Source organism: Stegodyphus dumicola, chromosome 2 (genome assembly GCF_044657685.1).
Source record: "Stegodyphus dumicola isolate Sdum_Otavi_A_Nest chromosome 2, ASM4465768v1".
Lineage (NCBI taxonomy): Eukaryota > Metazoa > Arthropoda > Arachnida > Araneae > Eresidae > Stegodyphus > Stegodyphus dumicola.
The window spans coordinates 168,516,671-168,638,566 of NC_140769.1; the positions used below are offsets into that span (position 1 = coordinate 168,516,671).

A 121,896-nucleotide genomic window follows, 5' to 3' on the forward strand; every position below is an offset into this window, starting at 1 on the left:
TTCTTGAAAGATTTCACAATCTTTGGTGCTTCGATGCTTTTCCAGGCAACAGAAATTCAGTGCAACAATGTGCGGTGCAGCACGCTTAATTTTTCCTGGCGGGGTCAATTCGCGGTCATCGGCGAACTTTGCACTCGAATCTAATGCGCACCCCAATTTTGAATACTACATTTGGCCAAAAACGATGCGCATTAGATTCGCGTAAATACGGTAGTTTATCTTGTGATCTTTTAAGAGAAGCTGCATGCCTTCTTGTGGCAATTCAAAAATGTATTAAAAGGTAGTTTTATAAATACAATCTACATTTCCTCCATTTGGAACACCATGAAAATTAACTATTTCAAATCTGCATTTTTATCCTAAGCTCTAAAACATTAATGCCCTAATTGCCAAATTTTTTATCTTAATGATAATTTCCAACTCTATGCAAATACGAATACCTTATTGTATTTTATTAAAATTAAAACATTTAAAAGTTGTGTTTTAGCTTCACACTGCTGGCAGTTGTTTCACTCTATAGATAGCTACTGATAAACATATATTCGATTACTTGCTGGGTTTTAATGGTTCATAAAAAATAAATAAATAAATAAATAAAATAAAATTAAAAAAAAATTGAAACTAGTATATGCATTTCTGATATATAACTAGAAATCATAGATTTGATTAACAACTTGTCTTAATTTAAAAATGTCAACGAAATAACATCTGCTAGAGTAAAGAAAGTATATCTGACAAGTGAAAAATTAAGACTGCTCAGTCAGTTTAGGACCACCGTTGTCTCTCCCAATATTAGTAATAATAAAAATTAAATTGAGATATTACGAATTTTCTCAGGGGGATTATTGAATACATTTTCTTCTTTGAAAAATAAAAATAGTTAGAATTCTATTAAAAGGAATGAATTTACTCATTAACATATTTAAAATGGAATTAAAAGCGAAGTGCAATCAACAAACCAAGTAATTATTGTCCTGACCAGAAATTAGTTGACTTTTATAATTAATAGATGCAAAAGAGTTTCGTCTTTTTCTCCAGTAAGAATCAAGATTTAAAAAGCTGTTTAGTAAAATTATTCAAATTGCTCATAAAAAAACAGAAATTGGTCATTCTATCAAACTTGAAATGCAATCTTTAAATCGGAATATACAATTCTTATAAGAGCAAGTTTTATTTTCTTACCTGAAAAAATTGCTTCATGACACTTCTGCCTTTGATTATTTAAAAACAATGCAAACTTTGTAAAAACAAGTGTACAAAAACATATTCTCATAAGACAAAAATGAAAATTTAACATTAAGAATGTATGAAAAAGAAATTTTACATGTACATTAAATATATTTATGTAAATAAAATTAAAAAAGTAAATTCTTCTAGCTATTGCCTATGAGCTAAAGTGATACTTTGGTTCCTTTGCTAAGTAGTATAAACACAAAGTAAAGATTCAATTGTAATTAAAAAAGTAAAAACATAAAATATATGAAATAATAGTTAAGAAAATTAGAAAGCTTAACTTGATTTAAACTTAAAAGTTAATATGTAGAATAAAGTTTAAGCTATCTCAAAACACATTAGAAAAAATACTACCCCCCCAAAAAAACTACAGATAAGCAGTGTCGCCTTGCATTTTCCCATTAACCGCTGCTTAGTAGTAGTTTTTGTTTTTTAACATTTTTTTGTAGTATTTTTTCTAATATGTTTTGAGATAGCTTAAACTTTATTCTACATACATATAAACTTTTAACTTTGAATCAAGTTAAGCTTTCATCATTTTCTAACTTTCTTAATTAGTATTTCATATATTTTGAGTTTTTACTTTTTGAATTACAATTGGATCTTTACTTTGTGTTTATACTACTTTGCAAAGGAACCGAAGTATCACTTTAGATCATAGGCAATAGCTAGAAGAATTTACTTTTGTCGCATAGGCAATAACCACAGTGGGTTTATCTTTGGTGCTTTTATCCTCCTGTCACTGTTAAAAGGTTATAGTACTAGAAAAGCATAAAAACAATATTTTAACACATAACACATTGTGAAAATCTAACTTAAGCATTAACTATAAAGAATACTTAAAAATTCTTTTTTTCAAATCCATTGAGACAATATAAAAATACACAGGTTTCCATGCCACCCAAGAGGTACTGTGCAAGCTCGTTACCATGCTGGTTCCCCTAAACTAACATTTTTACATAGCTGCTCTTTTGGTAATGTCAATTCTGAACATTCAAAGAAAATTAAATCAGCTAGTTGAAAGAAAAATGATTTTAAGGCCTATATAAAAACTATGTTACAAGGCTTTAAACAGCCAATCTTGAAGTTAAGTACCATCAAGTGTTACTAAAAATAACAAGACCAATTTAATACGGGAAATACATTTCGGAATTAAATTTTACAAACATTCAATTCAAAGTTTAAAGCAAGAAGAAAAAAAATTCATATTGAATGCAGTCTTTGAATTTACAAGTTATGACAGTAAAATATATAAAAAAAACTTAGGGCACAGGAAACACAAGATAAAATACTACCTACGTGAGTTTAATGCTATATCAATAGGTTAGAAAACAAAAATTAAATAATACTTAAAACAAATGAATTATATATTTAACATCTATATTTTTACAATCTCTCCACCTAATTGTGTAAAAATAAACTTACTACATTCATATGAATTGAAAGCCTGTTTAACATCTAAATTTCTCCTAATCTGATAGGCATAATAACAAATGAATACTCCACAACTCATGGCATCATTCTGAATAGCGTGATTGGGAAACGAACAATACCAATTATCACACATATCTAAAACATTATTAAGGATACTTTGCCACAAATGAATTAATGAATACACAGAATTTTGAATGGCATTAAAACCAAGTGGATCATAAAACTGAAACATTCTATCTTTAATCTTTGCAACAAGTAAAACCCAATGATTATTATTGATAAGAGCAGGAATAAAAAAGAAATCAAGAGATGCAAAATCAGCTTTTTTCCATACATTTTGAGTTTTATTACCTGACTGAAAAAATGGTGTATGGTAACATTTGGCAGCTATGAAAGAAGTATTATGAAGAATGGAAAAAAAAAAAAAAAAAAAAAAACCATCAATAATATTGTCACTCAGCCAGCCAAGCTGAAAATTATTATTTACAGCATTCAGGGCTAAAATTTCTTCTTTTGAAATATAAGGATCAAGAGATTTTATATCGAGAAATGTTAGAAGTGTTTCCCTAGCTCGAAGAACACATTTTGAAATATCGGATACATTAAGCTTAGGGGTAAAAGAATTATATTTAAGTAAATTGCTACCCTTAACCTTAATTGTGGTATCCTGTGATGATTTATGATCATTCACATTAATATTATTTGATAACCCTAACAAACCTTCCTTGACATTTTTTTTATTATAAGTATCGGGATAATCTAGAATTTAACGTTTTATACCTTTCATAGATGTTGTACGAAACAGAGTTTGAGGTGATAATTTTAAATTTGGAGCAACCTGAGTAAATGGCATTTTATCAGAAAAATCTTTCAAATGGTTTGATTTTATTGCACCTTTACAATTAGAAACTATATCTTTTAAATTCTTTGTTATACTAGGTATTAATATCTTTTGGATTGTCGGATGCGGCAACATAACTAATAATTCAGACATTAAAGTCTTACAAGTGTTAATTTTAGGTTCAGTGTTACACACAACAGTATCTGAAACAGCATTAGATTTTTTAATCAATTCTAGAGGGGAGGAGTTTTCTGCATTAAGGATATTTGTTGCAATTACAGAAGGACTTAATTGCCGGCATGTAATTGAATATATTTTATGTACGTGTTTACATAGTGTGCTGAAGTCTGGACAATTACACTTATATAAATGATGACACAGATTTAGACAGGAGAGGTTAATACACTTTGACATAACAATGATCTGTTTCTGAACATAGTTCATGCAACCGCTTAACTGTATATTGAATATTTTTACGTGTCTGTGATTTTATAGACCACAAACAAGGATGTGTTTCTGTTACATCACTATCAGGTATTTTCATTTCAGATTCACGTCATTTATTATAAGTTGGCGGGTAGATGCTCTCTTTACAGTTAATTTCAACTTTATACTTATAAGCCATGTAAATATCTTCTTCAATTATTAAAAGCACATTAAATAAATTATCGAGGCGTCTGTTAAATTTACGTTTTAAGCACATAGTTTTCAATTTATTGTGAAATGACTCGCAATACATGTTAGTATCCGTGAATGCATGAGGGAAGTTTCTGTATGCCATTGACCACAGCCTTGCTCGGCAATAATAATACTCCTCAAAATAATTTACAAACGATGGTGCAACAGCTCGAAACTTTTGAAGGAAATTATCCATCATAGAAATAAATAAAGAAGAACTAGTTTCTTCAAGCAATATAACTAAATTAAAATAAATTTCATCCCTAAGTTTTTGACTTGAAACCATTCGAAATAAACTACGTTGCCATGCACGATGTACATGCTATTTACATAGTATATGTTTAATACCTGGACCAAATGCTTTTTCAAATGCAGGATGTGTAGTTTTATCATCATGTGTCATTAAACAATTAATATTAAGCTCAGGTATTACACATTTGATACTAAGAAATAAATTGTACATCGTATCCTGATCCAACTGATTTGAAATAAAATGTGCTATGGGGTAACCACTACCAAATTCATCTGGGACACTTAAATTTAGCAAATAAAAATTATACTGATTTGTTTTGCGAGTAGAATCTATACATAAAATCCTGCTACAACCTTTAATCATCATTTCTTTTTGCTCCTTTGTCTGCAATCCTAATGCAAAAGACAGTGTGTCAAGGCCTTTCAGAACATACAATGTTGGTTTTCCTTGAGGTTTGTAAATAAGAATAGGGTCATACGATTCCTGCCCAAGTTTCTCAACCACGGCAGCAACAGAAAGTGAATCATCACTAAGAGAAGAAATCATTACACGCTTTACAGTAATCTATAGTCCTACGTGTTACAAAATTATCTTTAATACTTAAGCTATTATCACGTGATCCACTTCCATCTCGGATAAATTCCTGAATTTGATCGGTGGAAACACCTAACTGAGCATAAGTTTTGATTTGATCACGACAAATCTGACTAAGCTGTTGAAATTTGGTATTTTCAAACGACAGCTCATGATTGTGACCTGAATAAAAAATAGCTGTCGCAAGATCTTGTTCCTCAGAAACTAAAATTCTGGATGGACATCTGAAGCCTAATGGTAAAGAACCTTTAAGATTTTTTTTACTTGAAATTGGCACTGGTTTTTTTTTGTGTTACATTGAAGTGACAACAATAATAATGGTATGCTTTATTAACTTTATGTTTATTCCTAGAACACTTCTTAAAAGAACTGAATATTTCCTTAGAATGACATTCTAACCACAGCTGAAACTCCACCATTGATGAAAATGTAAGCTCCTTCACATCCATCTCACAATTGTGAAATTCAGCCAAATGTTTATTATGATCACTATTAAACCGCAAGGATGCCTTGCAATCAGGAAAAATACACGGTTTACGAATATTTAAATTATTTTTAGAAGAGCAAAACTTATGATGAAAAAGGTTACTGCGGGTTTTTCAGTCTATCTCACAGTTGTCACAAATATATGATTTTGAATCACTTTCAGAAGACACAGATTTACACCTTTTTTTATGATTAAAAAGTGACTGTCTTGAAGCATATGACTTCATGCATACCTCGCACGTTCTTGGATATTTATTTTCTATTTCATCATTCTTTATGGTAGTACATAAATTATCCATTAAAATTTTACAGTTACATTTGTGTCTTGATGAAGTTTCTTTACAAGAGAAATCTTTCTTACAACATGGACAAATTATAGTCCTTATATTTGGGTTAACAGAGGTAATAACTTTGCAGTTTTCTTCAACATAGCCATTTTCAAATTTCTGTACAATACTTTCACCCTGATTGGAATCATTTGCACTCCCAAACTTAATGTTAGAACATTCTGAATAATTTTTAAGAATAGAAAACTTGTTAAAATGAAAATATGGATGGTAAGAATTAAAATTTGCACAAGAACCAACAACTGATGGGCAAGTATTGGAATTGGTGACAAGCTGAGTAGATGAAACACAGCTGCAAAAGCCAGTAGGCTGAGAAGTGACTAACAACATAAAAGAAAATTTAGATACAGATGTAGTAGCATTCTGCAAATCTGAATCAGAGCAAACAAATGAACCCTTAAAAATTGGAAAATTCGACATGGAAGTACAAGAATTGAAACTGATACCAAGATGAGATGATGATGAATTGGAATCTGAAGAGCCTGCAGGTTGAGAATTAGACACTGAATTTCCAGGAAGTTCTGAAATAGCTGCAGTATCAGGAAGTTGAGATCCAGTAGAATTTAAAACACCTGATGTACTGTGGACAGTACATTCGAGAGCTGGAAAATCCAATACATCCAAAACACTGGAACTGCTATCCAAAATCGTACTAGAAAATCGATGTTTTAAAACATCTGAATAAAGTGGCTTAAGAGGTGGATCCAAAAAATTTACGCTAGTGCCAAGTGAATATTCAAGAAGTGGAAAATCTGATAAACTTGAAATACTGGGATTAGTATTCAAAACAGAGCTAGTAAAACAATCATGCTTTAAAACATCTGAATAAAGCGGTTTAGAAGAAGAAATATGACACAAAAAATCTCTAGAATTACAAACCCGAACACTGGAAACTAAAGAACGTTTCACAACATCTGAAAAGAGTGGTTTGGAAACAGAAGCACCAAGATTACTACCCAAATGAGTACTCAGAACAGAAGGAATACTGGTTAATGCTGGGAAACTGCTAAGGGATGTAGAACAAAATGGTGCACTTACCTCTGCAACAGTCAAACTTCTCCTGATATCTTTTACAAAAATTTTGCCCAGCTGCTGATTACCTCTCCGATTTAGGTGTAAACCGTCTCTGGATAAACAAGTACTCCAAGAATAATCAAAAGAGCTGCAAAAGAAAAACCCATCTTTACCTTCGTATGTTGAGAGAAGTCTTGAATTTATGTTTAGTATCTTCCTATTAAGTTCTTGTAGGTGATACGTGTTACAATCTCGATATAAATCCGGGCATCGTGGGAGAACACCTGAAAACAGAATGACCTTCGGGTTTAATCGTTCAATTCCCTTATATAGACAACCATATTTACGATGAATTTCATCTAAATCGTCATTTGAATTATTGGTACCAACGTGGACCAAAACTAAATGAAAATGGTTGTTCATAAAGGCAATCTCACGTGTCAACCTTTCAATCCTAGCTCCTGGAAAGCAACGAAAATCAACTTCGTAATCAAGTACTTTCGCAGACAAATATTCTTGTAAATATTTAATCATAGAATCTCCGATTATGAGTATTTTCATCTTTTCAGATTGCTTAGACAAACACATAACTAAAATAAGATAATTAAAACTCAAAATATCAGCGCTAATACTACGTACCTTACTACCACAGCAGCACGTGCAAGAAAAATGGCGAAAACCTGTATTGCTTACTTCCAAAAATTACATTTGGCTTCATTTTTCAATTTTGGCGCAAATTACGGTACCCTCTTAGTGTTGCCATCGGTCACGTGAGACCCGCTAACTTCCGTAAACTCTCAGCGTTTGTCGTCGCATATATCTGCAAACCTCTACCCGTATACGATCCTGCTGTTGCTTCTTCCTGGAAAAGACCCAGAGTAAGGCTCCTATATACCAGGCTGAATCATCAGGCATTCGCGCTCCCAAGTGGGAGATTTAATGGCGGCTGTGTAGTTACGGTGCAACAATTTTTTGTGTTTCTTTTGTGTAAAATGGGCGGATGTACAGCTGTTAATTGTTCAAATCATTCACGGAAAAGTCATACATTGGTAAAATTTCCTAAAAATGAAGAAAGAAGAAAAATATGGGTAAATAATTGCCGAAGAGACAATTGGAAACCTGGTCCAGGCGCTGAACTTTGCTTAGTAAGTATAATGTTAATTACGCCTTCATTTAGAGTTTATATCTTCTCTGATGTTTATAATGTGCAAGTAAAGTGAAATTCTTGTGTACAATAACCTGAGTATTTGCTAATTTCTGTAATAATAGCTATAATTAAATTAGTCTAGGGTTAATGTACCAGTCGCCAAACATCGCCAATGTAGATGTTTTGAATGTGGAAAAGAAATTTCTCTTCTAATATAAAGCGCGGATTTTGTTTTCCTGTGCTAATTGTGGAATTTATACTAATGTAACATGAAAATCATTAGCATATTGAAATTTATTAAAAAATAAATAATAATTTGGAAAGTCAAGATAAAATCTGAATGTTTGCTAAAGATATATGTAACATTACACTATAGTTGCAATATCGTTTGAATGATATATAATTTTTTCCTTTATTTTATAATCACTATTGTTAAAAAGTTAGATGAGTTGTTTATGCACGGAACCCACTACTGTTTCTTGGTTAAAATAACTTCCAGAATTTTGACATTGACATCTGAAGTCAATAGAATAAATTGAATAGTGTGAGACAAAATATATATAATCTGACTTCAGTAACTGCAAGGATTGTGCAATTTTATTTATAATCACAGTATTATACAATTTGGCAATGGAGTAAAGATTTAGAAATGAATGCAGAACATTCAAATTAGTATTTTCTTGTTTCTAATATATAGAAATATAGTCTATTTTCCAGTATAAAAGTTTTACTTAAAAGTATGGGAAAGCAGATTTGTTTCATGCATGATCTTTATAATACTGGTATGAAATGAATGAATTTTAATCTGTAAACAATTTTTTGTTAATATTGAAATGCGTTTCTTTGGGTACATTTTTAGGCACTTGTGGATCATGTCAGACAATATGCAATAGAAAAAAGATGTCCGTGTGCATAAATTTTCCCATTGTGTTACTTCATTTTATTTAAATTTCAAGGGTAATTCTTTTCATTTTTATATGGCATGTTATCAGTATAAAGGCTAGTGAAAATAAATTGGTATGTGTATCTGTTTTTGAAGTGTAATGCTTAAATAAAAAGATGGTGTGTGTTTCTTCATTTAAACAAAATTTCAAGGATAGTATTTTTCAGTGTTTGTTATTTCTCAATGTAAAGGGTAACAAGGGGAAAAAAACTGGTATGGTATATCTGTTTTTTAAGCATGATAATTTTATTTATTTCTTTAGTGATGCATATATATATAGAGAAGGTGTTTGGTCCAACTAAAGTTATAATAAATCTAATTTTACTAGATCTCTCCCTCCCCTCAGGTGTAGAAAATTTTCAAGTGCAGAAAGTTTATTTGCAGAATTAATTCATTTCTGATAAACTTATTATCATTACGTTTTTATATAACATGTTATTAAGTTACACATTTGACTACTGTGTAATAAAATTGTATTTAGGGCAAAAAATTAACTATAATTTTGCATCTGATGACTAATATCATATGCTTCTAAGAATATTACTTTAACTTTTTCCATAATTTTTGTATTTCAGGAACATGAAACTGTTATTTTGATATACTTAAATAATAAAAGTGTGTATCTGAATCAATTAATGGATACAAATATTTTACAGTTATTTTTAGAAGATATTTGCCATATCGCTTCTAATAATTCATAAAATATGTTAAAATATAGGTAAATAATTTGGTGCAGAATTCAAATTTAGGGTTTAAAATATAGTGAATCATAAGACTAAATGATTTTTATTGTCATGATTTGCCTGGGCTTAAGAATGTACTTTTCGCCCGGTGGAAATTGTCATCAAACTGTCCTGAACAGGCTTTTTGTTGATAATAACTTCCAGGCTTATCAGTACCTCCTTTTGAGTGGAGGGTATGCAAATATAGTACCCAATTTAAATTACATTGTGATTGTAATAATATTGTGGTATTAAATAAGTGACTATAATTACAATTTAGATAATTGCATTGTAATTATATTACATTGTGTCTGTGAACTCTTAATTTCATTACTTTATGCAATTATGTTGTAAGTGCATAATCTAATTGCAATAATATAATCTATTCGCAATTACAAAATAATTATAAATGCAGTTACATCTTAAATAGAGGCGATTTTAATACTTTTAAATTTTCGCAAGATAACTTCCCATTAAGGTTCATTTGGAGGAAACTATGCAAATACTAAAAAAGAAGTTATGCTAAATTTACATATTTTGTACAGTACTTTCTTGTTATAATGCTGTTCAATATATCTTCAATACTTTTGTAAATTTAACGACATTCTTTGCAATCACTGTGGTGCTTTAAAAAGAAGTTTCTTAGTTATGCTTTCTAATAAGAATGGGTTTAAAATTAAGTATTATGTATAATAACTAGCAGTTAAAAAAACTTGACTGCATGAAAATGCTGTTGCTGTGTAAAATAAAAAATAAGCTTTCTTTTATGCTTTGAAATGAATTACATTTGATTAAGTCGTCCTTTTACAATTTAAGAATGTGGTTAACACACATTCTTAAATTGGACAGGTTTTATCTAAATTATTAGTATAAAATATATAAACTATGAATTATTTTGTAACATAACTCAAATTACAAAATTCATTCTATATACGTTCAAAGTTATTATCTTTTATGGAATAACTGTTTTTTAATTTAGGTAAAAATTGGATTTTTAGAAGTATTACAAATACAATGCAACACAAAGGTGATCTGATTGAAGAGGAAGGACTTTTTATTACGGTTTCTAGTTCGTATTTATATTACATTTGATGAAAAGCATCCAAAACAGAGAATGCTGTACTTTCTTCTTCCATATATGTTATGAAATATTTCACACATTTAAAAGAAAGTGTTTCTTCAGAATCTTGCACAATTACTTCCATATTCCTCAGACTTAAATGACAACATATTTTTTAGTATGAATTTACAGTGTTTTTATGGAAATTTTTGTTAAAATGTCATTAAGATAAATTTATTTGCACACTCTACGCTTTAACTATTTCCCCATTTGACACTATTGAAAGTTTTTATTCATATCTTATTTATTTTAGTCTGCTAACGAAACTGAAACATCTAAAGAATAAGTTATTTTGAATATGTTTACAAAATATACGCGAAATTTTTATTTAAGTGAAAACGTCTATATACTATTCGAGAATTAATAAATTATCCGAAAAGTTTATATGCGCTGAATGCCGCGCGTCTATAAAATAAATCTTTAAAAAAACAGCAGACATTCAGCCAGCGCGTGCGATAAACGCGCCAAAATTGGCAGCGCGTTCACTCCCTCGCCAAGAGAGAAAAGTTGGTGATTCAGCCTGGTTTAGAGGAGCCTTAAACCAGAGCAGTTCTTAACAGGGAATATTCAGCTCTTCCATTTAAACGGGCTAGATATGAGCACACTGATAGCCACGTGAATAACTACCTCTCGTTCCTTAACCCCCCCGCCTCTAAAGTTCCTTAATGCACACGGCATTAACACGAGGAACCTCCTTTAACGTTTCTTTAAAAAGAAACATCACAGTCAAATAGGACTGATTTATAATATTTTAACTTATCAATTGAATCAACTGTAAAAGATTTTTAAATTATAGCTTCTTTCTTCCTTTAAAAAGGAACTTTCTTAGGCACTTAACAGCGTCCTTTTTGGCCTTTAAATACCGCATAGAATAGCGGTCAAAAACGGAACTTCTCCCTCCCAGCTGATCACTGGCAGAACTATTTTTTCGACCTGTAAACAGGTTCCCCCTCCCCCCACCCCTGAAGAATGCGCATCGGAAAATCTTCCCTGCGTGCTCTTCACCTCTGACGTATGCAAAACATGATTATCAAGGTTCAAGGAAACTTCACCTTTTATTTTTCTAGTCTAAATTTTATGGCTGCCCCTATCTAAATTATTCTGGCCCTTTTTCGGCGCAAAATTAAGACCTTCTGAGTTTTTTGCCTTTTTTGACTCAGTGTGAAGGCACTTATTCCAAGTCATTCGGCTTATCAAAATTTTACCCTATTTGACGATCCCCTCTTTTTGATGATTTAATTTCCTTTGAAGATGTGGAGGTAAAGGCGTAATTGCCTATGAACTCCGTAACTTGCACTTCCTTGATCCTTGATCGCATTTGTTGGTTCAGCTATACAACACTTACAAGAATACATCCAGGTATTAAAGGATTGGCTTGTCAAGTGGAGAATTAAGGTTAATGTTGAGAAAACATATGCTATATTGTTTACAACAAAAAAGAAATTTCCAGTCTGCCTGCAGATGTATGGAGAAAGCATCCCCTCGGTCAAGCAGGTCCCTTATCTTGGGGTGATCCTCACTAAATCTCTTACATGGAACCCACACATTACAAATATTATCAAGAAGTTTCGAGCTAGTAAAGCTTCATTCTTCCCCTTAATTGTTCGAAAAAGCGTTCTATCTATAGATAACAAGTTGCTCATTTACAACTCTATGTTACGCCCCATTCTGAGTTATGCCTGCCCGGTATGGGGATACTCTTGTAAATCACTTAGAAAAAGACTGCAAGCAGCACAGAATGGGGCAATTAGACAAATTTGCAATGCCCCCTGGTACGTTAGGAATAGACAGCTCCACAAGGAGCTAAAACTTGAGGAACTCAAGGATTATTACAGCCGCCTATCGCGGACTTTTTATGACAAGCAGGAGGATATTGACAATGTCGCCCATATCCTTAAAGGAGCCAAATTGGCGCAACCAAGGCTGTTCTCCGAACCTTATCCCAAACTTTATTTATACAAAGCACTAAGCTCTAACTGTGACCATGTGCTTTTATGCTAATGAGAGAAAGGGTTAGTTAATCACGCTGTATTGTTTGTGTTAGAAATGAGTTAATTAAGTAACTGTAGTGATATTTGAGAGAATATTTATTTATTTATAATGCTTATACACTGTGAAGTTGCCAAAGATTTTTGTTAGCTTTTAGTTCACTGATTACTTATATGCCAATTTCTTAAGTTAACAATGAATTCCGAATTGCCGGCGAAAGAAAGTGATCCAACTCAGATGAGAGAAGGTACTTTGTTTTTGTTTTGCTTACCAAAAATTGGTATTTGATGTTTAACGAATAAGCTGATTTAAAGTTCTTATTTCATAAAACGTAAAATTCTGATCTTGTCTGCCCGTCTAAGCAGAAAAAAAGCGTGATATTTAAAAAAAAAAAAAAAAGCTTTAGAAGATATTTAATTCACAATGGATAATTTACTATCTTCTTTTGGATTAAATAGGCTTCCTTTAGAGATATACAGGCTGTAAAAATTTAAATATATCTTTAAATTTTATGGAACTCATTGGAATTCTTTTAGACATTGTAGTATGTCTCATATATTACAATTTTTGTTTAGAGTATGGCATGAGAAATAATATGTATAAAATAAGGAAGGAAATTATGTAAATAGAATTATATTAGGAAGGAAATTGTATAAACAAATATAATTTTGGAGTTAATCTACTTAGAATTAATGTATATTGTAAATATGTAAGAGTTGGCTGATAGCTATGTAATATAAAGAACAAAAATTTAGTGAATTCATAATAATTGAAATCCTAGTATAATGTAATAAAAACTAATGTACATTTAATCTTTCAAATAAATGAAAATCTATATCCCATATTCTATTTGCATTAAAATTTTTGATTCTCTGAAAGCATAATAATTAGTCACTCACTATTAGTTTAAATAGTTAGATGCTGTATTTTTGCTAAGTTATGTAATAATTTTTCTGAAAGCAAAGACCTCAATGAAGAGAAAATACAACTTTAATATTACACTCCTTGGTCTCAGTTATCGATTGTCTGTTTGCGGGATGAGTTGTCTGTTATTATCTACATTAATATTGTATAAATAGGTCACGAATTTTGTAAATGTTATGTGTAAAACTAAGACTTGATATCAAAAGTGAAAAATTTTATAATGTTTGAATGATGTACATTGCATCAAATGTCTGATCTGTAGATGTGAAGTTTAAAATACTTTATTACATGCTCATAAATTTTCAATGGCATTTGTTCAAATTGCTTTTTCAGTCTTAATCTTTAGAACAGAAAGTAGCCAGCAAAAACCAGTTTTTCGATACTGACAACAGGAAGCTTATAAAAAAATCTTGCATTTTAAGTTAGAAAAATCACACAAACACACACACACACACACAAAAGTTGTCCAACTTTTATTGAGGCAAGTTTCAACTCTATAAGTTAAAAAACAAAGTTAAAAACTAGTTGTGGCTAACTTTCTCTTGTTTATGGTAGATCGATATGTATTTGAGTGTTGCTTATAAAGACTATTTCTCATTTTATTTAAATTATTTAAGTTGAAACTTTTTTTTATTAAATTTAAGTAAGTGTCCAATTTGTACTCTGAGCCACTATAAATTTAAATTTTCTTCAAATGTTATACTATTTTTTTTTCTTGGGCATGTCAGCATAACTAGATGCAATGTGTATACAGTGGCATAGCTAGAGCTTTTACCGCCTGAGGCAGCCCCTTATTTTGCCACTGGAGATGGTCCTTGAATTTGCCCCCCCTCTTGCTATACAAATAAATAATTAAAAAAATGGGAACATTTATAGGGAATTTAAATTAAATATTTTTTTAAAGAAAAACTTTGATTCCAACATTTATAAAAAGATGACTTTCTTGCAAAATAAATATTCATAATTTTTAAATTCACATTAAACAATTTTTTTAGAAAACTCTTCTCACAACTAACAGCACTTACAACAATGCAATATGTAGAACTTTATTGAGATTATTTTTTAGAATGCACTGCAAAAATTGAAAAGGACCACCTTTTCACATTCTTGTTTCTTTTTTCGCAGCAACAACAGAACTGAAACTGAAATACTTCTCTCTTAATGAGAAATTTCCCCTTATTTTTCCTTCTGTTTTGCTTTTGGAATTTATGATCAGTTTGATGCTTGAATTGCAGCTTTTAGAATGGTGATGTACTGAAATGAATCATGCTTTGTGGTATGTGATCTTGACATTGTCTCTAGTCGATCAAGTTTAGAAGAAAACGTTGAGATTTATAACAGTAAATATTATACAGTCAAAAAGTCTTTAATCCGGACTTGTTGGGACTTCAGTGATTCCGGATTATAGATCATCAGTTTAAATCTGCTAAGAAATTATAAAATTAAAAATATGAAAACATTATTTATGAAATAAAGAACAATTATGATCTAAAGGGTATCAAAATTTACAAAAAAAAAAAAAAAAAAAAAAAAAAAAAAGCTTAATATTTATTTGTTTACTTTATTAAACATTTCTTTCAACGCGCGCATGCATACAGCATACATTACACATAGTCGAAATTAGAAAATTGGAACCAGAAAACTATTTGATGTGTATTTGTGATATTTATAATGAATTTGATTTAAATCATATCAAAGACAGAGTACATCGAGATCAGAGTCATAGCTAGGGTTTTCAGCGCCCATTGACAACTGAAGATTTTGCGCCCCCTACTGCTTGCCAAGGATGGAAAATATTTATTTCTAAAATGTCGTAACATCAGTTTGGTGCCTTTTGGATTCTGCACCCGGGGACAGATGCCCCCCCCCTTGCCCCAGCTACGCCCCTGATCGAGATGAAATACTACATTTAGTAATGAATTATAAGCCGAATAAAATAAAAACATCTGCCCTGAAGATAAGGATAGTGCTGACAGATCAACTTCCAGTTCATTGTGCGCCACGACGTTCCCCTCCCCCGCAGAGCAGCGTGAAATTGATAAACAGATTTCGGAATGGTTACAGAAACAAAGGATGTGCCTTTATCCATTTTTTGCAGCAATTCCACTTTTTATTTGATGGACATCGAAACGTGCTTTCGCTTTGTAGATATCCTTTGGCAGCTCCAGAATTGGAAATTCTTTTTGACATAATCGAAAGTTCAAACTTACTTTTATAAAATTGCTCTAACAGTCTGCAAAAAATAATAAGCCGGATCCAATTCGTAGATTAAGGAACAACACAATCTGCAACATAAACTGAAATAGATAATTAGATAATTTTAGCCTAGCTTATACCCTCCGTTATACATTAAACGCGCATGCGTAAACATATTAAGCGCATGTGCAAAGGTATTACGCGCATGCGCAGAAATTTGTAGCTTGGAGGTCCGGATTATAGATCATTCTGGATTATGGGCATCTGGATTAACGACTTTTGACTGTACATACTATTCTCTTGATCTGTTTTCTTTGTATACAGTTGAATGTGCCACGGCTATGCACCTTTTCACTTGTCAGTCAGAGTGATGGGGGGGGGAAGAGAAGGCACTGAGGGGGGGAACTAAATGGAAAGAAGGAGACTGGAAAATAAGGAAAGGAGGGCTCTGGCAAATAAGGAACTAGAAAAAAATCTCGCCAAGTAATATTGCCATTCGGAGATGAGAGGAAAAGCAACCAAATTCTCATTTAATGGCTGGGCTATGTGGGTTTTCTTGAGGGAGGAAAGCAAACGGCAGGTTATTTAAGTCTTTTTTTTTTTTTTTTTTTTAAAGGAAGTTTTTCCAAGATGCTTCAGAAAAAATCATATATTCACCCTTACTTGTTCTTAAATAGATTTGTTTTGCCCTGTTCCAGAAACAGACCCCTTCTGTGGAGGTGATCGTCTTAGAGAGATGATGTTTAGTGCAAGTGTTAATTAATACTTTTGGAAATGCTTGTTGGTCACTTTTGGAAGTGGTCGCAATAAGAGGGTTAATTATATGTTGAATTTTTTAAATTAATTCTCGTAAAATACATTACAAATGTTTGTAAAATATATTAAATCCTCTCTATGATGACCATTCACATTTCTAATTTATTTTGGTCTTTGGTGGAGGTCGTTGTATTAGAGGTAATACTCAGTACAGTACAAAGTCCGAGATTTGAAATGATCTAAAATCCGGACCTCAAAACCGCCAACAACTTTTTTTTAAAAATGCTTTACGCATGTACATTTGACTTTTTCTCCCGTAGATAAAACGCGGAGAGTCCCAATTTCTCTTCGATACTAAATAAATACCTCGTTATTGAAGAAACAATGATTTACATAAATTTGTGGGATCAATAAATTGGCTCCGTAGCTGCGAATCTGCCTGGCATACATCTCAAACCGAAATATTTTAGATAGAAACTTCATTGATTTTACACCTAATAATATTTTATATCCCTGATGCCAACCTCGCGAATAATTATTTATTATATTTTGCTTTCATCACCGCATGTTTATCAATACATGACAACTTGATTAATGACTCATGCAGCGATGCCCAAACAATTTTTTTTTTATATTCGTACAAAGCTTATGGTAACCTATTATGTTGACATTCTGTTTGGCAGTGATTACAGATCTATTTTAAATGCGCTAAGAAATATTGACAAGGAAAAACTGAACAACAATTTCTTTCCATATGCTAAAAATAGATTTTATTAATGATACTCGTAGACCAAAAGATTGCATTTAGTGCTATTTGAATGAAGAATAGCTGATTTGTTTTTCACATAAACCCAGAACCAGTGCCAGAGCTTATATGGCTGCACTGGGCAGCAGAATTTTGGGAAGATAAAATTTTTGGAATTTAGAGAAGTGCCGAGCAACATAATTAAAAGAGGAAAATATTTTTGGAATTTAGCAAAAGCACTGGGATCCAAAATTTAGGGGCGGCAAAAATTTAAAACTTGGGGAGGCGCTTGGTAGCAGAATTATGGATCCGCCCAGATTGCATCAGACGGTAAGATATTTAGCGCCACTCCTCGATAATAAGCCTTAAGTATATGTGGGAATTTATTAATTCAGGATTCAGATAAGCCTTACGCATGTGGAGGAAATAGATATAAGTATAATAAATAACTAGTACAATTAGGCTTAATTGTCTCAGTGCGCGATAGAAGTAAGATAAAATAAGCGGAACAACTTGTCTTTCATCCCCAATCTCATCATACATAGCCAGTAATGTAGAGCGGACACTATTAAGCTAAGCTAAAATTATACTTTACTGATTCCAAGGAATTTCAGCCAATATAGCAGATTGTGCTGTTCCTTAACTTTCTGATTTGATTGAACTTAACTATTTTTTTGCAGGCTGTTTTTAATTACAGCATGTTGATGAAAATTAAAAGTTTCAACTTTTGATCATGTCAAAAAGAGTTTCTAATTCCAGAGCTGCAACAGGATCTACAAAGCAAAAGCGTGTTTCGATGTCCATTAAACATAAACGTGGAATTGTTCCAAAAAATAGGTAAAGGTATATCTGTCTCAAAATTATGTGAAGAATATGGCACTGGGAAGTCAACTGTATATGACACAAGAAACAGAAACTTTTTGAATTTTTTTGGATTCCAACACCCCGCTAGTAACGAATAACAGAAGCATTATTCATTATGCTAAAAGTGAAGTAATGGCACAAGCTAAAATATTTCACTAAGAAATGAACTTAAAAACTGAGTCCACATATTCGACAGGTTGGTTAACCAAATTTAAAAATCACAATGATATAAGTGATTAAGAATTTCAGGTAAAAAAGCTTCATCTGATACTGAAGCTGCTGAAGTATTTTCTGATAAATTCATTGAACTTATTAAACATTATCTCAGAATTTACAACACTGATGAAACCGTTCCTTTTCTGCCAATATGTCCTGCAAAATACCTTGCTAACCTCTATAGAAAAGGCTCCAACTCTTCCACAGATTCCAAAGCAAGGCTAACAATTTTAGCATGTGCAAATGTGGCAGGAACATGCAAGCGTAAACTTTTCGTAATCGGGAAAAACACACGATCTCGAGTATTTAAAGAAGTAAAACCTTTCCTGTTATATATCATGGAAATAAAAGAACACAGATGACACAAGTGTTAATGAATGATTCTTTTGAAAATCATTTCATACCTGAGGTTCGACAGAATTCGGTTGGTGTGTTTTTGTGAAGATTTTTGAATATCACAAACCAAAGGTTAAATTTTCCAATTAATGGATTTTTTAAAGAAATATAGAGAAGTGGTAATGAATGAAGATGATATAACCAAAATTTTTCATTGCGATGACTATGCCCCAATTATCAATCAATCGACAAACTGTGAAATCTATGGTATGATTCTAGCTCCAGAAAATACCACTACCAATAGTGAAGAAAGTGACAGAGAGGATATTGAAAACAAAAAAATCTCAATTGACAAGCTAGTTGGAATTCTCGACACAGCAATTACAGGACTTGAACAATGGAACTTTGTAACTGAATTAGAAAGTCTATCTACAAAAATTAAAAAGAAAATATCAGCACAAAAAAAAAAAAAGTAACTTGAAGTAAAAGTAACTTGCACTTGTATTACAAAAAAGTAACTTGAACTTACATTGAAGAAAATGTTTAATAAAGTAAACAAATAAATATCAAGCTTTTTTTTTTTTTTTTTTTTTTGTAGTAAATTTTGTTATCCTTTAGTCCATTAGTTCATATTTTTAATTTTATAATTTCTACATGCCATCTTACTAGATTTAAACTCATGATCTAATATCTGAAAAAATCCCAAATCCAGAATGGCCGAAGTCCCGATGAGTCCGGATCTCAGACTTTGTACTGTACAAGTTTCTACTATTGAAATACTAGTCACCTTTGGAAGTGGTCACCATAAGATGGTTCATTGTATATTAAATGTTTAAATCCAAGTGATGTGGGCATAGGATCCATTTTAATTAGATTTTAAAAATTTTGCATAGTTTTCAAATAAACCTCTTAAAATTTTAATTACCTGTAATTCTGTTTATTTCTTATACAAACAGTTGTTTCCTGCTTTTAACTAAATTCAATTGAAAAAAAAATGCAATGCTTAATAATGGAAAAATTAGTAATATTCTTTTCACAAACTGGACTTAAAATTGCATCAACAACAGTTTGTTTTAATACTGCTTTTATACCAATGGTCAGATGAACTCTGATTCAGTTATGCAACAGTCAGTATTTCACTTAGCCACATCTTAAAAGTTATAATTCAACATGGATTGTAAGGGAGCCTTTATTGATGACCTGATAATGACACCTCTCCATTTTTACTACCGAACAGGCAACAGCTTGGTTACATTCTTGCAGTCATCATCAGGAAGTACCCGCTAGTCTGAAGTCATGGTTGTGATAAAACTTTTCTCTCCCAACTTGGTGATATTTCAAAATGTGTCTTATCCCCCCATTGCAAAATAATGGTGACTTATTTTCTGTTTCCTTTTTCCCGGTGCCCTTCTTTCTGTCCCTTTTTTTTCCGGGTGACATTTTCCCCCTATAATCTATCAGAGCTGAATTAATATGTGTTTATGAACTTTGTGTTAAGGCTTTCATGTGCCACAGTTCTCTTATTTTGCCAAAAGCACGAGGAAAGAAAATAACACTGCAATGTGTAAAATGCAGAAAACAGTTTCCTGACTTGTCTTCAGATCGTGAAAGCATTTTTGCTCAACAGTTAAAGCCTTGGATTATCAAATGTAGTTCTCGAGCACAGCCCGAGAGAGTGTTTTGAACCACTTACAACACTGTTCCTCAACGAATAGTGCTACTTTCAATACTTGACTCACTTTTCATGCAAAGTTTATCACTATAAAGCAGTAGTTAATCCAGCATAGATATTCTGTTATTTAATAGTAAATATATGTAAATATATTTTAGTACATAATTATCTAAAAATGCATCATACTCAGGGCTTGGTCTGGGCACTTTGCTGCCCAATACAGTCTCTGTTCTAACCACTTCTGCTTGGTCCCTACTTAAATAATAAACATTTTGCTGCCACCAAATTCTGCTGCCCAGTGCCTTAAATTCTAAGAATTTTGTCATTCCTAAGTTTTTTTCACTGTGTGCTTCTCAAAATTTGCTGTTCCTAAATTTTGCTACCATGTGCAGCTTTATTGATTGCAGTGGCTCTGGTGCAGGCTCTGATCACACTATATTTTAGAATGTGTAATCAGTATATGCTTCATAACTGTCATATTTGATAAATTAATGAGATATTTGGAACTTTTTGTTTTAATTATGTATGTGTTAAGCCAAAACTTAAAAAAGGTCGATGAGAATAAGGATTACAGTTTTGTTCTAAATACAGAACTAAAAAGTTATTTAGCTTTTTCTTCTAAATGTAATAAGAAGTATGAAAATAATTTTGGTACTCTTCTGTTATCAAGACAGAAATCAGAAATGTATGTATGTATGTATGTATGGATGTTCATGTATATATGTCCATTCATATTGTATGTGTGTGTACACAACTATATATATATTGTTTCATAAGAATAAATTGAATTTAATTAAATAAATTTAATTTAAATAAATTTAAATACAAATTTAATTAAATAATTCTTTGCACCATTGCTGCAAGGAATGAAATTTAAATTTAAACAAATTAAATTTAAATGTTAACAAACACGTATAAAAGTAAAAAAGCAAATTTAAAGCCAAAATTAAAAAAAGCAAATTTAAAGCCAAAAAATTTTTTTTTAAATATACATATATATTTAAAAAAATGTGTAAACATATAAAAGATTTAATTCTCGAACTAATCTACAATATCATTTAAATTCAGAAGCATAAGCAAATCAAGTGCAAAACCAATCCATGAAAATAAATTCACTAATTTAGCAAATTAAAATTAATCCATACAATTTTTTTTAAAAAATGCATAAGTGAATGACTGTTGAGCAGGCAGGAGACAGACTTATCAAGGGGAAGTTGCCTCCAAACCTAACTCTCCAAATCATTCAATTCGTGTTTCGTCATTCATGCAGGCAAGGGTAAAAGTCAAAACCAAAAGTAGAAAGTGAAGAATGTCCAAAAAGAAATACCGATAAAGTGGTACCCTTAGAAATAAGCATTTAAGAATTAGTTTTAAAAGGAAAATACTAATGAAGTCTTTTGAGAAACAAGCAAGTAATGTCAAGTATTAAATTAAACTTTTTTAAAAAAATTAAATTTAAAAAAAACTAATTTTTTATAAAAAATAATCTAGAAACTAATTTATTTTAGAAACCCTTGTCTACAGAAACCTCCCCGACACGAATATGCATATCAATAAAAAGAAACTAAAAAAGAACTAGACATAATCCATATAAACCAATAAGAAACATAAAGAACTAATTTACAATTTTTAAAAAACAAATAGATACTTAAAAATATAATTACATATCTAGAAAATACTTAAATACTGCATAAAAAATTTTTAAAAATGCTTAAAGCAAGTAAATAGTAAGTTTTAATTCTAACTTACCTACTAAATAAGCGTTGGGGTCTGCAAAAGTGTTTTTAAAGAGAAGTAAGTGTGTACTTCAAATTAATTATATAGATGGCGCTTATTGTTAAAATTTAAATTTAATTTGTTTAAATATATATATATATATATATATGCTTTCATACATCCATGCATGCACACATGCATACATTTCTGAATCCCATCCCATTAACAGAAGAGTACTATAGTACTATAATTTTCTTTTAAATGCTAAAGCAAAATTTAACAAGAAACGTATCTGTGCTTCTACGATATTGACAAGAATATTTTCTTTGCAATGAGGAGGAAAAATAGATTGACTAATATATATATTTTTAAATCTTGTTTTTTTAGAACTTCAGTCATGGTGGGAAATTGCATCTATTGCTCAATATGTATCCTTGTTTAGATTTTCTTTCCAACTTCCTGAAATTGAAATAGAAGTAAGTAAATTTTTTTATTATTGCATAATTAAATTAGAAATTCCATATTTTAACTATAATTTCATGCTGAATTTCTATCTGAAAGTGTTTAGCTTCAATTAAAATATTTGTGCATGATTTATTATTATGTCAGTCATTTTCTGTCATTTTTTCTGATATTATTTAAGGATATTGCTGTTCACAAGAATTGAATTTTCTCTTTTTAACAATGGGCTGCTATCATAAATATTGTTTTCCAGAGTGTATCTTTGCCTTCTGAGAAAAACTTTGTATGGGTTAAAAATTTTTATTCAAAATTTTTAAATGCACTGCCACTTTACCATAATTCTTGCATTTTGTTATTTATTTCATTACTGTATGATCAATTTATGAATACTTCTCCATTTTTTTTTAATTTGCTGTGCAGTACAGTAGTACCACTTTGAACCAATGTACAAAATTATTTACTGTATTAGCTATTGCCGTGGCAAACCACCGAAAATAGTTACTGTAAAAAATAAAAAATGTGTATCGAAAATAGTTACTGTAAAAAATAAAAAATGTAAATGTGTTTTTAATGAGTCTTGCTAATGTAGTTTCATCCATCTATTAATGAATAATGACAGACATAAAGAGCTGCATTCTTTGCTTTTAAAATGCTTAGTTTGTGAATCAGTAATAGGCAAATTAAATTTGGGGAAAAAAAAAAAAAAAAAAAAGATGTCTTATGCTTTGTGGATTGGAAACAAAATGGCACATGGAAAATAAAAATACGATGGAACCCCGTGATACGAGCATCTCTGTATACGATATGAGGAAAGCATAAGCAAAAAATTAATCTCTAAATATGAGCATTGACTCGAGAAATGAGCAACGAGCCAGGCTGCTGGTATGCATGGTGCATTTTCTGATCAGGCTCTACTCAGGGACTTCCCCAACGCTTAGTGTTCTTTGATCTACGTGTTTGTTCACTTGCAAGTTAATTATTTTTTTACTTTTATTGAGAAAATAATTATTTCACTATGCCTGCCAAGAAGATTGTTGCCTCAGATGGTGCTGCAAAGAAAAAGAAGTTTCTGCTGCATCCAAGCGCCATCCAAAACTGCTAGAAGATGTTAATGTGGATTAACGAGAAGTATTTAAAAGGCGATTTGGTGTCGGAAGCTATTATTTGTGCCAAGGCTAAGAATCTGTACTTTGACCTTCTCCAAAAAACATCAGGTACGTCATCTGAAGATGAGATGGAATGAAATTTTTTGGGGTGCGGCACGATGTTTCTAGATATGAGAAATTCGCTATATGAGCTCAATGCTGGAACCAATTAAACTCGTATCTCGAGTTTCTACTGTATTTTTTTGGGTATTGGCAACACATTTTTTTTTTAATCATCAAGTTTTTTGATTAAATTTGAAACATAAATATCTTAAATGTTACAGAATGGCTACACACTGCTTTTAGTCTCCAAGTGTATTAATCTAGAATTCATTAAATTTTGCAGAAAATATGAAATAAATCAAAAATGAATTCAAAATTCTAGCATTAATATGTGCATGATCAGGTGGAGGGCTTTGTGTGTTTACAGTTTGGTGGTTCTAGGTGCCACTGTTTTTCTGCAATGCAAGGAACATACATAAGTGTGTATTCTTCAATATTTGTTGTTGGAGACTTGAGCAAAGATATAAGCATTTCTATTAGTAACTAGTATAATGTGGTTTTATGTTTTGACTTCATATTTTTTTTAATAACTATTTACCTGTACAAGTGATACACTATTTGCTTTAAATAATAATCTTGCATTTTAAAATTTTTCTTATGTTTATAGGAGCTTGAGGATGGGCTCATAGAGGATGCAACTGAGGAAGGCAGCTCATGGTTAAGAAACTTCATAGTCTCTTTGTTACGTGGCATTTTATCTTCCAGAGGAGTGACGTAAGTAAATAAAAAACTATAATTAAATTTGAGAAGTTGGTCAGATTAAATGATTTTCAAGTGGAGTATAGCAATGAAAGTTGTACAAAATCACTTAGGTACAACTATTTAGATAAATTTCATTGTAAATATGAAATTGTTGGCTACTTTAATTAATGAATAATTTTTTGATTAACGTATCTATCCAGTCTAAATCTGATTGACTCATTTTAATGCTTGATCTGGCTTAGATCATATAAAACAGTGTTAATTTTCCTCAGATTCAGTGATGGATTTCCTTGATTCGATGATAATATTTTATGAAAATTAATATTTTTTAAAGCAGTATATAGCTGTCAGAGCAGTATAAAACTTATAATATTTCCTTCCAACTTAGCAGTTTTCACTCTCTCCTTACAAAATGATTTTATCTGAAAGGAAAGACGAGAAGAATTTTCCATTAACTATTGAGCTATTTAAAATTATGAAAATGTGGTTTCTCTTAGCACACTGTAAAAGTTAATCTAGTGGATCTTTATGCAATTAGATCTTCTAAAGTTCATTTCTGTGAAAACCTAAAGAACTGTGAAACTGAATTTTGGCTCTATTAGATAATCAGGTGATTTATTGTCTCATCTCATGCCTTCTAATGAAATAAATATGAATCCAGGAAAAGTTTAAAATAAATTTTCTTCTGGCTTTAAAATAAAACATTTTTTGTAATTTCAACTTAACAGCTTGTGTATTACAAAAAGAGTAACCACTGCTTAGGATATCTCAGAGAACATAAATTTTAAAGTAAGCTAAAATAGTTAAAGATATGCAATTTACATGGCAAAGTAAACTAAAAGCTTTGGCTCAGGCCTTAAATACACAAGCAAAGACAGTTAGCTAAAGGTTAAAGACGATTTGGATAACTCTAAAAGCTGGGTGAAAAATAATGCAAAGGTTGTAAAAAATAATGAGTGCTGCTGAAAGCTCCCTCCTAACTTCAGTAGCTCCATTGTTATATACTTGCGAACAAATTGGCATCTTGGTGGGAGGCGACGAACGTAGAAGTAATAGTAAAGATAAAAATAAGATAATGGGATAATAGATATAAAATCTTTCACTTTTTTAAAAACTCTGATTTTCTAATTTTATTGAAAGCATTTTGTTGATTTTGTAATTGTCAGGAAGAAATACTGTTAGCTAAAAGTTAATGTTCTAGAAGTAGCAGCATCTGTTTGCAGAAGGTAAGTACTGAAACCACTGGCAGTTTTTGCAAAGTAAGATTTTGTTTTTCAAGCTTCAGAAAACTTTATATAAATTGCATTTCACAAAATAGTGTCTCCAATTGCTAAGAAATATATGATCAACTGATAGTGCACTTCTGAAAGTAAAGAGAGATGAACAAATATGAATATCCTTGTTGCACTGGAATGTATAAAAACACTTGATTATGTATGTGTGGATAAAACTATTTTAGACATGTTCACTATTGATGCTAAAGGAGGGACTCATATTGCTTAGAATGTTAAACTTTCGAGAACAGAATTGAAGATATTTTTAAAAGTTACTTTTTTAATGAGTATGGGTGTTTGCTTAAAGGATTAAAAAAAAAAATAAAAAAATCTGAAAGTTTTCAGATTTTATATTACGCCCAAAGGAAAATTTTTTAACATTTCGCGTGTTACCTTGATTTATTATGTTCTTTGCACTTAACCCATAAAATTCAATTCAATATCTCAATTCTCTGTAATATTGCAAAAAAATTTTAAAATGAGCATATCTTTAGAATTTCTGATACACAGTCTCGTGCGCTGGAGGTAAAAAAAAATTTTTTTTCCCATTGCTTGTTTTGAAGTCATTGAGTTTGTTAATCAAAAACAAAATACGAAATCTGTAATAAAACAAATTTCGAATTCCAAATTTTCCAATGTTTCTAGATTTCTGAAATTGAAATAAAACATATTTGTTCTTTCATCCCAACCAATTCTCAACACTTTTAAAGCTGTCAGCTTTATCTTAAAGTTTAAATTCTTTAATTCTTTAGTTAGCTGTGGAGAATTGGTCCTTATTATTTTTTCTTTTCTTATCGTTAACATTATTTTACATTTCTAACTAATTAATCAAGGTAAAACAAAACTGCTTACCTTGTCCCAATAGGTTCTGCCAGGGCCACTGGTTGAATTGATCTCCTCTTTACATCTCTGTCTGCAAAATCTTTCAAGGGTAAATCCATAATGATCAATACATTCTTTAAACAAACATATTTTAATGAAGACACAAATGGGTTACAAAATATTTACAGCATAAAAAGGGGTTTAAATTTTGGCACGACGTAGTGTGCGATTTCTCTGTTCCGAGTTCTCGTACGATCTCTGTACGAGAGTTCATAGTTCGAGATGACGTTACTCAGCCATTGGATCTCAGCAACAGTTGAGTTGCAACATTCTCCGGCCAAAAAGGACAATTGCAGCAATTGTCCTTATTACATTCCAGCTCTACCGGATATAGTAGTTGCACTGGTCTTTTAATCGTATGGCATTGGGCAAGCGGACAGCACAGGCTTTCACCTTGCCTTCTCTTCTAGGAAAGATTTCCATTGTGATGCCCATCTTCCACATCAGCCTTGGAATTTTATCTTCATGCACTAATACAGAAGTTCCTTTCTTCAAACAGGTTCCTGTTTTCACCTGTTGGCATTGGGCATGTGGACAGCACAGGCTCTCACCTTGCCATCTCATCCAGGAAAGATTTCCCTTATGATGCCCATCTTCCACATCAGCCTTGGAATTTTATCTTCATGCAATAATACAATAGTTCCTTTCTTCAAACAGGTTCATGTTTTCTCCAATTTAGAATGATGAGCAGATTTAAAATTCATCAAATAATCTTGTCTCCATTTTCTCCAGATTCTTTCTACCAGTATTTGTTGGTGTCTAAATCGATGTGTAAGACTTTCCTTTGTTGAAGTTAATTTAGAGCTTCCTTGCAGCAATGACAGTAACTGTCTTCCAATTAAGAAGTTACCAAGGGTTAAAGATTCTGGGTGTCCTAGATCAGAGTATGTAAATGTTAAAGGTCTGGAGTTAATATAGCTTCCACTTCTATTATGAATGTCTCTAATTCGCTAAATGTCAAGGATGATTTGCCTAGGATTCTCTTCAGAAGAACTTTCCGAGACTGAAGCATACACTCCCAAAAGCCTCCCCGCCATGCCGCCCTCTCAACTATAAATTTCCATTTGATTCCTTGCTTAGAGAACTCGTCTTGAACGTTATTGTTTTTCATCACCTCATTCCAATAGCTCTAATTCTTTTTTCGCTCTTTTAAAGGTTTTGGCGTTATTGATATACACTATTTGGCACAAACCTCTTCTAGCTATGAACCGTCTAAATGCAAACAAAAATTTTTCTGTGGAAAGGTCAGCTGTAATTCTAAATGCACCGCTCTAGTTACAGCACAGGTAAACATAAAAGATACGTCTTAGATAATTCTCTTCCACTTTTGGCGTACAGTGGACACGCGTAATCTATTCCGGAGTTCTCAAATGGAAAGGCTTCTTGGCATCTGTCTGTTGGAAGAGGTGCCATATCTTGCATGGCAGGTTTCATTCAAAATATTTTGCAGACATTGCAATTGTACAGGACACTTTTAATTTTCCTACCAGCCTTCAGCAACAAAAACTTATCTCTTATTTGATTTAAAGTATCTGCTATTCCTCCGTGCCCTACCACCCGATGACTGTGAAGAATATTTAGATCAGTCAAATGATCTTCACAATTGAATGTGTTTTTTTGTAATCCAAATTTGAATTTTCTAATCGTTCACCAACACAAATTACACCACTTTCGTCTAGAAATTGATTGAGGGACTTCAGTATTGATTCTGAACTTAATTCCTCGTTGTTTTTCAATGCCCATATTTTATTTGTGAAATTTTGCTCCTGAACATGTTTGATCCAATAAAGTTCTACCGTTTCCAATTTGGTAATCTGATAATTTCGATGTATTTTTAAGATTGTTTATGAACCTTAAGCACCACACAGTAATTCGGTAAATTTGGTGTAAATTTCTGTAATTTTGGGCTTTAAATAAATCTTTGGAAGGTTCGGAAATGCATGAATTTATGAAAATTTCCTTCAATGTTTTTCTTAGTTCCTAATTGGAATCATCAGTGTTCTTTGTGGAACATAATTCGGTTTTGGCCAATATTCCATTTCTTCTTTTAACCACGTGGGTCCTTCCAACAGCTTCTTAAACACAAGCCTCCCTACTGAAGGCTCATAGTTTAGTGATGTTACAAACTGTTGGCCTTCTCGATGAGGTGCGAAAAATCGCCCCTAAACCAAGGCCATCTAGATGGCATTATCAAGTTAGGGGAAATTCGTCCTTGGTCGTGAGAAGGCACGTGAACCATGTCGCCTTAATTTGATATTGATATTTTTTTTCGATTTCAATCAGGCCTTTAAAGTGCTGTGTGTCGTTATGCCAAGAAAATTATTGTGACGGTTCTGAAGTAGCAGTGTGTAGATTTCCTAAGCAACAAGCTGTATTACATAGATGGTTAAAATCGATACCGCGAGAAAATTTTACCATTTCGAAGTATTCTCGGTTAAGTTAAGCCTAACTTAAAATTTAAATTTATTAAGGTATTTGTTTCTACATTTAAAAGAATGGATACGTTAATATTAAGGAATTTCATTTTTATAGAATACATTGTGTATAATATTGTGTAATTACGTATTGATTAGTATAATTATGTATCGAATTTCATGCTAAATATTCACTTACTTTTTAAAATGTCCAATTTTTTACTTTTTGATTAATTTTATAACTTGGAACTTTTAACTTCATACATATATGACAGCAAATGAAATTATTTAGCTTAATATTTAATATATTTTAGTTTTAAAAGTTTTTCTAAAGAAACTGTGAAGGCAATAAATATGCTTATGGTTTTTTAAATTGTAATATAAAGTGCACAGTTTTGCGTAAAACAAGAAATAATTTAAATTCTTAATGCATGAAAATTCAAATATTATTAAAACTTATGTCACTAAGAATCCTTTTGTTCCCCCACCCCCCTTCCCAAGTGGGAGACAAACACATAGGCTTGCTATTACCTGTTTTGTTAACCCTTTGCGACACGCATATTTAAAATATATTTTAATCTTTAAAAAAATGCCTTAGAATAAGTCAGATGGACTTACTTAAGTGCCTTTAAAGCTTGAAAAAAATTCTGCACTTTTATTTTTTACGGGGTAAGGTGGGATACCGTTTGTCTCACCATGCAACTAGCACATGTCTTATAGCATATTGGAAAAAAAAATCATATGTGGAATGAATAAACAAAATAAAGCGTGCATTCTAAAATATTCATAATAAACACACTAAAATGCATTTTGTACTTATTGCATATATGCATGACTTGTAAAATTTTGCATATGCACATTTTGCATATATATATATTTAATATTTTTAAATTTTAGGAACAAAGGAAAATATTTTCTTGAATATTATTTTAAGATTAAAGTTTGATACTCGTACATATGATACTAAATAAAATATTAAAATTGGCACTTGATTCAAAAACATTTATATATGATTAAAATTGAAAAAAAGTCATTTTTCATGAAAATTTGAAAAACATGTTTCATTCTTTTGTAAGCATAGAGGCACTTCCCATGTTTCACACATCCAAAATGTTCGTCGTTCTTCTTTCGATGTGCTGCAATATGCACATCTTCTTCTGCTCGTTCTCTTTGGCGTGTGACTTACATGTTTTAGTCTCTTTTCTGGTTGTACGAACAGGTTTTTAGTTTTTATTTGAACTGGGGATTTCAGTTTTCTTTTCAGCTCTTTCTTGCCTGCAAGTGCCATTAGACTTTCTATAACTGAAAGAATAAAATCTTTCATTGTTTTTACGTCATGATCGGGTTCGCGAACAAATTTAAATAGAATAAATGCGTTTACTATACTTGCATCTAAAAAGTAAAAAAAAAAAAAAAAAATCGTGCCACCATTTCTTGCTTTTGAGGTCTATTTCATATAGTCCTTTCAGTTGATCAATCAGTCGACATATCCCATATTCTTATTGTATGAAATAATGCTGTTTGGGCACAATACTTTTTTTGTCTTTCCATCTCGTTCTTTTCTATTAATTTCTTTCATTTCAGTTGCCTTTTCCAAGCAAGACAGGATAGAAACAGATCTTTTATCCTTTCATTTTATGCAATAAATTGAATCATCGCTAACTGAAAAGTCTATATATTCTCTTGACATAAATTTGTCTTTTAAATTTTTGCGTAGATACTTCCCATTCATATTTACAGTGCCACATGCATAGATGGCAGCCACATGCATAGATGGGTCTGTGTCTTTAAAAAGCGAAACAAATTATAACTACTTCCCTTTCTTCTTCAGCAATAACTTCAACCTCAGTTATTTTCTCCTGGATTTCAGTTTCACCTGAATCAGAACTGACATCTGAAGCAATCGCATCTGAAGAAGTCGCATTGGATGGCAATTCAGCAAAAAGATCCAAAGCTTCCTGAGTTGTTAACTTTTTTCTAGACATTTTAGCACATCAGAGCATACGACAGATGTAAAAGCGCGCGCAATCACGAAAAAAGATGATGCAAAAAAGAAAGGAAAAAATAATCGTGAGTGCTGCCATCTATTGAGCGGAAATTCAAGTGTGTGGTGGGACAATTTTTAACCCACTTATTTCAACTGCAAAATTAATGTTATAAAATATTGAATCCAATTAAGATTTTTGAAAATAAAATACCTTTGAATATTAAAAAGAATCATACATATCATAAATTGTATACCAAAATTTTTAAAATATTGAAAAGTGCGAGATACATGGATATCACTCTTGTGATAGTATTTTGAATATTTTTTGCTTATAAACTTAAGCCCTGGTATAGTAGTAACATCTAATGAGAAAAATAATAACTAAAATAGATTATTTTTAAAAGATTAGAAAATTTCTAACGGAAATTGCTAACTGAGAAAATAAATATAAATTAGGTGGGACATATATTGACCCACCATGCCGCAAAGGGTTAAAATATAAATTGCATTACTAGACATCCTACTTTTATTACTTTAAAATATAATTATAGTAATCTGAGCTTTCATCATGTCTAAAAAATGTTAAGATACCTGATGATTTAACAATTGTGATTAAAGAAAGTAGTATATTTTTCCTCCAGATAAATACAGAATTTGCTCCTTTTATATCTGTATCAGTCGTTATCCATAATGATCTGCAAGTGAAGCATATTTTAGAGATATTCCATTAACAAAAATTAGTAACCATGAATTTCCTTTAAAAATTAATGATGTGTATAATCTCAGTTCATTGCTTAAAGAAGTTGCAAAAATTAAAGGTGATAATAATGAAAGCAGCTTCAAAATTTTATTATTTAGGCTTTCGGGAATTAGAAAAAAATACCCCTGAACATAAAAAGAAAGTAGTTCAGTTTATATTTGAGCAGCTGACATTATTCATTTTGCATAAAAATAATAATAGGTATAGTTCTGATCTGTTAATATTATCAAGTTTGATGTTTTCAATTTCTCCACATTGCTATAAATTTTTAAGAAATAGTGCATATGTTATTTTGCCACATCCTTCTACATTGAAAAGATTGTGTTCTGAATATAATGTTTATCCTAAAGTGGAGCAAACTCCTGAAAATTTCCTGAATTATGCTAAGGAAAAAATCCGCTTTTTAGACGAAAACGATAATATCCCACTTTAATGGTTGACGAAATTCACATTAAGCCATTCTTAGATTTCAAAGGTGAAAATATAATAGGAATGTAGCAAAATATAATTGTGAAAACACTGCTAATTCTGCTTGTGTTTTTATGCTACAGAGTATTAGATCTTCATATAAGGATGTTATAAGTTATTGTCCCAGTAAAATCATTATCAGCACAATTTTTGCATGGATATATTGTGAAAATAATAAAAGGTTTAGAAAATTTAGGTTTTTCGTGTAATATGTGTGCTTATAAATCTACCCTGCTAAAATTTAAAAACTTCTAATATTCTTAAAAATATTTCCACACATCCTTCTTATATATTTTTTATGCAGTTAAGTGACTTGAATATTATTAGTATGGAGGGAGATTCCAACATTACCTTACTGTTACTTATCAAAAGTCAACCAGTACCTTAAAGCATTATTTTAACTGTAAACATACAATATAAGATCATAGAAAAATTAATAATATATAATATATTTTGTGCAAAGGAAAATGTTTCCAATATTATATCTTCGAATGAATTGAAAATATATATTTTGAATATATATAAAATAAAAAACAAAAAATAATATGTATCTACATCATTAGAAAATACCCTCCTGCTAGTAAAGCTTTAAAAACATATATACTTTAAAGACAGATAGTAGGTGACCAACGGTGATTGTCAGCTGCCAGTTTGTGACGTCACGATCTCGTAGTTGGGCTTCTGTTTAAGAAGGTGTTGGTCCTTCCCACCATATACTATTCTGCTTCAGATGTTTGACATTTTCACCTCTAGTTAGCAAATCAGCTGGATTATTTTCAAAAGGCGTATGTCTCCAGTTCAAGACAACTGAATTGTTCTCTATTTCCTTCACTCTGTTCTGAACGAATGGCTTTCACCTTTTTCACATCACTTTGAATCCAGTGTAACGTTATACTAGAATCAGTCCACATATATACAATCAATTCAATGTCCTGAAGTTTCTTTTGGATGTATTTTGACAAGCGGGAGCCTGTCAAAGCACCCGTCAATTCCAATCTGGGAAGTGATAATTTTTTCAAAGGTGCTACTCATGATTTTGATGTAATGAAGCTTGTATGAATCATTCCATTTTTCGGATAACAAAAATAAGAACACCCCTGTAGGCTTTCTGACTCGCATCTGTGTAACTGTAGATCATCCTTTATATCCCTTTTCCCAGCACCTGCAAACTGATGTCTTGGTATTTCCAAACTAGAAATAGGAGCTAATTTATTACACCAGTTTTGCCAATTCTTTCTGAAATTTTCTGGTAGTTTAGTGTCCCATGCTATCTTTTGTTCCCATAAATCTTGCAATAAAATCCTAGCTCGAGTGGTGTATGGATTTAAAAACCTCAATGGATCAAAGGAATGTCCTACAAACTTTAAGATCTCCCTTTTAGTGGGTATGCTTTCTATCCTTTTGGCATATTTTACCAAATCTTCAATTTCTATCAAAAATGTATCATGTGACCTATTCCATATGTATCCCAATACTTTAGAACAAGTCGAATCTTGTCGAATTAGAAAAATCTTCATTCCATACTTTTTGTAAATTCATTTTATTTGTTTTCCACTTCCGCATGTTAAATCCACCTTCTTTCAGTATGCGTTTAATATGTTCCGTTTCCTCTGCTTCTGATTCTTCATCTACTCCAGCGATTAAGTCATCAACATACATATTTTCACTTAGCATGGAAAATACGTTCGGATACTGTAACTTGTGTTTGTCAGCGTGTACATTAAGAGTTGCTCTGAGAAGAAACGGACTAGATGTTGCTCCAAAAATTATCCTTGTCATGCGAAAAGTCTTTATTTTGGTTCCATTTAATTCAGCATTGTTCCATAGAAACTTGGCTGCGTTTCTATCTTCATCAGCAAGAGAAATCTGCAAGAATGCTTGCTCGATGTCAGCTGTAAATCCAATTCGATTTTGATGGAACTTAAGGAGAACTTTTAGTATGTCTGGACACATCTTTGGACCTGAATGTAAACAGTTATTTAATCACAAACAATTCTCCACATGTGACGCGTCAGAAACCACATGGAATTTTGTAGATTCCTTGTTTTTTCTTATAACGGCTTTGTACGTATCCAAATGATCAGAAGGTTGTTGATGCTTGTTCCTTGATCTATTGCACCAAGATATTTTACTGTACATTTATTTACAATTTATTTACAAGTCGTATGCCACCTGGCATATTTACAAGCGTTATGCCTCCTGGCATGTACATGATAGACATATTCTGCCACCTGGCATGTGAATTGATACATCATACTAGTTTTCTGCCACCTGACAGATAGGATGCAATTACCTCAATTAGCGGTAATACGCCCGACATTTTGGCGTGTCCGCTTCCCTTACGTTCTGTTACGCAAATAACTTTTTGTGCGGTGCGCCCTCTGGGCACAAATCACCGCAATCACCGAGGAGGCCAAAACATCCTCCCCCCGATGAATTACATTCATCTTAATACAATCTTCAATATATGCAAGCAAGTAAATGAAAAATATAGAAACTGAAAACATACAAAAACCTTCAAAAAGTATAAAATTTTATATACTATATATATATATATATATAGTATAAAATTTTTATATATATAAAATTTTGTATTCAAAAAGTATAAATTTTATTGTAAAATTTTATATATATATATATATATATATATATATATTTATATATTTTATACACTTACCATTTTTCTAGCAAAACATCTTATATCTTACTATATTGAAACATTAACTATGAGGGTTAAACTAGAACAAACAAATAAAATTATTAGTACAATAAGAAATGAAAATAATAATAAAACATATTCAATATGAAACAAACACTTAAGTTAATGTTCTTCAACTGGTAAAAGACACAGTTTGGTAATAGGACATTTAATGTCCCCGTGCACAGTTTTTAGTTTAACCACTCGGACATTATTGTCTCTTCCAGGAAACACTTCTATTGCTCGCCCGAGTTTCCAACGTAATGAAGGCATATTATCTTCTTTAATGATAACCAAGTCATTTAGACGAATATTTCTGCTAGGCTGTCTCCATTTGCTACGCTGCTGTAGTTGGCACAGGTACTCTTTAGACCACCGCTTCCAAAACCCTTGGAAAATTTGCTGTGTTAGTTGCCATCTTTGCAATAGAGATACTCGTACTTTGGTTAAATCTTGTTCCGGAAGAGCTGTTAAAGAAGTCCCTATAATAAAGTGTCCAGGAGTCAAAACTGTCAAATCATTGGGATCACTGGAGACCGGTGTTAGTGGCCTCGAATTTAAGCATGCTTCAATTTGTGCAATTAGAGTTAGAAACTCTTCATAAGTTAAAATTTGAGTTCCAACACATTTCTTTAGATGCAGCTTCATAGATCTAACAGCTGCCTCCCATATACCACCATGATGTGGAGCAGTTGGCGGGTTGAATATCCACCTTATGTTTTCAGTTGCTAACCACCTTTGAAATTCTGAAGTTGACTCGACAGATGAAACTGCTTCCTTGAGGATTTTATTTGAACGTATAAAATTAGTTCCACAATCACTTCTTATTTCTTGAGGTTTTCCTCTCCTCGAAGCAAATCGTTTTAGAGCAGCTAGGAATGCTTCACCTGATAAGTCGCTAGCAATCTCTAAGTGGATAGCCTTTGTAGCTAAACAAACGAAAATACAGACATAACATTTAATTGGTCTTATACCTCTTCCCCTTTTCATTTTCACAGAAAATGGGCTGGCATAATCAACGCCAGCCTTTGAAAAGGTTCTACTTGGAATCACTCTACTTGCAGGTAGTTCTCTCATTAATTGAATAGATGTTACTGCTCGTACTCTGCAACATTTTATGCATTTCCAAATGCATTTTTTAATTTCATTCTTTGCACTTATTATCCAGTATTTCTATCTTATTGCGGATAACATTAAATGCAATCCTCCTTGTAAATGTTTTTCGTGATAATGCTGTATCATTAATTTTGTGAAGTGATTATTATTTGGCAATATAATGGGATGTTTACTTTCTCTGGTAATTTCTGCGTTTCTTAATCTACCTCCTACTCTTAAAATTTCTTTTTCATCTAGAAATGGATTAAGTGAAATGATTTTGCTTTTAGTTTTAATCGGTTGTTCTGTCTTTAAAGCCTTAATTTCTTCTGAAAATTCATTAAGTTGAACATTTCTTATAATAAATTCTGAAGCCTTCCGTAACTCATAGGCGGTAAGCACACCAGATTGCTTTTCACGAGCGGATTTACAGTTGTTCACGAAGCGTAGAACATAAGCCATTATTCCCAGTACTTTGTTTAAATTTCCGTACAGTTCAAGATTTAGTAACGGTTCTGTAGATTTCACAAGTGTTTTCAAAGTAACACATTTACGTTCTTCACTAACAGTTTGCAAGTCAGCTTCGGTATTCATTTCGTTTATGTGATGTCGAATATCTACTTCTGAAAGCCAGGGTGGCCCAGAAAACCAATCACTATCATTAATTAGAGCTTCAGCATCCATCCCCCTTGTAAGTTTATCAGCAGGGTTTGTCTTCCCACTGCAAAAGTACCAGTTGTTTAAAATTGTTTTCTCCTTGATTTCTACCACACGATTTCTAACAAATTGTTTCCACTCGTTGGCAGATCCCTTGATCCAGTGTATGCAAATTTGGGAATCAGTCCAGTAAAATATATTTCCCTTATCCAACTGTGGAAATATCGATTGCAAATACGAACCTAATCTTGCAGAAATTAATGTTCCCAAAAGTTCAAGCCTAGGGAGTGTTACCCTTTTTAATGGAGCCAAACAGGATTTAGACATTATGAAACTTGTTTTACATTTATTTTTCTTCTTAAATCTAAAATATGCTACGGCACCATAACACTTGGGACTGGCATCAGAAAATATGTGAACTTCTATAAACTTCCAACACATATCACTGAAGTACTGTCTGGGAATTTCGAAAAACTTTATTTTTTCAACTTCTTTTAACCATTCCTGAAATATGAATTCTGTATCAAGGGGAACACTTTCGTCCCATTGAATACCCTTTTCCCACATAGTTTGCATTAAGAGATTAATTCGAACAGTAAATGGATTCATAATTCCCAAGGGATCAAACAGCATACCACATGCTGCTAAAATGATGTGTTTAGTTACTTTGAGATTTTGTAACTTCTCAAACTGAGATACATCTATTTTCAAATTATCATTGACATTGTCCCAGATAAGATCTAAAACTTTCAACGGTACCAAAGTGTGTTCAGATGTTTCACGTGAGTCAATTCCATTAAGTTTCCATAGTTCATTCAGCTCAGGTGAGTTCGAAACCCATCTACGTAAATTCATACTGGCCTCGCTAAGAATGAAAATCATGTCCTTGCTTAAATGTAAGGCCTTTGCTACATTAACTGTCCCAGAAATTAAATCATCTACGTAAAGCTCTTTTAACATACTGCATGCCTCTTCGTAGGCATCTTCATACTTTTTTAAATGCAGTCTTACTGTAGCTGTTAATAAATAAGGTGAGCACTTGACCCCGAAAGGAACTCGATTGTGTTGAAGAACTTGTAAGTTGGAATTACTGTGATCGAGATTTGACCCTTCTTCATTTATCCACAAAAACTTTAAAAAATCCCTATCTTCTTTAGCTAAGCCTACCTCTAAAAATGCACGCTGAATGTCGGCACAAAACGCAATTGAATGTACCCTGAATTTAATGATAATCTTTAGCAAATCAGGATTTAAATTAGGTCCGCTTTCCAAACAATCATTAAGTGATAAATTTCCCTTACTTTTAGAAGAAGCGTCAAAAACTATTCGAACCTTTGTAGAATCCTTCTGCTCGCGCACTACTGCGTGATGAGGCATGTAATACACCGTTTTCAAACTACTATTTAAATACGTATCTACCCGTTCCACTATACCATCTCTCAAGTGTTCATTAATTATCTCATTATATTTTAAATATAGCTCGCTATTTTTCTGAAACTTATTATTTAAAAATTTTAAACGCTGTTTCGCGATTTCATAATTGTTATTTAAACCTTCAACACCCTCTTTCCACAATAATCGAGTTTCATACCTTTTATTCTTGTAAGTTGTATTTCGTTCAAATGACTCTAAAATTTCTTTATCTGATAGAGATATTTCTTTATCCGAACTTATCCCAATTGCTTCTAATTCCCATAATTTTTTAACTCTTTCATAATCTAAGTCCTCATTTACAACGGTTATATGATTAACTCTTGCGTCCTTACACTTTGATCCTTCGTCCTTGCCTTGAATCACAAAACCGAAAGTGCTTTCTGTTGCGACTAATTTTTTACGAATCTTCACGTTTCGTTCTCCTAAAATTTCCCAAATATAATCCAAACCTATTAATACTTGAATTTCGTCACTCGCACCAGCATCTGCTAATTCTATTCCCTTCTCAAACGCTATCTGTCGTATCCACCGAGAGGGAACTTTTACTTGCCCTAGTGTTATAGAATCAATGACTATTGCGTTAATTTTTATCTTTTTATTGGGATGGTTTACATTTTGCAATACGATTTCTACGATATCATACAAGCGCTCTTTTGCATCTTTGCATCCAAATGTGAAAATAATAAGCGCTTCTTTATTAATAATTTTCAACCTCAGTGAATCAACCACTTCTCGTAAGATGAATGACTTTGTTGACCCTGAATCTAGCATACAACGTAATTCCTTTTCGTTTGCCCCTTTACACCTAACTGTTGCCGAAAACGTTCGTAAAAGAACGGAAGTCGGTAATTTAATTTTGTTATTATTTTCATTACATAAGAGCGAAAGAGAAGCTTCAGGGATTGGCGTTTGTTTTGTCTGATTGGAAGTATCCGTCTCTAAACCTTTCGATGCGGCGTCACATATTAACGAATTATGTAAACCTTGGACATTGCACAGTCTGCATTTTTCATCTTTATGAGCACAGAAACGCCTTGGATGCCCTTTCGAAAAGCAAATAAAACATAAACCTCGATTCATTAATGCCTTTCGGCGAGCCTTTAAATCAAGTGCGCAATCATGATCCATATGACAAGCAGATAAACAAAATATGCAGACATTTTGATTCTCTTTTTTAGGCGGGGTAGAGAACTTTCGATTTGGATTAAAATGTGATTTTTGAAAGTATTTAGAGGGAGTTTCGCTTTGACTAGTTAATAGCGAAGCACCTTGCTTATTCGTACTGTAATCATTTCTTTTAGAATGCATGTAAGATTTATTTTGATAACCTTGATGGGAACTTTTGTTTCGTATTGATGTTTCATTTACATCAAAATTCTTAGAACGCGCTAACATCAATGATGTTTCCCTACATTCCACTTCCGTTTTCAAGAACGTTAGTAGTTCATTAACATTGAAATTTTGTTTATCACTTCTTTTCCTAATGAATTCTAGAGTTAAATTCTCGGATATTAACTTTAACAAAATAGGGGATAATAAATGTCCATAAGAACCACTAGTAACATTTAAAGAATTTAAATTCCTTATTTGTATTTCTATATTGTCATAAAGCTTTCTCAAAGAAGCCGTATTTCCGGAATATTTTACAGGTTCTAAACTCAACAATTTATTCATATGCACATTAATTAGCAGGTCATCTCTGCCGAAACGGTTTTTTAGTATATCAACAGCCACCGTATAGTTTTCACTAGTAAATGTTAATCCACTAATAGCATTTAAAGCTAAACCTCCCGAAAGCGATTTTAAATAACAAAACTTGTCAACCGAACTGAGACTTTCGTTTTGGTGAATGGAATTACTAAACTGATTCCAGAATTCGAGCCAAGAACAAGGATCACCGTAATATTTTGTAATCGTTAATTTTGGCAATTTTAAAGTATTAACTTCACAAGTTTTCAACTTCGGTTATATAGTTTCCTCACTAGAATTTCTAGATTCAACTTTACACACGTTTTTTCTTAATTGTTCCTGAATTTTACATTTAAAACTTATAATTCTTTCCTGATATTCCTGCGCGGAAATTAATTCTGTTTCCAACTCCTGTTCCGTAATTATAAGTTTTTCAATCTCAGAATCGTATTGTTTCAACAACTGCAATTTTTCAAGTAACATTTCGAGTAATTCTTTTAATTTCTCATCCCCGGTTTCACCCTCTTCTAACAATGCAGAATCTATTTTACTCATCAACTTAGTAGTTAAGCTACGCGTCACCGTACGCAACTTCTTTGCCTTATTCATAATCTCCATTTTACCATTAGATTCTATCAACTATAATAATCACCAAGATTTTTATTCAACAATTCTATTCAAACCTGGAAAAATGAAAAAGGGCCTACCTCGAATTTCTTCGCGTTAAATCCTGGATTTTCAGTCATGAACTCACTAATTTTCATGAACTCATTACTTTTCTTCGTCCATTCTTCATCTCCACAAATCAAGTCCGGTGTCACCAAAAAAAATGTACGTATCCAAATGATCAGAAGGTTGTTGATGCTTGTTCCTTGATCTATTGCACCAAGATATTTTACTGTACATTTATTTACAATTTATTTACAAGTCGTATGCCACCTGGCATATTTACAAGCGTTATGCCTCCTGGCATGTACATGATAGACATATTCTGCCACCTGGCATGTGAATTGATACATCATACTAGTTTTCTGCCACCTGACAGATAGGATGCAATTACCTCAATTAGCGGTAATACGCCCGACATTTTGGCGTGTCCGCTTCCCTTACGTTCTGTTACGCAAATAACTTTTTGTGCGGTGCGCCCTCTGGGCACAAATCACCGCAATCACCGAGGAGGCCAAAACAGGCTTGATGTGGAATAAAATACGTTTTTGGTCCAATTTCAATGTTAGTCTCTTCAGCGATTCCTTCTTTTAAGTATTTATCAATTACTTTGCGATATCTGTCATAGAACTGTTGATTATTCTGAAATCTATGACTTAAACTCTTAAATCTTATTTTAGCAATCTCCAGATTATCTCCAAGCTCATTTGAATTGCGATTCCAGGGAAGGCAGACAATATAACAATTGTTTTCAAATTTCACAGATCTTTTAAAATTATTGAAAACTAAATTATCTTCTAATTCGAGTTCTTTATAAAAATCGTAATTTATCCCCATAGATTTGAGCTCCCAGAGATTCTTCAGCAAACTAGACAGTGGTTCGTTCTGTGTATCTTTATTATTGTGAACCACAACCAACCTTCCTAGTATTCACATTAGTTGGTGAAATTCCATAAGCCCTTTCTGTTCCACTAATGGTCCAACCTAATTTTGTTTCAACCGCTACTAAGGAATTAGACAGTCTGTGAACCTTACCCGTAACTATGTTCCAATAAAAATCCGCTCCTATCAGCAAAGAAATTTTTGGCGTTTTATTCCCTTGTCCCCATTCATCGGAAAGTTGTATGGAATCACCTTTATTAATATCAGATACAATAAGGTACTGTTTTACAATAAGATACAATAAGGTCTGTTTTTTAATAAGATTAACTATTTCATTTCTAGGGGAACGAATATATGATCCATTAATCATAGGATAATTAAAGCTTCTATTTTGATTTCATATCGATACTTCGAATTACGCAAAATGAGACTGGTTTTTTTTAACATTTTGTGCTTCAGACGTCGTGCAACCGAAAGAGAAAATTTTTATTTTTTCTTCTCCAATAACTGGAAGTTTTAATTTCTTACAGATGTCCTCCGTAATAAATGTTTGCTGCGATCCTAAATCCAACAACATGCAAATGCTTTGCTGGAGCCAATTGCCTGTGTTTATAATTTCAGCTCATACTGTCAGAAGAAATGAGTTATTTACTGTTGCGCAATCAGAGACTACTGCGCCTTGGAGGGGCCTCTTGTCTGACGCCTTTATTTGAGTGTATCAATGTATGATGTCGTTGATCACAAATTCCACAAGTTAGTTTTGATTTGCAGTTCCTCGCTAAATGATACCTTTTGAGACACACGAAACAATTTCCACTTCGCTTTAGGGCTTCCTTTTTTTCTGGCACAGTCTTTTGACATTATTCTGGCATATGATTTTCAGAACAGAATAAACAACTATTAGAAAGTGATTGTTTAACGCTGACCCTTATTATAATCCCGATTTCTTTAGTTGTCTCGAAAACATTCTCAAAACTGCTGCTTGTTTTCAAAATGGGATTTCCTTTCAGTGATTTCAGAATCTGTTGGCTTAATTAAAAATCCTGTACGTTCTCGACTTTCTATTTCTTTTCTTATAAAATTTAGCAAATTAGTAATTTTTGTCTGTCTATCATCTTCATATTTCCTATTAAATTCTAGTGCTAAATCATTTGGAATCACCTTTATTAATATCAGATACAATAAGGTACTGTACGAATTTGGTAAAATATTACACGATTCTAATCCTCTAATTTGTACTTCACAACAAACATATAATTTTCGAAGTGCTTTTACATTGCAAGACCTTTTAACTGGAGTCAGAGTTAATAATTTGTTCACGTGGGTATCTATTATTAGTTCTTTGTGTCCGAAGCAATATTTTAATATTTTCACAGCCTTTTTGTTATTCTCCGCTGTAAACGTCAACCCTTGTATTGCAGTTTCTGTATCGGAAGTAAGAATTAACTTTAAATAGTTAAATTTATCTACTGCATGTAGACGTTTTTGCATACAGCTGTCTCAAATTGTGCCCCAAACCCGGGCCAACTGCACTCATCCTTTCCCGAAAATGTGTCCAAGCCCAATTTTGGGAGTTTAATTTTGTTTTGCGATTCAGTGACAGTTCCATTAGACAGTGACATTCCAAGTAGAATTAGCGCTATGTAGCTTAGCATCTAAATACCTTTTCGCACGTAATTTCCAAACAATAATTTTACCTTTATACTCTTCTCTAGAAATTATTTCTTCTTCTAAATTTGTTACATCAATTAAAGTTTCAATACCATTATCCGCTAAGATTAGTTCTTCTTCTTTACTAATTAACTTCACAACTGTTTCTTCAATTACAGTTTTATCCCCCTCATTAGCAATTTTTGTTTCTTGTTTATCAGCCTCGTAACTACTGCTCATATAGCAGATCGTTTCTTTTTTAATTTTTCTAAATTCATGTTTTTGCTTAAAGCAAAATCTATTAAATTTCAGTTCAAATTCAACCCAGTGGCCCCACATTATGGCGCCACAGTATTATTATTTCTTTTCTTGTTATTACCGTTAGTGTTATTTTACTCTTCTAACTAATTAATCGAGGTAAAACACAACAGCTTACCATGTCCCAATGTGTTCTGCCAGGGCCACTGGTTGAATCGTTCTCCTCTTTGCATCTCTATCAACAAAATCTTTCAAGTGTAAATCCATAATGATCAATACATTCTTTAAAAAAACATATTTCAATGAAGGTGCAAATGGGTTACAGAATATTTACAGCATAAAAAGGGGTTTAAATTTTGTCACAACACAGCGTGCAATTTCTCCGTTCCGAGTTCTCGTACGATCTCTGTACGAGAATTCATAGTTCGAGATTACATCACTCAGCCATCGGATCTCAGCAACAGTTGAGTTGCAACAGTCTTCACTTTCAAAGGTGTATACTTGCATTTTTTAGAATATCTACACTCACTTTAAAGGTCAATAGAGCTGGTTGGACATTGACTTCTCCATAAATAAAATTATTGACAATCATGCGTTAAGATGCTTAAAAGTCAGAGGAAATGGATCCACGTATCTTTTCAGGTGATGCTTTGTTGTTGCTGTAAGGAGAAATGGTCTTGATTTTACTCCAAACAATACCCTTTTCATTTGGAAAATTTTCAATTTCTTGTTTTCAGCATCAGTTCCTGGATTTTCATCCCGGAGCAATCTCTTAAAATCTCGTTCAGTTTCATCTAGTTCAATCTGGAAAAAGACGTTCTTTATATCTGCCACAAATGCTATGGAATCCATTCTAAATCTATTCGAAAAAAGAAATAAGTTAGGTATACATAGACTCCAACTACTACGGATTCTCCGTAGTTTCTATGGAAATTCATGAAAAACTACGAGCTACGAAAAGTATGGAAAAAACTACGGATTTTACAGAAACAAGAGCAGGAGAACCAGTACGCAAAACGGAACCAACTAATTCATCCGATGATTGGCTGAATACTCGTGTTATCATATATCATGTGTTGAGTGCGTTCCTAGTTTTGAAGAATTAGCCAATCGTAGATCAGTAACTCCAACCGTTAACGACTTATCAATAGTTCCACCCAATTGTCTGTCTCCCAGGTTCCTCGCTGATGTGTGTTTAGGCTGCATTCGGCTGCATTGTGTAGTTTACGGCGAGAGCTTAGCGTGTGTCTTGTGAACTGTGAATCAGGTGAAAGATTTTTAATCATAATGCTGCCTCGAACAAAGAAGCCAAAATTATCAAAGCAGAAGTTTAAAGATTCATATTCTTCAGAATTTCCATGCATTAAAGCGTCCGAAATTTCTGTGAATCACGCACGCTGCAGTGTATGCAACAAAGACTTCTCAGTTGCTCATGGCGGAAAAGATGACTGTAAATGGCATGTGTTTTCTCAAAAGCATATAGAACTTGGCACCGTAAAATCTAAAGAAATAACAAATTTCTTAATAAAAGATGATGAAACAGATCCTATAAAAGCCGAATGCTATTTTGTTCGTTTTTTAATTGAACATAATCTACCGCTTTCTGTTTTGGATCATTCCAAAGAGCTTTTCAAAGCAATGTTTCCGGATTCTGCCATAGCAAAAAAATTTAGCTGCGGTCATACCAAAACTGCTGCTATTGTGAAAACGCTTGCAGAAAATACTGTTGCTGATATTATAAAATCAGTGTGCAGTACATCATTTTCTCTAAGTACTGATGGAAGTAATGATAACAATGATAATAAACTGTACCCATTGGTTATAACATACTACAGTAAAGAAAAGGGAGTGATAATTACTTCATTGATTTCAATTTTAGAATGCACGAATAATACAGGAGAAGGTATTTTTAATTGTATAAATGAAAACTTTAAAAACAAAGGTTTAGAATGGAAAAATTGCTTATCATTTTCTTCAGATAATGCTAGTAATATGATTGGAAAGTTTAAAGGTGTAGCATCATTTATCAAAATGCATCAACCAAGTATAATCACCCGAGGTTGTCTGTGCCACCTCTTGCATATAGCTGCAAAAAAAGCTACTGAAAAATTAATTGGCTCAGAAATTGAAATGTTGATAATAGATATATATTTTTACTTGGAGAAAAGTTCGAAACGGAAATAAACGGAAATAAAACATAGCTTCAAAGTTGCTCAACAAATTTTGGGACAGAATGCAAAATCTCATAAAATTTTGAAATATTGCAGTACGAGATGGTTGTCTCTTTTAGAATCTATAACAAGGATTTTGGAACAGTGGGATGCTGTGATAAATTTTTTTGGAGATAAACCAGATAACAGTGAGAATGAAGGAAAGAGATTGCAAAACATTAAAAAAATTTTACAGTCACCGACCACCAAATTGTACTTGTTATTTTTGAAAAATACTTTGCCTTTGTTTATAACAGTAAATATTAATTTGCAACAACAAGCTCCTTATATACATAAATTGAGAAGAGAACTTTTTGAACTTTTAATGAATTTATTTGTTAGATTCGTAAAACCATCAGTAATTTCTAAAGAAAATGAAGATGTTACTCTAACGTCTATTCCATTTCAGAAGTATAGTAAACAAAAAGAAAATGAAAATTTAGTGATTGGTGCGGAAACAAGACTATATTTAAAAAATGCCAAGTTGAATGAAAGTGAAGTGAAATCATTTTTCAATTCTGTGCGAGCTTTTTTTGTAACTGCATGTTCATATATAATTGATAAATTTCCACTGAGTGATCCATTTCTAAAACATGCTGAAGTTGCTGACATCAACTTGAGAACTGAAGTCTCATTTTCATCTGTTCTTTACTTGATGAATAGTTTTCCATCCATTATTGATGAAAAATGTCTTAATAAAGTAGAAATTGAATTTTCCATGTATCAAGTAGATGATTTGAAAGAAATTGTAGATTTGCGTATTGATATAGCATGGGGAGAAATTGCCAAATTAAAAAATATGAATGGGTGTATTAAATACAAAGTATTGCCTTCTGTAATGCTTGCTGTCTTAATAATACCTCATTCAAATGCAGCTTGCGAAAGAATTTTTTCTATTGTTAAAAAAAAATCAGACGGAATTTCGACCAAATTTAGGTCTGAAAACTCTTGAAGCAGTTTTGATTGAAAAAATAAATATGCAGGCAAATGAAGAACTGTGTTATAAAAAAACATTCTCAAAATCAGAACTTAAGCTTGCTAAGCATGCTACATATAAATCTTTGCATTCATAAATTATGCGTATTTTGTTTAATACTTATATGTATCATTCTTGGTTATTTAAATTTTATTTCCCTGTAGAAATCATATCCAGAATAAAGATATGATTTATAGCTTCTGATTTTTTCTATGATTAGTAGTGATTTGAAGTACTTTTTATTAGTGAATGCTTGAGGAGTTAAAAGAAAATTTCTAATTAAATGTGCATATAATTTACAAGGTATATTTTTAATTATTCAGTTTTATATGTATATGGATTTTAAATGTAATAAAATTGATTACAATTAATTATTAATTTAAAATTAATGAATGGTTAATTACAACATACGCTACGCGCACATTTTCAAAGTTGTAAAAATGTCGTTCGCGCTTTGACTACTGACAAGGTTTGCTGAAGGTTGGAGTCTATGGGTATAGAATTAAGTTAGTTAATAAGGCTTTTAAGAAGAAATAAGTCCAGCGTATAAGGGTTTGCTTGAGAATTGTTTAAAGTACTGTAAAAATTTCAATTCTGTATCTGGAGTTAGTTTTAGGTACTTAGGGTGTGAAACCTGTTTGATCTGAAAACCACGTAAATTTATAATAGGATGAAAATCTTTTCTGTTTTTCCTATCAGGAGAGAAAATACAATACGGGACAAAGTCTTTAATCCGGACGTCTATAATCTGGAATGATCTATAATCTGGACCTCAAAGCTAACAAACTTTATGTGCATGCTTAGCATTTACGCATGTGCATATGCCTTTATGCATACGCATAATACATTTACGCATGCACGTTTAATGTATAATGGGCGGTATAAGCTAGGCTAAAATGATCTATTTATCTATTTCATTAAATGTTGCACATTGCGTTGTTCCTTAATCTTCTAATTGGATCCAGCTTATTATTTTTTTGCAGACCGTTAGAGCAATTTTATAAAAAGTAAGCTTGAAATTTCAATTATGTCAAAAAGAGTTTCTGATTCTGGAGCTGCCACTTTAGCTTCCCTACTGATGTGAGGGTCAGTGGTATTCACAGGGTTCGTACGGTCCTTAAAAGTCCTTAAGTTTTTTGGAATCGATTTTTGGTCCTTAATTTTGGCCAAAAACAGCAGAAGGTCCTTAATTTTAATCATGTGAAATTTCTGTCTGTTTTTACGACTGCCATTTTGAGTGTGAATTAACAGTTTGGAGGTATATTTTTGGCGATTCAGTGATAAATATGGTTACTTGAATGGGTTATGATTTGTTCCTATTTCTAATATAAATGGTGGGATACTTTAGTTTCTGAGCAAGAAGTGAAACAAGTATTTTGAAATTATTTCACTTTTTCTAATGAAGAACTCTTAAACAATTTTTTGCTTTTGGGGATGTGAATTCTTTTATTGAATAGATCTAAGTTGACTTATCAACATTTTGGCGATTTGTAAGATCAGTTTCTATAGAAAATTTTAAATTCCAAGAGCTGGGAATTTTTCGTCGATTTTTTTAAAACATTCTAACATTGATAAATTTCATTAAAATAATGTTATTATATTGAAATTATATTTAAAAAGTAATATATTAATTTAAAAATATTGTTGTGTGCATATGGGTTCATTACGAAATGACTGCACAAATCCGATAAAAAATGAAGAAAATTTATTATTATCACAACAAATATGATTAAATGTCCTCAAATAATCGTGCAGTATCACAATATATCACAGTAGTATCTTCTAACTACTCAAACGTTCAAGAGAACTTAATTCAAAACAGCTAAAGAAAGCTAATCCGCGAATTTGCTACAATCAACAAGAGCAGTTTTCTAAACAAACTCTTAAAACAGCAACAAACTAAGTAACTAACTAAAATCACACCGAACTGAGAGGTTTTCCTCCTTTTATAAGATTTTAAATAGCGTGCGAGAATTTTCTGGAACTTTCTCGAAATCAAAGAGATATTTATTTATTAAATGTTAAATGCGCATGCTCTTGTATTTTTAATTTTCCGGCTTAGTTTTCCTTTAATATTCGTCATGCGCTGCACTGCATGGGGAATAAACCAATTTAATTTATAATTCAAATAACATTAGCTATTTAAATACCAAATCCGTAACAATATTTTTTCAATTTTTTTTATGGTAAGAGTTTTTGCATGTAATTGTCTCAGACTATTCCGAATTCTCAGAATATGCATCAGTTTTCTCTATAAAATTAATTAATTAATTTCATATTTTTTTTTTTTTTTCCAAAGTACTTTTGGCTGTTTGCTGTTAGAAAACTGGTAGGTAATTTTTCTTTGGGACATTAGACATTGCAACTTGAAGAAGGATGCAACTTGGAAAGTTTAGAAGGATTTGAAGGCAAGATTTATAGACCCACGATTTCATAAGATTTTAGAAAAATGTGACAAAATGAAAAATGTCGGTATGGTATTAACACGTAATGGATGTATTTTGCAGAAAGTTTGCAATGAATTTCTTACTTTTTGGATAACATCTGGAAGAACAATGAAAACATAATATTTGAATGTTTTACTTCTGATAGTAGAATCTTTTTCTTAACATGCTTATCTTCACTTTATTTTCTCTACTTTTCACTAGACACAAGTATGTAAAATATTAAAAATGCTTCTAATCTTATCACATGGGCAGGCATTATAGAAAGGAATTTTTTGATTAATAAAGAAATTGAAAACTGGCAATTTAAAAGATTAATCTAATATGTCTTAATGCATCATACACTGGTCTGATGCTAGGCATTTTCCCACCTAGTGCAATCACGTGGAATATTAAACCTCTCTTTGTAGATTCTAAATTTTGCTGACTAGTTCCTTTCTAAATTCTGCTTCCAGTGCCTGCTCTAAATTCTAAAAGTTCTGCCATTTCTACATTTTGTTGCTGGGTGTGTCACTAAATTCTAAAAATTCTGCAACACCAGCTCTGTAACCGGCCCTTACCATATATATTTCATATCTCTTGTGAATAACTAACTAATATTACTAAAGAAATAAAATTAGTAGCATTTTCTATACATTTTAAAGGCATTTAGTTTTTTTAGAATAACAGAAATATTTAATTAAATCCAAAAATTCTGAAATGAAAGAAAATGTAGGCAAAAGAAACTGAATATATAAAATTATTCTTCAAAGATATGTACAGTTATTATTACATAAGTTACCCAGTTGTTTACAATTTTAGCTTTTACTATAATTTCCCATTTGTATTTTTTCCCTAGAATGAGAATCACTTAGACATTTTTTACCTGCCGGCTCTGATAATTTGTAATTATTCGTCTTTGCATTGCTGCTGCTGACATTTGAATTTGTTATGACGGTAGAGTTACTGAGCCAGCGTAAAATTAAATTAAATTTTATAGTCTTTGACCACTAGTCCACATTTTTTTGTTTGAATTTGATTGTTCTTGTTTAATTACATCACCCCAAACTTTAATTGATTTGGTTAGCATAAGAACATACCTTTAAGTTCTTTTTAAATAAGAGGCTTATTTAAACCTTTGTAATTACTTTGAGACATAGTGGGAGTTTTTGGACTTAACTTTTACCAGATCAAGTAAACTTTCATAGGTACATTGTGGAGAGGTTCATAATTTAGGAGATAAAGCACTCAGAAACTAATGAGAACACTAGTTTGCATATTGAGAGAAATTTCTAATTCTTAGTAAAGATGCTTAAAGAGAAGGAAATCGATATAAATTAGCCAAAATGTCTGGCCAGGCTTCAAATTAAAAAGAAGCTTAAATATTTTGCTGAGTGTTGTTGTTATAAAACATAAATGTTTTGTAGCTTTTGATGTATAATTATCTTAATATCATTGAAGAATCAATGGCATAAATCGCATGTATTTTAAAGTGTAAAATTTTATTAGATTGTGATTTTAATAGGGACTTTTAACTGTATTGTTAAAAAATAGGTAAAATTTAATAGTGATCATGTAAATCCATAATGACTAAGGTTATCTAAATATCTAATTTAATTTATAACTAGCTGCGTACCCTTAACAATTATCTGTGCATATTAAAGTGAGTTATTGCATATTAAAGTGAATAATGAAAGCATTATTTCTTAGCGTGGTACAAGGTAAAACACAAAAATGTAAAAATTCATGTAAAACTTATTCTTCATATCTAGTGAGACCTAAAATAATACAAAGCAGCTTAGTGTCACCACGGTGTGCGGAAAAATTTCACACGGAAAAAAGGGAAAAGGAAAGAATGTCCCCGGAAAATAAGGAGCGGAAAAAATGTCACTCGGAAAATAAGGAACGGAAAAAAAGGAACTCCAAAATCTCGCCAAATAATGTCGCCGATTGGAGATGGGGAAACCTGCCAAACGGGCAGGATTATAGCGGGCTCTCTTGAGGGAGGTTTTAAGGGTAAGACGTTGAGCTGGCTGCAGCTGAGCAAGGTCATTTCGACAGCAGGTTTTTCCAACTTGCCTGCGGGAAAATCGTATGTTCTCCCCCGTGATTTGCTTCACCCGTTTCCTTAAAGAAACTGACCCACCTCACCCGGAAGGAAAGAATTCACGGGGAGCAAATGTTTCTCCTCTGTTAAATAATGATTGCCGGTCTTTAAACTAAATTTCATCCATCCCTAACTGGAAGCTAACAGCTTGTTCACATTAAAGTGTTGATAAATGACGAATTGTTAGTAAAGACGGCACACGAAAGCTGCTAAACAGAACTATTGGCATAGTATAGTCTGTTATTTTTTATTACAGTTTAACGAATCTTGCAATAATATTATATTATGCATTCCGTTATTATTTAATCTATCCGTAATATGAAATATAATTTTCTAAACACTAACGGTTTTTCATCAGTTAATTTATAAAACGACAGATATTTTATAGTGTCATTTTTTTTTTTCCACTTTAACGGTTTATCATTAAGTCCAAAGAGACTTCGATCCTGGAGGACTATTCTTTTCGTTTTGCAATTTTGCGTTGAATCACCATAAACGGCGAATCACTTTTCAAACTGTTGCCACCAAATGTTAGAGTCCTGCATTATATTCGAAGAAGTTAAATAATGCAAAATCTGCATAAATATATGCATATTTCTCGCATTGTGATAAAACAACGGTACATAGTCTCAAAACGACATTTTGCGTGGTTTCACTTTCTGCGTTGATTCACTTTTCAAACTGTTGCTAAAAATATTATTGCCATGCATTATATTTAAAGAAACTAAATAATGAAGATTCTGCATGAATGCATGAATGTTTCTCGCATTTTCAAAAAACAACAGTACCTAGATCCATCCAATTTTGAATAACGTAGTACTCCAACCAAACATGAGCACTTGAAATTCCGAATTTGGAATTTGTTTTATTAGCTATTCCCAATTTTGCAAAACTTTAACGAATTTTTTAATTAACAAACTCATCGATTTAAAAGCGTGCAACGGGAACACTGTACGAAAAAAGAAATGTATCTCCAGTGCCCGAAACTGTGTATTGGAAATTCTTAAATTTTGCGATTTTTAAATATTTTGTGATATTGCTGTGGAATTGAATTTTATGGTAAAGTGCGAAGAACATTGTATTTAATAAATAAAGGTACCACACAAAACATTAAAAAAAATCCTTTTGGGCGCAATATGAAATATGAAAGCTTTCAGATTTTCCTTTAAATAATGAAAAATCTGCATAAATGTATGTATATTTCTCGCATTGTGATAAAACAACGGTACATAGAGCCATCGAATTTTGAATGACGTAATCCTCCTACGAATATGGGCATGTGGAAGACCAAATTTGAAATTTGGAATTTAATTTATTATCGATTTTATATTTTGCAAAACTTTAACGAATTTTTGAGTAACAATCTCAGTGATTTAAAAGGGAGCAATGGCAACAACGGGTGGGAAAAACCTTTTTGTCTCCAGCGCGCGGAATTGTGTATCGGAAATTCTAAAGATATGCTGCGGCATTGCTATTGAATTGAATTTTATGGTTTAAGTGCAAAGAACATGATATTTAATAAATAAAGGTAACACACAAAACATTAAAAAAACACCCTTTGGACGTAATTGGAAATCTGAAAACTCAGATATTTTTTTTTTTTCCCCAGTGGCGTGGTAAAATGAATCATTAAAAACGAAGCTGAGCTTCTTAATTACATTTTGCAGCTTTAGAATGATACCGCTAATTTGATTATCCAGAACTCGAAGTATTGAATAAATTTGAGTTAAATAAAATTCAAAATTAATGCGAAAGAATTTGTTTTAGCAAATTTCGTGAGATAGATTATGTTCTGCTGTTCTCTAATTTTTAATTAGGACCGTAAAAGAAATGATTCTTGACGAAGAGGTGAAAACTGTTGAAAACAGTCAATTTCCTATTTATGAGAAAACTTTATTATGACTTTGGAGATTAAAAAGTACATATAAACATTATAGTTCTCATTTTTCATGTTTAAATAATTAGTAAGAAATATGGATTCTAATGCAGCAATTGTAATGTAATTTTAAATGAACTATTTATAACATTGTTATCATTGAAGCAACAATCGTGTAATTAAAAAAATGAATGCAAAATTCTATTCTTATTGTTTTGAGCTCAAGTTCTATGTTTCAAGAGCTTTCAAGTCTGAATTAATTACTTTTCAGACTTAAAATTGCAGTATAACTTTTGTATTTAAAATTTTGTTAGCAGTTTCTTAGCAGTTCTAAAACAAATATCATGCAGAATTTTAGCAGTATTAGAAAAGGACTCAAAAAGAGCTGACAAGGAAACTTCCTATCTTTTGGTTTTTTTAATTGTTGAAGTGTATGGAGTCAAAATTAAAGCTACTAACAACCAGTTTTAAAGGTTGTTATTAATTAAAACGTCTGTAATTTAATAAGCATCATGTTTATGAGGAAATGACAATTCAGATAATAAGTATTATCGTTTCCGAGTCATTCCTAGTATCATCAGGGCGCCGGTGCCAGAGCATATGCAATCGGTGCGGCCGCACCGGGCGGCAGAATTGAGAGAACGCAAAATTTTTAGAACTTTGGAAAGAGCTGGGCAGCAGAATTTTGAAGTTGTAAAGCAGGCACCGTGCGGCAAAACGTCTAGCGCCGGCCTTGAGCATCATTCCAAGTCTTAGTAAATCAGCTTAGAATAATTACAACTGATTCAGAAGTCAAACAACAAAAATCAGCTTTATATTTACAAAATTTTTCACAGGACTAGTTTCGATGGTTTTACCGAACCACCATCCTCAGCTGCAAAACCGCAATATTTCTTACCATTTGCGGTTTTGCAGCTGACGATGGTGGTTCGGTAAAACCATCGAAACTAGTCCTGTGAAAAATTTTGTAAATATAAAGCTGATTTTTGTTGTTTGACTTCTGAATTAGTATTTATTCGGCGTGTTATTGTGTCTTAGAACTGATTTATAGGAATTTAGCAAAACTGCGCTGCAGTAACATATCATTGATAAAAGTATATCCCAGGAGAAAATATTCTTCTTATTATACTATACTGTTCCCTTAAAAAGAATGTAATATTTAGCAATCATACTTAGTATTGCCGATTTTTCAAGAAACACAAAATTCACAAAGTTTTGCAAAAAACACAAAGTTTTGCAAGCGAGTACACCATTCAATACTTTACAAATGAGTCGCACTTGATCAAACAAACCATAGGCTTATACACAACCGTCCAGGAGTAATTTAGTCAGGTATTTTTTTAAATGTTAATATGAAAAATATAGAATTAATACTAAATATGCATAAATTTTAGACTTGAGCCTTCTTGACGTGCTTTCGTGGTGTAGTGGTCTGCACGCTGGGCGCATATTCCAAAGATCCGCGGTTCGATTCCCAGAGAGGGGGTTGCTCATTTTTCAAGTCTTCTGCTTCCATAAAATATCGAATGTCTCTGCAATCTAAGTGAAGAAATATTCGACATAACAGACATTTAACTTTTTCTTATAATATAAATTTTGCGAGGGAACAGTTTTACATTGAGCTGAAAATAAGTTTATGTATTCTGCAGTAAAAATTTACATTCATTCAATTAATTATTTATGTGTACTGAAAATTGTTTTTTCATTTTATGTAAAATTTATCTGGCGAAATTGAATTTAGAAATTTTCTGCATTGGCTATAATTTTCTTCCTTCTGCAAAGATTGGTATATACGTAAACGAGACTTATTTTGTCGAATGCCGTAACAGCATTGCCTTATCCTTTTGTGTTAATATATTCAAAAATTTTAAATGCTATCACGTAAATTACAGCATTATATGTTACATGAAGGGGATTAAATTGAATCCAAATTCAAAATATTTACATGTCTTTTCACTCATATTTCTAACAATTTTATTTTCATAGGGAAAGTTACCAAACACTGATGATATAATAAAATTGACAGTAATTTGTGTTCTATATTCTTAAGCAGAATACATAATGCAGCTCATCAGCGCTCCAGCGGTCGCCAGGGCCGTAGCTAGAAGGGGGCAAGGAGGGGCATCTGTCCCTGGGCGCAGAATCCACGCGGCGCCAAACTGATATTACGACATTGCAGAATTAAATGTTTTCCATCCTTGGCAAGCAGTAAGGGGCGCGATATCTTCAGTTGTCCCTGGGCGCTGAAAACCCTAGCTACGACTCTGGCGGTCGCTTAACACTGATAGTTCGACAGGGGCTCAAATCCCAGCAAACAAGCTGGTTGCAAGATAATTTAGTTATTTCTTCATGTGTAAGGTAAATACAATCAAGTTTCCCTTTCTCATACTTCGTTAAGTCCTCCACGAAGGCATCCCTTCTCTTAGACATACAGTTCCCGTGCTTTGCCATGATTCAAATAACCACCAAAGAAGAAATGAGGAGAAAATGCAGTAGATACTAGCTATTCAAGGGATAGAACAATTATTAATAGATGTAGAAGAGCATTTTTGAAACCATTTCTTGAGTACCAATTCCGGGGAGTTCTAAATCACCGAGAGTTCTTAAATGTTAAATAACTTCAGTGCCTTAATTGGATTGATGGAGTTGAATTTTTTGAATTTTAAAATTTGCAATTTGCTAGAAAAGACGAATTTTCTGCTCAAGTGCTTGCAACAATATTGAAAATTCAAAATTTGCGAATCTATGGGCGACGTGCGTCATTAATTACATCAAATGCTTCTAATAATTCTTCTAATAATTATTTTAGAATTTAACATAAAAACTCTAAAATTGTTGCAGGGACTGTAAATAATCTAAAGATATTTAGAAATACAACAAGATTTGACAGTTGAGGAAAATTGGAAAATGCACTATTTATCATAAAAGATGAACTGAAAATAATTATAATGTAAGAAAGAAAAATGTTCTCCTTTCTTTTTGTTTATTTTCACAATTTAAAAAAAATTATATAAATCTAAAATTTGATTACTTAGGGAAATTGCTATAAATTGAGCATAAAACAAATCAGTGCGAGAATGGTTTTGCATACGAACTGCGACTGCAACACATTTCAACCAGTTTTAACCAGCTTCAGATGTTAAAAAGTTCACAAAGTTTAAATCTTGGCATAAAATTAAATAACTTGGGCATTTAAAGCCCGAATATTGGAAAATATCATAATTAAGAATTTTTATATTTTTGCAATAGCATACGTACAAAATAATGATCAAAAATTGATTCAAGGCTTTCATACGAATACAATAATCCGAATGGAATGTAAAAGATTATTACTATTCTAATTTATATTGAAAGTTGTTACACGACCTTGAAAAATCAATATTATAATTTATAAGGCAGACATGTAAATGAAATTATTAAATGCCACAAAAATACAAATATAATGAGACTTTTCTAATGCGACCACTAACGGCCGCTTCAAGTGATTTTTAGGCCACTTATATAGATGGTTGCATTAGAGAGGCAAATGTATAAAAGCCTGTTTATTTATGTTGTAGGAAACACTTTTAGAGTTCGCCGTCATGAGATTCTCTGTACTTATATGTAAAACAGTTACAAATAATACGTCTTACTAAAACGATCTGACATATTTAGGCTTCTAAAATGATGTCAAAAATTTCAAAAAGGAAATCTAACACAAAAAAATCCTGATTTGGTTAATTTAAAGCAGTTAACACAGTTTATGATAAATAAAACATTAATTAAAGCATCACAGGCTTCAGTATGAGAAAAAATTAGCATGATCATCAAATCAGACTATTTAGGTTATGGCAAAGTGTACCATAAGATTATCTGCCGAAGTGAATATGGATGCCTTCATGGAGGACTGTTTATAGCGGGTAGTTGACAAAAATTATTTCATACGTCGGATAGAAACTGACTCGTATTTATGTTACACATGGAGAAAAACACGAAAATCCGCCATGGTTTGAACGCCAGTCGAACTACCAATATTCAACGATTTTTACCTCTCGGCTGCTAGTGGTCAAAGGCCATTTAAGTTATTCTCTGAATTTCAAAGTTATCAGTTTATGCTTTATTACACAATTATGCATGCTCAGATTTTTGGAAACAAGAGATAAATTAAAAACTGGAATTCTAGATAACCAATTTAAATAATTAAATTTATTTAATTTTCAGTTTTGATACGTTTTACGTTATGAATACGAAAAGCTCCCACGTATGACTTATTTGGAGCTCAATTTGGAGAGTAGAATGAATAAGCTTCTTTAATTTGGTTTGATTTACTTGACTATAACAAAGCGCACGAAAGGTATCTGCCTAAGAGAATGGTTGCCTTTGTGGAGGGCTTCCTAAGGAAAACTAGCTCGTAACCACGTTATATAGGGGAAAAACCACGAAAAGCTGCTTTGCTAGGAATCGAACCCAGATCTAACAACCAGGGTATTCAGCAACTTAACCGCTCGGCCGCTTTTAAGTTTCCATAAGCTTTACACGTAATTGTAATTAATATAACTACTATAAGTAAAAATCCTTTCTAAGATATCCATCAGCCATCCATCAGATTTCAGCCTATCAGCGGCCGAGCGGTAAAGATGCTGAACACTGGTAGTTTGGTTCGAGATTCCAATACCGCAAATGGGCTGGCTGCATGGGCACTCTCGTGGTTTTCCCCATGTGTAATATGTATACGAGCCAGTTTCCCTTAGTAAGTTCTCCACGAAGGCATCCCTCCCTTTAGGTAGATAGCCCTCGTGTGCTTTGCCATAATTGAATAGTCCTAATCCATCCATGTTTCTAGTTGATTTTTGGTATTCTGTGAAGATCACCACCCTAGAAAGATGATATTCAGTGCAAGCGTTTGTTTATACCCATAGAAATGCCTGTCACTTTTGAAAGTGATCGTCTTAAGGAGATGGTGGTGTGGTATATTTAATTATGGCAAAGCACACTAGGGCTATCTGCCTAAGGGGAGGGATGCCTTTCGTGGAGGACTTTCTAAGGGAAACTGGCTCGTATACACGTTACACATGGGAAAAACCACGAAAACGCCCATGCAGCCAGCCCGTTCGCGGGATTCGAACCTCGGACCAAACTACCAGTGTTCAGCGACTTTACCGCTCGGCCGCTGGTGGGCCTAAGGAGATGGTCGCCAATCGTTTATGGGCTACTAGATGGTGCAGCTCTGAGTAGGTTACACATTGGTGCATTGTAAAATGCATTAAATCCTCTCATCCACGTTTCTAATTATTTTGGTCTTTGGTGGAAGTGGTCGTCTTAAAGAGATAATGCTCGGTACAAGTGTTAATTTCTACTCTGAGAAATTATTTTGGAAGAGGTTGCCATAAGAGGTTTCATTGCATATTAAATGTTTAAATCCAGATCGCGTGGTTATAGGATCCATTTTACTTAGATTTTAAAATTTTAGTAAAATAAAAAATCTGAAAGGTTTCAGATTTTAAATTACGTCCGAAGGGGCCTTTTTTTAACATTTTGTGTGTTACCTTTATTTATTAAATATCATATTCTTCGCACTTAACCCGCGGGAAGGCACGTGGGGTGTATCACACCCAAACCCTACATAAAAGTGGAATATTCCTAACTTGTGAAACTAAAATTCTGTGCTGCTTTCATTAGCTGAGTTTCTAGTTGTGGTTGACTTTCAGAACCACTTTTTCTTTGCCTGTGTGTTTCAGAAAAAGATTTATCGGTATTTTGTTGGAACTGGGGTATGACACACACCACGCGCCTGTCCGCGTAAGCGTTTTTCTGATTGAATATTTAGTTCAGAAATTTATTCCTAGAGTGTAACAGTAAATATTTCTACTCCCAAGGGATTTTAAAGTACTTGACATTAAATTCTTAAAAATTTCCATTGGTAATTTTTAATGCATTATGGTGAAAAGAATGACTCCCTATAAATTGGAGATGCAACACCTGTGAGATTTATTAGAAAGATTTGAAAGCGATGAAGATTTCATTTCGGAAACTGAAGATGAAACTAGGAATATTTTCTACAGTGTTTTGGTTTCGAAAAGATAAAACATTAATTCCTGATGTTCCTAAAAAAGCAAAAACCGTTCTTATGCTTTCAACATTATATAACGATCATACTATAGATGATACTATCGGAGAAAATAAAACGTCAGGAATTATATGTTTTTATAATTATGACTAAAGGAGCAGTGGATATGGGGATGAAATGTCAGCAAAATTATTCAATTGCCAGAATAACAAGGAGGTGGCCAATTGTAATATTCTTTCCTGCACTGAATGTTGCTGTAATAAATGCTTGAATTATATTACATTCAACTGCTAATCCACCAACCAGAAACAGAAGTCTGTTTTTGAAGGACTTAGCATTACAATTAATGAAAAAAGTATTGAACAAAGATCAGAGATTAATACTTTACCGAGAAACTAACGTACTGCATGCAAAACAAAAGCAGAAGTTTTGACGAAGAATTAAAATGAATACATGAAATTCGAAACAACTAAGTATGAAAGATAAATTCTTTGCCCTCGCACCAAGGACAGAAGAACGTGAATGCAATTTTTAAAATGTGAAAACATTCTGTTCCAAGAACACGTGAACTTATTTCGTTCAAAGTGTGAAGAAATAAAATAAGCATTCTGTATTAGAGATGCAATGAAACTTAGAGGCATGATGTTTATTTTTTATTATTTTCATTTATCTTAATTTTAACTCTAAGATTATTTTGGAAATTAATTTTTTGAAACCCAATTATTTTTCTCGTATTTATAATACTCGAGAATAAGAAAAACAGCTTTAAAACTAAATAAAACTATTTTTATCGTATTTTAAATATCGGGGTATGTGATACCCCACGCGCCCACTCTAGTAACTTTTCTTGGTGTGCCTTCCGCTGGGTTAAACCATAAAATTCAGTTCAAGAGCAGTATCGCAAAATAATTTTAAATTGAGCACATTTTTAGAATTTCCAATTCACAGGCTCACGCGCTGGAGATAAAAATGTTTTTTCTGTACAACATTGCCATGGCTCGCTTTGAAATTCTTGAGTTTGTTAATCAAAAATCCGTTACAAAATATAAAATCGATAATAAAATAAATTCCAAATTTCAAATTTGGGCTTCCAGTTGCCCATATTCGCAGTAGGATTACGTCATTCGAAACTCAATGGCTCTAGGTACCGTTGTTTTATCACAATATTTGGTGGCAACAGTTTGAAAAGTGAAACGGACATTCAGAGTGATTCGACGCAAAATTGCAAAATGAAAACATTAGTCCCTCAGGGACTAATAATTTTGAAATAAACCTCTTAATTTTAATAACTGTGGTATTCTTGTTTTCAAACTTAAGTGCAAAATTAAACAATTGTTTCCTGTGCAGATGCGTTACTTTTAATTAAAATCAAATGAGAAAAAAAAAAATTATGCAAAAATTAATTAGGTAAAAAATTTAGTCCTATTCTTATCGCAAACCGTAACTTGAAATTGCATCTACAACTGTTTCTTATACCAAAGCTCTGGATGAATTAGTTTTCTGTTGTGTGTCAATAAATGTTTCACTAAACCGCAGCTTAAGGCTATAACAACATGCGGTGCCAGGAGAGTAATTACTAAAGACCTGACAATGACCGACGCTGGACAACCCGCCTTCCCCCCTGGCTTCCATCGCAAAAGCTTCCCTCTCTAAACAACCCTCTATTTTTAACCTTAACGAAGAAACCATGGAGGTAGGCTCCATGGAAGAAACAAGCAGCCAACACATCTTCTTGCTTCTACTCGCACATGTTTCCGGTCATCCGAAGTTACGGTTGTTGAGATAAAACTTTTATCACCCAGCTTGGCGATCTTTCTAAACATGCCTTATATTTCCCATTGCAAACGAAGGGTGACATTTTTTCCGTTCCTTATTTTCCGGGGATATTCTTTCCGTTTCCCTTTTTTCCGGGTGACATTTTTTCCTACAACCGTCACCACTGGTGCTTTAGTGGCTTATTGGAACTTTAAAGTATATTAACTGGGTTACATACCCTGGAACTCTGCACGGAGCTACGACACCTTAAAGCATATTAACTGGGTTTTAATCCCTGGAATTCGACACAGAACTACGACACTAACTGCAACAGACAGAGCCCAACTAACTTTAAAAACTAGCTAACCGTGCCCACATCAGGCCTTTCAGTTTTGTTCTGGTCTGCAGGTCTCTCTTTAGGCAAGGAGCAGCGGTGACAACAGCCAGTCTTTTGTTATAAATCATTCTTATTATGATTTTCTTCTCATTTTAACCTATGACGCTTGACATAAAATCTACCTGGCTATTTACTAAACCTCTAGATTGAGCAAGTAATGAGACATATAAGTGTAAAATATTTAATGCTGTTTGATAAATTTCATAAAGTATATTTTATACTCAAACTTACTAATAATTATGTTAATTAAGTTATGTTTAATAATAATGCATCCTACTTAGGGATCTATTTTATTTTTTGGATGGTATTACAAAAGTGAAGTTCAGGCATTGATAATATTTTTAATTGAATTTATTAGTTTGCTATTTGCTCATAGGTCCTTATTTTTTTCATTAATGGTCCTTAAAAGCCCTTAAAAGTACCTAATTTCCATATGCAGAAAGGTGTACGAACCCTGTATTCAGGTATAGAAAGAAGAGATTTGGCACAGAGTACTGATGGATTTCTGCTCAAGTATGATGAATTTTCAATAAAGTGCCATTTACTTTGAATTTTCTTTCTCTTAGAAAGTCCATAATTAATTCTCCATAAAAATTTATTGGAAATTTAAAGTTAAAAATAACTGTGGCTATTCACTGTAACAAAATGCGTAAACCACATTTTGCGTTATTATCGCTAAAAAAAAGATGCCAAATTTCAAACCGCGCGAATATGTAAATTCGTGTGTATCTTAGAAAATTTTGAATAAAAAATTCTAATTTTTTGCAGGTATGCTTAGAAATGCACCTACTTTACAATGATGGTAAAAATTTTATAGGTTATAAATCAAAATTTTTTTCAAAAAATTTATAAAAATTATTTAAAAATACAAATTTTAAAAATAATTCATAAAAAATGAGTGAATTTTATTTGAAATGAACCTAAATTTCGAAATGGGAAAGGAAGAATAATAAAAGTTTAATAAAAAATGAGATATTAATAAATATATAGCAAATTCAATTAACACTGAGGAGCTAAAATTTTAAGAGCTAATTTTTTAAAAACTGCTTGTGCGATTTTATAAAACTTAGTGTAGCGTAGTCTACCATATTCTACTTGGAATCATAGAATCGAAATATGGGGAAAAAATGGCTTGTTATTTCAGAAAAAGTCCGGTTTTGTGTCAGAATACCTATGTTAGAATGATGCTATATATAAATCTAATATATATCCTAAGTCACGCTTTCAAGACATGCAAAATGCAATATGAATTTTGTTAATTGGCCCAGTAGAACGGGAGATATAGAACTGTCTCCCCCCTTTTTTTTTTGCAGTGTACTTTTGACTGTGTGCCAACACTAGATTTGAACTCAATTGGAATGTAATGACTGCTTAAACATTCACTAGTGCTTTTCCATTTCCTTAATAAACACTATATTGCAATCCACTGCACAACGAATTTATGCTATATAGAAATTTGTAAGTCCTGCATTAAAACAAATGCATTCGTGAAATGTATTGGCAAGCCACATAAATTGCTTCAGGGATCACAAGCCGCCTATGGCGTGACCTTCGAGAGGGAGAAGGCCATGACACTTAATAAACATGGCGGAGCTTTCCGTCAGATGTTATCGTCGGAAAGTCATCTGGATTTTAAAATTTTCGTCGGAAATATAACTTTATCATGTTGCTTAGTTAATTAAAATAGCTGAAAGAAAGGAGGCTTTATATACATACACACTTTTTAAGCTTTTTACAGATATTTTAATTAACTTTGTGCATAAATATAATTGAAAGAACCGAAAACAAACGAACATTTTACAAAAATTAAACTCTGATTAAAAATTGCTCCTGTCATGATAAATTGCGAAGGGGTTCTTAAGATAATAATTAATATTTTATCTAGGCTCAAGTATTAATTTATTTGCGTTTCAGAGCAAAATGTATAATTATCAACTTCTATATCTGCGACATATGTAAATGAAATACTATATAAATTAGCTAATAAATGTGATAAAAAATATTTCATACAAGAAACATACCTAAATCTTATAACAAAAAAGCCTTCCAACATTCATATTTGAAATGAAATAACCTAACATTATATTAGTTCGGTTTTTTTCAATTATATTTATGCACAAAGTTAATTCAAATACCTGTAAAAATCTTAAAAAGTATGTATGTATATAAGGCCTTCTTTCTTTCAGCTATTTTAATTAAATGATAAAGTTAAATTACATGATAAAGTTATATTTCCGACGAAACCTTAAAAATCCAGATGACTTTCCGATGTAACATCGGACGGAAAGCTCCGTCATGTTTATTAAGTGTCATGGCCTTCTCCCTTTCGAAGGTCATGCCTACGGCCATCAGTTTGAGACTAACTACTAATCCAAGTGATGTCAAGAAAACATACTGCAGCTTTCTAGATTGAGAATTGAATCTTTCCTATAAAACTTTCACTTGGGGCATTAACTGCCTGGCTGCCCACGTACTTTCCTAAGGTTGCCGCCTCCAAATTAAAAAAAAAAAAAAAAAAAAAAAAAAACTCAATGATTAGTTATTTTTTTTTTTTATCTAATACTCACTAACACATGACAAATTGTTTAAAAAGCACTTATATATGGTAAGTATTTACAATGAATTTAATATATTTAGGCGGGGTGTCACGAGAGTCCGGCTGCCCGATTTTGGTCGCTTGCATACTTTTACGCGCTGCACACCTGCTAAGAACGACCCTGACTGCCTGCATACATAATATCCTTTAAATCTTTTATCATCTCTATCATGTGACAAACAGGCGAGGAAAAGGTAATTTGCATGTGCACACGTCTTTATATTATATCCTACACTTATTCTAATTTTTTCACATTTTGCTTCATTTTGTTGTTGTTATGAGTGATGATGTTGTCCATCCTTAGCACTTGTCCCACAATGTATATCATATATGGCATTAGAAACATATTTTATTAATTACAATAATAATTTTAAAAAATACCAGTTGCATTTGGTGTGTTGTAACTTGCATCAATTTAACATATTATTCAAAATATAGTCATTGTCATCCTTCAAGTAAATATTTATTCCTTCTGCAAACCCCTTTTCCCCTTATCTGCACAACAAATAAAATTTTATTATTAGAATATTTTTATTGGTTTATGGTGGATGCTAATTAGCATATTTAAATATGTTGCACAGACACATCTTATTAATTAAAGATTGGAACTCAAATAACAGATAGTAATAACAATCAGCATTCAGTGTGGCCTTATCAAATACCAAATGGCAGAGTTGTCTATAGTGTGTGGAAAGGGGGGTAGAGTTAGAAGATTTAAGCTCAATCTCAGAACCATGCTTTTCTTTCTTCTATAATTTTTTTATATTATAAAAACATCTTATTGTTTATTAAATAAATGTAAAGTATTAAGTTTGGACAAAGTTATTTTTTCCTTCCGTATAAAATACTTTGTTATTTTAGATATATTAATTTGTGTTTCATTGTGCATTGTCAATGCTGATGTTGGTTCAAATTTCAGTAACATAATTTTTAACACTCTGTTCCAGCAAAATGTAAATTGTGGCCACTTCATTTGTTGAAAATAGATAGTGTGTGCCTCTTGCACTGCATTATTCCATTCAAAAAATTGCAAAACTAAATTTTGTATAGTGTAATGCAATCTTTCTTTTATTAAAAAATCTGATGTGTACACCACATGACTTCCTTGTACGGAATATTAAATTATACACAGTTTTTCTTGCATTTCATTTAAACTTATTGGATTGAATTAAATCTACTTCGCCGACAGCACATAAACCACAATAGAATAAATGCATTCTTTAAAATTCACTCGACTTGTTTACCATAGCAACACTCTGGCGCTAGGTTCACTTAACAGTATTATATTTTGTTCATATTATAACACGGAATGCGCAAAATTTATATCATTTAAAAAATTATCTAATCATTACCACATGTTCTATTCAAATACCATAATAAAGCTAGAACGATGTATAAAAGAAATTAAGCAATCAAAACGAAAAAGAAACAGTTTTTCTCAGACGATTGAGTACTTCTCATTCAATTAATTCAGTTCTTACTTCGCAACAAGGCAAAAATACATAAAAACTCAAAATATCTGTATTAAAAATTACGAAGTAAATCTTAAACACTTATTTCCTCGAAAAAATTCCACAAAGGATTAAGCATGATTTAATTCGTAATAATAAATGAAGGCATTATTTTTATTATTGCAAAGCTATGTTTCTTTAGATTGGCAACAAATCCGATATTCTGCTGTTTCAAATGTAAACAAGCAATGGCCGCCATCAAAAACATTATTAGGTTTAGCAGCACTTAAACGACTTTAAAATTGTTGATAATTGTAAAAATATTACATACAGATTTATTAAAGGCATAAAAACCCTAACCGGAAGATAAGAACAAATAATTCAATCATTTTTAAAGCAAAAAATGTACAATTGACAAACATATAAGTGTAAAGAAACTGAGATCACTGAGCCGGGTAACAGAGTGGATATATATATATATATATATACATAAATATATTTATATAGTACATTTGGCACGGCTGATTGCAACCAAAATACAAGGTGCACATTTGCATGTTATAGCAGTCGTATGTAAAAATATTCAACCTCCTGAGGTTACTCGTTTTTGAGTTATGCGAGATACGTACGTACAGGTGCCATGAAAAATTCTCTTTAGAATTCATTTTAAAGCAGTTTTATAATTTTTTTGGAGGAAAAGACTCTTATTCTGTCCTTACATACAGATGTCATGCAAAAACATCGTTAAATTGCATTTGATAGCAGTTAAAATATGCTGCCTGAAACTTTTTGCGATTACAGTACTTCCTTTTTACTTCATAGAAGGAAGTAAAAACTGTAACTGATGTTTTTTTCATATTGATGAAAGAGTCTGCCTTCAAAATTTTCAACTTTTAACAATTTCTTTTTTTATTAGTATAAAATGTGTTTGTTTAATATATAAAATTATAATATATAAATTTATAATATATAAAATATAAATAAAATATAATATAATAATGTTAAATATATATAATTAGACTGGGAAGACTTCATTTAGAGAGTGAAGAATTTCAGTGTGAATTATTTGTATGGGTCCAACTAGTGAAGAAAAAAATTGTTGTAAATGCTTACATTATTTTTAAATGTGTTAGATTGGCTGTGTTTTGTTTTAATTTGAAACATCATTTGGAAAGCTGATTGGATACACCACTGAGATCTGGCAAATTGTCTGGATGCATAGGTGATAAATTAAATCGCCTAGTGTTACATCGCCTAGTGTATTGACAATAAACAGTTCTTTTAGTAATAATGCAATTTTAATAAAAGAGCTCTTAAACTATAATACCAGAAATATTTATTCGTAAAACTTCTTATTTTATTACATTACAATTATGCTATCATTGTACAGGAATGTAGTACTTATATTAAACAGCATTATAGAAGTTAATACTCGAATTATATAGGTAACTGTAATATTTGAAAAAACAGTTTTTATTTGGAAGCAATTAGTAGTATTCCTTAACTATTTACAAAACTAAACATCAGTTCACTTTTCTTTCAAGAATGTCGAATTCTATAGAGTAGATGGAAAAGGCCATTGTTCTGTGTTACAAAAACACAGTAAAAGCATCAAGGAAAGGAAATGTTAGGAGATCTGCTATTGTTGTAGAAATACAAACGAAAGTACTGAAGTCGCATGGACATTCACACGGGCGGAGCTAAAGGCAAGACAGATTAGGCGCTAATCGGCCACCTAGACCCCCCACAATGGTCGTCAGCAGGAGTTCCGAAGTCAAAACCATAAAAGACTAATGGGGGCGATAAAAGTAGGCGATAAAAGTAGGGAAGATCAAGAGACGGATCGTGTTCCCTCAGGAGGTCTGCCACTGTTACATAAAATTGCTTCGATAATTGTTTCGTTTAAAAGCTGTCATTCGGAACTGCTTTTCAGCCACTGAAAAAGACGATGTGTTTTCAACTATGAATTCGTCACAGAAGTTTGAATTCCGCAAACAAAATATTTAAGGCTGGGAAACAGTTGCTTCAAGATTGACTGATAAGGTGATAAAAACTTAATGAAAGAGTTAAAGGGGAGAGAGAGGTAATATTAAATAAATAAGTAAATGCGAATTTCATGTTTTAAAACTGATCGCTGCTAATTTTACAACATATCTTTAACTCAAGTTCATGGAGAATCATGGCATTTCGCGACAAAGTCATGTTATTCGGTGTGAAATTTAAAGGATGTTAGCTTATGCTATAGATGAAATGTGTGAAGCCATATGATATGGAAGAGTGAAGTTCTCTTTATAATGTAAAGGGAATTTGAGCATCTTTCGATCATTCCGAGCGAATTACTTTATTTTTTAGTAAAGATCTGTGGTCTCTATGGGATCATGTTACAACCACCTTATTTACAGATGTATTATTCTCTAACTTCTCTATTCCCCCATATCAAGATGATTCTGCGGGATGTACGTTTTCAGGCAGATTAAATTAACTAAAACGACACAGTGGTCGAAGGGGGGGAGATGAGTGTTATATTAATACTTTCAGGAAAATCAGCATAACTTTTTCATTTTTATTACAATCATACAGTTTTTTCCTTGACTATAGCAAAGACTTTGTGTACATTGCCGTACGTAAACAAATGTAAATGTTTGTTTATTTTTTAATCACCACTACTACTATCTATCAAGGTTACTACTGTCTGTAGAGTGTACTTATAAGTGAGTTATATAAAGGCAAATCAGAGATGTCAAACTCGCGGCCCTTGGGTCATTTTTGTATGTTATATGGCCTTCGGTTTCATCCCGTAAAAATAACCATTATATATAAATTGGAATTCCTCCGAATATCAAAGCGTATGTACAATCTCGATTGCTGTAAAAAACTCGTGAGATAGTCTCTTTATGTATATAGACTAGCCCATTTACAGGAGAAATTAACAGAAATTCAGTGCAGCTAAAGTCTAAAGCAAGGATTTAGTGAAGTTGGTATTCCCGAATTTTTCAAATATTTGCCTGCATGATTCTCAGAAAGCCGCAGATTTGCATCGTACATCATTTCCATGTTCGGTATGTCAATGTGAATAGCTTTCTAACTGATGAAATGGAACAATTCCTGAGTGAGATACACGTTAACAGACATTCATCTGAAACTTGTTCTGAAACTTGTTCGTTCGAGCAGCAAATTAACAGGTATACGAAAGCTGGCTCTTATAAAATAGGTGCCAAGTGTCAGGAAAGAAATAATATTTATCCATTTGTATGTTCCTCCCATTTTTTAAATAACTTCAATATTAGGTAAAATTTTATGCATCTATTCACTATCAAGTATGAAAATGGCCTGTTGTCCATCTCTGGATATGTATGAGTATTCGGTTGATAAAGTAATCACTGAATTGCATACCCAGTGTCTGGCTATGCATTTCGTTAAACATTTTTATTTATTAATGCCTGCTAATAATCGTATTTTCAGTTAGTAAATTAGTGAAAAACTTCCATGTAGTAAAATATACCTTCCTCGTTCGATAAATCGTATGCTCGATAGTAATAAAGTATTTTATCGGCTGTAAACAAGGCGACTGGAATTGTTTAGAAATATATATAGTATACACCCTATTAGCCGATCCTTGTCTGAAAAAGGTTAAGTCTGTTTGTCGCGGAGCAATGGAAAAATAACTTACAAAAACGATCGAAACAAAACACAATTTTTACGGAAAATGCAAAAAAGAGATAAAATTTGTGAGATAACATCGATGATAGCAGATAAAATTTGTAAGGTAACAACGATGATAGCAGATGATGTCAAAGTATTTAGGAAGTGTTTTTATCCACAGTAGTACGCAGTTTAAATGTACATAATCTGGAATATATAAATGTTTTAAAAATAAATTGCTAAAACTGTAAACTGCCGATTTTAATCTTCATAATGAAATTAACTTTGTTTTCCAAATTGAACAGCTTAAAAATACAAAATTATTAATAGCAATTTCTGTTAATTATTTCTCTCTCCCTCCCTTTTTTTAAGATTTACTGGGATTAGTTAAAGGGTTTTTTTTTTTTTTTTTTTAATATTAACTTAATTTTTTTAGATTTGTAGTCTTAGAATTTTTCGAGGAAACTGAAGAAATCTGTAATGCCCTCTTCGAGATTCAAACTCCGGACCTCCCGAATACGCGTAGAGCTGTGCTTCCGCTAAAACGTGTGGAAAGGAGGGAGAAAATACCTTACAGATTAACCTTGGACGTCATTTCTGGTATTACTCTAATTAATCGGGAGTCTGCTATATATATATATTCGATTGTAGTTATGCAACTGTGTTAATTATAATCATAATGTGATATTAATAATTACAAATTAATTCCGAATTTAATAATAATAATGTAAGCTGAGACTTTTTCCTGTAGATATTCTATTACTTAATCATTTTTTAATGTTCTGTTTCTTGATTGGATTCTGAATGTATGGAAATTTGTATAAAAATAGCATTTTTTGCACAGTGAGATAAAATTGGGCTCCACAAATCAGTGCTTGCTATTACGTATGTTTCTGCATTTAATAAAAATACAATCTGCATTTTTAATAATTTGTGTACTCCTCTTCATTTTTCAATGGCCGTGCGGCTAAATAGGTCAAACCTAAAGGTGTCAAGTTCAGTTTATGCTGGCGAATTGGGTGTATTGAGGCCACTTTTATAACAGTAGGCTGTCATATAAAGGTTCAGTCACGTTTGCATGTTAAGATGATTTTTTTTAAAGGAACTTCTGTAGAATGCTTATGCTTTGTCTTGGCGCCGCCCAGATGGTAGTGACGCTGACTGCCGTACCGATAAGCCCGAGTTCAAATCCCGGAGAAGCGCATAATATCTGTAAATTGTATGGTGTTCGTAAGCGTAGTCAAGGAGGCACTTGGCCTTTTATGGCGAGGCATTATTATCCCATAGTCCCCACTGATTCCATAGGTTTATTTTCACGGTTTTCGTTAAAGAGTCAATTTCCTTTAGAAAATCTCGGAAGGCATCACTTCTTCAACGGGTAATCCTCGAATGTTTAATATCCAGTCTCTACCTGTTCAATTGGGGCCCACCAGCGGCCGAGCGGTAAAGACGGTGAACACTGGTAGTTCGAACCGAGGTTCGAATCCCGCGAACGGGCTGGCTGCATGGGCGTGTTCATGGTTTTCCCCATGTGTAACGCGTATACGAGCCAGTTTCCCTTATAAAATCTTCCACGAAGGCATCCCTCCCTTTAGGCAGATAGCCCTCGTGTGCTTTGCCATAACTGAGTAATCCTACCTGTTCAAGTGCTCGTGAATAAATTGGTGTTCTGCATGTATAATGTAAATACCAGCAGCTTCTGTTAGAAAGACCTCCATGAAACACCTTTCCATTAGTCATATAGGCCGTGGCATGTTTTGTCATTGTCAAGTAAACTATAACTTCTCCGACTTTGTTTTCCGAGACATTGTTTTAATATTCAAGTTATTTTTCTCGATTACTTTATTAAAAGCGGCTTTATTCAGATATGTGAACATCATGCATTCGGCTTTATTTTATGTTATAAAAATGAAAAATAATAAAGGAAGATTTGCAGTGTTAGTTTCGTGAATTTTAATTCGCGCTGTAATATTCCCCCCTAACTTCAATATAATAAAAAAAAATCGGGTGGGAAAGAAAGCATTGCTGTGGGGAGGGCAATTCTTTTCTGCGTCTTCCATTATTCTTGTCAAGTGATAAAGGGAAAAAACGTCGTTAGCGACCCTCGTAAAAGTATCATATCGTATTTACGACTTTGTTATTGCTTGAAGGCAAATCGGCTAAGGAGGTCCAAATGGCGCCTCTTTTATGCAAAAGCCGCGAATATTCGTTTTTGCTATTGGAATCTTCAAAGAGAAATTCTTTTCTATGATGTAAAAGATTTTAAATGCATGAAAATCTTGAAAAATTGAGCTGATAAGTTCTTTGGGGGGGGATATCGAAGCACAATATTTTTTACGTTGATTTTTTGCACTCCTAAATTGTTTCTGGTTAGATATCTTTAATATTAGGCTGTTTGGCTGTAATCACCCTTTCCTTCTCTTCCTTTAAATTCCTCGGCCCTCTCTGTTTAAAAGACAATGTGCTTGGGCATATTTTAACGTCAGTAAAATTTGTATTGTATTTGTATGAAAAAGAATCAAAACGCTGCGACGCTGCTTTCTTTTTTTTTAAAATTTACCTAATAATTGGAAACCAGTATATTCAGAAATCATATTTATTGATATGGTATGTGTGTAATAATCCTATGTTGAAACTGGATTTTGATTGAAATAGGTGTGATCCCTTCAGAGAGTTTCTTCAGTTTTTTAACGCGTAAACTAGTGACGTCTCCACGAAATCACACCGTTAAGGAAGATTAATATAATTTATTTTGCATTGGTGTAGTAATGAAAGCATTTGAATGCATGTAATTTATTTTGTGGTATCTTTCATAAATAAAAAAATTCGTCCAATTATTCGTATCGATCACAGAGCACATGAGCACTGATAATTGCGCTTGATTACTTGGATGTTCTTGAGATTTATCATTATTTCGTGTGTAACGTAAACAGAGCTTCAATTGCTGCGAAACCTGGCTCCGGTACTTCTCAGTTTTTGAGGTAAATCATAATTCTAGCCGGAGTGCACCGGATCCCTAAATTATTTTTTTAATAATTCCCTAATCTATTTTATTTTAATGATAAATATGTCTAAAAAATCTATTTTAGCTTCTGAATGCTAGTCTGTTTCTCTTGGAACAAACCTTTTGACGGCGGTTTAAACTTTTCATGAAAGAACAGTTCCCAATCACATATAAAAGACTTATTCTCTAGGCAGTGCAATGAATTTATGAGAGCAACCCTTTAATCGTTTAACCGTTTTTTATTGGTGTTGGAAAAAGAATGGTTTTTGTTTCTCTCAACCCTTGATATAGTACCTTTTACCGTATATTCAGAGCTTAAATTCAGCCGAAAGCCGGCGAAGCTAATGAAATTTTAATTCATGCTAATGTAAGACGAGATCCGCCATTTTATCTCTTTTATTTAACTATCATAAATTTAATAATATAATAAATTTTTATTTATAACTTTATATTTTATCGAATTTTAATTATTTTAATCATTAGTAATTTTATTTATTATTATTATTATTATTTTTTTTTTCCTGACGGCTTTCCATAGGATCCGGGACTTCTGATTTTAGAAATTAAGTCCTGAACGTATTTGTAAGTTAGCTGACCCAAAGAAAATCCTTTAAGTGAAACTTCTTTTGCAAGTCGGTATAAAAGAATAGTACCTCCTATTCCATTACCAGCTTCACAGGTTGTGGGGCCGTATTGCAGTTATTTTCCCTACGATGTTTCCAGTAGGCGAATTTGTAAGCAAATTATCTGGAAAGCTCTGGAAGTTTTTGTTTCATACTTTGAAGAGTTTCGATTTAGTATTTTGCAAATGCGACGTCTTTGAGGGCTCTTACTGTTAAGTTTGGGTGAACTGGGTGGAGCTTCGTATATCGATATGTTTCAAAATTTACTTGTGTTCGATGCTAATTATTTTATAATTAAAAAAAAATCAGTACAGGAAAGAACTATCATTCTTGGATTATAATCTGTGTTATAATCTAATAATCTATTTTGGCCTCACCTTTGTTATAATGAAGGGTGAGGCTAGAATGAAACTAGTTATTTTGAGAAATAAAAGGTATCCTAATAAGGGGCTAAGTATTTATATTGCATTAAAAATTATGCCTGTATGTACTTAGTAATGACTCTTAAACCATTTTCATGAGCTTCAGACAATAAATCTTGTAAACAAAAAGCATAAAAGCAGCAAACAAAATAGAAAACAAGCGTAAGTAATTGAAAATTCTGTGAACATCTAATCAAAATCTCAGTAATATATGTAAGTATGTTTTAATTAAAAAAAAATAACATTTGTTAAAATTTTCAATTTTCATTTGGGGTTGATATTTCTGTGGAGAAAAAAAAAAAAAAAAAAAAACACTATAGGGAATTTTGCGGTTTTAATGGAATTAGTTTTTTGAGATGTAAGCCATTTTTTCAGTGTTATCCATAGCTTCCCACACCTGCTATTTTGAATTCGAAGGTGCTGCCTTTTCTATCTTGTCGCTCTTTCTCCTTCTCTTCATCATACCAGTAGACAGCTTTTAAACTGTGAGCACGCGGTTAAGAGGTCTACAGTTGGAAAGCGCAAATAATTTAACTAACATAATTAGGCTAAAATTTATAAATAAGCTTACGGAATAAAATTTAGAATTTTGAAGGATTTTTTGAATTTTTTAAAACATTTTCAAAAGTGGAAAATATTTTTATGCTTTAAAATCAGAAAGCCCTTTACAGAAAAAGGAGTCTTTTAAAAAATCACGTGAAAACATAATAAAATAACGAAGAAAATATAGAGAATATTTAGGAGTAGGATATTCAAATCCTCTAATCCCGCAGATCTGAAAAAGGATTCTTCCCGCATTTTATGTCATTCGAATCTTTTAAATTCTATAAGGAAAGGAAAAAGGGGGGAAAAATCAAAAATTTTTAAAGATTAGTTTAAAAGAACACAATTGATATAGTTTTAATGGTATGTGGGTTTCAATATCATTTCATTGTGCCGCTGAGTGACTTAGGCTGACACATAATTTTCTGGAGAAAATGTAACATTCTGTGCTTGATATTTATTTGTATTAGCCCAGTGGTTTTCAGCGTCTTTTGCCGTATGCACTCTTTTCCTTTTCCAAACTCGAAAAGTACACATACATTTGTTTGAATTTCGATTATTTTTTAATGTGTTTTATAAATTATGCTACAAAAAATTAAAAAAGTGTTGTTAAATCCCCAAAAATAAGTAATAAAAATCGTTTTATTAAAATAGTTTTATTTTTTGGTAGAATAAAAGTAATACTACTACTATTTTCTAAGGTATTTTATTCCTCCTTTCCGTATGCATTCGTAGTATAACTAGGAGTACGCTCACGGATATACGGGAGGTCCAGAGTTCTATCCCCGATGAGACCATTGCGGATTTCTTCAATTTTCTGGAAAAATTAGAAAATTAAAAAATTCTGAAAGACTCTACAATGGAGCTCGAAGTTAAAGGTGGTGGACGATAGCTATTTCGTCACCAATCAAGATTTGGCGATTGGATGCCCTTATCTCCTGTCGCCCTTTAAAAAGGGGAGTGTATAACGTTTTTTTCTCTCATAGCGTTATCCACGAAGGCTTTTTTTTTCCAAATTAAAAACCGATTTGCAAAAAGATGCCAGCACCTTCTTGCTGGGCACCATTGTGAAGGCTGTTTTGGCGAACACTGGCATATAAATACTTGCAACCTTATCCTAAAAATTGAGTTATATATTTCTGATTGTGGCGGGGAAGATTAATAAACAAATACCATATTCGAGATATTATTCTAGTGAAATTGAAAAATATTATTTAATTTTTTAATGCGAAACCGTAACTTTTCTTGGAAAGTTAGCTAACGGGCTATCAGGTGGCCGTGAGAAAATTCGCAGTATAGCTTCTGCCTTTCGGATATTATTGTTTCGTAAGAGTTGTCGTGTTTCTCTCCTTCCCTTTTGTCCTTCCCACCGAAAAACTTTTCCCTCTATTCAGCCGTGGTAAGTAGAATTCGACCATCTTTTGTATTCTTGTAGAAGCTTTATGACCCTTGTAAAATCAGTGCAAATTTCCCATTATTTCCGGCTACCCAAATTGGCGGTGGGAGAGGCCGGAGGTTTCTAACGCGGATTCTGTGTAATTGGATGTGTCGCGAAGGCTTTTAATCGTTCTCATGACAAGCGATGGAAAAGGGCGGTTTTTCGGATCGTTGGTGGTCTGTGTCTTTTTTATTCATGTTTATCCCTACCCTTTTGACTGGTAACGAGGCGGTGAGGGAAGTGATGAATGAGGGTGGTCGAAAACTATGGGGGATGTATTTAGGACCGTGAAAGTGAGCCTTTAAAATTCGGATGTAATCCGAAATACGTAAATTTTATATTTACATTATTGTCTTTTATCATAAGCTGTCATTTTTCATCCTAATTCATCACCGAGGAGCTAATTTTCTTCAGTTTCGGTAACATTTATGCAAAGTCCGATTAAGACAGTTTGAGGAGCGAAACGCAGCTTCTTTTGATGTCTTAAAACCTATTTGTTTTCACGCAAGAAAAACGGAACTATGTACAATTTTGAGAGCCTTTCAAATCATGTTCTCTAAGTCTAGGCCTTTATGGGTATAGGCAATAACTGAGATCTTTACTTATGCATAACAAAATAAGTCGATTGGAAACAGATTGGACGCTTATTAGCGATGAATTGGCGTACGTGCAAGAGTCTGCACCTTTTCATTCATAGTCTTTGTTTTCAGGCGAAGAAACACGCAGTGTACTGAAGTGAAAATTCTTAATATGTTTTAAAGTAATTTTTTATAAGTTGAACTAATTTCAGTTAAATTCCTGGGCGACGTTAGGGAAGTATGTGACACAAGTAAAAAAATCATGCTTTAAAATTATATATTCTGAATTAATTTAAAAATAATTGCCTTAAATTTGAAATTAGCAAATACTTTTGTAAAATGCGATTCACATTTCCAGAAGAAAAATTAAAAATTTTTTTTACATCATGCTAACTTTCTTTACAACTGTTGACTGTGACCTAATACGTATTTTGCATTACTGATATGGGATTAAACAGGCCTTGTATAATGGAAAAAAAAAAAAAAAAAAAAGCGTTTTTGAAATTCGTTGTAGAATCTAGACATAAAGTTTAGTTATTTGTAATCATTTATGTAACAGTTATTAAAAAATGCTGATATAAATATGTTGAAATGCATTCCTTTTTAGTTGAATTTTTTTCTTTAGTTTTAATTGTCAATTAAGTATTGTTATTTTTCAGGGTAATATTTTCAGGGAGAGTTTTTCAGTGAAGTCTATGTTAGTTGTGTACAACTGGTTCTGTTTTTTAAGATTTATAAAATATATCAAGTACAAGGTTATAAGTCATAAAATATGTAAAAATTATTTTTAAATTACACTGTTTTAATTAATGCATTAAAAAGTTATTTTTATATAAATACTTTTGATCATATGTGTTAAAAATATAATCTCGGACTGCAAACAGTGTCTTTTTCTAAATTAAAACTGTCAAAACAAAATTTATGCGAATTGAGTGTAATCATTCTTATAATGTTATTACTAAACTATCAGTTCGATTGTGGCCTTGAAAGTATATTAACGTCCTATTGCATTTTGTACCTGCGATTTTATTTTTAATTGTTTATGATCAAGAACATTATGATAGATAAAAAATATATTTTACTTTTTAGTGCATTCATTTAGTCTTTTAATTTCAAAAGGTGTGTTTTTTGATATTTTGCTTTATGATTTTTAGTCATTACAATGCCGAAATTCAAATCAATCAAAGTCACTTTAAAAGGCAGGGACAGAGCCGGAACAAGGGTGAGGCAAGTGTGGCACTTGCCTCAGGTGAATCACAAGAAGGGGCGCCAAATTGGCCATACGATTTCGAAAATTACTTTAATTATGTTTTTAATTTTGTCTTTTATAATTAGGGGAAATAAGCTTCGGCAAACTGAAACTTATAAAACAATAGGAAGAACTGCAAGAAAATCTGGAAATTAATGCAATGTGCATTCCGATGTTATTTCTTATTTATTAAAAAAGAATTTTTAAACGTTTTTTAAACATTATTTTTCTGAATTTATAAAGCTACGATTAAAAAAATACTTTAAGAATTATGGTATAATCATGCTATAAGAATTATGATATTTTGATTTAATAAATTTACTTATGTTTAATAAAAATATAGCTATTTTGTTATATAAATATGTAAAATAAAAATGTATATAAATCAAAATTATAATTTGAACTAACGGGTAAATCTACCTCTCTGTTTTAAAAATCTTAATAACTTCTCTAGATTGCGTTATTTCGAGATCATTCTATGGCCTGGGCAGCGCTGACGATGATGTACAGCTTCTTTCTCTGCTCTGCTTGGACGTAATTTCGCTACGCCGCTTTCTATTGCAGTAAAATCAAAAATGTAATTGTTCTTGAATAGGCACAGCTAGAGTGCCAAGCGAACTGTGGCCACGAATATCATTTGCAAATAAAAATGGAATTAAAACTGCCTCGACTGCCAAGTTCTTTAAGATATTACCAAGTCAACACATTAGCATACTGCCAATCAGAATTCTTCCTCTTCAATATGGATCTACGTACCCATCAATACTACTCCGGCTTTTCCTTTGCATTAATATTACGCACACACATATATATATCTAGGTGCACTCATTTACCTTTTTGCCTAAGGTGAAAAAGTATCTTGGCACGGCTCTGTGCAGAGAAATCATTTTTTCTAATATGGGGTATAGATCCACTGAAATTTTTATTTGATTTTGAAATCCTATCTCATTATCACTAAAAATTATGGGATTTCCTGCAAAAGTATATCTATTTAGCAATTGCATGAAAGCTGACAAAAGAAAGGGTTTTTAAAAAACAGGAACTAGAAATGCAACTAATTTGAAATCACCATTCCTCAGGGCGGGGGGGGGGGGGGCAAATATGGAAAAACTTGTCTCGCTGTATCCGATGATATCAAAATATACGTATGATATTTTGACCGTGTAACAAGGATTCGTAAGAAAAACTCTGCATAATAAAAACAAGTTAAATAAAACCATCAAAATAAACATAAAATTGATAATTTTAATTTTTTCAGCCCAAAGGGTTCCCAGAAGGTTTATTAATTTCGATTTGGCATTTTGCGTTGGTTCACTATAAACAGCGTTTCAGTTTTCAAATCGTTGCCACCAAATATTAAAGCCCTGCTTTATATTTAAAGAAATTAAGTAATGAAGAATCTGCATAAATATATATATATATATATATATATATATCTAGCATTGTGATAAAACGACGGTACCTTGAGTCATGAAATTTTGAATAACGTAGTCATCCGTTCGGAATGGAATATTCAGTTATGGCAAAGCACACGAAGGCTATCTGCCTAACGGGAGGGATGCCTTTCGTGGAGTACTTTTTAAGGGAAACTGGATCGTATACACGTTACACATGGGGAAAACCACGAAAACGCCCATGCAGCCAGCCCGTTCGCGGGATTCGAACCTCAGACCGAACTACCAGTGTTCAGCGCTTTTACCGCTCGGCCGCTGGTGGGCTCCATCCGTTCGGATATGGGCATATGGAAGCCCGAATTTTTAATTTGTATTAATATCTATTTCATTTTGTAAAACTTAACAGATTTTTGTTTAATGAACTCAGCGATTTCAAGGCGAGCAATGGCAACACTGTACGGGGGAAAAAATTATCACCAGCGCGCGAGACTGGGTATGGGGAATTCTAAAGATACGATCTTTTTAAATTATTTTGTGATATTGCTATTGAATTGAATTTTATGGTTCAAGTGCGAAGAACATGGTATTTAATAAAGGTAACACACAAAACGTTATTTAAAAAAAAAAAAAAAAAAAAAAAAAAAAAAAAAAAAAAAAAAAAAAACCGTTTGGGTGTAATATAAAACCTGAAAGCTTTCAGATTAAAAAATTTTTTAAAAATTTTATTTAAGCATATTAAAGCAAAAACGGATCGTTCGTTCTTTCTGAATCAATTGAAATTAAGATTTTAGAGCTAATTGTTTATTCATTTACTTGGTTTTAATTGTCTTTGATTTAAATGGCGTTATTTATTATTTTCAATCGGTTTACTTTATTTACGTAGACATCTGTTATTTTACCTCATTAAAAAGTAAGTTAATTGTAGTTGAGACAGTTAAAGGCGGTGAACTGAATGCTTCACCTTACTAAATAAGAAAATTAAAAGAAAGGTTTGTGTTTAGTTTTAGGTTTTGCGAATGTTAAAAAAAAGGCTACCCTCTTTAAAGTACAAATAGGGATAATAGTTAGACTCCTTTCTCCCCCCCCCAAATCTAGATGGGGAAGGGAATCCGAAGGAAAATATGTTTTTATTTTGCTTTATTGGAATAAAAATATTTTTTTAAAATTCTAAACCTTACTATTTAAATTCGATAAAAGAAATATAAAATTAGGCACTTCAATAAATATATATGTGTGCCACATAAAAAAGGGAAACGGAATGGATGTGGTTACTGTTAACGCGAATATGTGGAGTTCTTTTTTATTCTTTTTATTTTGTTAATTGCTTCTTCAACAGCAGATTGAAATGTATCAGTATCCTGTTGTATCTCTTTTCGTTCTAAGAATAAGTGTTTTGCAAAAATCGAATTTTCTCTGCTGCCGAAAAATATTCGTTGGAAAACACCTTCGTCCGATAATTTTCATTTCACAGAATCAAAGTTGTTTTCGTGCACGCAAATTATGATACCATGAAAGCCGAGCTTAATTTCGATATTACTGCATGTTCTTTTATAAAATATAATATAATATAATTTAGAAGTTTTCAGTATAAAGCAGTATTGTAAAATTTAAAATAACGAATAAATGTAGATCCTTTGACGATAGTGAAAATTCATGACACCTGTTAAAAATCACTACGGAAATTGAAGAACATTCATGAATTTTGAAATAAGTAACAAGAAGTACTTTTGTACTTCTTTTTAGTCGTCATTCTTTTATAAGTGAAATACCGAGGTAAAAGATTTGATGACGGCAGTAAAAAAATTTCTTTCATTAGATAATGCTAACATGACACTCATTATTCAAGCATTTTAAAAAAAACTGCTATTTACAGAAGTTATGAATTCTTGGGCAAATTACGTTTAATACTTCTTTTAATTTATGCTTTACCTGGCAGTATGGTAATTTAGAAGAAGACTGATTGATTGATATGCCATTGTGTTTCGGCCAGTGGGAGTTTTTGCCGCTTGGGACGATCCGTTTGCTGCTCCTGTTAGTGCACACAAAAAAATTCGTAAAATTTCAAAATGACATATAGGGAACTAAATAATAGCTTTGTGTTTATTTTTAATATTAAATTTTTTATTTTAATTCCACTCAAGTGCTGTTTTACTTGTTTTTCTGATAGCAGATTTGTCAATGGCGTTCCAGAAATTTGTTTTATTATTGCAGTTGCTTTTCTAGGCACAGTGGGATAAGATTATTTAAATACAAGGTGCTCATTTTTAAATTGCATAAATTCAAAGTGACTCGCAATTCGTAAGTCTTCTCAAGCAGTAACAGAATTAAAACTCTGAGGTATTTATTTCTCTGTCAGTGAAATACTCTTTCCTATTTATATCGTGATAATAATTTAATTGATACTCGTATTTTTCGTTAAGGAATTTCTTTGGAGTAAAGAAGGTAAAACAAAAACATTAAGCTGTTGAAATCTCTCTGTAATTTCTTCGAATGCTCTGTTCAGTCTGAAAAACATTCTCTCATCAATTCAATTTCATATGACGGTTTAGCATTTCGTGATTGTTCACCTCACTAATGACTTGGTGGATAAGATGCCTGAATACTGGTAGTTTGATGTGAAATCAAACACCAAAGTATGCACCGGATGCTTAAGCATTTTCGTGCTTTATTTTATGTGTAACTTAGGGTATATAATATATTTACAAATGTATGATATTATTTAGATCCAGTGTCCCTTCCATAACGTGAATATGAGATCAGTTCCAAATTTTCAGTATCTTAATGGAGTACTCTAAAAAGACAAAACTCCAGTGGTTTTTAGTCTTTTTGCCCCATTTTCCCCTTTCCTTTCCAACTCTCGAAAATACATATATACATTTGTTAGACATACCTGTAGATTTTTTTATATGTGTAATAAATTAAAAAGCAAAATCTATAGAAAAGTTAATAAATATCAAAACTTGAATAAAGGTAGTTTCTAATATTCATAAATTAAAATAAAATACTTAACAGCTAAATAAAAAATGCTGACTAAATTTCCGCTCTAGTTGCGACCCACCCCTCATTTGCTCTCTTTAGACTCGTGAATCTCAATCCTTATTTCTGATCTGATGTTCACGTATGTATATAATACCCTGTAATATATTTACGTGAAAATATGCCGCATCCAAATATTTGCCCCTCGGGGTGAACTGCCCCGCCTTAGCTACACTACACCACTGATTTGGGTTTGATTTCCGGACAAAGTGTGGGCATTTATGGTTTTACTGTCTTTGGAGAGAGAGGAAAATATTGGTCGATTTGAAAACAATATACCTTGCAATCACTTATGTAAATATTATTGATAAATGATTTGTAAATGTTTTTATAATATAATGCATCCTAAATGTTAATTTGTATAGACATACACTGCTAGTAAGGTCATTAAAATAAAAGACATATTCGTATGAGTACTATATACGCTTCCTCTACGGAATAATTGTTTATATAAATCGTACAAATATTATTAAGTTGTTTCTCAACAACATTGTTTTTAACAAGTTTGTTTAAAATTGAAGGTATGAAATAGTTTTAGGCTGAAGAATTTCAGAAACAGACGTCCAATAACTGCATGCGTGACTTCCCCTCTCAACACCCCTTGTCAGTTAACAGGAGCTGTTGCCCCCTACTCCCCTCCATATTCTGCGGGCACTGCTTTTGTTCGCTGGTTAAACCAATCATTACGGTTGGTTGCTTAAGGTGTTCAGAAAATGCTGTAATGCTATTGGCCAAACGCTTTGCGTCTTTTTCGATTCTTTGGTTCCCGACTTTCACTTTTCTAGTACTCTACTTTATTTTACGCAACTAAGTCCTGTTTTTTTTTTTGGGTGGTAATATCGTAAAGTTTTGCATGAAGTTTCGTTGATACATTCAGTTTATTTTTTTTTGTCGTACTGTCAGGTACAGTTTTGTGAACTTTTGCTTTTGGAATGCTTCCTTATTTTTATAAGTGATTTCTTGTTATATTCATTTGATAAAAAAATTATTTATTTCTTTTAGCGAATTTAATAAGTTTAAAAATATCTACATTTTAACCGAATGCTGCTCTTTCCGTACAATTATCTGACATCTTTTTATCACAATAGGATTTTAATAGTAGTTTTAAAATTAAAATGGTATTTTGTTGTCTTAAATTTGTGCATGAAAAACCTTTGTTTTGTAAATTAGGTATTTAATTTATTAAGAACTGTATTTTATGCTATTATTTTTCCTTTTCTTTTTATCGCTACCTAATAATAATTCTACTTAGTGTAATTAAGAAAATCTTTTTGTGAAACTAAAGGATTTGTTAAGGTTTAAATTTTCTTTCAGTTGATAGTGAATTGTAAGTGGAATTATTTTTTAATTGGCTAAAGTAAACTTTTTTTTTAAAGTGTTGTCTTTATTTTATTTCGAGTATTTATTTTATTTAGTCTTGCTGATGTTCAAAGCCAAACTTTTCTTAAAAATACTTCCTTTTTCTTTTTTCTATTTAAATATCTTTTAGGAAAAACGCTGTACATAATCGAATTAATTACAAAGAAAGACTGAGTGTTCAATATATATGCAAATTGCACAAGTTAGATGTTAATGATTGGTGAAATCTTGAGAGTATTTTTCATTTTTAACATTCTAACTTATAAAGACAGTTATGGTATTTATCTTTGTAAAAATTTTCTAGTGTGATTTTTTTTTAAAAATCAGTATTTATTTTTTAAAATAAACCTTTGCATTTGAGAAATTAAATATGCAATAAGGAAACTTAAACAAAAATGGTATCACCCCCTTTTTTAATTTTCAAATTAAAAGCTCAAAAGTGAAAGATTATGCAATAAACATTGCTTCTGTGATATGCAGAATGCCATCTGATTAATTGTATCTTTTATATTGGATTCTTGTAGAGAATACAGTATCAGATTTAATTTCAGTAATTACATTTCTTACTACAAACATTAAAGTAAACTGTTTTTAGGAAGTGATCTGCAAAAGTGTAAATTCCAGGAAGCTTTATTTGGACTGTTTTTAAATTAAAATTTTTATTTTTTTAAGTCTTCTTTTTGAAGTTTATGTAAGTCATATCCTGAATGATTTTTTTCAGTGGAGAAAATTGGGAGTTTCATTTGGAAAGACTCATTGAAAAACGGTGGGGGAGAGAAAATAAAGTGAATCCTTTACGTGAACGAGCTTTCTCAAAGTTGGATCTTAGACAGAAAGTGGATATTATCTACTCTTTGTGTGAGTACCGTTTGGACCGTAATGACACAATAGAAGCCATGAAGGTAAGTTCTTTTTAATTTATTTATTTAAATTTAAATATGTTAGTTGCGAGATGAAAGCAAATATGTTTGGAGTAATTCTTTTTTATGCATTAAAAGTAGTAAATGTTTAATCGTGTATTGTGGTAGATTAGTTTTATCTGTTAAGGTAAATTAAAAGGAATTAGCAGTTCTTCAGTTTTCCATTATAAAAGTCATTATCATAGTAATTTTGCTTAACTTAAAACTGGGAAACATGTCGAGGTGCTTATCATGATCTTTAGGGCCCACGAGCCATAAAGACGTTGAACACTGGTAATCCGGTCCAAGGTTCAAATCCCGCGAACGGGCTGGCTGCAGGGGCATTTTTGTGGTTTTCTCCATGTGTAATGTGTATACGAGCCAGTTTCCCTTAGAAAGTCCTCCACGAAGGCATACCTCCCTTTAGGCAGATAGCTCTCGTGTGCTTTGCTATAATTAAATAATCCCAATCATGATCTTTATCAACATTATTTTTTGTTGAAGGACTGGAATGGTAGCCAAAATTCTTTATCCTTCCATAAACAAGCTCAACTATGCTGTACTATTTAGTACAGTAACTAGCTTTTCAAATGGCCTGTACAATGTTTTATTTTGGCCCTTTTAATAGAGTAATAGAATAAACTATTAAAACAAATCTGATGCAATACCTGCAGATTATAGTTTTTGTTTGCACAACAATTTATAAAACTATTTATAAATGAATACCAGTAATTATTTTGGATTGCAATTGTAGCTTTATTTCAGCTAATTAGTTGATTTTATCATCCAGTCAGTGTCAGCAATATTAGAGTTACTAGAAATAATGGAAAGTGGAATAATTTGGAATTAGAAATAATGGATAATCATTCTCTGCAATAGCTGATCTGAAATAACTTTTAATTAAATTTAAGTTATTTAAATTTCTGACAAAAGATACAGTAGAAGCAGGGAAAATGAAATGTTTGAGAGCAAAATTCATCTAATTTCTAAAGCTATGTCTGAAAGGCTGCCATATCCTCATAGAAAAATAAAAATATATGTTTTGGTATGATCATCATATTCTGCATAAAGTTTGTTAGCTTCTTTTTTAAGACTTCTCCTTTATGTGTAAATTTTATTTAAGTCCAAGTTTAACTCAAAATGAAAGAAGGCCTGAGAGCTGCTAAAATACACAAAATTAAGAAACTTCATCCAGCTTGTATTTTTAATTGCTGCAGTGGATTTTGTGGATATTTTCACATTTTAATTTAATGGATTTGTGTAATTTAAATATAAATCAGAATTTCTTTTAGAAACTGTTTCATCAAGATATCCTTTCTTAGTCTAGCTGTCAAGTACTGTGATGGGATTAATTAAATTGTCAAGTACTTTGATATCATGAGGTATTGTACAAATGGTGCATTCAGAACCATGTACCAAATGATATATTCAGAAACATGGTTTTAAATTATTTTGATGGTATAAATAAAGTATATTTTGTAGCTGATGCAAGATTGCTAATCTTATAATAGTTATTTTTTATATAAATGTAATATTAATTTTATAACAGTTATTTATATGTAAATTTAATGTTAATTTTATTGTATTATTCCATTAATGCCATATAATATATTTCGAGTGACATATTGCCTTGTTTCTTTTCTGGTATTTTTGGCTTTCCACAGTTTTGTTACACCCACTGGTTTTAATGTTAAGATGAGATAGCAAGGAATTTGCTTCTCATAATTATTCCAGCCAATTGTTATGTTGGGATTTATATTTGCAATGGATGTTAGCATCATAAGGAAGTTAATCATATGGCAAGACATGTGGGATTCAGTAAAATATATTTGTGTTTAGACACCTTTTTCTTTCCCGCATGAACGAAGGCTGCATGGCTATTTTGGTTTAGAGTTTTAATTTAATTTCTTGAAATGACCTTTTTGAAGCTTACCTTTCTATTGAAGAAATAGAATATCTACTTGTTCATTTTTTAGCATATCCTAAATTGTAAAAGCCATTGCAGTAGAAAAAAAGAAAAACTGATTGGGAAAAAAAAAAAAAAAAAAAAAAAAAAAAATGTTTCTGCAAGGGATTGTTATAAAAACAATTAATGCTAGGAAGGAAGATAAAGCAAACTGTTGGTTCATGGTGCTGAGGAAATAAATGCACAAAAAAAAGCACCAAGTGGAAAGAGTATAATGGAAAAGTACCAATTATTTAGTATTTTAATACTTTTAAATTATTTTGATGTAATTATTATTTAGTTTAATAACATTTAAGTTATATTTTTAAAAAAAATTGTAATAATCAGAGAGTAATTGTTAAGGTTAAATTCAATTAAACATATATTCCACGTTAAAGCATATTTACATTTACAAAATCGACTTTCTGGATGTTTTCTTTGATTTTTTTCCTCTCTCTCTCTCTTAATTAATCACAGGGTTTTCAAAATTCCATAAAAGTGTTTTGTTCATTTTTTAAAAATGTGACATAATGTGACATAAATAAACAACTGCGTGTATTCTTGTATTTACCAGACAATGGATGCTGATGCTTTGAGGGTACAATCCCTTGGTACTGATGATTTAGGCAATGTGTATTGGTACTTTTATGGTACCAGATTGTATAAGGAAGAACCTGCAAAGGAGAAAAAAAAGAAAAACTGGTAAAAAACTTTTTCTTACATTTAAAAAAAAAAATTATTTAATCAAATTATACTTTATTTTATGATTTATTTATTCTTATTTAGTGCATTGATCTAGTTATAAAATTTAAATACTAGTAATATTGCATATAGAAAACATATTCAAATATTTTGAGTTATTAAAAATTTAAAGATGTCTTCTCAGATGTCTGTACTTTATTTGACGATAATAGAAGATAACCATATTTTATGTATTTTGCTAGTTGTAATCATGTCTGTCATATTCATCCAGTTGGCTTTGCATATAAAATGATTCAGCATTAGGGGCATATAAAAATTTGTATGAGAATTTCAGGTACTGATGGTGTTCTACATGCAATATGGTTAAATGATTTAAATAACCAAATTTGAAATAAAACTAAATAAATATGTTTTCTTTAATGTTAAAGGGATGTATTTTTTGATTTTAAACATTAAGTTGAAGTTGTTAGACAGATATAAATATAATTTAAAGGGAAAACATCATCCTGTATTCAGACGTATAAGTTTAAATTTTGTATTTTTTTAGTTAACTATTTATAGTAATCTGTCAGATTTATTTTGGTTTTGTCTTTGTGTCTAATGTTTTATATAAAATACTGGTGATAATTCTTGATTATTTGTTTTCTATAGGGAAGAGGAATGGAATTATCAGAAACAAGTTTCGTTAACTGTTAAGAGAGGCAGAGGTCGTCCCAGAAAGTATAAGCCTATGAAGTCAGATGGAGAAAGGTATTTATTTATTTATTTATTTTTTGAAAATGCAACCAAATGCACAGATACACTTACCTATTTTACGTTACTTTACCTGACATGAATGATTATTTTTAATCCTTTATGTATTAATTTAACATTATATAAAGTTGTTATATGAATGAGAACATTTAGTGCATGATTTTGAAACAAACACCATCAAAATAATTGTAAAACAGTGTTTTGAAATTAAGTCAACTTTTAAAAAAATAACAAAGTTTCTTTGTAAAATTCACCTCCTATTAAAGTTCATGAGTTAACATTTAAAAAGTAAGAAGCTTTAGTCTTCCCATATTTGTATTTTTATATTGTTAACTGCAGTCTCTTTTATTTGGTGTGTAACTAATTGGTAATTGTAAAATAATAATTAAATAAATTATTTATTCTGAATTATTGAAATAACTTTTGCAAGTAAAAATTGAAGAAGCACTTCTGCAGAGAATGCAGTAAATGTAAATACCGTCAACAATGCTGATAATAGTTCAAAACCTGGTAACCCAATGGATTCACCTGTTTCAAGGTAGCAGTCATTCCTGATGCATTGTTTTTGGTTCCTTACATTTGTTGTTCATAATTTTGCTTATTATAGCATCATGCATGTTGTTTACCTTTTCACATGTGATATATTCTTCACTATTATTTTGTCTGATTTCCACGCTATCTTCTGAATTTTTTCAACTATGATTAGATGAAATTATTTTTGTTAAGGGAGTAGTGTGAGATGGATGCTTGTCTGTAGTGGTATGTCTTAGAAGGATTATTGCCTTCATCGAAAATATGTTTACAGCTAGCAACAGATCAATGGAAAACTCTGCTTTGATTAAGAAGCATATGGCAAAGGCAACAACTACTATGACTGATGAATGGCAGACATACTCATTCTTAGGCTGGCACAGGCAGTATATGCAAAACATTCCACAGATTTTGTTAATCCAGCAACTAGTGCACCTACCCAGTCTAAAGAATCAAGCAGGTGACCTCTGAAAATAATTTTTTTTTTTTTTTTTTTTTTTTTTTTTTTTTTAAAGTGGTCTTCAAAAGGAAAATCTAACTGATCACATACTTGGATACCTATTTTAACATGAAGTTAAACATAATGGCAAGATCCATTCACAGAAATTATAAATACAATTAAAAATTATATCCTTGTAGGGGTATATGTCTCTATGGCATTGTACTTTTAATGGCATGAGTTTTTTTTTAAAAAAGGGTGGCCTTTTTCAGGGCCATAAAAATCTGAAAAAAGAAATATATTATAAAGAAATTTTATATTTCTCTATGTATAAAGTATTGCTAGATATAAGCATCCAAATTTTTTAAAACTATTTTCAGTAATAATACTTTAATGTTAACTTTACATTTTTATGCTAATCTTTACTTAAATATTCTTAATATCATGCTTTTCTACCAACCTAAATATTATTAAATATAATGTTCAACCAGCTAATTTTTAACTGCATATGCTTAATATTATGCTTGCTTGCTAACTGAATGTAATTGTACTAATTACGATGCTAACAACGTTTTAACAAATGTTTAACAAATTTAAACTTGCATATGCTTAATATCATGCTAACTGAATGTAATTGCTTGCTAACTGAATGTAATTGTACTAATTACCATGCTAACAACGTTTTAACAAATGTTTAACAAATTTAAACTTGCATATGCTTAATATGTTTCACTAGCCAGTTTTTAGGTAAATTGAACTTACATATGCTGTAACAGGCTGTGCGATGAATATCATGTTTAAAACTCTAAATCTGACTTATATCATGTTTTATTTCAAAACTTAACCAAATATCCCTTAAAACATTAGCATTGGTGTCAAAGGGCGCTTGTAAGTTTCATACTACTAAAGTGAATAACTAATTTCTCTCTTCACAAGCAGAAGCGCTACCCAACCGGGATAATGGTTAGTGATGCTGACTGCCATTCTGAAGGGCCAGGGTTTGATTCCCGGAGAAGGCATGGATGTTTGTAAATATATAGTGTCTAAATATGTGGCGAGCCGTAAATCCTGTCAATAGGTTGGTGGTAGGGGAAGAGGGATGGGAGACCCTCAGGCCTGTGCACTGGGTGCTTTCTCAAAATTGGGTTCAGAACTGAGTTAAAGTCTGACTGTCACCTGTATAGTGCTCAAGGCTGTTGCCAACAAGTGCATTTGACTTCTTGTCACTATGTTGTGAGCTTGTGCTGACCTTTGTCTGACAAGTGAGAGCTTGGTAACAACACAAGCAGAAGTTCTGTTTTATTCACTAAATAAAATTTTCATTGAGTATGCATAGCTAACCTGACCTTTTCTCTGAGAATGATTCACTATCATCTGATTTAAAAGTGAGCATCATTTTTGAAAATTAGCTAATGCTAAGTAATGAAGTTGGCATTAAATGTAATTACATAATCTTCTTAAGGAGAAAAGAGAAATTTTCTTTCCATCCAAATTTTTCTAATTGTGTATTTTAGGTGTAGCAATTTCTTAACTAAAGTCAGTATAAAAACAAAATTTTGATGAACCTTTATTGACTAATGCATTGAATTCAGAAGAATTAATTTAAAAAATGTTTGTGATCATAATACATATTTTGAATTAATTAAATAACTTGATGGTTAGTCCTGGAAAGTAAAAATAGGAAATAATTAAAAAAAGATTTAAAAGCAAGAAGCATAGTTCTAAAATGATATATACTGTCTGTCTACGGTAAGAACAGCTCCCGCCACGGTGTCTGGCGAGTGGCGGTTGCTATAGCAACAGGGCTAGTATATTTCAAATAGGGACGAACCAAGGGTTGCTTTATTGTTATTTTGTTTTTGGCGACTGTTGGCTTAAGGGAAGTTTATCATTTGTCTTCTCGGCTTCATTCCAGCTGCACGCATCTTTTCTTAAGCCTTATATTATTACTATTAGTTCTTTTTATTCTTGTTGTTATATCTTTTGTGCTAGCATTTGCTCAAATTCGCTTCTATTTATCTTGATTTTCGTAGTGCTTTGTTAATCGCCAATTTTTTAAAATGCCCTTCCAGTTTAAGAAAGGTCAACCTTTAAAGTCTCAGTCCCGTCAAATCGTGTATAGTGTCGCAGAATTTTGCGCTTCTGAAGCTTCAGCGAACTCTTTAGTAGTTCCTCTTCCTTAAGTTTTGAAGAGCGAAGTATCAACAATGGATGAAAGTAAACTTCTGAATACACTTGGAAAGAAATGTAAAAGCCCTGCTAATCATAAGTGTGAAATTGACGATTTTGACAAATGCGTTCTACGGCGGACAATACAAGACTTTTACATCAAAGAAAAGAAAGTCCATCTGTGCGGAAATTACTGCCTGTCTTGAGGCAAAAAATAGACTTCCCGTGGCAAAAAGACTCTTTGTACAAAGTTTTGTGTTCAATGAATTTTCGCTGGAATGCGCAGGAAAAAAAAAAAAAAAAAAAAATTCTTATCGAAAGACCTCACATTGTATTTTGGAGGAACAATTATTTACGCGAAATGAGAAAACTCAGAGCAAGTGAACGCCACATCGTTTACATCGATGAAACATGGATTGACAGCAATTTAACTTTTAAGAAATGTTGGCAACATGATACGGTTTTGGGTGCACAGCCAGTTTCCCTTAGCAAGCCCTCCATGAAGGCATCCCTCCTCTTAGGCATTTAACCCTGGAGGCTTTCCGTAATCATATAAACCAACCCAAACCACTGGTAATTAAGGAAAAAGCAGTTTTGATTTTAATTCACCTTCGCTTCCTTCCGCCATTAAATTAACCAGCTTTTGGTTTAGTTTAAAGGTATGAGAAAAGAAGAAATGTTCGCAAAAAGTATTTATTGAGAGCATGGGTATGTAAAAAAAACGCTTTTACTTTCAAGATGATTCTATATACATTTAATGATGAAATTTTTAGTCATTATTAAAGCACAAGCAATAAATTAACAGAAAATTTTGAAATAAAAACATAGCAGAACGTCATTTAAAGACTGAAGAAATTGCTTTGAATGTTCACGGTAGATCAGCTAGAGGGGAGAAATATAAAAATTAAATTTATTTTATATTTATGAAGTGCGTCTATACTATATAAAGAGAATGGGACAATCAAGTAGATTTCTAAGATGTCATCTATGATTTTGCAAGCAAACAAATAAACAAAAAAGAAGCAAAATAATAGCATGATTTTTTTAAATGTCGAAATTAAAATTTTTCTTCAAAAATAAACACGGATTTTTAAATTTATTTCCCTACAAGTTTATTTTTACTCATTGTACATCTAGAGGGATGGCAAATTCAGCGACTTGTACCTCACACGGCAAAATCAAAGACCGTTTCTTGACTGCAAAAGCTTTATCTACGCCATCGAATTTCGTTTTCGGAAATTGGATGTCGGGGTTGACGCAAAGGGTCAACAAGCATTTTACTTGAAACTAAAACAAAATGTGAATATCGCCAAATCATCTTTAAATGCGCCAAGGTGGCAAACTCAGAAGTAAGTCTTCAAGACACCCCTACGAAAAATGGGTTAGGGCTCGTTTCTATGGCAACAGACAGCTGCAGACAAACTGGCGAGAGCTGTTCTTACCATAGACAGACAGTACTACCATCTCTGAGTTGATTTAGTTTTATAGATGTAACTGATATGAAAGTGTAAGTATTCTGTTTTAGTGTTGTTTATGTAGTAGAATTTACTGTATTTCTTCAATTATAAGATTTCCAATACAAAATGTGTACTGCATTTATGAAATAATGCATGAGAACAATTTTTTTTTCCTGTGATTTTCTCATGCCATTCTTTCTTGCAAAAGGGGTTTATAGTTAAGGTTTGAAAAAGGTTGTTTTATAATTAAGGCAGTTATGGTAGCCTATTATTCCCTGTGGTATGAGCCACTTAGGCTGTGGGATGCTATAGGTATTAGAAAATGATTGTAAATTTTCATCGCTGCTAAAGGGTTAAAGTAAGTTCAAAGTATTTTGAGCTTCAAAATAACACTGAATGTGTTTGTTTATTTCCCCTATTATATCATTGATAATATATTTTTTTATTTTCTTTCTGTTAGTGATGAATTTGAGGAAGATTCTAAGAAAAATAATGGTTACATGAATGTAGATGCAAAATCTAGATGGTCTGTGGTATGTAATACTATAGAAGATTGGGTTAATTTTGCTGAAAAATTTCAAAATAGTAAATCGGAATGTGAAAAATCCTTGTTTCGAATCGTCAAAGATGATTTCCTTCCTACACTTAATGACATTTATCTAGAAAAAGTATGTATTGTTTAATATTATTTATCATTAATTATTTTAATTTATATCTTATGTTCTTTTTAAAAATTAGATGCTTGATTAATCTATGTATACAAAGTGCCCTAGAACAGTGGCTTCCAAAGTAAGTTACATGTACTCCAAGGGGGTACATCAAAGAAGTAGCCTCACGATTACTTGCAAATACATAATCCTATATCATATGATTGCAAGGTTCTCTCACTAGCCTATATGTATGTCTGTATTGACTTACGCCTGACATTCAACACCATAAATGCACCAGCTTTAAAATGCATGCTCATGAAGACATGACAAGGAAAACAAACCTTTGGAGGGAAAATACCTCTGAACATTCAAGAAGAATATATCTTCATGGAATGTTATGTTACATTATATTATCTGGAGTAAAACTAATAGTTATTTTCAAGATATGCAATAAGAATACTTTGGAGATCGCTACTCTAGAAAATGTTTCTTTTGAAGAAATTAAACTGTACACTCTTTGTATTTACTTTTAAATTGCAATTTTTATTAAATTGTTGAACCGTGTAAAATTGTAGATTTGAACATATCTAAAATTAATCATAATTTTAAATTCTAAAATTTTATGAGATTTACTGAGAATAAGTGACCAATCTAGTTCTCAATGACTAAAGTTAGTGTTTGAGCGTAAAGAAAATTGCATATAATGTTCTAGTTCAGGATAATCTTTGTTATATTAAGATTCTTACTTCATTGACAAGGTCTCCTAATAGCAAACAAAGAATATTTTAGATTGACTTCTTAAAATTCTGTTTATATTATATATCAGCAAAAATTTTAAGTAATTTATTAAAAATATTATTAATTGTGAAATTTCGTAATTTTTTATTTAATACCATCATTTATAACTAACTATACACTTATTTTATTAAAAACCATGAAGACTTATAAATAGTGAGAAATGTCATTTGTATGCATTCAGCCTATTTTAACTGCAAGAAAATGAAATTTTCCCTTATCCTCTTCACCTCAAAGTCAAGGGAACAAATTCTGTCTTGTGTGATCTTGGAATTCTGAATATCATCGTATGCTCAAGCACATTTTGTAATTAGACCTAAAGTGTGAAAATTCTCTAGTGAAAATGTGAATTCTCATTGAAGCTACTTTTTATCTAAATATTTGGATTCATACATTTATTTACTTAAAAATAAAAATTCAGAATGAGTGCAATATTAGTACTGATGATTCTATTCCCAAATTTAAATTAATTCTGCACAATAATGAAGTAAAAAGAATTAAAATATGTGCTTCTTATGTACTGTTGCCATATTTACCTGCAATAGTGTTGAGTCGCTTGCACTCCAGAAAACATTTCTAAATTATGCGCATGCATTATTAGAGTGTTCCATTTTACTTCCATAGAATAAAATAATAAATAATATTCATCACAACAATACTAACATTCTATAGATTCCATTCATTAAATTTTCCCAGCATTCTGACATAATTTATATGAATTTAAAATTTGAAAGAAAATGTTCTATTTCAGTGTCTGAAGTATGATACGGTGGACTGTCACTGACGCTTCCTTTATCACATTAGGTACGGTGGGTTGATAGGGGGAAACTGAATCATATCATAAATGACAAGCTGGTAGCAAAGAAGTTAAAATGTGGGAGGGAGGATTTTTTTTTTTTTTTCTTTTTTTTAAATATGCAGTGATTTGAGATTGGAAACTAAATAAAAAACTGTGCAATGAGAAAGATTCACTCAGGAGAAACAAAATTTGGTATTAAAACAACTTTAAGCTCTGTATAATTTAATATTTTACACTACTGTTTATGGGTATAATTTTTTTTATTTATTATATGGCTTTAAAATAATTTTATTTACTGTTAGGTGTGTAGTAACATGTTTAAAAGTTAATTGTGTTTATTATACTAAAAAGTAATATATTATATAATTTGTATTATAATCAAAGGCTTCTGTACAAATATAAATATTATATATACAGTACTCTTTAAAATTTTAATATTCACTGCGTTTTCTTTTTATGTGGTGTATATTTTCCATGCAATACCATGTTAAAAAAAAGTATTAAAATACACTAAAATAAAGAATAATGTGGATAGGTTTCCTTGTATAAAAATCAATTCAGGATAACAAAAATTAAATTTGTTATTGTTTATTGTATCTTAATTTTGTTAGCAGCATTATAAAAAGTACTTAAAGAATATCATAGCAAAGACAATAAGACAGACAATAGATATATGCACCCATTTCACTCATTTGGTATAATATCGCTTTAATCACTTGAGATGTCCAGAGTTTGTATGTTACTTCTTTCCACATTTTTTGATAACTGTGTTTGAATTATTATTATAACTATAATAATTTTAATATGGTGTTATTTTGAAACAATTCTAAGGAAATGTGGGAAAAAAAACCCCAATATACACTTATTTATTTATTTATATATTTTTCTGTCATTTCATATCACCATCTTTTAAAAGTTAAAAAGATTTAGATGTAATCAGATAAATTAATATTTGCATGTTGCTGTTTTGTATTTAGGGATTTTAAAATTCTTAATATTCTTTATTCATTGAATTTTTTTTAAATTATTGTTTAAATATATGGAGGATTGTTTTCGAACCAAGAAAGTTATTTTAATAACTTTGTTTTTTATTATACAGGAAAGAAAGCTGCAGCAGAAAATTCGTGAACTTATTCCCCATCATATTGTGACAAGGCGGGAAACGAGAAAAAGAGAGATGGTTAGTTTTGAGAAAGAATTTTTATCATGTAAAAATTTAATGTAGCCATTTTATCATGTATCACAATAAATATAATTGTCTATAATTGGTATAATTTTTTATTTATTTATTTTTTTTTTATTTTACTCAAGATTTTCTTAGTCATATTTTACTGTTCTTGTTGCTATTTAAATATCTCCCTTAGAAATATTTTTTCCTTTCAGAAGCACTTTTATGCAGATTTCTTTTCGATGTTTTGTAATTTCCTGTTGCTTTTATCTGATTTTCAGTTCTAATATCATTTTCTTCATTCTTGAGGGCTTTGATATTTCAATGTGTTATTTTAATAATCATGACCATGTGAAATATTTCAGTCATTCTAGACTTTAATTTAATAAATAGGTAACAAATTAATAACATAAACAGTTAGCTGATGAACCTGGTAATTCATGTATAAAATCATATTTCTCACATAAAAAGTTCTGACTCTGACCACATAATTACCACTATGGGGCATTCTGAACTTCTGCACAATGTTGTTAACTTGCATTTTATAATCATAATTATCAAATTAAGTAATACTGAACTTATCTTCAGCAATTTCTGTTTTTAATGTGTTCTAACTATAGGTAGGGATATCAATATTTTGTTGCCGTGCATATGAGACTGTGACATTTAAAATAATGTGTTTCTGTATCAGCAGTATTGGAAGATTCTGCTGTTTGTATTTAAATCTCTTGTGAATGTATTTGGATTTAGTTGATTTTTATAAAAACAATTTTTTGAGATTTATATAAAATACATTTCATAACTTTATATTTTATCTTGAATGATAAATGATTGTTAAGGTTTTAAATCATAACTATTTTACAGAAAGAACGGGAGGCTGCTGAGCAGCAGAATGATTATATCAATGAAGATCCTCACAAAGAGCATCTGATAAGGGAAAGAGCACGTCGTTTGGAAGAACGAAAACGTAAAGCTTCTTATGTGTCATTTGCATTTTCTTTAAAGTTGTATCTTTAAAATTGCACTTTTTAGGACAAAAAATCTAACACAAAAGACTAATTTTTTCCATATTTGGGATATATTTTTATTTAAAGCTTATATAGCTGGCCGACAGTTGTATTGTAAGGCCATTGAGAGTTTCAGAATTCTTTATTGTTATTTTTTTTCATAAATGCTGATTACCTGTGATGATAACTATATTTATCATTTAGATAAAGTGCCCTGATAATATAATGAAAATATTGGCAACTGAATGGTATAAGATAGGATTTATAAATTTCACATATAATGGGATTATATGTGAAAGAACTGTTATTAAAATGTGTTGTAATTTTTTTTTAAAGTTCTGTAAATTATAAAGTAATATCTTTTTACTAGAGGTATAATTTAATTAAATAAAATGATTTTAGTAGAGAATTATAGGAATTGTTATAGTTTGTCTTACATAAAAAATTAATACAAACACTGATATACAGTGGTGGCCAAAATTGTGGACACTTTTGGAAATTTTTGTTTTTGAACCTTGTGTGCTTATAGAAAATGTTACGTTTCGCAAAGTGCAAACTTGTATATATCATTTTAAAGAGAATTTATTACTAAATTCAATAGAAAACACAAAATTCAATTATTTGCAATTAAAAAAAGTTATATGTACTTTAATATAAATAAAAAACACAGTTATGAAGTGGTTTGTAATGTCTAGCTTTCCTGGCCAATCACTGTTCTTGTTCTGAGAACCAATCAAATGTTAGTAAGTGCCAGTAGAAGCTGAAATCATATTTACACTTGAAACAATTCATTATTTTGCTTTGTTTTCTAGAAGGAGGACCTGTTTCTTATACACTGCAATTACAAGTAGGAATTTTTGTAAAAATTTTTAATACTTAGTCAAGAAGCAATGACATCAAAGAAAAGAGTAGATTGGACACCTAGAAAGAGATGTAATATTATTGTCTTACGAGAAAGTGGTCTTTCCTATGCTGAAATTGCAAGACAGGTGGGTGGTTCAATGACTACATCTGGTGTCCGAAAGTTTTGTTTACGATATCAGGAGACAAATTCAATGAAAGAACAAAGAAGGAAAAGGCCGAAAAAGGTGCACCACATCTATTGATGACAGAAGAATAAAAAGACTATGTCTCCAAGATAGAAAAATGTCATCAACGGTCATCAGAAGTGATCTGAATGATGCTGGTGTTTGTGTCAGTTCAAGAACAATCAGGAGAAGATTAACAGATGTTGGACTGAGAGGTAGAATTCCACGAAAAAAGCCTTAATCTTAATTTTCAGCAACGAAAAAAAGACTACGGTGGGCAAAGGAACACATTAATTGGACAGATGATCAGTGGCCACAAGTTATATGGAGTGATGAAACTAAGATATCGTTATTCGGTAGTGATGGGCGAAAATATGTAAGACGTAGAATAGGAGAAGAGCTACATCCTGACTGCATTCAAGCAACTGTGAAGAACCCAGTTAGTGTTATGATTTGGTCATGCATGTCAGCAGATGGTATTGGTCGCCTAATGTCATCGATGGGACACTGAATGCCAGAAAATACATTGACACTATTCTAGAACCAAAACTTCTACCTTCCATCAGAGATCTCTTTCCCAACAATGCTTCGTTTATTTTTCAGCAGGATTCTGCTCCTTGCCACACGGCCAAAATATCAAAAGAATGGTTTCTTACAAAGGTTGTCATGGCCAGGAAACAGTTCTGACCTCAATCCTATCGAAAATTTGTGGCACCGTTTGAAAACTTGTCCGAATGAGGCACCCATCAAATAAAAGGGAACTAATTTAGGCTATAATTGTTTCTTGGCATCATGTAATAAGGAAAGAAGAGCTTAAAACTCTTGTCAGCTCAATGAAACGTCAATGTGAAGCTAATAAACAATGAAGGGACCTTACTAAGTACTGTTAACTCACTGCAATCATCACTATCTAATATATATCGATAACTATTATTGTTTAACTTTTTTTGTATTGTAAATAATTGAATTTTGTGTTTTGTACTGAATTCAGTAATAAATTCTCTTTAAAATGATATATACAAGTTTGCATTTTGTGAAACGTAACGTTTTCTACAAGCATACAAAGTTCAAAAACATAAAAATTTCCAAAAGCGTCCTTAATTTTGGCCACCACTGTATCTGTCCCAAAGGTAGTTTAATAATACCTAGGATCCTTGGCTATTATTGGTCATATGATCTGATATAATGTTGTATGTATGGTCATATGATCTGATGTAATGTAGCATATTTGATATAGTATTGCCAGTGCAAATGCAAAAAATTGGTTTTAAGAGCAGCTAAATGTTTAGATGTAAAGAGTATTTCGCAAAATTTTGTGAAATTACTTTTTAGTAGGTTTTAGTTTGTGAAATTAGTAAAATTTATTTAAAAATAAACATTAATCAAAATTTATGCTTAAATCCAGAAATGAAATTGTTTTTTATTTATAACTTTTTTATGTTATTTAGTTTTTTAAATTTTAATCTTAGCTGCACATAAATCTCCATTTTACATGTTAATATTTGTCTTATTAGAATAGAGCCAATTTTACCATTTTATTTAAGTCCCAGTTTTAGAAGTATATATTACTTAAAGATTACTGAATTGATCAATTATATTTATATATTGTATCTAAAATAAGTTCCATTTCACTTATGTTCCAATATATTTAATGTTTGAAAATATGAATCTTTGTAGGTCGTGCAAATGAAAGCTTAATGAAAGAAGAAAGAAAATTTAAGAGACGAAAATTGAATCATAGTACTGAAAACATAGATTCAGAACCTTTCCCTGAATTAAATGAATACCATCGATCGCATATTCCCATGATGAGGTAAAATGATAGAGATGAAATATTAATTCTCCCTTAAAAACAATTTTTCACGTCTATAGAATTTATTACATTCCAGCAACATATTGTACATTTTATGTTTTTATATATTTATTTAAATTTTATTTTAGTTATCATATATGTTTACTAAAAATGTAAATTATTATGTAAAAATAAATTTTGCATGAATTAACTCAATATATAATTTAATAATGGATTGTATATAAATAATAAATTCGTAGTTTTTTTACAGTATGTCCTAATTATTTTAAGAGTTCATTTTTCAGTGTTAAGCAAATTATTATGAATGAATAGTTTATTAAATATGCTGTTTAAGATGTTTAATTACTGTTTATTACTGCTCATTTTAAACAATTACTGCTTAAGGTACATCATTGTTAAAAAATATAACTGTGCATTACTATTTTAGAAAAAATATACGGTTTAAAAAAGTGAATAATTCTCATCTTTTCTTTTGGTATGATCTTTGGGAGCAGTGCCATTTTGATGCTGTATTAGAACTTTGTCTTCTTGTTTATTCAGCACTTTTTCATTATGTGTCTGGATTGAAGAGATATATGTTACCCTGTTTTGCATAGTTCATGGTGTAAGGTTGGCACAGTTAACAGTGTAAAATGGTACTTTAAACTTAAAATGCATTATTAGAGAAATTTGCAATAACTTTAATTCTGCTTGGTCAAAAGTTTTTCTTTTTCATGCAGTTTGTGAGTTGTAAAGTTAGAGAACAATTTATCATAGATGTTCTCATAAAATACTAATGAACATAGAATATCTTATGACAATTTTATATCTGTTGCTTATATAGGGATTAAAAGTATTGCATTCTTCAGAACATTATTTCAATAATATATGGTACTTTATATCGTTTCTAATGTATTATACTTTTTAAAAAGTATATTGCTATAACTTTTTCTTTATTTTTTTGTTGCAGTGATAACAATGAAGATTTGAAGACACAAATTGGACAACGTATGTATAAATTTTTAAATCTTATAACTGTACTTTGTAATAATAAAAATGTACAGAATGACTACAGTAGAGCTCCAATTATCCAGATTGTTCTTTGCAGGCTAGGTAAAATTGAGCTGCTTGTTTTATTTACATGCTTCTTAAAAAAAAAAAAAAAATTTAAATAACTTTTTTATTAAAAATTATAAGTTATTACAAATTGTAAGAACAAAAATTTACTGAATAATTAATTTTTATTATATTGCTTATTTTATTACTTTTATGTCATTTAAAGACTCTTGGTAAAATTTTAATTGAATAGAAGTAAGTTATGTGTTTTGTTTACAAATAAAAAATAATTTGTTTAATTTTAGTTCAATAAAAATGAGATCGTATGTGTTACTTTTAAGTGTTAGATAAATTAGAATAGTTTCTTTGTCTAGTTTAGTTGATAGAGAATAAGGTGTGTTTAATAATAAGTAAAACATTGTTTTTCAAATAAGTGTATTTTGTAATTTACCATATAGAAATTTCTTATGGAATATCCTTTTTGTAATAAATTACCAATAAACAAAAGAGGTAAAAATTAACTCTTGTACATTTGTGGTAAATATGTAATGTGTATTTATATCTATAAGCTGGGAATTTAGCAAATTTTTAATTACTGAATTATTCTGTTGTATTGTAACATTAAATTATATGAACTCTTTTAAGTGATAATGTAAGTTGCTGAGCAGAAAAAAGAGAAAGAGCTAAAATTCTAAAAGATTTTAAGTAACTAGTAATCTTTGACTTTTGTTACTAGTTCAGTTTCTATTTATAAATAACTTAATAATTATGAATAAATGTATGTAATTATATAAAAAATAAAGAAAATCAATCCTTCAGAATTTTTTATAACCCACCAAACAATCTCTCGACTTGTTGCTTGTTTTGGATACTTTGGCAACCACTAATGTAAAATATAGATTTAATATAAAATTTTTTAATTGTACAGGAATGTCATTTAAGTTCATAGACCTAAATATATATATATATATATATATATATATATATATAGTGTTAATTGCTATTTGTAAATGTTAGAATATATTTTTTATGTGTTTTATATATAATATATTTTCAATCTTTATTTTTTGTTTAGTCTTGAGTGAAGTCAAACTTCACAAAGATGCTTGGCCTTTTCTGTTTCCTGTTACTGAAGCATTAGCACCTGGTTATTATGATATTGTCAAAGTAAGTGCAATTTTTAATATATTAAAAATATTTTTGTTCATTTTCAGCTTTAATTTTTTATGTTGCTTAAATTGCTAATTTATGTTGCTTAAATTTTACTGTTACTTTCAGGATCCTGTTGCTTTAAGTATAATAGAATCAAAATTCTATGATGGCGATTATCAAACAATTGGGGATATTGATGAAGATTTCCGCAAAATGGTTTCCAATTGCCAACTATATAATGGAGAACACAGTGGTAATGATTTTTTTTTTTCAAATTTGCAGAGCTAATTTTTCTGAACTTAATGTAGGAATTTGTCTGTTTTCAATATATTGTTTAATAGCTCAATTTTTGCATTAATTACAATATTAATTGTGAGCAGCATTTGGAAAAAAAAAGGGGGGGAGTATTAAAATATGTTGGAAGTTGTGTATTTTAAATTATTGTTTATATCAAATAAAAAGATTGATTATCTGCAAACAGAACATGAACTATAAACAAAAATCTTGTATGAAGTAATTTGGACTCGTTTAGTATTTTTAATGGGGTGTGATAAGTTGGAGTGTAAAATATTCAGATTTCATTCCTTGAGTTTTTACAGTTGTTAACCGAGCAGTATGCAGTTGGACATTGTGATGCAGCAACAATACACCTGTTCAAATGATTTTAGAGAAGATCTGCAGAATAAGTGCAGGTCATTGTTACTTCCTTTTTCTGTGTATGTTCTAAAATTACCCCATTTTTATTCTAAAAGAGAGCAAAACTCTTTGGATTTTGACAGTGACCTATAGCACTTTTGTCTTACTGTAACGTTTTGTTTCAGGTTGATGATAATGCAACTAAGATTCCTTTCTTATAACAGTTCTTTCTAGAAGTCCATAATCTATCACCTAGAAACTGCAAAAATTCCTCACAGGCACGGATAGCAGCAAATTTTCAGTTCCAATATTCAACTGATGTGGTGGCCATCTCGCCAATATTTTATTAAATTGCAGTGCATTATGGACAGTAGTGTGTGCCAAACCAATACTAATGCCTAAAATGATTGGTTATTTCCTGGACAATAATATGCTGTTTCCCTTCACAAATTTTTCAACTACATTAATGGTTTCATTTGTCACTATATGGTCTGTCTGAGCTGGTCATGGGGTGTCCTCTGCAGAAGTGACAGTGTTAAACTTTTTACACTACCCATGTACTTGCTGCAGGAACACGCATGAATCAGCATATTGTGCTTTCATTCTTTGAATTTCAACTGGTTTAGCATTTTCACCACAGAAAAAATCTGATGTGTACACCACATGACTTCCTTGTGTGGAATATTAAATTATACGCATTTTTTCTTGCATTTCTTTTAAACTTATTAGATTGAATTAAACCTACTTCGCCGACAGCGCATAAACCACAATAGCATAAATGCATTCTTTAAAATGCACTTTGTTTACCATAGCGACACCTGGCGCTAGGTTTACTTAACAGTATTATGTTTCGTTCATATTATAACTCAGAATGCACAAAATTTATATCATTTAAAGAATTATCTAATCGTTGCCACATGTTCTATTCAAATACTATAATAAAGCTAGAACTATGTATAAAAGAAATTAAGCAAATAAAACAAAAAAGAAACAGTTTTTCACAGACGATTGAGTACTTCTCATTCATTTAATTCAGTTTTCACTTCGTGACAAGGCAAAAATACATAAAAACTCAAAATATATGTATAAAAAATTACGAAGTAAATCTTAAACGCTTATTTCCTCGAAAAAATACCACAAAGGATTAAGCATGATTTAAATAATAAATGAAGGCGTTATCTTTGTTGTTGCGAAGCTAAGTTTCTCTAGATTGGCAACAAATCCGCTACTCAGCTGTTTCAAATGTAAACAAGAGCAATGGCTGCCATCAAATTAGGCTTAGCGGAACTTAAACAATTTTAAAATTGTTGATAATTCTAAAAATATTGCATACAGATTTACTAAAGGCATGAAAACCTTAACCGGAAGATAAAAACAACATAATTAAATCATTTTTAAAGCAAAAAATGTACAATTTACAAACATGTAAGAGTAAAGAAACTGAGATCACTGAGCCACGTAACAGAGTGGATATATTTATAATATATATATTATAATCAGCCGCGCCAAATGTATATAAATATATATATTTATAAATATATTTATATACGTTTGGCGCGGCCGATTGAAACCAAAATACGAGGTGCACGTCTACATGTTATAGTAGTCTTATATACAAAATTTCTACGTTCTGAGGCTACTCGTTTTTGAGTTATGCAAGATATGTACGTACGCCTGTACGTACATACGTTTGTACAGACACCACGAAAAACTCCCTTCAGAATTCATTTTAAAACAGTTTTATAATTTTTTTGGAGGAAAAGAGTGTTTTATTCTGTCCTAACGTACAGATATCATGAAAAAACATCGCTAAATTTCATTCAAAAGCGGTCAAAGTGGATATTTTCGTTGAAATATACGGCCTGAAGCTTTTCGCAATTACAATACTTCCTTTTGACTTTGTACAAGGAAGTAAAAAAGAACACCAAAGATTGCTACTCTAACGCATTGCATATAAATAATAGAGCAGCCATCTTTGCACTGTTTCCTTCTTTATTGTTGCAGCATTCTGTTGTTATCTATTAGTCATTCTCTGAACTACCCCGTTTGCCAACATCTGTCAATTTCTAAATCAATCTGGAAACTTTCCAGAATTTTATAATTCTTTTAAAATTTATAAACACCTATGTAGATGTCAGATAGAAAAAATAGTTTTAGAAAAGAGAAGTGTTTAAATTGTGATTGAGAAAAAATGATGAAAAATATTTGTCGAAATGCTTTTGTTAATCTGGCAAGTGGACAAGAATAGTTTAGAAGAAGAATTTTAGTATTAGTCTGTACTTAAGAAGAAAAATTGTATGTTTTTACAATACAGAAAAGTTAGTGTTTTGAGGAAGACTGTAATGAGTGCAATTCTGTTTTATTATACTATGCTATAGTTAAAGAAATGAAAAAATGCCGTACATAAAATTTATATTTTTATGAATTTTTATGTGTAAAGTATTTTTGTCATCAAATGAAATCATTCTGAAATTAGTCAAAAGAAAAGTTAATAGTAAAATGTGTTTATTAGTGTGAAGCAAATTGCTCTTCTGATAAATTTTTAATTTTTAAGAAACATAATTGAAAGGAGTAATTGTTAAGACCAGAAAGTCAAATTATAAGATGATTATCAAAATTTGCTGTTTTATGTAAGAAGTTCTTTTATTGTTTTTCTCTTCTCTCTTTTCATATGATAATTTCCATTTTTGTAAACAATACTTGTTTTAGAAATTATTAACTAAATTTAATATGTATCCTTTACCGATTAAGTTATTTTTTATTTCCCTCAGTTTACATTTAAAAATGAAAATTTTTTTATAACAGACATGTGACACTATTTTTTTTTCTTTTAAAACAGACCTTTCAAAAAAGGGTCTCATTCTTTGGAAAATGTTTCGGAAAGGTATTGCTAAAGTAACAGAATCGCAGAAGCTTTCTGATGAATTAGAAAATAATTTTGACAAGTCTAATTATAGAGATACTTCAGAATTTTCTGACTACCCCCAAAGTAATATTGCTAATAAAAAGTCAGGTAAAGAAATACACTCAGCAACTGTTATGAGAAAGAAGAAGAAAAGGATTTCAGCTAAGGCAGCCCTGGATGTTCTTTCTCAAGCTTCTGAAGTAGCTGTGAAAATATATCAATCTCCTGTAAGTTAAATTTCATTATTTTTTATTAATTACAGATTAAATATATTATTAATTAAATAATATATTATAATATATTATTTAGATATATAGATCAATAGATCATTAATTGAATGTTGTTTAAATAGATGTCCAGAGTTTGACTGTTATTTATGTATCTGTATCTGGTCATTCTCAGAATAGATCATATTACTGGCATAAAGCGAGTGTATGTAGATAAAATATGGCATATAGCAATCTGATATGTGGATAGGTTTGGTCAGTGCTTAGTGAAGAGTCTGTCTAAGTGGAGATATAAGGTTTGAGTTTATTTCCTCTGGTTTTTGCTTAGCCTCTGACTGCTGTGTCTGGAATAAATAAACATAGAGGGAGGCTGTCTCAGTAGCTTCCCACATTGAAAATCTGTTTATGTGTCAGGAGAGCTGAGTGCAAGAACCTGTAATTACTGTTTTGTGTGAATGGTTTAATCTTTCACTTGGAATAGTCTAAAATATTATGGATAGTCTTCAAGGTAGAAAAGGCTTTGGTTTTGTAACCCTTAATATTGATGTTCATGATGTGAGTAGGAGAACTTTCAGTAAAAGTTATATGTCCTATGCTTATTCGTGTAGTGTTTATATAAATTTCACAGTATTTGAACTGAAAGGTAAAAGCTATTGCCTGTGGAATATTGAGCAAAATATAGTATTAGTTTGAATCATCTGTATTGGATACATGCAAATGTATATTGATCTGTTGGAATAATGCCTGTACAGCTTTTCTGAGCTGTTTTTGTTAGTAGCAGAAAGATGTTCAGTCATAGGGTAAGAGGAATACAAGACCTTGAGATTCTACTTCCTGGGCCCTTTAGTAAAAACTTAGATGGAGCTTTAAACAGATAGCTTTCATATACTTGTCTAAATTTAAAAAATTGGGACCATTCATAGGACCTTCTAATAGTGTATGAGATAATGGGTATATTATTTTCAATTTTATGTGAAATTTTTTATTTATGGTTTGGTTTATTTAATTATGGCAAAGCATTCATTGACTCTCTGCCTAAGGGAAGGGAATGCCTTCGTGGAGAACTTTCTAAGAGATACTGGCTTGTGTACACGTTACACATGGGGGAAACAATGAAAACATGCATGCAGCTTGGCAGCATCCTGTTCGTCAGGATTGGAATCTCGGGCCAAACCACCAGTATTCAGCGACCTTTACCACTCATTCGCTGTTGAGCTTTTATTTATGCATTAAACCTGTAATGGTGTAAATGAATCTTCCAATTATCAAGCCATCAAATAAATTGATATTCTGTTAGTTTATTTCAAATCATATTAGGATAAAATGATCTTGGATTTCCTGTCTTATAACAGAGAATGACATGTATGTTTACCATGCTTCTAAAATAAAAGAATAATATTTATTTCTATTAGATTGAACACTGTTTAAATAGTTATAATTTTTGTAATACTCAAATTTCTGTAAATAACACTCAGATGTATTTGGTCTGTGTGATTAGTGCTCTCTGTGAAGTAGATTGCTAGTTGAAATGCATTTTAATTTAAAAGTTTTTCTTTTGCAGAGTTGTCAGTCCAGTGATATGTTCAATGTTGATAAACTGGGTGTGAGACAAGCTTATTCTGATCTGTTTCCTAAGCTAAAAGTTGTTCCAATCCATAGCCATCCCCAATCATTGATAGACAGATTTACATCAGATTCTTCAAATCAAGATACAGGAGACTGTAGCAATGAAAATAATTCTTCTGTTGTGAATAATGATAATAATCAACAGTTTGTTGCAAGGGTGTTGGATAATAGCACCACTGATGAAACAGCTAATAACTATTATTTAGGGAATGACATCAGCTCTGAGTTATCACATTTTATAGATAAGAACAGTTCAAAACCATTTAACATTCTATCTGAAAATGAAGATGATATGGATGTGGCTTCAAATAATGGATCTGCTTCAATACATGAAAGTGAAAATGCAAGTTCTGTGGGTGCAATAAATTATACAGATCCTAAATCTGCTCCTAGTGGCAGTGAAGGCTTAGTTCATGGCATTGCTAATATCTTAGATGAATGCAATAATGACAGTATGTCAAATCTAATATCAAATTTGGTCAAAGAGCCAGTTTATTCTACTGTTAACACATCTCAGAGTAAAGTAGGTCATAATTTAGTTCATGCAGCCAAACAAGGATCATCTTTAACCATTGATTCGAGGCGTAGTCCAGAGAGTAATGTCTCCGCTCCTGTTGACCAAAATTTGTCTGATGACAGCATTCCATTTTCACGAGAAAATATGAACATTCAAACCGATTTGACATCGTCATGTAATGAAATGTCTACTGTGGATGCTTCCATTTTGGGCATATCAAGTCAGAAATTTATCAATAAGCAAAACAATGTCTATAATGGGTCACTGAGTAATCCCAGCATATCAGATGGTCAGATAAATTATGTCTTGAGCAGCAAATCACAAAACATTAGTAATAGCTGCATTTCTGTAACTCATGCTCAAGGACCTCTGAGATCTAATTCTGGTGCACCAGAACCAAATATAAGGTATTCGCCTTCATATCTCTCTGAACCAACTAATTCAAGTCAACCTTATCCTGAAGTTCTGAATAATACTGAAGGAAATTATGATGTGCAAAAAACTTCTTCCCATCAACATTTGTCTAACAGTGCAAATTTAGCACATGGTCCCAATATGCTCGTTCCTAACAATGCATCTTCCCTTTTGCAAGTAGCTCCAGTTATAACCACAGTTGCTACTTCTCAAATTCCTTTACAGGTGCCATCTTTTTATTCAAAGTCATCTAATCAAAGTAGTAATTTGAAATCAGGCCTTAAGCAGTTTCCTGCTATGAAAGTGAGTTTGCCACCATCCACTGGTGAGATTTTGGTTGTACCAGGGACAGCTCCTGCTTCATCAAGTATGACATTCCACCTCTTTGCCCAACCAATTTCAACTCAAGCCCAGCCCATTGAGTCGCATGTAAAAGTGCATGCTGTCAACTCTGCGTCACCCATTCAGACTCATTATCAAGGATCAGCAAAACTTACTGAAAATCAGGTATAATTTTCCTCCAGTCTATTATCTGTAATACTTGTAGTATTAAATTATATGTTTGTATGAAACTAGATAAACCTGATATTGAATTGTGTTGAAAAAGTTCTGTTGCCTGTGATAATTTTGAAAATATGTATACAGGAGTTGTTTGATTAATGCATGCAAACTCTAGCAAATAGCCTATTTACTCTGGAAATCTTGGTCCTGGTGTTCTCATATTTACCATGCTTTGAAGGCATGCATATCTCACTGTAAATAAATTCATAATTTAGTTTGCGAATGACTGCCAATTTCTTGTTATTGCTTTTGATGGAAAAATAAAAATTTCATACATTGATAAAAATGTTAATTTTAAGGGGAAAACTGAAAGAATTTAAATACAGGCTTAATAAATATTATGGTAAATCTGCACCTTTAGTCAGAATAATTTACAAGTAATTTGGAGATTTTCAGTGTGGTCAAATGAGTACAAGTTAAAATGTATCACTTGCTAAGTAAGTCATTCTGCCAGAAATGATTGAAAAAATTGATAAAGCATATAGTTTTAAGTGTGAGATTTCTGATTTCATATGCTTCTTGACTGATATGTAGTATTTTACACAAACATTTGCATATGAGGAAACTGTCCACAAGGTGGGGACTGTGTTTATTAACAGTTGATAAAAAACAAGAATTTAGTGTTCCTAAATAAGGTTTAGGAAAAAAAAAAAAAAAAATCTAGGTCAGTTTTGCATTGTTTTATAACACTTGATGAAACATGAATCCATTGCTACCAACCTAGCAGGAAAGGTCATGGCCTCTTTTTATCATATAATTTTTGCTGATGTACAGAAGAGAAGCTATAGCAGACAGCACCATTCATTTCTACTGCTCTGCGTGAAACATGAAATTGAGACAATGTCACGTTTAGTAAGGAAATTTTTTTTATCACTATGCTGCATCTCTTTCATCTGAAATGTCAGTGATAAAGTTATTTGAATTATAGAAAATTGTTCTCATTCATATTTTCCAGATTTGGCCTAAATATGAAATGTTTCCATGCTGATGAAATAAACTGCATCATAAGTCATCTTCCATAAACAAATGCCCGCTTAGCAGATTTGGAGAAATCACATTTTGTAGTGAGAGTGGGGGTGGAGACAGAGCTTATTAATTGGTCTAAGATGACCTTAAGAGTGATTATGTAGAGAAATAAATGAAAAAAAAATTTTTTTTTCCCCATTAAATTTACATGGACTTATTAGACAACTCTCATGTATGATAACAAGTATTTGGGTTCTTTTTGTTAATGTGAAAGAATGTAAATTAAAAAATTATGCCAGTCACTAATTATATTATAATATGTAAATCACAATAGACCGAAGGATGCAGAAAAATACCTTTTCACAAGTAAAATCTATAGCAGTTAAAAATACTTATTCCTTCTATCTCTAAATGACACTATAAACTTGACTGAAATAATATTATTCTGAACTAAACCCTGCTTCATTACCCAGAGATATCATGGCAAACTCAAGAAAGAACTTGTGTCATGATTTTTCAGCCAGTAATATATTTAATTTGTTTTGTGTTTATTTCATCTGAGTTTATCTACACATAGTTTCTGTGCTCATTTGTTATGCGTTTTAAGCAAAATATATTTATTTGTAAGGATATTATTTTGCATATTTTCTGTTTACTCTGAAAGATGAAGAATTCCTTCCCCCTTTTGAATGTTTGTTATAGGATTAATACATTTTAAGAATATTTTAGGCCTTTTTACATCATTATTATGTTATTTTTCAACTTATAGATATTAGTATTAATGTTGTGTCAAAAAAAAAAAAATCGTGGAAGACCGAATTCTAAATATGATGGTATTGAATTTATTTCCAGGTTAAAAGTGGAAACAAGAAAAACAAGAAAGACAGCTGTGTATATCCCCCAAAGAAGAGATCTCCTGTTCCTGAGCAGCAGTCATCTCATAATGTGCCTTCTCAGTATTCCCAACTGCCTTATCAACCTACTTTGAATGCAAGGGTATCTGATGTGTCTGTTTCCCTAAATACAACAAGACCTTGTTATACCACTTCCAATTCAGTACCTGTGAATTCTTATGGAGCATACAGTGTAGATAATTCCAGACATTCTGTAATTAGGTCCAGTACTATTGCAGCCAGTCAGTCGAATGGAGCTCTAAATTGTTCAACTTCCACAAGTACATCTAATGCAATATCAAATTCACCTGGTGTTTTTGCAAGTAGTGCGGAATCTTTTGTACACAATAGCCCTACATACCAGACTTTGTGCCCTAAAACTTTGCCTGTGGTTTTCTCGAGCTATAATAGGATGAATAGAAATGAACTGAATGCTGGTCCTGTTATGAATATAACAGCTGGAAAGCAATTGGACAATCAAACACATAATAATAATTCTTTTGTACAAAATGTGTTTATTCCTACGAATGCTTCATCATTAAATATGAATAGTGTTATCCCAAACTCCAGTGGGCAGTATGTTATCCTGTCATCACCTAAAGATAACACCGGTAAGCTGTATAACAGAGGACAGGCTTCCACTGTACAAAACTCAGAAACATCTGAAATAATTACCTCTATGCCTGTCCTCCAGCCTTCAAACAACTTGTTCCAGAATTTTGCTTTCAACGGTGTTCCAGTGAGTCAGCCTCAGATATTTAATCAGGTAAAGCATGGGATTTTTAAAATTATTATCTGTTAATTACTATTTCTATAATATGGCAGAATTATTCCCACGTCCCAGAACCAAGAGTTGTGCAAAATTAGTCAGTTTAACAGATTATAGGTAAATTTTTTCATGGGTTTTTCTTATATATCCCCTTTTCTAATTTTTAAAGTATTAATTGTTTATTCAAAAATAAATTACCAAATCATATTTCAGGAATGATTTAATCAGAATTTGTTGAATGAAAGTATTATATATTTAAAAAATATTTTTAGTATTTACAAAGGTGAGACAAGGGACTAATAGGGAGTAAAAAGGTAAAGGATAGAAAATGTTTTTTGAAGAAATGAAGAACTAAAATTTCATCAAAATACTGTACCACACATACATACATTTATCTCTCTCTATATAATTTTTCAAGCAAATTACTTTTAAGAAACTTTTATGTTTCTTTTATGAGATAAAACTTTTATGAGATAAAAAAATAATTAAATAAATAAATGTACTGTTTAGAAAACCTCAGCAGTTCAGTTTTCTCCTTCTCATTTCAGTTTTCTGTAGATTTAATACCTGTGCTAAAATCATCATCATGTTCCACCATTATCATGTGCTGTTGAATTAACAAGAAAGAAAAAAGCCAGAATTGAAATTTTGGATTTGTGTGAAGAATTTTTTTGTTAGTACATTTGTTGTCACATTTAAAATTTTTAATTCTAGATAAATCTTTAAGAGTTAATTTTAAGAATCAGTCATTGTTCACAAACAAAGTAAGCAAGTTTACAACTATTGCATAAAATGTATTAAAAAAAAAATCGGTAACAAAATGCATTTTAGTTGAGAGTGAGTACCTTAAGCTATGAATAAGTAAATTATTTGCAGATGTTAACTATATAAGTTCAAAATTAATATTAAAAGACAATGGAAATGCTCAAAAGTAATGATTTATCTAAAATGGAAAATTTGCAGATTTATAATCTGTGATTACTAAAAAAAAGTAGCTGCACAAAAAATCTTAAAAAAATTCAGTAATAAAACAAATTAACTTCCTTAATCAAAATATTTTGCTTTCTGATTATCTGCATCTTTACTGAAAAATTGTGAAGAAATGCTGATAAAGCAAAAAGGTGTTTATGTAGCAATCAATGTGTGAGCTTAGCAGCATTCTTCCCAGACAGTTTTCCACCTCTCCAACATTTTAAGCTATGTGACTGCAAATTATGATCCTTGCTATGGGAATTTCAGCATCTTAGCACAGCAGTTTGTAGCAAACTGCACTTTTTGTTGTATCTGACAAAATCAGACTTTGGTTTCTTCTGCATACATATGGCTTGCTGAAAGACATCCTGTGTCACTTTTCCCGTTCTCATTTTAAAAATTTGGTGCTTTAGATGTAAAGATACCAAAGCAAATGTTCTCCGTTCAGAGTTGGCAACAAATTTGAAACATTTTGGTGGGGTGTGCCTAATCCAAAAGTACAAAATGTCACATATAGTATGGTTAGATACTATGATTACTATGATGTTAAGTATTTGTTTGAATATTTTCAGCCTTGCCTGAAAAATCAATTTTCAATCTTGCCTGAAAAACAGACAACTGATTATATGATTCTATATTGTATATATTTATTTTGTGAAAGTGTATTCATTTTAATCGGATTTTTGATCTTAAACATGGCTATTTGTTTTATCTAGGCTACAACAAATCAGATTCCTCAGTTTGTAAATGTTCCTACCTATATGATAGCCAATCAGAATTTTGGTAAACCTCCGGTTCTGAATATCCAGTCGCAAATGGTGAACAGAAGACCAGTCACAATGAGTTACTCAGGGAATGGTTAATGTGACTCACTATATTCAAGGCCTCTAATTCAAATTATGGTATGTACAAATTGCTATATTTAATTGTAATAAATTTTACTGTACTATTATGTATACTTTTATAATTAATGTTTTTATATTTCTCTTATCTTGTTTATAAGACTTTAATGTTAGGCATCAATATAATAATTTGGAAATAGTGTTTTGTGTAAAGAATATTTCTGAAAGTAGATGATCCTACAAAGAAATTTTAGAAAATATTCTACATGTTAATATTGAATATTTCTATATTTTCTCAATACGAAAAGAATTGTAATGAGAATAAAATAAGAGTTATTATGATAGTTTCTACTTAAAATCTAGATGCTTATATTTTAGATGTTATGAGTGCCACTCTGAATTGCAGTTCTGCATACACTACTTAAGCTTTGCATCACGTGTAATTTGTTATTAAAAAAAAATTTACAATATTCTGATTACTTGAGCTTTCCAAAGTTGGATATTGTATAGTCAGGGGCTTAACGATGCACATAATTCTTCTGAATAGGCCGTTTTTGAAGGAAGCTCTTAAAATTTATTCATGTTCTATAATAAATTTCAAAATGTATCCATAATGTGACTGGATTTTAACAGCAATCAGTAGCTTGCATCTGGAAATTTAATGATTTACAAACCTTGCATTGCTGTTTCCTCCCATCAAACCCATCTTTCTTTTTGTTTGTTCTTCAAGTTCCGGTGGGCTTCAGAGACTTCTGCTAATTTCTTGAGGAATGTGAATTTCCTCTCTGTGGAGGAAATGTACGCACAGATATATTTACATCAAGTATAGTGCTATATTATAGGTAGGAACTGTCAGTTTTGGCTAATTTTGGAATGTTGAACATGAATGTATTTAAGTTAATATTAAAATATTTATTACTTAAGTTTTGAAGGTCCATAAAGTATAACTGTTGCTGTGGTGAATGCAAGTTATTTTCCCATAATGCAAAAATTGAGTTTATTTTAATTCCTTTGTAAGTAGTATAAAAAAAGGAGTATAATGTAATTTTTTCTTTCATTTATTTATTTGTTCTTTATTGTCCAATTTTATACAGCACAATTTTTATATCTCAGTACAGATTAGATTAGGCATGGAAATAGTTTTGGGGTACTTTTTAAATTCTTTCGACAACTTAAATTTTGGTTAAAATTAAGCTCCTAAAATCAGATTTTGAGATTTAAATTATTTTAATTTATTTCTGAAGTTTTTTGGATTAAATTTTAAATTAATCTTAAATTTTCAATTAATTAATTTTTAATAAATATCTTTGACAGTTTTATTTTAAGCACTGAAAATTCCATAAAGATTATGAGCTAATTAATTAATGCAAATCCCATGAGTATATAGTAAAGAAAAAGGTGACTTCTTATAAGATTTTCTAACAGAAACTGGTTTGCAAGTATGATACACAGGTGGAAAAACAAAACCAGTGCAGCCAGCCTCCATGTTCATACTTGAACCCAGCGTCAACTAACAGTGTTTAAAAGTTTCATGCTTCCAAATTTAAAAAAAATTCCAAAATTAAAAAAATGCCATGTATTCTGGCATATAATGCACACTTTTAATACAAAAAATAAGATCAAAATGTGCAGGTGCACATTATATGTTGGATATAAAAATGATAGATTTTAAAATAAGGTGCATAAAAATATTTCTACATGTACCTAAATGCTATTTATTTAGAAGAAGTGAATAAGTGAATTATCCAGCTTCCTTTATATCTTCAGGCACATCATAGGATTCTGTTTCATCTTCGCATCAGTGTTACTCTGATCTATAAATAAATAATCATCTTCCATCCTATCTAAATTGTTAGATGCACTACATTTTTAAAGATAACTTTTGAATTTTTTTGGTTTTAATTTCATTCCATGCTTTTATTATTTACGCATGCTATTCCTAGACTCTCGTGATGCATTTGGCTCCTTTTATAAATGTTTTTTCACCTTCTAACATCCATGTATTCCACTGTCATTTTAAATTTTCTCTGAATGATTTATTGATACACACACCCAAAGGCTGAACTAACGGTGTTAATCCACCTGGAATAATTACCATGTCTGTGTTACAATCTTTCATCAATTTCTTCGTATTTTTTAAATGGTATGTCCCAAACTTTCTGGATTCTTTAAGGCAACAAGATGTTTTTGTCAAACATTTCTTATATCTGCAATTTTACCCTTTTTTTATCTATCCATCCTTCCTCATGAACATGGATAAAAACATCATCTGGGAAACTGAATTTTGACATTATCTTCCTTTTAAAAATAACCATGGATTTTAATTTTTTACTGTCTGCTAAGCAAGAAAGCATTATGGTGAGGTGAGATTTTTCATGACTTGTCATCTTTATATGTGAACCATTTTGTTCTTTTCACATCAGTTGTTTTATTTCTTATCATATATCAAACAATACTGAAGTTTTTATCCATATTTCCAATGTATGATTAGTAAATGTAATTAATTTTTAAAATTTTTTTTGTCTTCATAGGACTTAGTATACTTCTTTAAACATTTGTCGTCCAAATCTTTCAGAAGCAGATGCACAACTTTTGTTTTTTCTTTTGAACTAAATTATTCCATGCAATAAATTGCCCTTTTTAAAGCAAATAAACATATGCTGTACCTTGTTAATCAATCCATTCTAACAATTTTGTAGGACCTAATTTGCAACATTTTCTTCTTGCATATTGATTATTGTGACTTCATTTTTCTTCCACACATGCATATTGAGTTTTCACCAACATCAACTATTCTTGCTGCAGCACAATTTCATTTTCTTTCACAAATTGTATGACTTGCTTTTGAAACCAACATTGTGTTTATTTCATTTGGCAGGAGTCATATTTATTACTAAAAGGAACAGTAGATCAACTGTATTTTAATTAAAGCAGATGTGATTTGCTAAAGCTCTCGATATTCACTTCAGAATCACAGCTTCAGGTGATTGGAGAAAGAGAAAATATCCAACTTTCTGCAAATTCATTCAGGTTGCAAGTGTGTTCTTACCCCAAACTGTGTTCCCCTTTCCTTGAAAATCTAGAATAACATTCTTGTGCTCATCTGCACTGAATGCAACCCACCCTGTTTACAAATTTATTTTTTCTCTCAAGCATTTCTCCTTATTTCTAACCCACCCTGTTTGCAGAATTATTTATTCTCAAGCATTTCCCCTTATTTTTTGTCAATTCAGTATACCTTTGTTCAAGAGCTGGGTAAAATCTTCAAATGAATGACTTCAAAAGAGCATTGCACATATTCAGCTTAGGTTGCTTTGTAAACTTTCTGAAAAAGGAAAAATGTAAAGAAAAGGGTGCACATCATCCGAAGAATATAATTAAAAAATTAAAAGTGTAGTTTAAAATTATTGGTTTATGTTATATGCTGGAATATATGTTACATATGTAGCATTGAGAAAATAAACTAAAATTTTTTGTTCAGCCTTACCATGACACATTTTGATCTACGATCTGATTAAGGCAACATTAGCTTAAAATAAAATAGTTGATAAATCTTCTTAGTTAAGTGTTGTTATTAGTTATGAAAAGTTAGGTGTTGTTATTAGCTGCACATAACAGTATATTTAATGTTATATATTGTGTACAGTGAAAATAACAAAATGTGCTGAAAATATTAATTACATGATCAAATAAACATATATAAACATGCATTTAAAATATTTTAACAGTTTATTTCAGTGGAAACATTACTTTTTTTGTGACCCATGAATCACATGGGTTGCCATATATTTGTGTTATTAGTGACACACCTGTAATCACATGGGCTGTTAGTTATGTGAAAATGTAGGTGGATCGTATTGGATAATTTAGATTACAGCTATACACAAGTTCCATCTGGCTAGGGAGGCATCTGTGGAGGACCTATTAAGGGACATTAGCTGGCATTTCTGTTAAACATGGAGAAGACCATGAAAACTCCCATGCGCTTACAGCCCGTTTGCCAGATTTTGAACACGCTTTTAATTATCAGTGTACAATGGCCCCTGTGGGGGCCAATGTAAAAGGAAATAGATTATTTCAAAGTATTTTTTGATTCATAGAGTTAGGAGTAATTCTTCAGAAAATGTAGAAATAGAATGCTGATCTTTTCTAATAGATGTAAATTAAAAGTTCAGAATAAGTTTTTAAGTTTATATTTTAATAATTATTTTTAGTTAATTGTATTTTAATTTGTAGCTATTTATATTTTAATAATTAAAATTTAAGATGCAAATCAAAAATTAAAAATACACTGTTTAGAGTGTAGTTATACATCGTTATATAGGTAAGCTGCTTATCGAAAACTGATGAACTTTGAACTTGCAGTAGAGAGACAAAAAGAATGAGGATAAGGGAGAAAAAACATCATAAAGAGCGATTTAAATCTTTGGACTGGAAAACATGTGAAGGAAATACTATCAATTGCATAAAACGAAACGACCTTGATTCTTTGAAATTTATAATATTAAGGTGTATTGAAACTATAAAGTTTTACTTTGTGAATAAGATTCATTCAAAAACATTACTTGCATATTTTAAATACCCATGTTAGTAGTAAGTAATAAGTAGACATAAGTCTTGTTTCTTAATAAAAATAAATAAATAAGCATTGGAATTATTGATGTGAAATCTGAACAGGTTAGTTATACGTTTATAATGAAAATAATTTCATGCCTTAGTTGGCATCTTATATTTTATGTCTTATGTACAACATATGTCTTTTGGTTATTTTAAATACTGTATAAAAACCTTTTATACTTTCTTTTCTTACAGAATTTCTATGATAATGCCATGATTATTGGAGATTCACATTAACTTAAATCATCTATTTCTGAAGTCGATTCATCAAGAGCTATGACTGTTTTATTTTGGTACAAATTTCTTCTAGTTCTCATGTAGTCATCTGTAAATTTCTCATCAACAAAATATTTTACATTCATCTGAGAGAAATCTTGTGATTTTGGGTTAAACCCTTTTTATTTTTTATATATATTTGAATACCTGTATTTATATTTTTCATTATTTTAATAACATTTAATAAAATTATTAAAAAATAAAATGTGTGTTCCTGTATTAAAATTTTATTACCTTATTGACTCTAAATTTCCATTTATGCAGCAAATATGGGAAACTAATCTGTTTACTGAGCTCATTTCATCTGATTAAGTCAGTCTCATTATAGACTAGAAATAACAAAACATTGTTTGACATAATGAAAACTGGCTAGCTGTCTTTTAGTTTTGCACTTTTTTCCCAACTTGGATTGCAAATTCAAATAAATTTTTTTCCTATTCATAATAAAATCTTTATTATATTGGGAACAACTAAAATTGTGTTGTATTGGCCTGAATATAAAATAGCCTCATACTTTAAAAATTTGAAGGAGGGGAATAAAAGGAGTGCTAAAAGACAGCGCTTCCATATATATATATATACAGAGTTGCCAACTTTCCCGATTTAGGCGGGAGACTCCCGATTTTCGACCGCTCTCCCGCCAACCCGATTTATAATATATTTCTCCCGCCTTTTTCTTATTCTTAATATTTCTCACGATTTTTATGGAACTTGGCTTAATACTTCGTTATATGAACAAACAAAAAAAAAAAAAAAAAAAAAAAAAAAAAACAGCATACGTATCCAGAAACGTCGTTTTCCAGTTCTCCAATGGGCATCGAGCTCCACTGCGTGTCATCTGGCATATATTAGCCAATGAGCATAAAGCAAGCTCAAGGCCGTTGGCCGTTCTTTGGATGTTCTTTCGCTATTTCGTTCATCTTGTCCTGAGTTGTGTGAGTACACGTGCCTTTAGGAAATAGTTTTAGAAATTATCGTCTTTTGATATGTCTGCGAGAAAGGTGAAATACTCGTGCACGTTTCAAAAATCGTACACAGTTGACTTTCCTTCCATTATTTCTTCAAGGAAATGTAATAAATTTGCGACGTGTACCATCTGTCGTTGCAATTTTTCGATTTCGCTTGGTGGAAGGGCAGATGTTCTCAAACATGTGCGTACACATAAACACAAGGACAACATGAGTTGTTTTGAAAAAACGAAAAATTAAATTTTTCTTCGGAAACAAAAGACCAAAAAGTGATTAATGCAGAATGTCTGTTCTCTGCCTTTTTACTGAAGCACAACCTGCCACTGAATGCATCGGATCATGCTGCAGCTTTATTTAGAAAAATGTTTCCCGATAGTGAAATCGCTAAGAAATACTCAAGTGCAAGGACCAAAACAGGTGCAATTGTTAAAGAAATGGGTTTGAAAAATAAATCCAGTTATTGATTGCATTAAAACAGCTCCGTTCTGCCTCTCTACGGATGGAAGCAATAATACCAATTCAAAACTGTATCCAATTGTTGTTTCTTTTTTTAATCCAGAGTCTTCAGAAATTGAGTGCAGTTTACTTTCTGTCCCCACTTTAGAAGGACATTCGACAGGCTTTAATACAGCACAGCTAATTATTAAAACTTTAAAATAAAATGCAGTCCCTCTGGATAATTGCTTAGCGCTTGGTGCCGATAATGCACCAGTAATGGTAGGCTTGATGACTGGTGTTGCAGGCATCTTAAGAAAGGCAAATTCAGATTTGCAGATTATGAGGTGCACCTGTCACCTCTTAAATTTAGCAGCTGAAAAAAGGGCAGCTTCTTTACCATTAAATGTGGATGAACACATTGTTGATATTTATTATTATCTTGAAAGGAGTTCTAAAAGAAAGGAAAAATTGAAACAGTTCGAACAGCTGCATAATACTGAAATGAGAAAAATTTTGAAACATGTGTGTACACTCTGGTTGTCTTTAAAGAAATGCTTATCTAGAATCCTCGATCAATGGAACCCACTTCTTGCATTTTTTAAAGGAGAAGTAAATGCTTCGAGAGTTAAGATAAAAGGCTCTATTGAATGTTATAAAGTACCTAAAGTAAATGAAGATGTAGTTACTACTTCCATTGTTAAAAATGGGTTTGAGAAAAATAAATTTCTGCATCATTCAGCAATTCAACTGGCAGTTCTCAAAATAATACTGCAAAATATAAGTGTAAAGCTGATACAAATTTCTCTCATTTAAAAAAAAAAAAAAAAAAAAAAAAAAAAAAAAAAATTGCTCAACACACGAAACATTTTCCGATTACTGTAAGTTTATCTTGTGAAGAACGAATATTTATGTTTTTTTCTTCGGACCTTAACAAAGCTTTTTGCTTTTTTTTACAATTCATTTTGCCAGCATTCGATGTTCTGAACACAATTCTACAAAGCAGAATTCCATTAATTCATGTTTTGCAATCAATGATTTATGATCTGTTTAAAGACATTTTATCAAAGTTTGTAAAACCAGTCTGTGTTTTGTCTTGTAATTCTATATATGATGTGATTTATGGTGAAACAGAAAATCAGAAGAAAGATGAAGATTTGGTAATAGGAGCTGCAACTACAAAAGTAGTGGAAGAACTTTCAGAAGAAAACAAAAGTAAGTTTTACCTTCATGTTAGAAGTTACTTCTGTCGAGTATGTGATTACACACTACATAAATTTCCAGTCAACGATGAAGTGATTTTGCATGCTAAAGTTGCTGATATTTCTGCTCTAGCAAATGCATCTTTTTCTGATATAAGGTACTTTTTGAACAGATTTCCTGTGTTACTTCGTTTAGTCATGAAAGATAGATATTGATGTTGCTACTGATATACTTCAGTCGCAATTTTTTAGTTTACAATTAGAAAACTTGGATGAAGTTATAAAATCAGCTAGGATTGACACCCAGTGGAGGTTAATTGGAAAATTGAAAGGTGCTGATGGAATTTTAAAATATAGTGAACTTTCTAGAATTATGTTGGCCATCTTGACAGTTCCCCATAATGCGGAGTGTGAGAGGATTTTCAGTGTTGTTGCGAAAACGAGAACTAAATTTAGATCTAATATTAGTGATGACACATTAGAAAAACTTTTATTAGCGAAAGCAGGCCTACGTGGCAATTGCTATGAACAAAATTATGAAGTTTCTTTCTTAACGAGAGCAAAATCTGCCACTGTCCATAACATTTGTATGAAAACTGATTAAAGTGCCTTTTTTTTTTTTTTTTTTTTTAAAGATGAAAGTAATAAAAATGTTTTTTATGTCTAAGGTATTTTTGTTTTACTTGCATTTAAGACTTAGTAACTATTTAAAGTTAATTCATTATTAAAAACTATATTTTTATCATTTAAAAAGTCTTTTTAACATTGTGAAAAATCTCCTGATTTTTGAGTGTCATAGGTTGGCAAGTATGTATATATATATATATATATATGCTGGATATATTGAAATAATTCTGCAAGAAATTAAATATATACCTTGAAATAGTAAATTTAAGTAAATGTTTTCTCTGAGTGTAAAGGGATAAATTATCAAAATACTTATTTATAATAAGGTGCACACACCAGTTACATAGACAGTTTAGCAGCTTTTGTAAGCACGAATGGGTGAGAAACAGTGATAAGAATTAATGACTTATGATGTTAAGTAGAATTTGAATAACAAATTGAAGCTAAAGTAACTGTGGAACTAGACTTGCTGTTATAATGGTTGCATATGTTATTCAGTTAATTTGTGATTCATAGAAATCAGCTACTAAATTTGAAGATGCAGTTAACATTTGAGTAATGTAGGATATATCAGTAGAAACATTATGTACTTAGAAATCTTCGTATAATATTTGATTTCTAAACAACTCTCTGCTAATGGCTGTTGATTGTGGAGGTATTCGGATATTGTGAACACTTGATTAATATATATATTTTTAAGCTTTTTTGCATAATAAAGTAAGTTATAACAATTTACTTTGTTATAACTTATTTTAAGGAAAGGATTTTTTGAATTAAAAAAAAAATCTTTAAGGAAGAGAAAGACATCCATTATACTAAACTATATTCAGGAATATTGTGCAGTAAAACATCAATTCCTAATCTTTTCTACTTGATAGTACACATAACTTAGTACTTATGCTCTTGCTACATATTGGTTTATACTTTATAATTAATATTATTTTAACTGCAGATCTATTAATTCAAAATGCATTTCTTTTTATATATTCCACAGACTTTGCCTAGACATAGTCATCATATTGACATGTAAATCATTCCTTAAAGCTAGTCAGTTTCTCCATTTGGATTTCATTATTTGCAATGCAAGAATACTTATTCACTTAAGCATAATTGATATAGGCATATTGAAAGCTGATGAAAAATTTTAATACAGATATGTAAATTTAATAATTTTCCAAGACACCTCAGAATTTCATGATATACCAATTTTGAAATGCTGCTGGGGCTGTTTCATTGGCATCACTTATGCATTGAAAGTATTGCACTATATTTGTTGGCACCACAGAATGAAAATTATGAAATGTCTGTAGAAATCAAAAGATAATGTTGGGAAAAAATAATAAAGGTACAAAGAATACATCTATTGATAAAGCATTGATCATGCAAGTTGTACACTATATAGCAAAATTAATTAAATAATCAAGAAGTAATAATTAAATCAATACCAGTATTGCAAAGTAATTCACGGCACACCTAAAAAATTCCCTCTGTATACACAGAAAAATTGGATGAAAAAAGATTTATAGGTTACTATTGGATACTCTGAACCTTCTTTATTTATACT

General features: G+C 31.4%; 1 protein-coding gene and 1 long non-coding RNA gene across 2 annotated transcripts; both read left to right on the forward strand.

Moving 5' to 3' along the window:
* The first annotated feature begins 7,765 nt into the window (after positions 1-7,765).
* Positions 7,766-9,802, forward strand: LOC146998642 (uncharacterized). The gene is made up of 2 exons (XR_015039340.1): positions 7,766-8,025; positions 8,887-9,802. It is a non-coding gene; the product is annotated as an uncharacterized LOC146998642 (long non-coding RNA).
* A 2,999-nt stretch (positions 9,803-12,801) lies between these two features.
* Positions 12,802-117,305, forward strand: LOC118189323 (uncharacterized). The gene is made up of 18 exons (XM_085811428.1): positions 12,802-13,048; positions 22,614-22,702; positions 24,504-24,610; positions 83,259-83,439; positions 85,956-86,083; positions 86,735-86,833; positions 91,893-92,100; positions 94,776-94,856; positions 95,709-95,811; positions 98,557-98,692; positions 99,642-99,679; positions 100,803-100,894; positions 101,006-101,132; positions 104,355-104,647; positions 106,209-107,711; positions 109,584-110,390; positions 112,082-112,267; positions 117,020-117,305. The coding sequence occupies exons 1-17, from the start codon at positions 12,997-12,999 to the stop codon at positions 112,226-112,228; spliced, it is 4,191 nt and encodes a 1,396-aa protein (XP_085667554.1). The 5' UTR covers positions 12,802-12,996; the 3' UTR covers positions 112,229-112,267; positions 117,020-117,305.
* The last annotated feature ends 4,591 nt before the right edge of the window (positions 117,306-121,896 follow it).

Excerpts from the sequence above, each read along its gene's own strand:
- LOC118189323 (XM_085811428.1), top strand. The coding sequence starts at position 12,997 with ATGAATTCCGAATTGCCGGCGAAAGAAAGTGATCCAACTCAGATGAGA. Across the intron at positions 13,049-22,613 it reads TCCAACTCAGATGAGAGAAG|AACTTCAGTCATGGTGGGAA; the intron begins GTACTTTGTTTT and ends TTGTTTTTTTAG. Across the intron at positions 83,440-85,955 it reads ACACAATAGAAGCCATGAAG|ACAATGGATGCTGATGCTTT; the intron begins GTAAGTTCTTTT and ends TGTATTTACCAG.